Source organism: Patella vulgata, chromosome 6, assembly GCF_932274485.2.
Source record: "Patella vulgata chromosome 6, xgPatVulg1.2, whole genome shotgun sequence".
Classification (NCBI taxonomy): domain Eukaryota; kingdom Metazoa; phylum Mollusca; class Gastropoda; family Patellidae; genus Patella; species Patella vulgata.
In genome coordinates, this window is record NC_065884.2 from 69,814,700 (window position 1) to 69,958,878 (window position 144,179).

Here is a 144,179-nt window from a genome sequence, read left to right on the forward strand (position 1 = left end):
TTTTATACTTTCGATGGCCTACACTACATGAAGATCTGACCGGTTGTACTGGAAGGTCACGCCAGTGATCGTACGGGCGGCTTTTGACTTTATGGCGTCAGACATTGACTAATTAATCAGCGTTGACGTTTCTAGTGGTTTACCCACAGTTCCGTGCATCAAACGCCAAGAACTCGCCGTAACAGACTGTTTCATTGGCAAATCCCTCACTTTAATCAAAACGCCGATAAGATAACAACTCTTCCAGATCCTGGTGTAGTAAAGAGAAGTATTCAGATTCAATTACTGCCTCTAAATCAACAATGTCCTTGATTGAATAGAAATTGCTCATGTTAGGTTCCCCTTACCACGATTCGTCCTGGGTTTGAAGTCGTGGAGTAATCATGGGGATCCTATCAGGTCTTGCCATATATTGAGGTCATTCGTAGAAATCGCGTTGATCGTATCGAAACGTATCATTTCAATTTCAGTGGAGACAGACTTTCCAACAGGGTCTGTGTTGATCTTAAAACGAGTGCACCCACTCTACTCTTGCAACAACTGCATAGTACACCATTTCTTCCAGAATCACAAACACGGGAAAGTTCTCTATAGTAGAGTTTGCTAATTGCAAATGACGCAATAGCTAATTGGTGAATTTTCATAGTGTCCTTTGGTGGTTTTCGAGGCGCTGCCTGGTTTAATTCACCCATTTCAATTGTATTAATAGCAAAGGGGGTAACATTGGGAAAATAATTCCGTTGTCAAAAGCTGAAACATGCTTTTACAACTTAAGATGTCATGTCCGTGAAAAAACAAGTCTTAACACCGTATTCTTGAAAGCCACCCAAATGACGCCCGCGAGACCTTTGCCATGTAAGGATTCCAAGAAATTCCAACAAATCTGTTGAAAAGAATACTTTTGGTGGGCTAATGTGGATAATAAAAAGAAATTGTTCTTATTTCTATATTGAGGGATTGGGCAATCAGATACTATGTATAAAACTACAATTCCATGTTGCCCCCAAGCCTTTAATACTGGATCTAAATGAGCCCATATATACCAGACGGACCATGCCGGGTGTCACTACGGAGAGTCCCAAAACACTTTGCCACTAACCATCCGTCATTCAAGAAGGTAGCATGGACTATATGAATGCTAGCCTGATCATATGTATTACTGTTGGTCTGTCGTTTAACAGTAGTTGGAGAGAGAGAGATGGGGTTTATCGTCCACGCTTTAACCATTCGGCCATCACCCCAACTGTATTTGGATGCATTAGTTTACTTCTCAGTTGTCTATTGATTCGGTACAACTGGTTAAAGGGGAAGACCAACGATTTTCAACAAGGTTTCCATAAACCTTAAATATATATTGATAAATAATCCCCTCTGTAGCACAAACAAAAAAGTTTTTGTAAGCGAGAAATTAATTTTTATTAAAACAGGAAGTGACATAGTTGGTTCAACACGCTGACTGGGCTCTATAGTAAGCATACAGATTTGGCATAAGTTTACTGCTGTATTGTGTTCACGCGTCGCCCTTTGGCCGAAAATCAGATCAAATGGGCTGTTTATTAGGATATCATAAACACGAATTTATGGTTTTTTTTAACGTTTAGTACACAAAGCCGTCGCGTAAATTCACTCATACTAAACTGTACGCTGTGCCTTAATTTTCAACTGTCCATTTCTGTCCCCCGCCTTTCGAAGAAAACAGGTCTGTCTGACCGTCACACTATTTAGGACACAATAACTCTCTTTCTAATTAAGCTAGAATGTTCAAACTTGGTGTAGGTGTTTATTAGGTCAGTGCCTTGATGGAGTTCGACGATGAGCATTTTCGGCTTAGGGTAAGCCGAAATAAGCAATTTGATTGGTTGATGCATTGGGACACGATAACTTTAGTTCTAATTAAGTGAGAGTGATGAAACTTGGTGTATGGTTTCATTACATCAATACCTTGACTAAGTTCGATAATGAGCATTTTCTGCTCAGGGTAAGCAGAGCGATAAGCAATTTGATTGGTCGAGACCTTGGAACACATTAACTCTCCTTCTAATTGAGCTAGAATGTTCAAACTTTGTGTAGGTGTTTATTAGGTCAATGCCTTGATGGAGTTCGAAGATGAGCATTTTCTGCTTAGGGTAAGGAGAAATAAGCAGTTTGATTGGTTGATGCTTTTGGACACGATAACTTTAGTTCTAATTAAGTGAGAGTGATGAAACTTGGTGTTAGTTTCATTACATCAATACCTTGACTAAGTTTGATAATAAGCATTTTCTGCTCAGGGTAAGCAGAGCGATAAGCAATCTGATTGGTCGAGACTGTGGAACACAATAACTCGCATTCTAATTGAGTTAGAATGTTCAAACTTAGGTGTCTATAAGGTGAATGATAATGATGGAGTTCGAAGATGAGAATTTTCGGCTTAGGGTAAGCAGAGATAAGCAATTTGATTGGTTGATATACATGAGACTCAATAACTTTAGTTCTAATTAAGTGAGAGTGATGATACTTGGTGTATAGCTTTATTAAATCAATGCCTTGACTGAGTTCGATTATGAATATTTTCTGCTGAGGGTAAGCAGAGGGATAAGAAATTTGATTGGTCGAGACTTTGGAACACAATAACTCTCCTTCTAATTGAGGTAGAATAATTAAACTTGGTGTATGCGTTCATTAGGTGAATCCCTTGATGGAATTGGCGGGGGGGGGATGACCGAATGGTTAGCACGTGCGCGCTGTATCATAAGGCCTGTCATTGAGCCAACTGGCGTGGTTTCGAATCCCCGGTTGTACAAGGAGTAGGGTCGCCTGTCTTACCTCGTGGGTTTTCTCCGGGTCCCCCGGTTTCCTCCCACTGCTATAGACCCCTATGCGCAAGCAAATTATTGAAATAAAATTTAAAAAAAAACATGTGTTAGTCCCGAAATGACCTAATTTGTGTCGAGTGGACGTTAAACCCCATTTCTCTGTTTTTGATGGAGTTCTATGATGAACATTGTCTGCTTACGGTAAGCAGAAATAAGCAATCTGATTGGTTGATGCTTTGAGGCACGATAACTTAAGTTATAATGAAGTGAGGGCAATGCAACTCAGAATATAGATTCATTATATCATTACCTTGACTAATTTCGATGGTGAGAAGTTTCTGCTTAGGCTAATGAGCGATAAGCAATTTGATTGGTGAAGACTTTGGAACATAACAACTCTGCTTTTAATTGAGGTAGAATGTTTAGACTTGATATAGATGTTCATTAGCTAATGAATTTCATTGGTCAATGCTTTGGGACAAGATAATCTTGATTCTATCTGAAAGAGAGTGATGAAACTTAGTGTATAGTTTGATTGCTTGATACTTTTGGAAAAAGAAATTGTGCGATTAATTAATGTGTGTCATCTATTTATTTTGGGATTTCGGCGGGGACATCAGCCTCACTGTTGGCTTGTTAGATTAGATTCAGATTTGCTGTTCGACCTCCATTCATGATTTAATCATGAAATGGATAATCCAGACTCTTTTTTTATCGATTCAGATTGGATCAATTTGACTGAAATTTTCAGCAATTTCCCTTTACATTATCTAGTTTCTAACTATTATAGTGAGAACTGCCAGCTCTTTATCTAATCTCTCATAATGTATCTTTAAAGGAGCTAGATCGCTAATATCTGGTACCTAGAAATTGACACAATTGGGTCGCAACGCATATATGAAATGAAATGAAATTGGGTTAAACGTCCTACTGTTCTGCTCCTAAACTGGGCTAATGAAGACGGGCATACGCCATACAGTATGTAATATGAATGTATATAAACCGATTTGCATTCAATCGTTTCCGTTTTTACTTCAAATTAGTTGTGTTCGGCGAAGTACGCCAGAAGTCTCAATCGAATGGCAATCTCTAGCGTCTGGTTAGTCCACTTTACACCGATAGTATTTATTGCGCATGCTCTCAAGATAAGAATATGGCGTCACCGTTTGACATGCCTTGTGGAATATGTCTAGCTTTGTTCTTCGAGTCCCTTGTTACAAATGGCACTGAAATGCATGGTACACGATTCGTGTACCACTGGTAAAATGATTATTTTGTCTTAAATATTGGATATAAGAAGCCCATCTTTTCCCGGTAAGATCACAACATCAATGTTGATTTAAATTGACAAATAATTCGTGTTTTAAGTGTCGAAGACTTTGGATGATGTTGAGTTAGAGACTTAGCTGCTTTAAGCAAGCCTTCAAATAGATCAGGAAGTTATTTTGTTATTCGTGTGTTTCCAGGTGTGCAGTCAGTAGAAAACATTGACAACCACTCAAAAAGATTAATATTAAATCTGGAAATATGTAAAAACATTATTTATTTATTTATTTTTTGTTTGTTTGCGAAAAGACGTGTATAGAGCTTTAGTTGGCGATCCATTGATAAAATATCATTCCCAGCGATCGTCTTGGCGAAATTGTTTCGGCATAAGAGAAACAACATTTGACACAGAGTGTCCAGTTTGTGAACAGGGGCTTGTTTCACGGAATTTTAACTAAGATACAATCTTATCTTATCAGTCTTGATAAAATTAGATTGATTTTAGTGCTTAGCCAATCAAAATTTAAGTATCTACTAAAATTTGGATTTTATCTTTAGTTAAGATTTCGAGAGACAGGGCCCTGATAAAGAAGAATGTATATGTATGTTCTCCACATGTGACACACATTTATCATAACTCAACACTAGTTTCAATTAGAATTTTGCGATTAAAAATATATCCAAGATACGTTTGAACGAATCAGTCATTACGCGACTCGACCATGCGCAGGCTGCATGTTTTTGTTTTAAATTTGGAGACAGAATCACGGTGAAAAATAGAAGTTGGGAAGAGCGGTATGTTTAAATTGCAGCTTTTTAGGGATAATCAGCGGACAGGCGTCCGATCAGAAACCGTACCTAAAGGAAATACTATTAGCATTGTTGGACCCAGTCTGTCTGTGCATCTGCCTGTCACACATTTTGGAACGCAATGACTCTCCTAATTGAGCTAGAATGTTCTAACGTGGTGTAGGTGTTCATTAGGTGAATGCCTTCATGGAGGTCGAAGATGAGAATTTTCTGCTTAGGGTTTTAGCCGAGATAAGCAATTTGATTGGTTGATGCTTTGGGAGACGATAACTTTAGTTTTAATAAAGTGAGAGTGATGAAACTCGGTGTATAGTTTCATTATATAAATACCTTGACAAAGTTCGGTAAACAGAGCGATGAGCAATTTGACTGGTCGATACTTTGGAACACAATAACTCTCATTCCAACTGAGCTAGAATGTTCACATTTGGCGTAAGTGTTTATTCGGTGAGTGCCTTGATGGAGTCCGAAGATGAGAATTTTCTGCTTGGGGTAAGCCGAGATAAGCCATTTGATTATTTGATGCTTTGGGGCATGATAACTTTAGTTTTAATTAAATGAGAGTGAGGACACATGGTGTATAGTTTTATCACACCAATACCTTGACTAAGTTCGATAATGAGCACTTTCTGCCTAGGGTAAGCTGCGATAAGCGATTTGATTGGTCGAGACTTTGGAACACAATAACGCATCTTCTGATTGAGGTAGAATTTTCAAACTTGGTGTGGGCGTTCATTAAACCAATCCCTTGAACTAGTTTGACGATAAAAATTGTCTCCTTACGGTAAGCGGAGATAAACAATCTGATTGGTTGATGATTTGGGACACGATAACTTTAGTTCTAATTAAGTGAGGGCGATGAAATTTGGTGTATAGTTTTATTACATCAATACCTTGACTAAGTTCAGTAAACAGCGATGAACAATTAGGTGAAACTCCGAGTATAGATTGTGATATAATTGTGGTATAATTGTCAAGATATTTGGAGATTATTTATTTATGGCGGGGCACCCTATCATTAGCCCAGTTAGAACATTACAATAATAAGTTGACCCCCATTTCATTTGTCCTTAAATTGAGGTAGCATAACATTTCTAAAATCGATGACTTGTAAAATCTCAGAAATTTTACCAAAATCTATAGGAAGTGTTGCATTTTAACAAATATTCATGTAATTAAAAAATATATTTGCTCTGTAATTTGTTACAGTGCAGGACATGTGTGATCAAGTCCACATAACATCATATTTCATGATGAAGAAGACTAATTGTCAACAAAGAAAATATGCGGGGGTGCCCAAGTACAGATTTTGTCATTGATACCGTATGGTTGAAAACATTTTAATCTAATGATCCAACGAAGTACTATGATGCGTCTATTGGTGGTTGATTTGGGGAGATCAGGGTTGGTACCCAAATGTTTAATTATTTGATAGTCAAGCTTTCGACTAGAGTGGCTTGGTGGGTGGAAGTGAGAGGCTACTGGAGTGTCTTTTTTGTGGGTAATGTCAGCATAGTATTCCTTCAGTCTAATTCGAAACAGTGTTTTTGTTTCACCAACGTATTGTTTGCGGCATAGGTTGCAAGTCCATTGCTAGATAACGTTTTTACTGTGGCAATTCTAGGGCAATTACATGATTTGCCCGTTTTGTTAGAACAAAATGTTTTCTTTCCTTTTAACGTATTGCAATAATTGCTCTGGGGATAGTTACAGGTGGATTCTAAGTAATTGGGGTAAGGATGTGGGGATTGTGATCGTGGTTGAAGTTAGCAGATCTTTGAGAGATGGGTTGCGCCGCAATCATTCGAACAATTCATAAAGGATTATATATAATAAATCAACAAAAACTACATGAAGGTCGCCTCCGGTCATACGAACGACTTTTGACGCCAGACATTTGAGTAACCAATCAGCATTGATGTTTCTAGTGGGTTACCCAATACCAAGTCTCGCGCGTTTCAGTTAAAATGTCTACCTGTGATAATCGAGTTGCAAAGTTCAAGGTTCGTTTAATGTCAAGGTTTCCGTGTAGGTCGCTATGTCACAACCTCTGATTGGACACTACTGTTCACGTGTCTACAGATAACGTGCCTTTAAGTGCGGGAATTGTAAAGTAATCTAGCACCGTCCAGATGTTGTAAAACTCGCAGTCGTTGCTTCAGGAACACGTAGGAACGCAGGTTATATAGCAACTCTTCCAGATTCTAGTGTAGTAAAGAAAAGTAAAACGAAATTTTGAACTATAAAAAACGAAACAAAATAGGATCTGCGTGTTAATCCGATTGATTGATTGCTGTTTTTGTTGCTTATTTTGCTTTGAATTTGTATTTTTAAATCCATTCCCATTCTTATAGTGCATCGTTGTAAAAGCACCTTAATTGTGGCGCTATATATAGTTTAATAAATTATATTATTACAACAATAACAAGGTTCCTGCAATTTACCCCAATAACAAGAATACTTTTAATGTTGCCACTTACGTCTAAGCTGAAATATAGACTCGAACAAAGGGAGGGGTATACTGGGTTACTTAGTGCTAAATGATAAGGCCAGCTCAATTTTTAGTCGGGGGAGGGGGTAGGCGAATGGTTAGCACATGCGCTTTATCATAAGGTCTCATTGAGTCAAACGGCGTGGTTTCGATTCCCCCGGTTGTACGTGACAAGGAGTAGGGTCGCCTGTCCAACCTCGTGGGTTTTCTCCGGGTCATTCCACTGCTAAGGATCACTATGCGCAAGCCAATTATTGAAATATAATTGAACCACGTTACAGTCCCGAAATGACCTAGTTTGTGTCAAGTGACAAAAATTGAGCTGGCCTTAACATATAGATTTAGCGGGGTATACTCCGCCTGTTATGCCATTGGTGAAAATAATAATAGTTATGTACGAACAATATTGTTCAAAACTTGTTTGCTTACCTTGTATAACGAGTGATGCACAAGAGTGGGCTGGAACGTTACTTGATTGACAGCCTTGAAGAGACTTTTGATGATTGGAGTACTTTGTGGCATTTCAGCTGTGACTTGTTTAAATTCGTGAGAAGCATGAACATCTGCATTAAGTCGTCAAATATGATGATTTTTGAAGTTTTGTATTTTCTGACTTTCGTAAAAAGTAAGTTTAGTTTTTATCATGTATTTAAACCATTTTATTTGAGATATACAGTTTTAAATGGAGAGAGAGAGAGAGAAAAAAATGGGGTTTTAACGTCCACTCTACACAAACTAGGTCATTTCGGGACTAACATATGGTTAATTTTATTTCATTAATTCGCTTGCGCGTAGAGGTCTTTAGCAGTGGGAGGAAATTGGAGGACCCGGAGAAAACCCACGAGGTTGGACAGGCGACCCTACTCCTTGTCACGTACAACATGGGATTCGAAACCACGCCAGTTGACCCAATGACAGGCCGTATGATACAGCACGCACGTGCTAACCATTCGGCCATCCAATTCCCCAGTTTTAAATGGCATATGTTGAAATGGGGTTTAAGATCTTAGTAGGCTATTCATACAACGGTCTTATCAAATACATGTGTACGCTCTACATTGTGGGTGGGCATGGTGGCTCGGTATGTAGGACATTGGTTCGTTTTCCAGACTGGTCCCCCCTTGTCATTGGTGTAGGGACGGAGGGCCTGGCAAGGGACAATGTATAGTCGCTCGGATGGGGCGAAAAGCTGATGTCCCGTGCACGTAAAGGAACCCTTGACAGTTGTAATTCGAAATAAGGGTAGACCAGATTTCCCCCATAGCACACTGCATGGCGTATACCCGTCTTCATTAGCCTGGTAGTGGCCCCACAAACCTCATATCCATGATTTCTAACCGCGCCACTGATGAGGGGAGTTTATTTCCATTACTGTAGCCGTGAGCACACAGACCTTTTAACATCGCGAGGCATTTTATTTTTCCCCGGCCTTTCGAAGAGGGGCGGGGGTGGATGGCCGAATGGTTAGCACGCGCACTGTATCATACGGTCTGTCATTGAGCCAACTGGCGTGGTTTCGAATCCCCGGTTGTACAAGGGGTAGTGTCGCCTGTCTTACCTCGTGGGTTTTCTCCGGGTCCTCCGGTTTCCTCCCACTGCTAAAGACCCCTACGTGTTAGTCCCGAAATGACCTAGTTTGTGTCGAGTGGACGTTAAACCCCATTTCTCTCTCTCCCTTTCTAACTGAAAAGGGCACCGGTGGCAGTGATTCTCCTAAAACGGCGAATGGCGAACTCCTAAAACAAATAGAGATAATGCGACACAACAACTCTCATTCTAATTGAGCTAGAATGTTCAACATGGTGTAGGTATTTATTAGAAGAATGTTTGATTCAGGTGAATCATTCGGCCGAATAGAAATGCGGTCGAATAACAGTGGACGCACTAGGCGAATTTCGACGCCGATTGATTTTGCCGAATCATTCGGCTATTGTGCCTTGATGAAGTGCGAAGATGAGCATTGTCTGCTTAGGGTAAGCAGAGAAAAGCAATTTGATTGGTTTATGTTTTGGGACACAATAACTGTGTTCTAATTAACTTGGTGTATAGTTTCATCAGATCAATTCCTTGATTAAATTCGATAATGAGCATTTTCTGCTCAGGGTAAGCAGAACGATAAGCAATATGATTGGTCGAGACTTCGGAGCTCAACAACATTGATTCTAATTAAGTGATAATGGTGAAACTTCGTGTATAGTTTCATTACATCAATACCTTAACAAAGTTCAGTTTCTGCTTAGGCAAAGTAGAGACTTCATATCTGATTGGTCGAGACTTTGGAACACAATAACCGTCCTAATTGATGTAGAATGTTGAAACTTGGTGTCGATGTTTATTAGGAGAATGTCTTGACAGAGTTCGATCATCTCATTTTCCAACAAAGCTAATCAAAGATAAGGAATTCTACCTAAGCAGAGTTAGGTTCCAACGTCTTGACCAATCAAACTGCTGATCGCTCCTTAGCCTAAGCAGAAAATTCTCATCATCCATCTTAGTCAAGGTATTGATATAATGAATCTATATTCGGAGTTGCATCGCTCTCACTCAATTGGAACCAAAGTTATCGTGTTCCAAGTCTCAACCAATCAAATTCCTTGGTCGAAATGGTAAAGATTATTATAATCTAAACAATAAGTCTAGTACAGACGACCAAGGTCATGCAAGAAAAAAGTTACAAAAATGAAATGAAATGGGGTTTAACGTCCTATGGTTCTGCTCCTATGCTGGGCTAATGAAGACGGTCATACGCCATACAGTGTGCTATGAGGGAAATTTTGCCCGGGCAGCGGCACTATCCGAAGGACTAGACAGCTGTTCTTGTCAGGCCCTCCGTCCTGCATCACTGACAAGGGGGAACGTAGCCACGTGATCCCCGAAAAAAAAAAGTTACAAGAATCAGATTTAGTTGATACTGTATAATGAAAGCCGATATATGAACAATGCATAAAGGATTAAACAATATAATAAATCAACAAAATCAATAGATGGGATTAACGTTGATACTCAATGACGGCTTGAAAATTGATGACAGGTTAACAACTTACTAGCCAGTGAATTTAAGAAACATTAATTATTGGCAGATTATCACACCATTATACTACTGTCCTGCTCGGACTGTGATAATGAAGACAGGCATATACCATACGGTGTGCTATTTTGCCGGAACATTGGTACTACGGCATACTCTTGTATTTAATTCCAACTGCCCACGGATATTACGTACGGGACCTCCGTGTTTTGTCCTATCCGAACGAATATACGTTGGTCCTTGCCAAACCCAGTGCCCGGCACCACTGACAAGGGGGGCCAGTAATTCAATGAAGATATCCCACTTTGTCATACGGACGGTCCCTGCCACTGGTTGGATTTTCGATAATAATATACATGTAGGTTAGCCCATACGTATTGTATAATATTAATTTAATTTCCTTGATATTGTGATGATGCCTATTTAAAATCAATGATAAACTCTTTAATTGGATTGTTTCTCACATTGTGGACTATGTGTTTTATATTAGAACATTTTAGCCCGGACAAATATTTACTCTAAGTATTAGAGTCAATGTATTTGAAATAATGACGTACGTCCCGAGTTATATTGAACAATAGTGATAATATTTATTTTCTTTGTGAGAGTGATGTCCCTTTTATAAATTTATTGACTTTCTATTATGATGTCTAGTGAACAGTGTGACGCCATCTTTGAACAAAAACGTAATATTGGGCTATTGATATTTCGGATATTAATTATTAATGGAAATTACATTTAAATCAATTAAGAAAAATAATCTACTGGTGCAGATATTTATTTAGTAACACGCAATTCAATATTTATTGAAATTTCCTACGTAATCGCCTCTCGACAAAATGTCAATCTTTGTTTTTTCCGGGAATAAATTTTACTGTTAGATACAGTGGATTCTATCTAATTATAGCGGCATTGTTTGTTTTTTTAAAAGACAGTCTGGCTTGCAGCATATGGGCACACAAGTAAAAACTAATAAACATACATGATGGTATAGATCGAATCGACAATGAAAGTCTAAAAATGTGCATAATCATTACATCTAGGAACAATGGGTTATACCACAATGGTTTCAAAGTGTCTATTGCTTTTTAAGACAGTTTGGCTGGCAGCTTCAAAACTCAAAAATATATAAAATTCATGATTGTATTGGTCGAATCGACAAAGAATGTCTGAAATCCAATACAATTTGCTGTTAATGGGCGGTATTACATGTATGGACCGGAAACTGGGCCCCAATCGTTATTCGTCTTGTTCATATTGTTCTTGTTAAGGGCAAAGCTCTTGAAAGAAGTCCGGGGCACCGCCCATTTGAGTACAATTGATCGACAGGAAACACATGTTTAACTATTCAGAAATAAGATCACGAAGTGGTGGTGATTCTAGACTTCGGTTTTTCGTCCCATCCGACCGGCTATACACTTTTCTTTTTTTCCGGTCCTCCGCCCTGCACCACTGACATGGGAAAACCCTCCCGCAACACCAGGGAGCGATAACGAAGTCCCACTGTATGACGTATGCCAGGCTTCATTAGCCCGGTTGGTGCAGAAATGGAGGACGTTAAACCCCATTTCATTCATTCATTTCAGTCCGGAAGTTGATAGAGAAATTAGGTTTAACTTTCATTCGACACAAACTAGGTCATTTCGGGACTAACACATGATTCAATTTTATTTCAATAATTCGCTTGCGCGTAGGAATTTATAGCAGTGGGATGACCCGGAGAAAACCTACGAGGTTGGACTGGCGACCCTACTCCTTGTCACGTACAACCGGGGAATCGAAAACACGCCAGTTGAAGCAATGACAGACTTTATGATACAGTTAACTCAATGACAGACCCCTCTCCTAAAATTCAAGCAGGTCACAATCGGCACTACAAGATAGTTTGGTTTTCGCAAACGGTTGAGTTTTGAAATAATTTCGCAGTAACCAGTTTGTTTATGGAATTTAACGTTCCCATAGCGGGTCGGGTGTTCGATCCCTGCATTGGCCGAGAAAGTTCATCCAGATTTTCCGGCGTGGTTCTCCCTTGTCAGTGATGCAGGACGGAGGGGCTGACAAGGAAAGCTGTCTAGTCGTTCGGATGGGACGAAAAACCGAGGTCCCGTGTACACATTGGCGTGCACGTAAAAGATCCCTTGGCAGTTGGAATTCGATATAAGAGTAGGCCGTAGTGCCGCTGTCCGGGCAAAATTTCCCTCATAGCACACTGTATGGCGTATGCCCGTCTTCATTAGCCCAGGTTAGGAGCAGAACAGTAGGACGTTAAACTCCATTTCATTTCATTTCATTTCAGTTCCCATAGCGGTCGATCCATCCTCCATATTTACCCTTTTCAGAAAGGTTGTCATTTATCTGTATTAAAAATGAATGTCGATTTGCTTTGCTAGCTGTTCTCAGTCGATGAGTTGATATATCTATCCAATCGTATCGTTGAACCACTCGCCATTCTAAATACATGCCCGTAGTTTCAAAAATATCCAAAGTACACGCAACTTCTGAAGTATATACTAAACTATTGCCACTCTCGAGATGGAGGGAAAATAAAATACACGGGGTTTAAGGTCCAATTTTTTCTCCACCTGGGGGGTGGATGGCTGCATGGTTAGCATGTGCGCGCTGTACCATAAAGTATGTCATTGAGTCAACTGGTGTGGTTTCGATTCCCCGGTTGCACGTGACAAAGAGTAGGGTCGCCTGTCCAACCTCGTGGGTTTTCTCCGGGTCCTCCGGTTTCCTCCCACTGCTAAAGACCCCTACGCGCCAGCGACTTCTTGAAATAAAATTAAACCATATTATGTTAGTCCCGAAATGACCTAGTTTATGTCGAGTGGACGTTAAACCCCATTTCTCTCTCTCTCTCTCCACCTACCGGGCTAATGAAGACTGGTATATACATGTATATGGAATGCAGTGTCTTATAAACTACTCATCGTCGAATTCCATGTGCCAGTTAGGTGCACGACATTGTGTACACTGATTTTGTCCCATCCCACATACTATGAATTTTCGTCTGCAGGGGCCTTCCATATACCCCACGGACAAGGGGAATCAGGTTGGAAGATCGAACACAAAATAACCCCGATATTACTGACAACTCAAGTACTGTCCAACTCGAATTCGGGGGTCGGGGGGGGGGGGGTTAGCGCATGCGCGTTGTATCAAAAGGTATGTCAATGAATCAATCTCGTCGTTTTCTCCGGGCCCTCTGCTTTCCTCCCATTGTTCAAGATCACTACGCGCAAGCCAGTTATTGAAAAAAATTGAACTCAGAAGATGTTGTGCGCGACCGTTCGCTAAATTCATTGAACACCACTTACAGGTCGAATCGTCAATGGCTTGACAAATATTGCAATCGTTTGAAATTATATTTAAAAGTTAGATAATGAAAAGGGGATATCTTGAAAGTTACAGTCAAATCACTTCAGACTGAAGGACGTTAGGGTTGTTAGAAGAATAGAGGAGTCTCTGTTGTCATAACTACCGTTATTACGATGGTAAACAAAGTCTCGATTATCATGCTTTTATTAAGTCATTAACTGTCAAGCGTTTTTAAATCGGTTGAAAATCTAGAGCATCCGATGACCGAGACAGTTGATTATGGTCTTGGAAAATTAATAAACGTCTAATTAGTAACTTATAATATAACATTTGAAGCCAAAATAAAGACCTCCAATGGGCTGATTTAGTTCTTGAATAATACATGTTTAAACGACCACCCAGGTAATATCATTCCTACAACCTTTTATAATATGTTAGTTTTCACCTATGTTAGAGTAGATTTACCTGCCGTGTATGAGACCCTAGGCTTTAGTCCGTCGAACCTTAGGGGTAAATCGGGGGGGGGGGGCCGAATGGTTAGCACGTGACTGCTGTATCGTAAGACCTGTCATTGAGTCAAGTGGCGTGGTTTCGAATCCCCGGTTGTACGTGGCAAGGAGTAGGGTTGCCAGTCCAACTTCGTTGGTTTTCTCCACGTCCTCCGGTTTCCTCCCACTGCCAAAGGCTCCTACGCGCAAGCGAATTACTGAAATAAAATTAAACCGTATGTTAGTCCCGAAATGACCTAGTCTGTCGAGTGGACGTTAAACCCCATTTCTCTCTCTCTAAGGTAAATCTGACACTGACCACCCAATACCACCAGAGCGCTAAAATGCCTCTCTTGGTAATATCATTCCTACAACCTTCTATAATATGTTTAATTTTATCTCTAGGTTTCACCTGTGTTAGGGTAGAATTACCCGCCGTGTATGACTACCAGCTGTCATGGGACGTAACAAACAGAACAGATTTTAAATTCAACGTTCAAGCCGAGATGGATGCATGGTTGTCTCTCGATACAGACAGACCAAGTAACAGTGATCCGGAGCTAAGGATCGGCGGAGACGGAAATACCTATACAGGAGTCTATGATTGCCCTGCATGTGTTGTAGGATTAAGATTTGTAAACAGTAATCCGCTATCTAGTGGTACCAAGAAGTCTTTCTGGGTAAACTTGTCGACAAATAAATTTAGTTGTGGTTTCGGGACATTAACAACGGTTGATCAAATTCTCAATTACTCACCCTTTCCTACAACAAATCGGATATGGATAAGTTCATATCAGACCTCTACAGGTTCATGGGAAATACGTGAGTATTAATTTGAATGTCAAAAATTTGCGTTTTCATTTTTATGTGGACTTTTTATGTCGCCCCCCCCCGTCCGTCCGTGTTTTGTTTATATCCCAAAGATCTCGATTCCTTTATGGGTCATTACCCCGGGGTGTATATATGTTTATATCCAACAGATCATGGTTGAGTTCGAATTTCCCGTCACAGTGACCGCTTCCCTTTACGCAAATAATGGAAAAACATTTAATACGTATACCAAGGTAGTCGACCCACTGCAGGTCACAATATTTGTTCGATATACATGGAACTTGACATATACGTTATCAAAAGATCTTGGATGAGTTGGTACTCATCATAATTTCCGTTTCAGAGATATAAGCCTAGAAGCACATATGAAAGTAATATGAATGTATATAAAGTGATTTATATTTAATTTTAATTTTTATTTATAATTTTCTGATTAATTATGATTTGTGAAATAGCGGAGCAGTCCAAATTGAACGACCGTCGTTTACGCCTGCTTAGTCCACTCTACACTTTTAAATTATTATTTTGTCCTTTGTGAATCGTTCATTACTAATTAATTCTGCATTGTCTTGTAGGATATGTTTTCTTTGTTCATTACAAATGACGTCAGGAATAGAAATCCACGACTTCTGTACTGATTTTAAAATGTTCATCAAATCTTTAATATTGGGTATTTGGAACCCATATAACTCCACTCAGAATAACGTCATTTGAATGTAATAATTTTCATTTTATTTTCTTCTATCTATTTATGAATTATTATAGCAAGAACAGTTAACTCTGTATCTGAATCTTACGCAATGTATCTTTAAACGCTTCTTTCTTCTGGTTCAGTGTGTGATGCACTGGTTCAACATCCAGGAGATGAGAGGTTCCCCCTGGATTTTCAAGCGCGGAGCCTGGCAAAGAACAGCGTCTAGTTGTACAAATTGCTGTGCACGCAAAAGAACCCTTGGCATTTGGAATATGATTAAAGATGGACGGAACCGCCGCGACCGGGTCTAAATATCACTCACAACACACGTTTGATGTTCTCTTAATTTCAGCTGATTACTTGACAATGACGATTCCCTCAACGCTGCTACCTAATACAACAGTTCACTGGGATGTAGCTGGTATTACATCAGCTTTATTGTCCATAGAAACTTGTGGAAGTGTTGATCTGATCTTCACCACAGATACAGCTGGTGATTATTATCAAGTTGGTTTAGGTGATTGTGCCAAGACGTGTACAGCACTAACTAAATTCATGTCGTCCTCTACTCCAACCACCCTGACAGCCACTGAGAATCCTCTACAATGCTCCAGTTTTGCAGATATATGGATAAGTTGGGAGAGTGGTGCTAGAAAACTAGAAGTTGGAACAGGACACGTACTGAATCAGAATATCTTGGTTGCTATGGAGAACCTCGATGATCTGAACACTATTGAAAAGATGGAACCAAGGAGCACAGATACGACACAGTGGAAAATAGGTAGGAACTGTTTTGCGCTTCGTAGCCACAGTGGAGAATGCCATATGTTCTCCTCGGTACCCTGTGTTAATATTGCTGACTCGACAATAGATCTATGTTATTTAAATGATATTTAGAAATAAATACGTACATGCCAACGATTACTCGGTGTTCCGTACTAGCAGAACAACGAGGCGTCCAGTCAGCTGTCTTCGGCCACTGGCAAGAAGAAACCAGATAGGACAGTACTTGGAGAGAAAGCAGGACCTCCGTGGTTGGTGAGCAGGCACAATACTTGGATTATGAACGCCCATTGCTCCATTTAAACCTGGCCAGTTCGTGCTAGGGCTGAAACGTGGATAACCTGTTTCAATAGCATTTGGTAATTGAACAGAAATACACGTTTCGACTGATGTTCTCATCGGTGCTGGATAAAGACTACAGATGCCGAATCTAAACGTCGCTCAGTAAGAAACAGTTGTCCGTAGATTATGTCCTGTGAAGGCAAAAGAAAATTTGGGTGGGTTGGGGTGTAAACTTGATTTCAGATGTATATAGTAATATTTGAAAGCCAGAATAAGAATTATCCTGACCCCTATTTTCTTTGATGTCGAGTAAATTATCTTTAAATTTATTTCGTTTTTCAGATCTATATGGGTGTGAGTTTTTGAGCTGGCAAGAATGGGGTAGTTGGTCAATCTGTGACACGGCTGGTCAGGTCAAACATAGATATCGTGTCTGTCAGTGTGAACATCCTCCATCAGATCCAAACTTTGATCCTCTCCTCTATTGTAATGGCGATTACAGAGAAGAAATTAAAAGTATGATTATTCCTTTGTATTTTAGGGTGTGGGTGTGGGTGTGGGAATTATGTGTTCATGGGGCTATTTGCTGTGTAGGGATTTTGTTTTTGACGTCTTGCGACCCAAAAGTATTCCCTGCTATTTTGGCTGTGTCTACGCGCCGGATTCAATATTATTATGGTCTAGAAGGGGATATCGATCTATAAGGAAGTCAACGGTTACCCGTTTTTACCGTTCGATCCATTATAACCTCCATCATGGGGACATAACGGCCAAAGGAGAGCTGTCGTGTCTCGTTGAGTAAGACGTTGACTCCCTAACCTGGAGGTCCTGAGTTCGACCACGGTGTTGGCCGAGAAAGTTCATTGGCAAGGGACAACGCATAGTCGCACTGATGAGTTGAAAAACTATTCGTGGGCAGGTAAAGAACCGTTGAACCTCAGGTGATCATCCCATCCGAAATTTCTGAGGTACTTTCTTGTCAAAATCAGAAAAAAGTTTTAGAAGAAACTCGAATGATTAACATATTTTAGTAATATGGCTGGGCATTCATTGCACATCTTTTAAATTAGTCGAATTTTTATTTCAAATGCTAATTACGTTTTGATTACGCACACGACAACACACTGCCCTTGTCCAGCCCTCCACTGGCAAGTGGAAACCGAGCCTGAAAATCACGATGAACTTTCTCGTCAACCACCGCCACTGGTTACTCATTGTCCCTTCGCCTTTTTGGTAAAAGCTGTACTTTTAACCTTTTGGTTATTTGTTCAAATTTTCTATTCATTTCGTCAAATCTTTTTCAGTTTTTAACTATATTTTGTTTTTAAGCTAGTGTTAATAGTTGCTTTTCTATATATTAACTTTATTCAACAAATACCCCGTGAAAAGATACGGTTTCGTTGGTTCGGGAAATGACGTCAGTTAAATGTTGGAGATTCCCCGGCGAAGCCCACTATAGCTGCATCACGGCTCTAGCAATATCATCATCGTCATCATCATCACCACTCTTATCATAATTATTATTATTATTATTCGATAAAAATTACGATTCTTGTTTTTTAGGTAACGCTGTCGTGTGCAGGAAATGGAAGTATAAGGGTAAACTTTATTCCACAACCATGGATAAATCAGTTACCACCGCAGTCTCACAGGCAGCCTGTATGTTAAATTGTAGAACATCATTCCCCAATTGCTACTATATATCTTACAATAAGTTGGAGAAACTGTGTTGGATGTATATCGGGGGAATACCACATTTTAAGTGGGTATCGAATCAGTTCATTCCCAATGAAAATTTTAAAACACACGCTTTTTATCGGTAGACGATCGTTTATTTATAACACGGCACCAAATGTACAGTTAAAACGCAGCACCAGATGATCAGATAGAGAGAGAGAGAGAGAGAGAGTTTAACGTCCACTCGACACAAACTAGGTCATTTCGGGACTAACATATGGTTTAATTTTATTTCAACAATTCGCTTGCGCATAGGGGTCTTTAGCAGTGGGAGGAAACCGGAGGACCCGGAGAAAACCCACGAGGTTGATCAGTTATAACACAAACGCTTATATTAAGTAGACGATCATTATTTATACTACGGCACCAAATGTACAGTTATAACGCGGCGCTAAATGATCAGTTATAACACGGCACCAGATGATCAGTTATAACACAAGATGATCAGTTATAACGCGGCAACAGATAATCAGTTATAACACGGCACCAGATTCGTTATAACACGACACCAGATGATCAGTTATAACACAAAACCAGATGATCAGTTATAACACGGCACCAAATGATCAGTTATAACACGGCACCAAATGATCAGTTATTTATAACACAGCACCAGATGTTCAATTAAAACACTGTGCTGTAAGAGACATTTTGTACGCAAAGCGACCTTTCGGACTACTCATCCGTGGTCATTTTATGTGCACTTCAACATGTAGACGAGACGCTATTCCTTGCACAAATGACAACGGGAAATAGGTAACACTGGCTTTAACCTGAATTTGCATGATATTACTCCCATATTCGACAGTATATACAAGATGTCTTTGTTCATATGTTATATCTTTGGCATGCTTGATCCGGATATGACGTAAAATTAGGAAGTCGGTTGTTGTTGCCGGATGAAGTCTAGGGCTTTTATATTCTTTGGCACATAGCAATTGACACAAATGGGTCGCAGCGCATGTAATAATGTAATAGGAATGTAATAGGAATACACTAAGAGTGCAAATTGAATGTGATTCATTGGGGCGTCTGGTTATTCCAGTCTACACCTGTAGTATTCTCCCGTGGGGTATGTTTAGCCTCGTTCATATAGTGACTCCATTACAATGGTGCTCGATTCGTGTGCCAATTTCAAACATTTTCATTTTGGTTTCACGGTAAAATAACACCATTGTTGAATATTCTTCTGTGGAGTATGTTTAGCCTCGTTCATCACGTCGCTCCATAACAAATGGCACTCGACTCCTGTGCCAATTTTTAAATTTTTATTTTGTTTTATTTATTGGATATCAGAAACCCATCTTTTCTGGGTAGGATCACAACACCAATGTTGATTTAAATTGACCAATTGAACTATGTGTTAGTCCTGAAATGACCTAGTTTGTGTCGAGAGGACGTTACCTCCCCCCCCCCCCCGTCTCTCTCTCTCTCTCTCACTCTCTCTCTCTCTCTCTCTGTCCAACCTCGTGGGTTTTCTCCGGGTCCTCCGGTTTCCTCCAACTGCTAAAGACCCCTACGCGCAAGCGAATTATTGAAATAAAGTTAAAGCATATGTTAGTCCCAAAATGACCTAGTTTGTGTCGAGTGGACGTTAACCTGAGTGGACGTTAACCCCCATTTCTCTCTCCCTCTCTCTCTCTCTCATTCCTCAAGATAACTCGTATTCTTGGAATATTGTACAAGATGAGCTAAGCAAGGAATCCTTCTTTACATGCTCATGGATAGATTGCCTTCCACCAAGCCTCACCAAGGACAAGGGTGGATACCATCTTCCGAGATGAAAAGGTTGCAGTAAACCCTGTGACCCCATTCGTGAAAACTTAAACTATAATATTTTAAGAATTAGGATTTTAGTGCTCAGCATTTCCCGACCCTTTGATTTATATTTTGGGGACAACTTAAGGAGCACGATGTTAGAATCGTTCAGACCTCGAACTCTATTAATAGAGTACCGGTATTTGACAATTGAGAGTAAGTCACGATAATCCATTTTATCCAATTAAATTTCGGCCTTACGAGGCCAATAAATGTATAAATAATTATTTATGTAAAGTTTGAAGCTGCAGGAAAATGACCTGCAAATTGAAGATTTACCGCTTACATAATGCATCTTTAATGCCACGACTTGAGATAGATGGTTAAGACGCTGGCTCGCTAGCCTGGCGGTCGGGTGTTCGACCCCTGCATTGGCCGAGAAAGTTCATCCTGCTTTTCCGATGTGGTTTCCCCTTGTCAGTGGTGCAGAACGGAGGGCCTGACAAGGACAGCTGTCTATAGTCCTTCGAATGATACGAAAAACCGAGGACCCGTGTATACATTAGAATGCACGTAAAAGATCCCTTGGCAGTTGGAATTCGATATAAGAGTAGGCTGTATGGCGTATGCCCGTCTTCATTAGCCCAGTATAGGAGCAGAACAGTAAGACGTTAAACCCGTCTTCATTAGCCCAGTATAGGAGCAGAACAGTAGGACGTTAAACCCCTCTTCATTAGCCCAGTATAGGAGCAGAACAGTAAGACGTTAAACCCGTCTTCATTAGCCCAGTATAGGAGCAGAACAGTAGGACGTTAAACCCCTCTTCATTAGCCCAGTATAGGAGCAGAACAGTAAGACGTTAAACCCCATTTCATTACATTTATTGTTTTTTGTATTAAAGTGTGACGAATCTTTGTTGGAGAAAATAAAATAAACACGCAATTTAAATTTTGTATATGTTTATTGTAATTTGTCATTTACATAACATTAAACGTACAAAACAATATATAATAGAAAATACAATTATACACAGTAGAGTGACGTAGAAAATATATTTTGAAATTACTTGATCCCTTGTGTTTGCTGTTTAATTTCATTACTCAGTCGTGAGTATCTGTTAAGAGAGCGAGAGGGGGTGGGGTGTTTAACGACCACTCGACACAAACTAGGTCATTTCGGGACTAACATACGGTTCAATTTTATTTCAATAATTCGCTTCCGCTTATGGGAGTTTAGCATTGGGAGAAGCCCGGGAAAAAACCACGAGATTTATGTTAAAAACACAACACAATTTATATAAACATACACATATAGCAGCGACGTTTCGATAAGTATTCTCTTATCAATTTTAAATACAAACTATATATAAGAGAATACTTGTCGAAACGTTGTGCTATATGTGTATTCCATATAAATTGTGTTGTGTTTTTTCAATGTGCCCAAATGCCACTCAAGGATTATATTTATGTTAAACATGAAACGTTAATTTATGTTTATTTAAACCAAAGCGCATCCGGCCTTACAAACTTTTCTGTAACTTTTGTTGTTTTGGGATTTTAGCAGTGGGAGATCCCAGAGAACAATCACGAGTTCAAAGTATTGTGTCATTCTACCGCCGTCACCATTGACCCTTTAAGCCTTTCCCAGAACATAGGTTCATTCTCATCTTCTTCGCACCACGTAATGTAGGTGGTAGTCTTTAATAACGCGTGTAGCGCTTTGCTCATATTAAGCGCTTCTATTTCCTCCAGTAGTATCACTACTACGGACTCGATGGTCATGTCCAAAACTAGTTTCTGTGCTAGACTTAACTCAAACTGGCACCACTCACTGCCGGCGTAAGCATTGGATAATATGATTATAACTTTACGGCTGTTTTCCATATGCTGTACGATGTTATCAATGATCATTTTCCCCGCACAGAAATCTCTCTCGTGGATGCAAAGCTTCAGATCCTCCCCATCTTCCAAGACAGGACGTAGTCTGTCCAAAACCCAGTCACTATCTTCAACACAGTAAGAGACAAATGCATCGTAGTCAAACCGTCTTTCAGCTAAATTCAGTAACAGCCGAGGTCTATATCTCCACATGTAGATGTGGTATTTGATGAACCATCTGTATTTATAGATTAATGATACCAGAATTACCATAGATACTATTAAACATCCCACGGACACCGTAGAAATATACAATTCGGTATTCTTCAGGCAAATTCTGTTGGTAATATTCAGGCACCTGTATCCGTTGGGATAATTCAGAAATTTGTGTTTATCACTACGCATCCATTGAACAAACCACACAAAATCACAGTCACAAAGAAACGGGTTTTCAGCTAGTGCCAACGTTTCAAGTTGTCTTCGAAAATAACCAGGAAACATATGCGTGTTAAAAGACTGAAGCCAATTGTGGTAAGCGTATATTGCAGTCAAATTGGTGTTTTTCAGACTTTCGGGCCATTGTTTAATATTGTTCCAACGTATATCTAAATGTTTCAAGTGATGGAGCTTTTCACTTATAATGCCGGGTACTTCCTGTAACCTACATTTAAATACTATTAAGTGTGTAAGTGACGTCAGTGGCGAAAGGGCGCGGTTCAATATGTCGATATCAGTTTCGAAAAAGTTTTCGGATATTTGCAAAATCTGTAAGCGGTCGCATCCAGTGAAAGCATCTGGATCTAAATGTTTGGCTTGAAGTAAATTCTGATGCAGATAAAGAGTGAAGATATTGCTGTTATTGAAAGCGCCACCTTGTATTTTAAACGCAGATTTAGAACTACGTTGACTGGCTATTGACAACCAATTCAAGGATTGCAATGAGTGAAACGTCCCCCTTTGCAGAACGTTCAGGCTATTGAAGTCCAGGCTCAATTTGTTCAGCTTTTTGAGACATTTTATATGGTTCTCGTCGATATTGTCTATACTATTGTTCATCATTGTCAAAAAACGTAAATTAGGGAAGTATGAATTATCCGATGTGTCACAAAACTGGGGTAACTGTCTCATAACGTTATCGTTAAGAAAAAGTTGTTGCAGGTTCCAGTTATAATCCAGAATAAATGTCAATATTTTGTTTTTAGTTAGTACCAGAGTCCGTAAATGTTTAATAGGCTTGAATACTGAATAATTCAGTACTTCGATATTGTTGGAAGACAGGTCCAGATATCTTAGTCGATACGATTTAAAGTTTTCAAAAATATCACTCGGGATTGCCCGGAATCCATTATCACTCAAGGATAAACTTTTGATTCTGGAAGTATTCGCTATGTGGATAACGTTATAAAGGGACCTCACTGTTAACAAATTTCCCCTTAAATTCAGCTTAACAATATCTGTGAGGGATTGCAGTGCGTCGTTTTCGATTGTGCTAATCTTGTTATACGTTAAATGTAGGGATGTTAGACCACTTACGTTTGAAAATGTACTAGCGTTGACAAAGGGGAGATAATTATATTGGAATTTAAGTTGCTGTATCCTGGTAGGTAGAACTGGTATATAGCTGATATTCAGGTGGTCACAGTGTGCAATACGTTTACTACAATTACACAAACCCGATGAGCAGGCATCTTCCAACCCAATCACTGACGTCACAAGTGACGTCAAACAGATTAGGACTATAATTAGTAAAGTTGACTGTGTCACCATCTTGTTATTTGTAGGTCATCTTCGTCATAGCTGCAATATATAGACAATGGACCCTTTACTGATATTATTATGGACAATCCGATTAAAACACAGATCCTATTTCGTTTTTTTATAGTTCAAAATTTCGTTTTACTTGTCTTTACTACACTAGAATCTGAAAGAGTTGTTATGTTACCGGCGTTTTGGATGGAGTGAGGGATAAGCCAATGAAACAATCTGTTACGACGACTTCTTGGCATGCTATGTACGGAACTGTGGGTAAACCACTAGGGACGCCAACGCTGATTGATTAATCAACGTCTTAAGTCATAGGGTCAAAAGCCGCTCGTAGGACCCCTGGCACGAACTTCGAGTACAACTTATCAGATCTTCATTAGTGTAGGACATCGATAGTATATATAAAAAAACGAAACGAAATATAGATCTGTATTTTAATTGACGAAATAATTGATCAAATGTATTTTGTGTATAGCTTCAAAGGTTGCGCGTCCTTTAACTCTGGAGTCAATCTCTGTGGCTTTCCGCGCGAACACAAATTGGGCAGCGGTCGCGTCAGTATAAACATAAACGACTTCATAGTTAAGCGGTCGTAGTTGCATTCGCCTTCGCGCTCGGTATAAACTGGCCTTTGCGTCATTTAAAAGACGCCCGCCGTCAAGTTGTCTGCGATATCACCTTGGGTGGAAGTGGGCGTAAAACTTTTGGAACAATTGCACTGCGTATTTCCTTGAAGTCATTATCAGGTCATGGTATGATTACTGACCAGTGTATATTCCTTTGAATTAATGCAGACCGTGTGCACATATCATATGTAGTATGTAAATGACATATGTGATTAATTACATGTTTAAATAGAACGTGACTAAACGAATTACGGTAAACGATTCGTATATCAATGTTAAAATGTTTATCTTCTCTTAAATATTGGATATCAGAAGCCCATATTTTCCCGGTAAGATCACAACATCAATGTTGATTTAAATTGACCAATAATTCGTGTTTTCAATGTCGAAGACTTTGGATGATATTGAGTTAAGAAACTGGGTGAAAATTTTGTATCTACAGGACCAAAAGTCACTACGGCCAGTCTTCTGCGCTGCCGAACACACGCAAGTTTACCAAAATTGTAACACAGAAGTATATAGAGTTGAAAAGTCGACATCATCTATTATCAAAACCAGCTTAGGTCAATAAGTTCACAGAATCTAAATAATAGTTTGTATTTTATAAAATAGAAAATTAAGCACTTTGTCACAAAATTGCCTCTGTAGACAACCCATACAGCTCGTGGCGAGTTACGCCTAAGTCATTAAGCGATCTAATCGCTTCTCTTTTCCCAATCACGAATATAAATGTAAATCTTACGTCCAATACAAATGTAATGAAACATCGTATTGTTCTGCTCCGAGTGATCTAATGAAGATAGGCATACGCAATGCAGTGTGCTACAAGGTAAGGGATTGAGTGGTCTAGTGGTTTAAACGAGATTGCTATAGTAAAAGTTTAATTTTATCATTTACTTAGTTCATTGTGTAAAGGATTTCAGATTTTTTTTTTTTTAAGTTTTAGTAACATAACAAATAACGTTAAAAAACACTTTCGGATTTCCGCAATTACGGAAACACCCGACAATTAATGAGCTGAAGCTAAATCACGTGATCGACATACGTGAGAGGCGATTCTCGTGTAGCAGTCGATGTATATTTCAATATGGTATCGGCAGGGCGTAAAACTTTTGGAACAAACGAACGAAGATTGTTTCCATGTATTAAGTTCTAGGTTTTCTCTGTTATAAAACTGTTATAGTGTGTCTTTCTATATATTTTATTACAATTTAATTCTAGTCAAAATAGCAATTGACCAATGTCCGAATTGATATCTCTTTAATGTTTCTGGTCTTTCAACTGTTTGGGTTTAAACTTAATGTAACGATATATATTATGTAATTATAGTTAACACACGTTCTTGCTATGTCCATATCTTCTGCTGTATTTAAACATCTGTTTCCTATGTACAATTTAACTTCTTGTCAAATATTATTATATAATTATTTTAATCCTAAGTTTTATATATGTTCCATATTATACGGTAACTTTCGTCTGGTGACCGGCTCGCCCTAGCGATACCTATCTCGTTATTGTGCCCGTTAGCCAGTTTTGGACATTCCTTTATTAAAAGCACAATTTTAACTATTTATCTGAGTTTTCGTCGTTAGTGTTGGAATAAGCTACAACCCCCAGAAAACAGCACTTCGGCAAAACTAAGGACTAATTGTCCTAACCTTGTATTTTATACACTTGTATTTGACACGCTTAAAATATTTGATCCCTATTTTGACTACCATATTAAACCATTTAATTTTACTTGGATTTTTACTACATTTCACGAAAATGGTTATTTATAAAGTTTTATTTTTTCTTGCAAAGAAACACTCTTGAAAATAGTCTACCACGTCAACTTCGTGGCAAATAGTAACAATGGGATCGACACCGGAGGCTCATAATTAGTCAACCCACGCAGTATTCCCTTAACATTCTTGTATAAAATGAAATGGGATTAACGCCCTACTGTTCTGCTCCTACTGGGCTAATGAAGACGGGCATACGCCATGTAATATGCTATGAGGGAAATTTTGTCCAGGCAGCGGCACTAGAGCCTGCTCTTATATCGAATTCCAACTGTCAATGGATATTTTACCTTCACGCCAATGTGTACACAGGACCACGGTTTATTGTTCCATCCGAACAACTATACCAAGGAAATCCCGATAGATTTTTTCGACCAACGCAGAGATCGAACACGTCACCCCCAGGTTAGCGACTAAATAATCGATGCTCCCAGAGTCAATAAAGTTAAAAAGGGTTATACCGAACAAAATGGACATTTTACTTACCGTTAAGATGGGATATATTTTTAACATTTAAACCCAAAATAATTAAAAAGGTTATACCGAACAGAGTGGGCATTTTACTCGTTAAAATGGATATATTTTAAACATTTTTAAACCCAAAATAATTAAACAAAATGGATATTTGACTTACCGATAAAACGGCTATAACCTACGATTTAATCATTCAAACCCACACATAAAAATATGAATGTTCTGAGTTTAGTTTAGATTATCTCCGGTGCAAAGTACATATCACAGTTAAAGGACGTACCCCAGATATATAGCAGTGTATAAATCATACAATTGTAGATTTAAGACACAAAACAAGAGATAGAGGGAGAGAGAGAATTTAACGACACAAACTAGGTCATTTCGGGACTAACATATGGTTCAATTTTATTTCAACAATTCGCTTGCGTGTATGGATCTTTAGCAGTGGGAGGGGACCCGGAGAAAACCCACGTGGGAATCGAAACCACGCCAGTTGACTCAATGACAGACCTTACGATACAGCGCGCATGTGCTAACCATTTGGCCACCCACCGGCACACCCACACACACCCCGACTCAAAACAATACAGTTAGCCTACATGTCTGTGTTGAAAGAGCGAGCGTACTGTTACAACTATCTATTTTGTAAATCGAGTGTGTTATTTACTTCAAAACTGGCGAATACACCTTAAAAGGGAAGAGTGAGTTTGTCTGCCTACGTTTCTTCGATTTCCAACTGTCTGAGAGGGTGACGTTGGCTAAGAGGGTAAGATGCTGGCTCGCTAGCCTGGAGGTCGGGCGTTCGATCCCTGTATTGGCCGAGAAAGTTCATTCAGATTTTCCGGCGTGATTCCCCCTTGTCAGTGATGCAGGGTGGAGGGCTTGACAGGGACAGCTGTCTAGTCGTTCGGATGGGACGAACTATTGAGGTCCCGTGTACACATTGGCTGGCGTGGACGTAAAAGATTCCTTGACAGTTGGAATTTGATATAAGAGTAGGTCGTAGTGCCGCTGTCCAAGCACTGTGTGGCGTATGTCCGTCTTCATTAGCCCAGTTCGGAGCAGAACAGTAGGACGTTAAACCCCATTTCATTTCATTTCCAATTGCCTGGGTTCATTTACCGGTGTAAGGCGGTTTTGAGAACTATCCGATCGATATGCCTTACTTTCCTCGATAGTCGAAAGGCCGTACTGTTGTCCAGAATATGGTTTTCATTTCAACAATATGAACAATATGTATTGTTAATTTGCACTATTAAAGGCACACCATGGTTTAAGAACAAATATACACACTTGGTCAGGTCTAAGATTACAGGACAGGATCTCGGATGGAATCACATTTTACCGTCCTCTAGTTGGATACACGTAACAGAACAGGTTAAACAGATTCCAAATAAAGATCTGGGCCCTTATTCACGAAAACTTAAACTAAGATACAATCGAAATTTTAAGAAATACTGCAACTTCATTGGATATATGCAAATTGATTTTACTGGTCAGCCAATCGAATTGCAGTATTTCTTAAAATTTCGATTGTATCTATGTTTAAGTTTTCGTGAAGAAGGGCCCTGATCTGAAAGTCGACTGTGTATCTGTTACCAGTCTATACTTTAATCAGTAACAATAACTGGTCCCCAGTGTGTGCGTCATATCCGGAACTTGCGAGAAGACGACATGGATCAACCATCATAGCATAGATCTGTACTTTACTTTACTTTTACGTTACGTTACAATTATATCCAGAGAGAGAGAGAGAGAGAGATGGGGTTTAACGTCCACTCGACACAAACTAGGTCATTTTGGGACTAACATATGGTTCAATTTATTTCAATAATTCGCTTGCGCGTAGGGGTCTTTAGCAGTGGGAGGAAACCGGAGGACCCGGAGAAAACGCACGAGGTTGGACAGGCGACCCTACTCCTTGCCACGTATAACCGGGGATTCGAAACCACGCCAGTTGACTCAATGACAGACTTTATGGTACAGCGCGCACGTGCTGATCATTCAGCCACCCAACCCCCCACAATTATATCCAGACTAGGTTTAAAATATAGTATCACATTTGTAAAATTTGCATAGAGAGAGAGAGAGAGAGAGAGAGAGAGAGAGTTAATGTCCTCTAGACACAAACTAGGTCATTTCGATTTCGGGCCTAAGCAGACAGACACATCATCCGTTCAACAGGGACCCACCTTTAATATGAAATGAAATGGGGTTTAACGTCCTACTGTTCTGCTCCTATGCTGGGCTAATGAAGACGGGACCTTTAATATATATAGATATAAATTATAAAGAGTCATATCCTGTCGAGTAATAGCGAGGCGTCTCTCAAGTGTCCAGGAAGATTTTGATAAGAGGCCACCATGACACGGAGTTGTATGTCACGACTTACATTGTCGATTGTTGAGTCTCGTTGGTCCAGTGAGTATGGTGTTGGCTTATTAACCGATTGGATGATCGAGAACAAATCTCAGGGATTTTCAGATTGGTTTGCTTTTGTAAGTGGTGCAATATGCGGGGGCGTGGCACGGATAAGACGTTTAGACCTTCGATAACGTTAAACCCCATTTCCGTTTATTTCATTCGTATTACCATAGTCTAATGGTGATGACTGGGAGCTAACGTCAGCTACCACCCAGAGCAATATCGCAGACCATGAAAGTGGTATTATAACAAATCGGGTTAAAGATACACTATGTAAGATTTAGATAAAGAACTAGCCATTCTTGCTATAATAGTTCGAAAGCAGATGATGTAAAATGAATAATTTGAAAATTTCATTCAAATTACTCTATGGCGCGAGCAAAGATATTAGCCTTTGAGGGTTTGACAGACGTGTGCAATAATTTCAACCACCGGACTGGTTGATCGAAGCTAAGTCTCGGTCCTCCATATTTGATTAAATCAAAGTATCGCTGAACCATTCTAATGTATTTAATATCGGAGAAATCTGATGCCATTGAGAGTTGATTAAGGCCTGGATCAGTTAATTAATGTCTAATTAATACTTTAGAAAACATTTCAGGCCTAAAGAAAGACCTGCAATAAGCAGATTTAGCTCTTGCATAATGCATGTTTAAGTTCGAACAAGGGCTGACGAACGAATTCCTTATTTACAAAAATAATGATCAATTTAAGGGTGATTTAACGGGAAAGTTGAATTCTTCCTACTAACACTGAGAAATGACATCACTGTCTTCAACAAAATAAGTATACTAGTTTCTGTTCATGACTATTTATAATAGAACCGAAACCAGATAAAAGACTCCGGCCTCTCCCTGTCCGTACACTTCTTTATAGCGCGACAAACCTATGCATCCTGCATTTAAATTGTTGAGGCCACGGTGGCTCAGTGAGTAGGACGTTGGCTCGCTAAGCTGGAGATCCCGTGTTCGATCCCGGTGTTGACCGAGAAAGTTATTCCTAGCCAGTGATGCAGGACACCGTTAGTTATTCGGATGGGACAATGAGAGAGAGAGAGAGACCGTTAGAGAGAGAGAGAGAGAGAGAGAGAGGGGGGGTCTAAAGTTCAGTCGAAACAATCTAGGTCATTTCGGGATTAACATATGGTTCAATTCTATTTCAATAATTGTTTATGCGTAGTGGTCTTTATCAGCGGGAGGAAACCCGAGGACCTGGAGAAAATAACGTTAATATTAGCATATTTTTAGCCCTGCGAAATTTTAAAAAGTAATTCTGAATATTTTTACAAAGGAAAAATACCAAAAAATCCCGAATTGACATTTATGCATATCTGGAGCCTCGTTTTGATTTTTTCCGTGAGTGACGTCAAAGACGACAGACGTTGTGAATTTCCTTATAGAAGGCTATTGCAACTGAGCACAGCATTCCGTTATTTTGCCTCACTGGAAGCATAAACAGTGTTTTTTAACGTTATTTGTTACTAAAACTTTAAAAAAAAAAAATATTCTGAAATATTTTATTCTGAATTTTTAAGTAGATCGAGGCATTTGTCATCTAAGCTTCAACTACAGGGATACTTGTTTTATGGCCGTCATATTGACTTGATTGGTAAATATAACATGTCTCGCTCGGCTATTATTCTAGATATATTTAATTGACGCGTATACTATCCCTGATAATGTCTGTCTGCTACATCGTTAACACTGTTCATCACGTGCATGTTACAATTTTGGTAAACTTGCGTGTGTTCGGCAGCGCAGAAGACTGGCCGTAGTGACTTTTGGTCCTGTAGATACAAAATTTTCACCCAGTTTCTTAACTCAATATCATCCAAAGTCTTCGACATTGAAAACACGAATTATTGGTCAATTTAAATCAACATTGATGTTGTGATCTTACCGGGAAAATATGGGCTTCTGATATCCAATATTTAAGAGAAGATAAACATTTTAACATTGATATACGAATCGTTTACCGTAATTCGTTTCAGCGCAATGTGTAACACGGCTAGACATAGTCCACATGTTAAGTCAAACGGTGACCCATGTTCTTATCTTGGGAGCATGCGCAATAAATACTACCGGTGTAGACTGGAATAACCAGACGCTAGAGATTGACATTCGATTGAGACTTCTGGCGTATTTCGCCGAGCATAACTGATTTGACATTAGAGCAAAAACGGACACGATTGAATGTTAAACATGTTTAAATACATTCATATTATATTATTATATGCGTTGTGAGCCATTTGGGTCAATTTCGAGGTCCCAAATATTAGCTTCTTTAAGCCTCACTGACTGACCTCGCACAGGTTAATATTTGTGAGATAAAAAAAATTGTTTGTCACTACCGGTAATTTTTTCTATCTAGCTGCTTACATAAATATCATAGTTGCGCTGCCTAGATATACAGTCATGGGGGTCATAGGTCAGATTAGTATCCATGTTATCAAGTAGCTTCGTACCAACTTCGAACACTCGCCTACACCCTCTTGGTATCCCGAGGAGGCCAAAAACTTAAGCATAATGAAGTCATTATGCTTTGTTTTAGCTTGGATTTTTACAGTAAGTTCAGGGACTCAATATGATGATGAATTTTATTATGGTAAATTCCCTGATGGTTTTGAATGGGGTACAGCCACGGCAGCGTATCAAGTGGAAGGGGCCTGGAATATAGACGGTAAGACCGGTGTTATAACAATATAATAAAATGAATTTAAAAAGGAATGAAATAAAATGGGGTTAAACGTCTTACCTTCGGTACGATCCGGACCAATTATTCTATTACTATAAATACCAATGAAAACTATGTGTTTTATTATTCTATTACTGCATGCTTTGTTGACAACTATGTGTTTAATTATTGTATTACTACAAGTACCAATGAAAACTATGTGTTTCATTATTGTATTACTGCACGTTTTGATGACAACTATGGGTTTTAATTATTGTGTTACTTCAAGTACAGATGAAAGGAGTCGCGGTGGTTAAGTGGGTAGGACACTGGCTCACTAGCCCGGAGGTCTCGTATTCATAGGGATTTTCCGGCTTGCTTTCTCTTTGTGCAGGCTGTCTAGTCGTTTGGATGGGACAAAAATCGGAGGTCCCGTATATACATTGGCGTGTACGTAAAATATCCCTTGGCAGTTGGAATTCGATATAAGAGTAGGTCATATTGCCGCTGCCCGGACAAACTTTCCCTCATAGCACACGGTAAGGCGTATGCCCGTCTTCATTAGCCCGGTAGGAGCAGAACAGTAGGACGTTAAACCCCATTTCATTTCATTTCGTACCGATGAAAACTATGTGTTTAGTGAAACACTCGGGTTTAATTATGTTATTATTATGTTATTGCCAGTACCAATGAAAACTATGTGTTTTATTATTGATTACAGGTAAAGGTGAGAGTATATGGGACAGATTCAGTCACACGCCAGGTAAAATAGATAATGGTATGACCGGTGATATAACGTGTGATAGTTACCATAAATATAAAGAGGATGTCCAGATGTTAAAACAACTAGGGGTAAGTTTAAACCATCAGACTTGTTCACGCGTGTGAAAGATCAGCAGTGAATATTCGCTAGGCCGCGACAATCACTGATAAGCATGACATCGATGCGGACTTAATGAGCCACAAATATTAACTTTTTTCCTCCAAAAAATTAAATTCTAAAACATGTGTTAAAAAAATAAATAAAAACGTTTTACGTATTTGTAGGTACAACTTATTTCCTATTTAGTGTAATTGGGTATTAAAATGAGTAAAAGACTCCATTCCGCCCGAGCCAGTAACGTCTTATGTAAACAATGCACGCGCCATTGAGCCAATGATTGACGCCGCTTGATGAGACGTCACACGTTGAAGTAGTCACCTTTTACAGAGATATTAGAAGACTTTCTTAATCCTCTGTGAAACAGAATGGTGAAAAATATGTACACATGGTCATATATATGGACGTGTGTGTGAGATATGTACCACAGGCGCCTGTAACGCGGAAAACATTTCAAAAATGACATTAAGCTATGACTAAGTATAATGTCTAAAGTCTGTCCATGTTCGTAAGCGAGATTATCAAATAATTAGTCTGATTCCGATTTCTAACTCAGGGGCAAATAACTCGTCTGAAACCAATCCTCTTTCCGTAGATATAATATAGAAAGGTAAGAAACAAGTTGGAATAAAAGTTGACTACTCTAGATTCAGTAAACCAGTGGAAATACTCACTGATTTTCGCTAGGTAGACAATCGAGTCTACGATGACATTAACAAATCGATCACGTGACTTAAAGAGGGTCACGTGGATGGTTTTAAAACGTATGTACAAATGTATTTTAAATACTGTTAAAGATTATTGTCCTCGACAGTAGCCGTATCAACTGTATGCTCTCCCTATATTTTAGAAAATATTACTGGGGGTGTCGATAATCCAATATCCTTGTAATTTCATAATGGTGGACTCATCAATACGATACTGCCTGATATTAATCCATTTGACTATGCCCCAGAGAAAAGATCGTCTATAATACCATACAACATATCTGTATAATCCGAACAACGGGTTCAGAATTCTAATTTGTATTAGTAATAATTAAATATTAATGTTTATCGTTTGTGTCTGGTTATGATATTGCGTGACAGATTCATTATAACACCAATTTCATGCGCCACGGTAGCTAAGTGGGCAAATCGTGTATTGGGACAGGTGATTAACTGAATTATATGGAAGCGTTAACTGAATTATATGGAAGCGTATAAGGGCCAATAAGCGCGATAAATACCAGGGGTACGGTGTTGTTCTCAAAACATGCATTATTAATAACACAGATTTCATAAACACTAATTGTTATTAATATCACGTGATTTGTATATTTGAATTTGTTGAACTTGAAGGACAACAACAAAATATAATATATTTCTAAATAACTTTATACGCCACAAGAGACAGAAACACAAGTTATTTGTCCACAGATGAATCAATACGCGGTCGTGATTTAGCATATGATTTAATTGAAACTATATAATTTTAGTTTTTATCACGATAGGGGAGTTGCCAACTGCAGAATAAATCACAAACAAAGTGTCAATATATTTTGAATATAGCTATACGATATTGAGATGATCGGGCCATGTTTTCAATGTTTGTCGTTTTTTGGATGGGAGAGAGAGAGAAATGAGGTTTAGCGTCCACTCGACACAAACTAAGATTATAAAATGACGGAAATTTGAACGTGTAGTCAACATTATCTATCTTTCTGTACCTAAATCTTGGTGGAATAATCCTACATTGTGTGATTTAGGTCTGACCCGATCCCGCAGAGTATCTCTACTGTTGATATATTGGAATGCACGAAGAAGATCCCCTGGCAGTTGGAATTCGATATAAGAGTAGGCGATATTGCCGCTGCCCGGGCAAAATTTCCCTCAGAGCACACTGTATGGCGTATGCCCGTCTTCATTAGCCCAGTATAGGAGGAGAACAGTAGGACGTTAAACGCCATTTCATTTCATTTCATTTCGCTACTGTTGATACATGGAGAATCTCCTACTCGTCGTTTTTGATATGAAAACATATCAACACAAGTCGATAAAGTAAAAAAAAAACCCCGAGACTCTGCCGATTTTTTTTTTTACTTTATCGACGAGTGTTGATATTTCTTTTAAAACAAAACCGACGAGTAGGAGATTTTATTTATCTCTCAATCCTTTCTTATATGCATAAATATATAATTATAATTCTTTGCTATAGAGATTACTTTTACTGAACCTGATTACATTACGGCGTAGTGATACATCATTTTTTGGCAGTAATTTACCTATTGCAAAGTACTATATATTGACCCAGGGTTTCCTTCAAGGTCACTTAAATAAAAATAGTTTCTTTGAAATTAAAAAGAAGGCATGCACTTTTCATTTTAAAAAGTGGTTCATTTAAAATACAAAGAAAGTAAATTAAATACAATAAATCACAGTCTATTCTACCTGTCATCAAGTACTATGAAAAGCGTAATCGTACTCAGACTTGCATTTAATCCCACGAAAACAATGAGTAATATCCGGCGTGCAAGATAGACAATATATACTTTTATAAAATCAATATATCATTATTAAGCTATTCATTAAATCGGTGTTTTGTGTTAAACGTAGTAATATTATATTATACTTTTTAATTAGACTCTCATCCATTTATTGAAAGGAGGAATTTATCAGACAAAAACATATACAATTCAGAAGAATATCGTATTATATCTGTTAGCTTGGTAATGTGGCTATATGAAAATAGTTTATGACGTTTTGTTTACGTCTAATGACGGCTTTCGTGATTTGATAAAATTTATGCCAGTCAACATTAAATTGTTAATGAGTAATGGCGGCTTCTATGGTCTGACTAAATTCGTTGAACTGTTTTCCGCGGAGTAATACTGAACATGTGGAGATATTGTAAGGGAACGTGTGTGTTGATATTTCTGTTATTTATCATTCAATGTACTGGGCAAAGGTCATCGCAGTTTAACGACACTGACGACCAAGGTAAATCATCAGAATCTGAATTGAAAGACACTACCGACCAACACACACCACCAGGTTCTGAGGGCAAAACCAACCGTTCTCAGACTTCAAAAGGCGTAGCTACATTTCAGAATGCCCAGCAGCTTGAAACCTATCTTCTGTCCAATTACAGTAAATGGTTAAGGCCAATACGAAACCAATCTGAGAAGATGATGGTCATCGTGAAGTTTGGTTTGGAAGGTATTGTGGACGTAGACGAAGTCGGGCAATTAATAACTTATAATGTTGTATTTGTTGTGAAGTGGAGAGATGAACTATTGAGATGGAATCCTGACGAGTTCGGTGGTATATCACTTGTAAATATACCCGTCGAAAAACGATGGCTACCACAACTAAAAGTTATCGACTCAGTTAAAGGCAGGAATTTGTTTTTGGACGAATCTCACCCGTATTCGGTAGACGAAAATGGAATAGTTGTATGGACTCCAGCTGCGGTTTTTACTAATTTATGTCTACTGGATATGACAAAATTTCCGTTCGATGAACAGGTTTGCGAAATCAGAATCTCACCCACCGATTTCTTACAAAATCACCTGCAGCTCTTTATAGAAGACAAATTTGACACTACAAAAATCCAAGAGAATGGAGAGTGGATGATTGTTGACATGATGGGAGTTAATAATACAAATAACCACGAATCGGTACCATCGTTAATTCTGATCAAAGTCGTCTTGTGTCGACGCCCGGCTTTCATTTTGCTCAATGTGTTCCTGCCAGTTATCATTCTGTCATTTGTAAACGTGGCTGTGTTTGCGGTACCAGGGGACTCTGGTGAGAAGTTGAGCTACGTCCTGATTGTTCTGCTAGCCCTGTCTCTGCTGTTGAGTGATATAAGCAGTAAGTTACCAACGACGTCCATCCGTATACCATACATCACCATCTACGTATCCAGCGAGGTTCTTCTCAGTACCCTTTCCGTCTTGATGACTGTGTTGATTAAACATCTGCGAAATTCGAAGCAACCCGTTCCCGTGTGGTTGCGTGGTTGTGTGCGATTCATGGAATCGGGTTGTTATAATAATAAAATTGATGTCTTTGATAAAGATGGAGTAATAAAATGGAAAGATGTGTCTGAAGCAATGGATAAGATATTTTTGTATTTCTCCTTATTCTTGGCTGGGACCATGTGTACAATTCTAATGGTTTTAATAACCCTACCCAATGCGTAAGGGGATCGAACCCCTACAGATTTGTTATCTTAAACAGTTTCAGTGACCTTTGATCAGGGTATTTAAAGATACATTATGCAAGAGCTTATCGTTGTTCCTTCGTTAGGTCTTAAATGTTATATAAATTATTAGTTTCATATTTCATAAACTTGCAAAGCCCATAATTAATTCTCGATGCCCTCGGATGCTCTAGAATTAGACGGATTTAAACACGATTGGCGGGTAACGATTTAATTAAAAAGTTGATACTATCGTAACAACGGTAGTAATGACGACCGAGACTACAAACAGGCCTAACGTCGCTCAGAATAAAGTAAATTGACTGATATTTTCAATATATTTATGTTAGTTTTGTTAGAAATGAATTATAAACATGTAATAATATTTAATAATACCTTTTTATTGCTGTGCTAAAATCTAATAAACAGGTCATATTACCATCTATACTTGTGTTTCGTTATTTTAGATTCGTGTTTCGTTATTTTAGACTCGTGTTTTGTTAATTTAGACTCCGGTCTTGTTTTTAGACACCCTTTTTAGTCTAGTGTTTCGTTCTTTCAGACTCGTGTCTCGTTCTTTTAGACTCATGTTTCGTTCGTTTAAACCCGTCTTTTGTTCCTATAGACTCGTGTTTTGTTGTAGTATATTCATGTTTTAGCTTTGGGGGGTTGGGTGATCGAATGGTTTAAAGAGTCCACGTTGGATCATTAGATCTGTCATTTAGTCATAAGGCGTGGTTTCGGTTCTCCGCTTGTACACCCTACTCATAAGGAGTGGGATTGCATGTTTCTCCTATAGCGGAAGACCCGTATGCTCAAGCCAATTATTGAAAAAAGATCGAACCACATGTTAGTCCCGAATATAGTTTGTGTCGAGTTGACATTAAACCTGTTTATTTTCCTCTATCCCCTGTCTGTCCGTTTGATCGAGGGTGGGGACAGCTGAGCGTTGCGTCATGAGGTCTGTCATTGTGTCGTGGGTTCGATTCCCATTTTGTACGTGACAGTGTGTAGGATCGCTTGTCCAACCTCGTGGATTTCCACCAGGTCCTCCGGTTTCCTCCCACTGCTAATGCTAATAAACCCTACGCGCAAGCGAATTAATGAAATAAAATTGAACCTATGTTAGTCCCGAAATGACCTAATCTGTGTCGAGTGTATTTTAATCAGATTTACAGATTATGCTCTGAGCAATAAATTAATTACATTCGTCTACTTATCTCTCATGTTATTCTGTTTTATTTTTCTATCTTATGCTATGTTCCCACCACACGATTCGCGCTACGATTGAAATCGTGGTTTTAATAACCAGGTAATCGTGATGGTCGTATCAGGTCTTATCACGTATTGTGGTCAGTTGACCGGATCGAAACGTGCGGGGTTAGATGGTCTGTCATTGAGTCAACTGGAATCCCAGGTTGTAGGTGACAAGGAGTATGGTCGCCTGTCCAACCTCGTGGGTTTTCTCCGGTTTCCTCTCACTGCTAAAGACCCCTACGCGCAAGCGAATTACAGAAATAAAATTTAACCATGTGTTTGTCCCGAAATGACCTAGTTTGTGTCGAGTGGACGTTAAACCCAATTTCTCCCCCTCTCTCTTCTATCGTAACGCATCACACGACAGTGTGAACCTAGCATTAGTGGAGTTACCAGATCGTGGACTCAATAGGAACAACCTTATCGTAACGCATCACACGACAGTGTGAACCTAGCATTAGAGGAGTTACCATATCGTGGACTCATTAGGAACAACCTTATCGTAACGTATCGCACGACAGTGTGAACTTAGCATTAGAGGAGTTACCATATCGTGGACTCAACAGGGACAACCTTATCGTAACGTATCACACGACAGTGTGAACCTAGCATTAGTGGAGTTACCAGATCGTGGACTCAATAGGAACAACCTTATCGTAACGCATCACACGACAGTGTGAACCTAGCATTAGTGGAGTTACCAGATCGTGGACTCAATAGGAACAACCTTATCGTAACGCATCACACGACAGTGTGAACCTAGCATTAGAGGAGTTACCATATCGTGGACTCATTAGGAACAACCTTATCGTAACGTATCGCACGACAGTGTGAACTTAGCATTAGAGGAGTTACCATATCGTGGACTCAACAGGGACAACCTTATCGTAACGTATCACACGACAGTGTGAACCTAGCATTAGTGGAGTTACCAGATCGTGGACTCAATAGGAACAACCTTATCGTAACGCATCACACGACAGTGTGAACCTAGCATTAGTGGAGTTACCAGATCGTGGACTCAATAGGAACAACCTTATCGTAACGCATCACACGACAGTGTGAACCTAGCATTAGAGGAGTTCCTAGATCGTGGACTCATTAGGGACAATCCTATCGTAACGCATCACACGATAGTGTGAACCTAGCATTACATAATAAATAATATTGGCAAAGCTTTTTAGCTAACGACATATTTTGAATCATTTTTCCATTACTGATGACAGAGATCGATCAACTCTAATTCGATAATAGATCTCTGTCCTAAATGGCCGCCATATCTAACAATTAGTATATTAATCTTTAAGAGGCATTTAGTAACTGGGTAGAGCAATACACAAAAAACACATACTTATGGAAAAACAGCTACTTATTTATTTGGGCGACGTTTCGAAGAGTATTCTCATAACGTTGAGAGAATACTCTTCGAAACGTCGCCCAAATAAATTAGTATATTGTTTTGTTATGCCGTCCTACTCCGGTTCACACCTTTTGTACACAATTAATCTTTTCCATTTCATTAAATAAAAGAAGAATATATACTTCGTCGATTTTGGACTTAAAATGTCTGTTATCGTGAATGGGAGAAAGGGAGAGAAATGAGGTTTAGCGCCCACTCGACGACACAAACTAGGATTATGAAATGACGGCAATTTGAACTTGTAGTCAACATTATCTATCTGTCTGTACGTAAATCTTGGTGGAATCCTACATTGTGTGATTTAGGCGTGACCCGATAAATTGGTTTATTTCCTTACTTAAAAATCAAATAACCAATGAAAGATACATTATTATAAATAAGATAAAGAGCTGGCAGTTCTCACTATAATAGTTAAAAACTAGATAATGTAAAGGCAATTTGCTGTAAATTTCATTCAAATTGATCCACTATGAACCGAGAATTAAGCGATTGAAATTTCGGCCTAGTCTCGATCATCATTACGAAAGTCTGTACGGTAAAACAACATAGTCTCGATCATCCATTTCATGATTAAATTATGAATGGAAGTCGTACAGCAAATGGGATCGCAATCCAGTAAATGTCGCAAGCTAGCGATGCCATCGAGAGTTGATTATGGTCGGAATAAGTTAATTAATGCCTAATTAATAATTTAGATAACATTTCAGGTCTAAAGAGAAATCTGCAATTGGTTGATTTAGCTCTTGCATAATATATGTTTAACTATATTTTATCGTGAATTAAGCGGTGCTCATAGAGATATTGCTAAAATCAATACAACATCTACTTTACTGACCCAAGAAAAGAATTCCACCATCTATTAATATAAAACAAAAACCTAAATTGTTGTTAGATGAGCTGAAAAATATGAACGATGACCTCAGAGTAATTAAATACAATAAAAACAGTGTATTCTAACTGCTATCAGGCGTTTCGAAAAGCGTAACCGTACTCTGACGTGCATTTAATCCCATGAACACAATGATTAATATGCGGCGTGCAAGATAGACAATAATATACCTTTATCAAATCAATACATCATTATTAAAGCGAGAATTATAGGATTATTTCTATGTCTTTTGCTCGAGGTTGTCAACTCACTATTATACGATCATAGGTATCATTCTCACACTTAAAAAAATCATTCACCCCGGAAATAATAACACAATTACCTCCCTTGTTTTTCTATTCCCACCATGAATAGCCATCACCAAACGTTTGAATTTGAAGTTAAAAATGATATTTTTGCCAATTTCCAAACTGGCAATAGTGAATTATAGGATTAATAGGATTATTCTTTAACAAGGTAGGACTGTTTATAGATGTCATCTATTTTAGGGCTTTATTTTAATACATTTTAAAAATATGACTTAAAAATATGAAATTGTCGCTTTAAGCAACGCATTACATCTATGTTTTATACTTGTTAAATATACTTGCATCCATTTAATGAAAGTAGAAATTTATCAGATAAAAATATATACAATTCAGACGATTATCGTATGATATCTGTTAGCTTGGTAATGGGTTATATCAATACAATTTATGGCGTTTTGTTTAGTCTAATGGCGGCTTTCGTGATCTGACAAAATTGATGTCAATCAACATAAAAGTGTTCACTTGTAATGACAGCTGGTACGATCTGGCACAATTCGTTTTATTCAACACTTAACTGTTTTGCGCGGAGCAATACTGACGATGTGGAGATATTGTTCAGGAACGTGTGTGCTAAGTTTTCTGTTGTTTGTCGTTCAGTGTAAATCGGCAGAATCTGAATTGAAAGACACCAAAGACCAACCAAAACCAAAACCAAAATCAAAACCACCGAGATCTGAGCAAAGTTCCAGCGGTTCTCAGACTTCAAAAGGCGTAGCTACATTTCAGAATGCTCAACAGCTTGAAACCCATCTTCTGTCCAATTACAGTAAATGGATAAGGCCAATACGAAACCAATCTGAGAAGATGGTGGTCAGTGTGAAGTTTGCTATGGAAGGTATTGTGGACGTAGACGAAGTCAGACAATTAATAACATATAATGTAGTGTTCAGAGTGCAATGGAGAGATGAACTATTGAGGTGGAATCCCGATGAGTTTGGTGGTATAACACTTGTAAATATCCCTGACGAGAAACGATGGCTACCACAACTAAAAGTTATCGACTCAGTTAAAGGCAGGAACTTGTTTTTGGACGAATCTCACCCGTATTCGGTAGACGAAGTTGGAATAGTGATGTGGAATCCAGCAGCAGTTTTTACTAATTTATGTCAACTGGATATGACCAAATTTCCGTTCGATGAACAGGTTTGTGAAATCAGAATTTCACCCACCGATTTCTTACAAAATCGCCTGCAGCTCGTTATAAAAGACGACTTTGGAACCGCAAAAATCCAAGAGAATGGAGAGTGGATGGTTGTTGACATGATGGGAGTTAATAATACAAATAAACACGAATCGCTACCATCGGTAATTCTGATCAAAGTCGTCTTGTGTCGACGCCCGGCTTTCATTTTGCTCAATGTGTTCCTGCCAGTTATCATTCTGTCATTTGTAAACGTGGCTGTGTTTGCGGTACCAGGAGACTCTGGTGAGAAGTTGAGCTACGTTCTGACAGTTCTGCTAGCCCTGTCACTGCTGTTGAGTGACATAAGCAGTAAGTTACCAACGACTTCTATCCGTATACCTTACATCACCATCTACGTATCCAGCGAGATTCTTGTCAACACTCTGTCCGTCTTGATGACTATGTTAATTAAACATTTGCGAAATTCGAAACAACCCGTTCCCGCGTGGTTGCATGGTCTTGTGCGATTCATGGAATCGGGTTGTTATAATAACAAAATTTATGTCTTTAATAAAGATGGAGTAAGGCTTGACGACGAAGATACTATCAAATGGAAAGATGTGTCTGAAGCAATGGATAAGATATTTTTTTATTTCTCCTTATTCTTGGCTGGGACCATGTGTACAATTCTAATGGTTTTAATAACCCCACCCAATGCGTAAGGGGATCGAGCTCCTACAGATTTTTTTTTATCTTAAAGATACATTAGTTATGAGTTTTATAAACTGTTGGCCATTCTTGCTATGATGATTCAAAAATAGATGATAAAAAAAGAAAATGTTGAAAATTTCAGTCAAATTATTTTGTTCTGAACGGAATTGTCACTGTTGAAAGTTTGGACTAAAAATAGGCACCAATTGTGTCTCCACTGTCTATGAGAATTGGCGATCGTTTGAGTGACAGACGATAACTCCGCCCTCATATTCTCGATTATCAAGTAACATTAACATGCTCAATGGGTATGGAAGCCTCGCTTGGCAGGCCTTTCATCACCACTGTTTAAATCCAAACTGTATCCATGCTATCCGTTGGTCTACAGAGTTGATTTTGAGCTTGTTATGTAAATAAAGGTCTAATTTAATAATTTCTATAACATCTGAAGCCTAAATAAAGACTTGCAATTGGCAGATTTAGCCCTTGCATAATGTATGTTTAAACAGTTTCAGTGACATTTGATCAGGGTAATAACCACTTCTTATTTATAGATGCATTAAGCAAGAGCTGTCTTTCGTTAGGCCTTAAATGTTATAAAAATTATTTAATTAACTTGCAAAGACCATGATCAATTCTCGATGTCCTCGGATGCTCTAGATTTAGACGGGTTTAAACACGATTGTTGGTCTTCTCTGGGTGCTTTGGTTTTCTACCACTGCTAAAACCTCTATGTGCACTCAAATTATAAAGAATAAAATTGAACCATATGTTAGTCTCTCCCTCTCTCTCTCTCTCTCTATCTCTCTCTCTCTCTCACACACAAACACACCCATAATAAATAATATTGACAATGCTTTTAAACTAACGACCTATTTTAGATCATTTTTCCATTACTAGTAATATGATGTAAATACCTTTCTACAGTTAATCAATAGAGTTAATAGAATTTCTAACTCATTTGTAATTACTAATAAATGATGTGTAGTACAGGTGCGTTATTATCTAAATGTGGGAATTTAACTAGTAGGATAACTCATGAGACTGAGGTTATACTGGGGAAAGAAAAACTGAAGAAGATAACCCGAGAAAAAGAAAAACTGAGGCCGCCAGGCCGAGCTTTTCTGTTGAGGTTTTTTTTCTGAAGTCTTTCTTCCCCAGCATAACCGAAGTCGAGGACTTTATCTTGCTTATAAACCGTCTATGTTTACATGTACGCAAGATGAGAATATCACAGAATTCCTGTAAGAAAAGCTTTATATCATGTTTTCTTATAGGAAAAAAACCCTACCCTGGAAGAATAACCCGTTACAGGTTTAAAGAAAACTTTCAGAAGAATAACCCCAAATTCCCCTGTATATATCCAAAGCCACCCCGACTTTCAGACCGCAAGTTATTTCGGGCATAGAATATACCCCAAAGATCAAAGAGATTTACTGTTACAGATTTATAAATGTAGGAGAACTACGCTACACACAATACAAAACCGGCAAGACAATCCCGTGGCAAGACACCGTAAAGAAATGTCAAAATTAAGTGAATGGATGCGTAGTGTAAAACAACACTTCTCTCACGAAGAAACTGAAAAATGGGTAGCAGATAGGACCACGGTCGGGGATATATGCTTAAAGTAGCCAAGTCTCTAACTCAATATAATTCAAAGACAAAATAAACATCTTACCATTTGTACCATAATGCGTTTCAGTGCCATCTGTATTAAGGGACTCCAAGAACGAGGCTAGGCATATTGACAGAGAGGGGTGGGGTGCATCACTACGTTTTGGACGCATCTTCTTCAGACAAGGGTTGAATGTGCTACTCAAACACATTCCATAACTTTTGTTTAAATAAGATGATGTATGAAATGAAATGAAATGGGGTTTAACGTCCTACTGTTCTGCTCCTATACTGGGCTAATGAAGACGGGCATATACAATACAGTGTGCTATGAGGGAAATTTTGCCCGGGCAACTGCCAAGGGATCTTTTACGTGCATTCCAATGTATACACGGGACCTCGGTTTTTGGTATCATCCGAAGGACTAGACAGCTGTCCTTGTCAGGCCCTCCGTTCTGCACCACTGACAAGGGGAAACCACATTGGAAAATCCCGATGAACTTTCTCGGCCAATGCAGGGATCGAACACGTGACCTGCAGGGTGGAATTGGTTGGGTGGATGATAAGTGGGTTGAATAGGTTGATGAGATGGCGGAAACTAGATGACGAGTGTTTGAAAACCAGATGACGAGTGGGTTGAATAGGATGATGAGTGGGTGGAATGGGGTGGGTGGATGATACGCGTGTGGAATCGGATGATGAGTGGGTTGAATAGGTTGATGAGATGGCGAAAACTGGATGATGAGTGGGTGGAAACCGGATGACGAGTTGGCGGAATAGGATGATGAGTGGGTGGAATGGGGTGGGTGGATGATACGCGTGTGGAATCGGATGATGAGTGGGTTGAATAGGTTGATGAGATGGCGGAAACTGGATGATGAGTGGGTGGAAACCGGATGACGAGTTGGCGGAATAGGATAATGAGTGGGTGAAAACCGGATGATTGTGTAAGTGGAAACCGTAAAATGAACTACATATTGAGTTAACGACACGTTAAATCATCTATCGCGTGTTTTCAATCAAATCCATAACAGTTGGTTTTAAGATTCCGCTGTTGGTGGGTAGCAGAATTATATAACAGAAAACTGCTTAGTCATGGGATATTGGTAGGTTTTTAATCACGAAATTATACATTGAAGAAGTTCAATAACTATTTTGTGATTAAATATAGAGGCATTTAGTAACTGGGTAGAGCAATACACAGAAACACATACTTATGGAAAAACAGTTGATAACGTTGGGAGAATACTCTTCGAAACGTCGCCCAAATAAATAAGTAGCTGTTTTTCCATATGTATGTGTGCTTGTGTATAAATCTAACAAAATCGCATGAATAAGCAGTTTTCTGTAATATATGCTACCGATCAACATCGGAATTTCAACGGCCTACTTTTGACTGTCTAGCTTGTGGTATATGTTCATGTTAGTTGTCATAAAAGTACAAGTATGTTATCTGTGACCTGAGACATATATAGATCATATACATATAGACTTTAAATAGATCCGCGCACTGACTAGGGTATTAAGATATAGACATTCTTTGATCGCGATGTAAATAAAATACCTGATTAGGGGTTGTTATATGGAATTAAATGGATGTTATAGTCACAGCCAGGCTAATAAAGACGGACAAGCGTTATTCACCCTGACAACGGCGCTACGGCCAACTCTTATTTCAAATCCAATTACCAAAGGATCTTGTACATGCACACTAACGTGCACGTGTGATTTCGAGTGTTCTGCCCAGTCGGAGCAGAACAGTAAAACGTTAAACCCCATTGCATTTCTTCCCATCTGAAAGACTAAACGCTGTTTCTTGCACACCTTGGTCGTGAGCCACAACGTTCTTTACCGACTGAGTCACCACGGCTCCCAAGTTTTTATACAATAAGTCAATCAATTATTAAAGATGCAGTATGCACGATTTATATAAAGGGTTGACCATTCGTGCTATCTAGATAAATGCATATATCGAAAACTGGCAAATATTCTGTATTGCTTTAGGAACGCTACTTGTTAATCGAGATTTAGCCTCGCTTCTTTAGACATCTTATATAAGATTACTCTGCGTAGGTCTCGTGTTTTGTCTACGATATCACCTTAGGTGGAAGTGGACGTAAAACCCCAGAAACGAACGAACGAAAAGGTCTCGTGTTCAATCCGAGTGATGGTCGAGAAAGTTCAGTGGTGCATAGCAAAATACAGCGTATATTCGTTCGGATGGGACAAAAAACATTCCCGTAAAAGGGCCTTGCCAGCGGTTGGAATTCCGGTCAATTTTCCCTCATAGCACACTGTATGGCGTATGCCCGTCTTCATTAGTGCATTCGGGGCAGCACAGTACATATGGCTAAAGGAAATGATTAGATGCTCAGACTGAGATATTTGGTTTCATTTATGTATATGAGTATATTATTTTGACTATATCTAGTTTGTCCCATAGTGATCATCATTGCGTTTGGCTCAATAATAAACCTGTCGGTGCTGACGTTGTTGTTTATGGGTGTGGCGTTCTTACCCCCCCCCCCGAAAAAAAAAACAAACAAAAAACAACAACGCAAAAGGCGCCGCTATTTTAAGTACGATCCGATCGAGATGAAAATTGGCATTTTGTTCCTTGGTTACTTAATATTCCAAGATGGCGACGATGACGTCATGATCGGTTCATAGTCGATCTAGTACTAGCGTATTTGTTTTCTATTGTAGACTAGCTATTACAGGTCTTTTTTACGCTGATCACCATTATTTTTGGTCAAATATAGCCCCAAATATAGCCCCATGGTTTCTGAAGTGCCAAACACTACTGTTTCATTTCATATTCTGCAATTTGTAGGTAACCACTTACCGGTTTTCTATATCCTGGTCTCGGATTCTACCAGACGGCACCAATGGTACCATTAACCAGAAAGGTATAGACTATTACAATAATCTTATTAATGAATTATTGAAGAATAACATCAAACCAATGGTGACATTATACCATTGGGATTTACCCCAACAGTTGGAATACAGAGGTGGATGGTTAAACGAGGAGATCAATGACTTCTATGCTGAATATGCCAGAATTTGTTTTCAAAACTTTGGAGATCGGGTGAGTATAACAGAAATACATTTAGAATAATCACTCTAATATCGATATAATAATAATAATAATAATAATAAGAAGACTTTTCAATTTGTATAGCGCAAACATACTTTATGACCTTTTTATTGCGCCTTTCAAGTATGAAAAAAATCATTCATTGAGTTATGATAAACACTGTAAACATTCGAGAGATCTGTTCTGCTGCTACCTTGCGCAAGGGAGATCACTCAATTATTGCAATCAATATAGGCTGTTGACGAGAAAATTGTGTGGTTGGACGTTTATTAATTATATGTGGTTTAATGGTCGAGGCGAGACAATATGTAATATAATGATATTGCGCGAGGACATTAGCCAGGGGGTTAAATCAATGTATTACGCAATGCCTTGCTCGACATCTCATTAGGGCCGTAACTATCCCAGAGCAACGGGGGAGGCGGGAAGTGTTCTAAGGGGTGCTGTAAAATTGACGGACAATGTATATCTATTTTTTTATGGTCGAAATTTTTTTTCACGAAGGCGATACTTTTTGCAGAGGAGGGCAAAGGGGGCTCTGAGCCCTCACTTGTTACGGCCCTGCATCTCACACGTGCATTTCAATGAAATCGTCACGCGAGTCTAATATTTCATCAAGTTTAGAAAACTTACTGTTAGCACGCTGCCAGTACCATTATTCGACGCAAGTGGTACGCCAACACCAAAGAATGACGCCACATGTGTCTTAGACATTTAACTTCATTTCCTTTCAGTTGATTTTTGATATGGTCACCTATCCATATACTGAGCCATTATGGGTTGATATAATATTTGTAACTTGGTGTTTACAGGTTAAATCATGGATTACATTTTTGACGCGGTCGTCTATCCATATGGGTTGAAATATAATATTTGTAACTTGTTGTTTACAGGTTAAATCATGGATTACATTTAACGAACCTTGGGTTGCATCCAATCAGGGTTATGGAGATGGTTCGATGGCTCCAGGTCTTTATGGTCCTGGTACAAACGTCTACATAACAGCTCATAACATGATCCGTTCCCATGCTAAAGCCTATAATATTTACGATAAGGAATTCAGATCTAAGCAAAATGGTAAGGACTTTACATTACTTGTTCAAAGACGTTCAGACAATAAAAGATCCTATTATATGTGTTGGGTTGGATGGCCGAATGGTTAGCACGTGCGTGCTGTATAATAAGGTCTGTCATTGAGTCAACTGGCGTGGTTTCGAATCCCCGGTTGTACGTGACAAGGAATAGAGTAGCCTGTCCAACCTCGTGGGTTTTCTCAGGGTCCTCCGGCTTCCTCTCACTGCTAAAACCCCTACGCGGAAGCGAATTATAGAAATAAAATTGAACCATGTGTTAGTCCCGAAATGACCTAGTTTGTGTCGAGTGGACGTTAAACCCCATTTCTCTTTGTCTTCCATTATGTATTATTTCCATGTTCTAATTGCGTTAGCTGACGACTGAAGGACAATGGGGTTCTATCAACGACGTTCCTCAGTATAAACCAGAAGTTCCCCCATAGACTTTCAAATGAAAGGACCCGTGACAAAAACTGTCAAAAACTACCCCCAAAAGTGAAATGGTTATGAAGGAAAGAAAAGCGTCTTTTCGTTAAGATGGGACAAAAAAACTAGGGTCCTGTGTGTATATTGACGTGTATGTAAATAAAACCTCGGCAGTTTGAAAGAGAAAGTTCGTCTCATAGCACACAACATGGCATTTATTCATCTTCATTATCCCGGTTGGGACAGAAAAGTACGAAGTTAAACCACAGCTTATTTCCTCAACGTTGTATATTATTCATTTTTAAATTCATTTCTAGGAACGATTGGGATCACGTTAAACTTTGGATTTGCTATGGCCAAGGACCCAAGCAATCCTTACGACCTTGAAGCAGAGGACAGATCTCGACAGTTCTCCCATGGCTGGTTTGCTAAACCCATCTTCTTAGACGGAGATTATCCCGAGGTCATGAAAACTCAAATTGCAAAGAAAAGCAAAGCAATTGGTTTAGCAAAATCACGACTTCCAGAATTTACAGCCGAAGAGAAGAAGAGTATACGAGGTAATGCCGCGTGGTTAAAATAGTTTTAACTTTAGCTGACTTTAAATACAGTTACTTCATGAACAGGAACATTATTTTCTTGTTGTTCTGATGGGCCGAAAACCCGTCGGCTATATTTTAATCAAGGTACACTGATAATCTTGAGCTCGGGGTTGGTAGAAAACCTTAGTGCCCAGCAAGAACACCGGATGAGGCATACAGAATAGAAGTAGAGTCGTAAATTGTGAAGTATCTCTGGTAGAGAAATATGGTCCACATGGTGCCGACGTTTCATTTAGTTGTAATTTCAGTATTTGATGTTATGATAATTTTGAATGTTCTACTGTATCTTCTAATTCTTTGTATTGAATACGGATTATAATAAACTAATATTTTGGTAATGTTTAAAAGAACTGTTGATTTTATGGTCCGGTTGGTGCTCATGTGTCATAAAACACATTTTATTTCATTTTATCTCCGATAGCATTTAGATTTAGTATCCAGTCTTTGGTGTAATGATAATTTAGAGTCTTCAAGTGTATCTTCTACTTTTGTATTCAATGCGGATTACATTCGTTGATTTTATAGGATTAATCTTTTATTATAGTAATTATGTTCACAGGTACTGCTGATTTTATTGGTTTAAACTGTTATTCTAGTAATTATGTTTACAGGAACTGCTGATTTTATTGGTTTATTCTATTATTCTGGAAATTATGTTTACACGAACTGCTGATTTTATTGGATTAATCTATTATTATAGTAATTATGTTTATAATAAACTAATATTTTGGTAATGTTTACAGGTACTGCTGATTTTATGGGTTTAAACTATTATTCTGGTAATTATGTTTATGGAAAAGAACTACCTGCTGATCCGCCATCTTATTTTAGTGACCAAGATGTAGTAACAGAAGTTGATCCCGCATGGCCAAGGTAAGTAACCAGTCTGTAACATGATCTGTGTTACACACATCATTGCATCCCAATCTAGAGTCCATTCACATCTTGCTATGGATTGATGTACTGTGGATTTTTTTCCAAGAATAGTTACGCCCATTATTCGGGAAATCAGATTGGCCATAAAACAACATTAGACAAACCTTATGTATATTTTCAGCTCTGGTTCATCCTGGTTGAAAGTTTATCCCAAGAGTTTCAGGATGGTTTTGAACTATTTAAAGACCCAGTACAACCACCCGGTGATATATGTAACAGAAAACGGTGTGTCCGACAGAAACGCCACCATATACGATCAGAACAGAATTAATTATTATAGGGATTATATCAATGAAATGCTTAAAGGTATAGTATATATTTACATCGTAACATGGTGTAGGTAGGAGGGGAGAGCGAGAGGGAGAGAACGAGAGAGAGAGAGAGAAAGAGAGGGGGTTAACGTAAACTCGATACAAATCAGGCCATTTCGAGACTAACATATAGTTAAATTTTATTTCAATAATTCGCCTGTGCGTAGGGGTCTTGAGCAGTGGGAGGAAACCGGAGGACCCGGTGAAAACCCCCGAGGTTGGACAGACGACCCTACTCCATGTCACGTACAATCGGCAATCTAACCCCGTAGGTAGGAGGACAAGAACAGTGTCTAGTCAATCGGATGGTATGAAAATCCAAGGTCACCTGTACATGTTGATGTCCACGTAAATGAAGTCTTGACAGTTGGAATTCGAAATAACAGTAGGTCATGTTGCCACTCTCTGGGCATAATTCTCCTCATAACACACTGTATGGCGTATTCATTCTTCATTATCTCAATCGGTGCAGAACAGCAGGACGTTAAAGATCTGTATTTCCGACCGGTCACATAGCTATATAGCAGGCCTTATGATAACCATGTGATTGTGAGATATATAAGAAATTCGGAATTTGAAAAAAGACGTAGATGAAAACGTTACTCTCCGTGCATGTTTCCCCCTTTAGAATTTATATACGTAGGCATAAATATTACCAGATTTAAGTCTCAAGATTATATGGACGAAACGTTAAACTCCGTTCTATTCGTGCATATCGACCCGATAAACGGCGTACTGATTGGTGGGTGTGAAACTATTACTTTTATATTTTACAGCTATTCGACTCGACGGATGTGACGTAAGAGGATTTGTAGCTTGGTCATTAATGGATAATTTTGAGTGGGCAAGAGGTACGACAGAGAAGTTTGGATTGTTCCAGACCGACTTCAATGATCCGAACAGACCTAGGACCATGAAGGCTTCTGGACGTTATTATGCCCAGGTCATTAAAGATAACGGATATCTGCCCGGTTATCCGGGACCGGCAGGAATGGCCACCGGTCTGGTCCCTTACGAAAATGAGTTTCTGTATGGTGATTTTCCTGCTAATTTTAGCTGGTCAACCGCAACTGCTGCTTATCAGATTGAAGGTGCATGGAACGAAGGAGGTGAGTCATAAATTAGATGATTACTAAAACAACTGTTAGGTGATGCTGGAATACTAAAACAACTTTTAGGTGCTCCAGGGGCCTTATTTACAAAAATTCACTGAACTACTTTAAGAATGCAGTCTTTTGATTGCCTAAGATAATGGAGTTTTATAATCCCCACTCGACCCAAACTAACATACGGTTCAATTTTATTACAATAATTCGCTTGCACGTGGGGGCCTTAATTTATTTTATTTTATAGGAAAGAGTAAGAGTATATGAGGTGTATTTATTTTATTTTGTTTTATAGGAAAGGGTAAGAGTATATGGGATGTATTTAGTCATGTACCTGGTAATGTTGTAAATAATGACACAGGGGATGTAGCTTGTGATAGTTATCATCAATATAAAAAAGATGTACAGCTACTCAAAGATCTGAAGGTAATTTTAAGAACATCGAGTTCAAGATGGTGTTAAAAGTATATTTATATCCACGAAGACCGAGGTCAAGATGGTATTAAAACTATATTTATATCCACGAAGACCAAGGTCAAGATGGTATTAAAACTATATTTATATCCACGAACACCGAGGTCAAGGTGGTATTAAAACTATATTTATATCCATGAACACCGAGGTCAAGATGGTATTAAAACTATATTTATATCCACGAACACCGAGGTCAAGATGGTGTTAAAACTATATTTATATCCATGAACACCGAGGTCAAGATGGTATTAAAACAGTATTTATATCTAAGAATATAAAGGTCAAGATGTTATTTATACTCGGGATAGCAATGGATGTCTAGGTTTCAAGATGTGTGGCTTTGCAAGTAAACGCGCTCGGATAAGACGAAACACTAGGGTTCCGCCTTGATAGTGTTAATACTGCATGACAAAGGAACACACACGGAAAAGCATCTTTATAAGGGTTGAAAATTCGAGGTCCCGTGTATACCCCAGGGCAAATAGAAATACGGGTATATAGATAGAGGCAGTATGCCACAGGGGTATGGTGACCCATGATTTTGCGTCCCTCTCACTATGCCCCTGCTATAGCACACTACTTGATACATGAAATCACCAAAAGACTTATCAAGGGCTATATTTTAGTTAAAACAAGGCGAACAATTTTGAGAAAAGTCTTAAGTCTGAGAATCCTTTGTGAACTAGCACTTTAATAATATAATTGTGTTTTAAACGATAATTGTTATTTCTTTCAAGGTTTCAAAATATCGATTTTCTCTGTCATGGCCGCGTATTCTACCGGATGGAACGCCATCTTCCTTGAACCAAGCTGGTGTTGATTATTATAATAAACTTATTGATGAACTACTGGCTAATAATATACAACCAATGGTTAGTTTGTATCATTGGGATCTACCTCAAGCATTGTCCGTACAGGGAGGATGGTTAAACGATTCCATAGCCGACTGGTTTGCTGATTACTCCCGTGTGTGTTTCAAGGCCTTTGGTGGAAAGGTACGTATTGGTTGTCTAATGAACGCTGAAGATCGGTTCCCGACCTTACTGGGTGTGCAACCCGTATGCTTAGAAATTTACCCTCGAAGCCCTACCCCTTGATGAATTCATAGCGAACATTAAGCCCCACGAACGACGTCAACGTCATAGCGATCTATTTTGATTTTCGATTAGACCTTTCTTCTTTACTATTTTGCTGTACAAAGTAATTTGTTTAATTATTGCACTGTGTTGGTCTTTCAAGGAGAAATAGATGACAAGGGCTCGCCGACAAATAAAATAGATGCATTATGTAAGGTTAGATAAAGAGCTGGCCATTCTCGCAAAAATAATTCAAAACTAGATAATGAAAGGGGATATCTTGAAAGTTTCAGTCAAATCACTTCAGACTGAACGACGTTAGGGTTGTTTGAAGAATAGACGAGTCTCTATTGTCATAGCTACCGTTATTACGATGTTAAACAAAGTCTCGATTATCCAATAATCATTAACCGGCCATGATGTTGAAGATCTCGAGCATCCAATGGCATCGAGAGTTGATTATAGTCTTGAGAATTCCTTATTTCTTGACAAGTTAATAAATGTCTATTTATTAATTAATAATTTTTATAACAATTAAGACCTACAGAAAGACCTGCAATAAGCAGATTTAGCTCTTGCATAGCGCATCTTTACAAAGTTAAATCTACTTCCAGTTCGTTTCATTATTTGCTTACCTACAGGTAAAATATTGGATGACTATCAATGAACCCGCGTCCATCTCCGTCATTGGTTATCAGAATGGTGTATTTGCTCCTGGAATAAAGGGTGGTACTACAGCTCGTTATCGTGTGGATTATAATATGTTAAGAGCTCACGGGAAAACATATCGACTCTATGAGAAGGAATTTAAAGGTGCACAGAAAGGTAAGAATTTAAAGATGCACAGAAAGGTAAGAATTTAAAGGTACACAGAAAGGTAAGAATTTAAAGGTGCACAGAAAGGTAAGAATTTAAAGGTGCACAGAAAGGTAAGTATTTAAAGCTTAACAGAAAGGTGAGAATTCAAAGCTGCACAGAAAGGTAAATCATAACTCCTGAATTGACACTCGTACCCGGGATATGGAGTATGCCAGTCTACATTAGCCTAGTCGGTTGAGTCAGTAGGATGCCAAATCCCATTTTATTATGTGTTTTGTTTTTCTTCTGACTGGTTTATTATTTTTTTTTTCATTGGGTGGGTTATTTTTGTTTTTCATTTAAATGTTGGTTTTTTTTGTTTTGGGTTAGTCGCGCTGTAAGGGAAAAGGTAAATGTGATCTGGGTTAGAGGTCTCTTACTTGAATTGTAATATTAGTGCACCCCCCCCCCCCCCCCTTTAACCATTATTTGTTTTCTGGAAATTGCTTAAATAGTGATTCGGGGAAAGCCAGATATGAAACTGCTCGGAGGACTTCCACGGGTAAAACTTGATTAAAAGCTATTTTTATCTCGCAAAATACTCCACACCAATGAATAGAACGTAACGCCGCTTTACGGGCAAAATTTCCCTCATAGCACACTGTATGGCATGTGCCCGTCTTCAATAAGTCAGTTCGAGCAGAACATTAGGATGTTATATGCAATTTTATTTCCTTTAAGTACATGTGATTGGAGTCGTACGTTAAACCCCATTTTATTTCGTTTCATTTATATCTAATGGGTCTACGGAAATAGATAATATGACCCAGTGTGTAACTCGTGGAATATTGTTTGGATAATTTCAGGAATGGTGGGCATAGTAATATCTGCAGGAGACGATAAACCTAAAAATCCTTTAGACAATTCTGATGTGGAAGCTGCTGTTAGATCTGCAGAGTTTGGTCATGGGATTTACGCCAATCCTATATATGGAACAGGGGATTTTCCAGACATTGTTAAGCAAATAGTAGCTGAAAAATCATCTGCCGATAAGGCTCCAAATCGTCTTCCTACTTTTACCCAAGATGAAATCAAAATGATAAAAGGTATGTTTGATATACGCCAACAGAAATATTCATTAAGAATGTCAGGTTCTGGATTTGGATAAATATCCGATAAGATTTTAATATGATTTGTACCTGTTCAGCTTTTTGTTATGATCTGTACCCATGATCAGGGTGGGGGCTGGTTGAATGGTTAGCACGTGTGCTTTGTATCATAAGGATTGTCATTGAGTCAACTGGCGGGGTTTCGATTTCCCGCGTGTACGTGACAAGGAGTATAGGTCGCCTGTCCAACCTCGTGGTATTCCCCGGGTCCGCCGGTTTCCTCCCACTGTTAAATACCCCTACGCGCAAGCGAATTATTGAAATAAAATTGAACCATGTGTTAGTCCCGATATGACCTACTTTGTGTCGAGTGGACGTTAAACTCTCTCTCTCTCTCTCTCTCTCTCTCTCTCTCCTCTGGTGGTTGTTTCCCGAATCGACTTTGTGTTGAGTTGACGCCAACCTGATCCAATATCGTTATTAGATAGTCGTCCAGATGGTTTGAAAAACCGAAGTCCTATGAACATATTGACATATTAAAAGAACCCATGGCAGCAGCTGGAAACAGAAATACGAGTAGGTCGTGTCGCCAATGTTCAGACAAAATTTGTGCAGAAAATTGAACGTTAAATCCCACACCTTTTAGTTTTCCGGTGCATATATTCGTAGTCGAATAGGCTTAGCAGTTGTTGTGCCGATTTCCGCAAAATAATGGTACATACCTATTGTAATATATTACAATGCAACCCTTTATCATTCACAGGAAGTGCCGATTTTTTCGGATTGAACCTGTATACTGCTAGTCTTGTATCTAATGATCCATCCGGTCAGTCAGAAGCCAACACCATTTCCGGACCAGATCCGAATTGGCCAAGGTAAGTTGGAAATAAAGTTGGGCTTATTGTCTTGTTTTCCCCTAAGTCAGTTTATTTACTTCCTGAAAGACAAAAAAATAGTTTGATGTCTCTAGGGCAAAAACCGTTCCTTTTTTTTACTCAACAGCACCGCCTCCAAACAAACAGAAATAGACACAGAACCCATGCAAATGGAATGAGAAATGAAATGAAATGGAGTTTAACGTCCTACTGTTCTGCTCCTGACTGGGCTAATGAAGACGTCATACGCCATACAGTGTGCTATGTGGAAAATTTTGCCCGGACAGCGGCACTATGGCCTACTCTTATATCGAATTCCAACTGTCAAGAGATCTTTTACGTGCACGCCAATGTGTATACGGGACCTCGGTTTTTCGTCCCATCCGAACGACTAGTCAGCTGAACTTGTCAGGCCCTCCGTCCTGCATCACTGACAAGGGGAAACCACGCCGGAAAATCGGGATGAACTTTTTCAGCCAACGCAGGGATCAAACACCCGACCTCAAGGCTAGCGAGCCAGCGTCTTACCCACTTAGCCACCGTGATCCCTAAATGGAAAGAGTGATGGGTGTTTAATGTCCTACTGTTCTAATAAACAACAAACGTACTATTAACTCAAGTAAATGACCGATATCCTCACAGAATCATATCAAGGGCGACAGTCCAAGAAACAAATATTTTGGGAATATTTTCCAAACAATGTCCTATTCTGGGGGGTTGGGTGGCCGAATGGTTAGCACGTGCGCGCTGTATCATAAAGCCTGTCATTGAGTCAACTGGCGTGGTTTCGAATCCCAGGTGGTGCGTGACAAGGAGTAGGGTTGCCTGTCCAACCTCGTGGGTTTTCTCCGGGTCCTCCGGTTTCCTCCCACTGCTAAAGACCCCTACGCGCAAGCGAATTAATGAAATAAAATTAAACCATATGTTAATTAGTCCCGAAATGACCTAGTTTTTGTCGAGTAGACGTTAAACCCCATCTCCCTCCCCTCTCTCTCTCTCTCTCTCTCTCTCTCTCTCTCTCTATGTCCTATTCTAGTTTATGTCATAATCAACAATATTATACAAGGAGGAGGGGGGGGGGGGCAAATGGTTAACACGTGGACGTTGAATCATGATTGGGCCAGGTGGCGTGGTTTTGATTTCCCGCTTGTACGTGACAAGGAGTACAGTCGCATTGAACATTGCATTGGATAAACTCTGAAGTTATATAACCAGATATAACTACTGTGGTCCCGGGAGCAGATGTCGATTCCCGCCCTACTACAAACGAACAAAAGAAAATGTGAACTGATGTGCAAATTGGTTTCTTTTTTTTTCCAAATATTCCAGTTCCGGATCCAGCTGGCTGAAAGTCACACCATTTGCATTAAGAAAAATGCTTAACAGAATTAAATATAGCTATGGCGATATTCCTGTTTTTATAACAGAAAATGGTGTTTCTGACCTCACTGGAGAATTAAATGATGTAGATAGGATTACCTACTATAAGCTGTATATCAACGAGGCTCTAAAAGGTACATTAAAGTCCTACTTCAAGTCGACAATCAACGTTTTATTATTTTGTTTTTAGTAATCAAGAGAGAGAGAGAGAGAGAGAGAGAGAGAGAGAGAGAGAGAGAGAGAGAGAGGGCGAGAGAGAGAGAGGCGGGGGGGGGGGGCAAGGTCCACTCCTCCACTCGACACACACTAAAAATTGGTGTAATTGCTTGCGCGTAGGGGTCTGTAGCAATGTGAGGAAACCTGAGGACCTGGAAAAAATACAAGAGGCTGCACAGGCCTGGTTCAATGACAGACCTTCTGATCCAACGTGCACGCGTTAACCATCAGACACTAAACCCCACCCCTCTTATAGTAATCAATTGTCTAAATATAAGGCATCTGTCGCAGACATTGCCGAACAGAAATTCCAATTTTGTAACATGCAAACTCTTAAAGGAACTAATCGCTAAGGTTTGGGACCTAGATATTGACAGGAAATGGGTCTCAACGCATATAATAATGTAATTTGTATGTATATAAACTAATTTACATTCAATTGTTTCCGTTTTTACTCTAATTTCAAATCAGTTATGTTCGGCGAGATACACCAGAAGTCTCAATTGACCTAGTTTGTGTCGAGTGGACGTTAGACCCCATTTCTCTAGCTCTATATCTCTAATCACTAACAATGAACACTTTGAGGTTTATTCACAAAACAGCATCCGTTTCAAACTTATTGTTTGAGTTAATGAGGCTAGAATTGAGTCACAAGAATAAATTGTCTACTTCGGGAAAGCAGGTCAATAAACAGACTTTATAATTTGTTATAAACGGATTTCAAAATGGAGTCTTAACAAAAGTTGAATAAATAAATTAACAGGTTGTATCAATAAATTAAAGGCCCAACATCATTCTTGTTGTAACTGAATAATATGTCCCAATCTTTATTCTGGTCAACAAATTGTACTATTTTACATTATTCCAATTAATTGATGATACAAATTTCATCTTAACACACCTAATTTAAAAAATTGGAAAAATTCAACTAAATGATTTGAAAAGCCTGATGTAAAGCTTTTCAAATGTGACTTGGATTTAAAAATATTTTTGAACCCTGGATAATATACACAACAGGTAGGACATTTTGCCTATACCGTTTTTTTAGGACTTCGAATTTTGTCTATGGTTTGGATTGTTCGTACTTGGTTTTATTTTTTTTTTCTTTCACTGACATGGAAAATGATTAAACATTGATGAATGGCGATCGGCATTGAAACCATTTCATCGTGTTATGAATAACCTACAAAGCTGTCGATTTAAACGGTTATCAAGTTTAATGTTAAATAGGCGAATTACGTGTACTGCATACCATTGGGGGTGCTCGATTGTCAATTCGAAACGTCCCGACAGCATTAAAAGCATTGTAATCAAGTGATACGGGATTCAGCCATATTGCAGTTCTGTCAGCTCCGACAGCTGAGTTGGCGTGAGTAGAATTGTGACGTATTTTAAATAACAGATATGTTTCAGTTGCCATTATTGGTTGAATTTTCTTTTATGCAGTCGACACATGCGTTGTACTCTGAAATTATCCTTTTCACTCGATTGCTACTATTTTTGGAATTGAGACAATTTAATCTCGAAACGTTCAATCGAGTAACCGGTTAGTGCTAAATAATAAGGCCAGCTCAATTGTTCGTCATAGGTCACGAACTGTAAACAGGGCTAACGCTAATCCCAACCTTAACCCTAACCCTGGACCTAGCCTCAATACTTACCCTAACCCTAACCTATAATCTCGCAAATAATTACGTGGCTTAACCTTATTTACATCTCGGCGACATTTACAAAAATTGAGCTGGCCTTATCATTTAGATTTAACCCCATTATGAGATTGATTGGTTATTACTTGACAAAACTTGAGCTGGCCTTAACAAGTAGATTTAGCCTTGAGTAAGCCCATTATGACATTGCTTAGTTATTACTTTATGAAATATGAAATATAACCCTATTTTGCACTTTATTTTACAGCAATCAAATTTGACAATGTTAACGTCATTGGTTTTACGGCTTGGTCACTAATGGACAACTTTGAATGGGCGAGAGGTTACTCAGAAAAATTTGGTCTTCACCAGGTTGACTTCAATGACCCACAACGTCCTCGAAAGGCAAAAGCATCGGCTCGTTGGTATTCACTGTTGGCAAGCGACAATGCATTTAAGCCCGGATATACGGGTAAAGGTGGACGAGGAACTGCAGTTCAGATGGAAAATGAATTTTATTATGGAAAATTCCCGGCTGATTTTGCGTGGGGTTGTGCTACTTCCGCTTACCAGATAGAAGGTGGATGGAACGCGGACGGTAAGATGTTCGTCAAAACTTATTTCCGCGGATCATTATTTCCATGTTTCTCTCAATAATGAATTTTTCAAGACTTTATCCACGCAAAAAATTAATTTAAACATGCATTTTGCAAGAGCTAAATCTGCCTTTTACAGGTCTTTCTTTTAGCCTGAAATGTTGAATAAACTATTAATTAGACATCAACTAACTTATCCAAACCATAATCAACTCTCGATGCCATCGTTTATCTGCGGTATTTACTGGATTTGAATACATTTTTTGATGGATATTAACGGTAGATAATCCCAAGGTTTCGATTCAATCGAATTAAACAGAGTCTGATCAAGGGATTTTATATATAACTCAAAAGGGATTCCAGGTTTTGACGAATTTCAATTCATGGTATCTTTGTAAAGACCTTTCGGACGGGTACTCAATTTAGAGATCCATCTGTCGCAGTATTTTGGTTTGAGTTTGCAGCTAGACTTTTAAAATACCTAGAATAGCTGAAATGAAACGGGGTTTAACGTCCTACTGTTCTGCTCCGACTGGACTAATAACGACAGGCATACAGTGTGCTACAATTGAAACTATCATGGGATCTTTTACGTGCACTCCACTGCATACACGTAACCTCGACTTTTCGTCCCATCTGAACGACTATATAGCTGTCTTTGTCGATACCCTCCGTCCTGCACCGCTGACAAGGGGAAACCACGCCGGAATATCCCGATGAACTTTCTCGGGAGCGAAACCACGACCTCCGGGCTAGCGAGCTGGCGTCTTACCCACTTAGCGACCGCCCCCACCCCCAATACTCAATCCTTTATATATTTTATATCACGTTTTTATATTCTTGTGTTTTAGGTAAAGGGCCGAGTGTCTGGGATACGTCAACAGCTAAAGGATTATCTTATGGTAAAGAAACGGGACAGATAGCTTGTGATAGCTACCATAAATATAAAGAAGATGTCGATAAATTGAGAGATCTGGGTGTAAGCCATTTTAAATCAGGTTAAGCATACATTATGCAACAGCGAAATCTGCCTTTCTTTAGGCCTGAAATGTTATCTAAATTATTAATTAGACTTAATTAAACATACATTATGCAAGAGCTAAATCTACCTATTGCAGGTCTTTCTTTAGGCCCGAAATGTTATCTAAATTATTAATCAGACATTAATTAACTTATCTAGACTATAATCAACCCTCGATGGCATCGCTAGCCTGCGATATTTATTGGATTAGGATCAGATTTGCTGCTCAACTTTCATTGATGGAATTCGATATAAGAGTAGGCCTTAGGCCCATAGTGCCGCTGCCCGACAAAATTTCTCTCACAGCATACTGAATAGATACTGTATGGCGTATGCTCAGTCGGAGCCGAACAGTAGGACGTTAAACCCCATTTCATTTCTTTAATTGTATTTCAGGTGAATCACTATCGATTTTCTATTGCCTGGTCCAGAGTTTTACCCAATGGTACTATATCATCATTGAACCAAGCCGGATTAGATTACTATCATAATCTGATTAATCTGTTAATCTCCAACAATATCCAACCTGTTGTCACCCTGTATCACTGGGATTTACCTCAAGCTCTTTCTGATCGTGGTGGATGGACAGATAGTTTTATCACTGATGCCTTTACACAATATGCTGATCTCTGTTTCAAGGAGTTTGGAGATAAGGTAAGGAGACATTCATTCCACAATGACACCCATCGTTCTGCCAATCAATAATGTCTTTACACAATACGCTAATCTGTGTTTCAAGGAGTTTGGAGATAAGATAAGAAAATAATCAATCAACAATCACACTCATCGTTCAAGGAGTTTGGAGATAAAGTACTGCAAATCTGATTAAAACACAGATCCTGTTTCGTTTCGTTTAGGTCACAATTTCGTGTTCTTGTCTTTACAACACTAGGATCTGGAAGAGTTGTTATAAAACCAACGTTCTGGATGATGTGATGGAAAGGGTAATGAAGCGGTCTGCTGCAACGATTTCTTGGCGTACGATGCTCGACACTGTGGGTATCCTACTAGAAACATCAACGCTGATTGGTTAATCAAATGTCTGCAGTCATAGGGTCAAAAGCCATTCGTATGACCCCTGACTCGACTTCCAACTATAACTGGTCAGATCTTCGTGTAGTAGAAGCCATCGAAAGTATAAAAAAAAGAAATATAGATCTTTATTTTAATCAGATTGGAGTATTGTATTCATTTGACACCCATCGTTCAAGACTCCCGTTAATGTGTACTCATTCGGCACCCAGCGTACTATTCCCACGTTTCAAAGAATTTGGAGATAAAGTACTATAATATGTATATTCATTCAGCACCCATCGTTTAGTTCCCCATTTCAAGGATTATATTGAGATTGTACGTCTGAGTTTATATTTATTTGCAGGTTAAACTGTGGATCACATTTAACGAACCACAGGTTTTTACCACTGGTAATTTTGATTTACGGGGAAAAGATGGAATTCTGCCGTACAAGAAAGCACATAATGTTTTAATATCTCACGGTATGGCGTATCGACATTATCATACCAAATATGCGGCTACCCAGAAAGGTAAGTGCAATGCCTGCATATACCATGCTAAAGATAAAAATGGGGATATGTCAAGAATGAATAATGAAATGCGGTTTTATTGCACGTCAGCACCCACCGGTCTTTTTGCGCCAAACATATGGCGAATTATTCGACACAAAATAAAAGAAATCACAGAAATATATTGATATCCATCAATCAAAACAAATATCACAGATAACATATATGATTAAAAATAAATAGCAAATACTTTATATGAATATACAGAATTAACATGAAAGAAAACAGGTTATATATACAGTTAAAACTTATAATAAAATTTTTAAAATATTCAGGATCTTACAATATAGCCCCGGTTGAGCGGCATACGTCAAGAAGTGTGTTATCAGGAAAGTTTACCCAGACAGTGGCGTTCCCCGTCTATTGTTCGTCGAATTACAACTGTCAAGGGCTTAACGATCTTCCTAACTGCCCTGCCCTCCAACAACATTCATAAGGGGAAATAACTCCCAAAAAGTAGTTATTGGGTAGACAATATGGCGTTATTAAGTAATGTGAGGAAAAATCGTGACTATATTCGTGTTTAATTCAGTTATGGAACGAAATTGAATGGGGTTTTATAACTCGTCAACCCACGTCAGTTCCGTTGAGACTAACATTTGTTAAGTTTTATTTCTGTGGCTAAAGAACAATGCGAGACGTCTACTACCGGACAGCCATGTTTCCTTATACTTCCATCTGTTAGAGGTTATTTTACCAACACGTCAATGTGTACACGACTGCAAATGAAATGACGGGTTTACCGTCCTGCTTTTGTGTTCCTATGGGCCTAATGAAGACGGGCATGGACAATGCGGTGTGCTATGGGGACAATTTTTGCCCGGACAGCGGCGCTACAGCCTACTCTTATTTCGAATTCCAACTGTCAAGCAATCTTTTAGTTGTACGCTAATGTGTACACGGTACCTCGGATTTTCTTTGAATCCGAACGACTATAGGCTGTCACCTGCCAGGAATTCCGTCCTACACCAATAGCAAGTGAGAACCACGCCGGAAAATCCTGATCAATATTCTCGGCCAATGCAAAGATCGAACACAGGGCCTCCAGGTTAGCAAGTCAACATCTTACTCAATAAGCCACCGTGGCCCCGTACATAACAGGACCTGTGTAACAGTTAACTTCTCCATCAATTGTCTTCAAATTACTTCTGTTGTTTCTTCTAGGTAGAGTAACCATCACCTTGAATGGAAATTGGGCAGAACCAAAGAATCCTCTCAGTTTGTCTGACTACGAAGCCTCTGACTGGACGATGCAGTTTACATTTGGTTGGTTTGGACATCCAATCTACGTCAATGGTGATTATCCACCAATAATGAGAGAACGCATCGATCGAATCAGTAAAGAACAGGGTTTTAATACATCGAGGTTACCCACATTCACACCAGTCCAGATGAACATGATCAAAGGTAAGGTTACCTACTGTCACACCAGATCAGACGAGGTAAACATGATTAAAAATAAGAGTACCTACTTTAACGACAAACCAGATGGGCACGAAAAAACGTAAGGTTACCCACATTCACGACAGACCAGATGGACATGATCAAAGATAATATTACCCACATTCAAACCAGACCAGATGAACATGACCAAAGGTTAGGTTACCACATTCACGACAGACCAGATGAACATGTTCAAAGGTTAGGTTACCCACATTCAAACCAGACCAGATGAACATGGTCAGCGGTAAGGTTACCCACATTCACACTAGACCAGATAAATACGATCAAAAGTAAGGTTACCTTTCACGACAGACAAACCAAAAAAGGCATGATAAAAGGTAAGGTTACCCACATCACACCAGATCAGATGAACATGATCAGAGGTAAGGTCACCCACATTCACAGATCAGATGAACATGATCAAAGTTAAGGTTACCCACATTCAAACCAGATCAGATGAACATGATCAAAGGTAAGATCGCCCACATTCGAACCAGACCAGATGAACATGATCAAAGATAATATTACCCACATTCAAACCAGACCAGATGAACATGATCAAAGGTAAGGTCACCCACATCACACCAGATCAGATGAACATGATCAGAGGTAAGGTCACCCATATTCACAGACCACATGAACATGGTCAATGGTAAGATTACCCACATTAAAGCCATGGTCAAAAGTAGGATTATTGACTAGAATCCGATGGCCTAGGGTTCAGCCTGTCAAGCCTGTCAAGGTCAATCCAGCACCAGTTTTCTGTATAGCAAGGTGATTTAAACAGACATATTATTAGATTTCCATGATTTTATTGGCATGACAAAGGGTATAAATATGTAATTTATATGGTCACATCCTTAGCTTGTTTTTGTATCATATCTTTAAAAATTGTAATGTAATATAATATGATATTTGATGTTTAAACCATTGGCATGAATCTGTATTCGGCTGATATTTATATTATAAGGTTCCCATGATTATATTGGTTTAAATCTGTATTCGGCTGATTTGGTAACGAAAGTAGAAAATGATACAGCTGGGATGGAAAAATCAGAGTATGGTAAAGATTTTGGAATAACAGGCATGAAAGATCCCAACTGGAAGAAGTAAGTTTGATCCAAACCGTTTTCATTTCTTTTAGGAATTAAATTATCTAAATGAACCAGCATTTGTGAGAGAAAAAACATTTTATACATAGATGCCACACAATTATTTTAAAACTGTTGATTTGTATTTACCGCATTCTTAGCCATTGGTTTTATGAATGTGAGTTAGTTGTATCTTACGTCCGCTTCCACCGATGTGATATCGCAGACAACCATTGGTTTTAGACACCGCCAACCTGTAATTCCTACTAATTGGTCAGCCACGAATGTAGTTACTGTTATTTATAGGCTCTTCTATCCGTTTTCATTGCAAATTATTTTGGTAAAGAATTGAAGAGGGGTGTATAAATTCATTATTATTTAATTTTATCTGGAATGTTTTATTGAATATTCATGATTTTGAGGGTTTTTTTGTGCGACAGCTAGCTTCAAGTCGTCGCGTTTCTGGCGAACCGACGAATCTGATATATTTAAGTACTGAGAATTATGCGTTTGAAATTTGCGTTCTGTTGTTATCTCTGTAGCCATCAAATAATAACATTTATGTTAATGGCGTTCGGTTTCCTGATGTATATGTATGAAATATTAAATCACAAATGAATGTTATTATTTGATGTCCACAGATATAACAACAGAACGCAAATTTCAAACACATAATTCTCAACACTTAATTATATCAAATTCGTATGTTCATCAAAGGAGCGACGATGTATGCTTCTTACAGTTATGGTTTTCAAGATTTACTTGATTAACCCCATACATTCATTTGAGCACATGTTGCGACATCTGTGGTAAAAAGATCAACCCAAACAAAATTTGGGGAACAGTTAGACCTATGCTAATTGAAGATTACTAACATTACTGTTTTTGATTGGTCGATAAAAATAGCACATGTATCAAGGGCAGATAATTTGACTTCATGTGTCCTATGTAAATAGACCCAGGGTTTAGTGGAGTAGAACGGAACGATACCACTGGGAATACCGAGAATGTATATGTGACCATACAAACGACTTTTTTATACCTTCTTTCTTCGCCTTATAGATCAGCTTCAACCTGGTTAACCGTGAATCCTTGGTCTATAAGAAAGTTGTTAAATTGGGCGAAGGTTAATTTTGGAGCTGAAGACATCTATATAACAGAGAATGGTTTAAGTGATAAAACGGGTACTAGAGATGATGTTGATCGTGTGGAATTCTATAGATATTATCTAAACGAAGTATTAAAAGGTAGGTCAATCAAATAACAATATCACAGCCTTTCATTTAAATATGCATTATGTAAGATTTAGGTAAAGAGCTGATAGTTAAACACTAGATAATGAAAAGGGAATATCGTGAAAATTTAGGTAAAGAGCTGATAGCTATACACTACATAATGAAAAGGCAATATCTTGAACATTTCAGTCAAATTACTTCATTCTGAGCAACGTTAGGGCTGTCTGGATAATAGCGGAATCCCAATTGATAAAGCGCTGACAGTTCTTTCTATAATAGTTCAAATGAAATGAAATGTGGTTTAAAGTCCTACTGTTCTGCTCCGAACTGAGCTAATGAAGACGGGCATACGCCATACAGTGTGCTATGAGGGACATTTTGCCCGGACCGCGGCACTACGCCCTACCCTAATATCGAATTCCAACTGTCAAGGGATCTTTTACGTGCCAGGCTTGGAAATTCCAAGTGTCTTTCTCGATCAGCAAAATGACAGAACACCTAACCCTATCCCTTACACTCTGGTTACCGAGCCAACTCCATACTAGGTACTCTCGAAATAATGAAATAAATTTCTCGTATACGTTAGTCACGTGGTGCAGGAGGACCGCACCACGCATACACAATTACACAAGACACAACCACAATGACAGCACAATATACAACGACATTTCAAACAATACATTTCAAACAATACATTTCAAACAACAACTAACATAGATATCGAATCATGTTAATGGATCCTATGGAAGACCAAACAGCTCTTTATTCAATGTTCTTAGTCGTCCTTATTTCTTAATTCATAGTCCTTAATTCTTATTTCTTCATTTGTTGTCGTATTTCGACACTTCTACACTAAAAGAACACTGAATAAAGAGCTGTTTGGTCTTCCATCGGATGCATGGGTCATCCGTATACGTCCTCTGTGCTGTAAAGTTGTCGTGGCGTCAAGAAAAAATGAAAACAAACTTAACAATAATGGAAGACATCCATGAACAAAAGGGGAATATTCCGAGGCGTTGTAACATACTGGTGTGAGTCATAATAGGCTATACTATAAAGTAATTTTGACTTTATTTCAGCGATCGATTTGGACAAAGTTAAAGTTCGTGGTTTCATGGCTTGGTCATTGATGGATAACTTTGAATGGGGAAGTGCTACATCTCAGAAATTTGGACTGTATCAGGTTGACTTTAATGACCCCAAGAGACCAAGAAGACCCAAAGCTTCGGCAGCGTTTTATTACAAACTAATAAAAGACAACGGTTTTCTTCAGGGCTCAACAAGCGACCCTGCCACCAAGCTTGTCTTACCATATCAAGATGATTTCTTGTATGGAGATTTTCCAGCAAGCTTTTCTTGGGGTGCATCTACAGCTGCTTACCGAGTAGAAGGTGGCGGTCGCGCTGATGGTATGTAAAGATTGTTTCGTCAATATTTAAAAAATAAACAACCAGTTATTTTACTTAGTATTGTGATTTGTATGAAGTGCATTGTGTTTATCGAATTTGAATTGCTGATGGTCATTAACTACCAAATTGAACACTTGAGTAAGGTTTGTCGTCCCATTTAACACGGGTCTTTTGAAACATGTGTATTTTCTTTCGGAGAGTAGGTGTCCAACTGTTAACATTCTGATGTCCTAGCTTATGCTACGTTTCCACTTTCGTGCGATGCATTGAGATAGGATTGTGCCTATTGAGTCCACGATCTCGTACGTGCATATAGGCTCGGATACGTTTCGATACGATCAACACGATTGGTACGAATGACCTCAATATATGATAAGATCTGACAGGATCACCATGATTACTCGCAGCACGAATAGTGATAGTGGGAACCTTGCATTACTACGTCACCCAAACTGCATTCAGTAGCCCAAATGTTGAAGTGTAGAATATCTTAGTACCCAGGAATATTCAGTCCCCCCATGATGAAGTTAACGTGTGTTATTATATATTACAGGTAAAGGAGAAAGTATATGGGATCGTTTTGAAGATAGGTCAATCTCCGACAATAATTCCGACTACAAGAAACCAGACAGCTATATACATTATTTAGACGATCTAGGAGCTCTTACTCAAATCAATGTAAACTGAAATTATCTCTCAAATTCCATATCCACTTACATACCATTCCATTTAGTTTGTTAATATTAAAGCCACTGATTGCCATTTCATGGATTATGATTCACTTGCTAGTTGAATTTCATTTCGCATTTCCAAAGATACATAATGAATTGAAAATTTCGCATCCTTTAGAGACGACCTGAACAGGCCAGAGACACATATACATATTATTCTACGGGACTCTTTTCAATTGATTGAACAAAAACCGGGGATTATCTGGTAATGTGTTCATTTTGTGTTCTTAATTATATGTTATTTAATCCGTAAAAAATTAGATATTTTTGTACGAAAATGACGATCAATAGCCTTATACATCACAGAACAATAAATCGAAACGGCTATTAGCGTTGACAGAGCATTGTTTGTCATTTTGTAAAATTCTTCGTCTCCTTCTTTTGTTCGATGTATTTTTAAATCAATATAATTTTCTCAATTTTAGGCAAAGCATTATCTATTTAGTATATCATGGTCACGAATCATGGCTGACGGAACTACCAGAACTGTGAATCAAGCCGGTATACGATATTACAATAATCTGATTAATGAACTGGTGGATGCTGGAATAGCACCAGCAATATCTCTATATTACTGGGATTTACCTCAAGCATTACAGGATCGTGGTGGATGGCTGGACGCTTTCACGGTCGACGCATTTCACCAATATGCTCGCTTGTGTTTTAATGAATTTGGAGATCGGGTATATTAGCTATTTTATATTATTTCCGTCGCTTTTTATTACAATCAAAAAACAAAAAAAATTACAATCAAGGTTTTTTTTGATGGCCGAATGGGTAGCACGTGCTGTATCATAAGGTCTGTCATTGAGTCAACTGGCGTGGTTTCGAATCCCCGGCTGTACGTGAAAAGGAGCAGGGTCGCCTGTCCAACCTCGTGGGATTTCTCCCGGTCCTCTGGTTTCCTCCCCTACGCGCAAGCAAATTATAGAAATAAAATTGAACGATGTGTTAGTCCCGAAATGACCTAGTTTGTGTCGAGTGGACGTTAAACCCTCTCTCTCTCTCTCTCTCTATCTCTCTCTCTCTCTCTCTCTATTACAATCAAGAGATGCCTGCAGTGCTCTTGGCTCATTGTGTAAGCCCAAAGAGTTCATCGGGATTGTTGAGAGTTGGATCCCTTCTTTATAATCAGTCACATGAAGGTTCTCATCTACAGCTAAACTAGGAATCAGTTCGGGAAGGTTTAGGTTTGTCAAAGACATTGGAGAGATATATAGTCTGTTATAGCAAAAATCTTATTATGAAGTTATACTGCAAGAGGATAATTATCTTGAAGCCTGTGATATCTGAAGGCATTCGTGCACCCTTTATTTAAAACAGAGTTAATGCCGGTTGTTGATGACACAGATTAAGAGATAGTGAAAGTGGTATACATCTATTTTTGATATTGTTCATTACATTTGCAAATTTCAGAATGATTAAGTTTTTGAACTTGGGGCTAAGCTCCTTTATAAAAGCCTAAGGCTGTCCCCATTCGAGTACGATCCACACGCCACTGGACATGCTTGTTATCTGGACGATAACATGCATCGATTGATGAACGTCATACTTGGTTCCATGGTTGGTATTGTCCACTCGTTCTTGTTGTATATAATCTTATTATTTCATCAGTGTTGTCCTAGGCTGACAAGGCAATGAAATTCGTGTTACTAATTAAAATACAGATCTATATTTCGTTTCGTTTTTTTATACTTTCGATGGCCAACACTACATGAAGAGCTGGCTGGCCAGTTGCACTGGAAGGTCTCGACAAGGGGCGTACGAGCGGCTGTTGACCATATGACGTCAGACAGGCAGATGGTTTTATCGGCTAATCCCTCACGCCATCCTTAACGCTTGTTATATAACAACTCTTCTAGATCCTAGTGTATTGCAGACAAATAAAACGAAATTTTGAACTATAAAAAAACGAAACGAAATAGGATCTGTGATTTAATCCGATTGTGTTACTAGCCGTCACTGGTTTATTTCTTTATTAGGTAAAGACGTGGATAACGTTAAGTAATCCTAGAATTCATGCTGACCAAGGATATAACACAGGAGAAATGGCACCCAGTCATCAAGGCAATCGGGCTGACCTTTTCAAAGCTGGTCATAACATGCTCCTGGCGCATGCTCACGCATACCATTTATACTATGACGAATTTAGACCTGTACAAAGAGGTGTGTATATTCAAAGTGTTTTCCAGGGTGTTCTTGGGTTTAGGTTTCCTTTCACCCCTGTTTGTTTTGTATTTGTTTAAATTCTCATATGTCATTTCAGGACACACACGTGTCATCAAGAAGGATTTAGCCATGCTATCGGCGTTTTGTTGATTTTCAACTGTCAAGGGTTCTTTACGTGCACGCCAATGTATACACGAATGGGTCTCCGGTTTTTATTTCATCCGAAGGAATATTCACACCTCAATGATCAACCCACAGGAATCAATCCTTGACAATTGAAGGCCTCTCTTGAAAATCCAAGATGTGTCTCGCAGTCCTATATCAGTAGAATATATGTTGTTTCTATTTTTAAAGGTCAGATCGGTATAGCTCTTACCGGAAGTTGGTCGTACCCTAAAGACCCCTACGATCCTGCGGACCATTTTGAAGTTGAAAAGGATATGGCGTTTGGATTAGGCTGGTTCGCACATCCTATTTTATCAACGGGAGATTACTCCAACTTAATGAAAACTCAAGATGTCAACATACCCACTTTAAGCGTAGACCAACAGAAGATGCTGAAAGGTAATGGTTGTTTGTTTGTAGAAAAAGAAATACATTGAAATGAGGGTTAATGTCGGTGTATACGCCATACAGTGAGCTTTGAGAGAAAATTTGTCCGGACATTCACGCTACAACCGTTAAACCACTAGACCCCCCCCCTCTCTCTCTCTCTCTCTCTCTCGCTCTCCGTGGCTTATCTTATCTTATATCGAATTCCAATTACCAAGGGATCTTTTACACGGGACCCCCGGATTTTCGTCCCCTCCGAACGATTGTGCGTTTCCCTAACTAGGCCCTCCGTGCTATCGCGACGCCAGAAAATCGCGATGAAATGTCTCGTCCCATCCGAAGGACTACTCGAACAAGGAAGACATAAAACTTCAGTTAATATCGGTTTCCATAGACAATCTGATTAACATACAGATCTATATTTCGTTTCAATTTTGTATACTTTCGATGGCCTACACTACATGAAGATCTGACCAGTTTCACTGGGAGGTCGCGTCAGGCGTCATACGAGCGGCTTTTGACCCTATGACGCCAGACATAGATTAATCAATCAGCGTCGACGTTTCTAAAGGGTTACCCACAGTTCCGTGCAGAGCACAAGAACTCGTCGTAACAGACCGTTTCATTGGCTAATCCCTCACATCAACTAGAACGCATGTTATATAACAACTCTTCCAGATCCTAGTTTTGTGAAGACAAGTAAAACGAAATTTTGAACTATAAGAAAAGAAACGAAATAGGATGTGTGTTTTAATCAGATTGATCTAATAGATTTGTTTGTATATATTTTATAGGTTCTGCTGACTTCCTTGCTGTAGATTATAAAGAAACTACACACATGACAGATAATTCCAGGTATGTTCAATATACTTATTGGATGTATAGCTCTAATCTTTGGAGCATTAAAATATTCAAAAATGTACCTGAAAGCACATAGTACAGTAATCTCCACAATAGAGTTGGCTTCCCTTGCAGTCCACACTAACCTCTGCTAATGGCTCATTTGACTACGCACCAAGATTCTTGGTATCGATAGACAATGATAAACAATATAATGGATATTAAATAATGATAATATGCTTAATTCTATTACTATAATAAAATAGAAATGGGGTCATACTTATCGTAAAATAATAAATATTTACAAATATACAATGGAATCTTTAGCGAAAGTTTACGTTGTTAAAGGGTCGTAAATACAAACTGCGCATGCCATCGTGCTAATTTTAGAATTACATACATGTGGATCTGATTACCTTTCTAACACGCTTGTAAGGAATCATACATTTACACATGAAACATGTAAATTTGTTTTTAAAAATTTGTATTGTAATTTCTAATCAATTAATTATATTCGGTGAAATAAATGAAATGGAGTTTAATGTTCTATATTCGGTGAAATACACGAACAGTCAAAATCGAACGGTGGTCCGTATTCTACATTAGTTGTTTGAATTAAACATGCATTATGCAAGAGCTAAATCTGCCTATTGCAGGTCTTTCTTTAGGCCTGAAATGTTTTCTAAAGTATTAATTAGACATTAATTAACTGATCCAGGCCTTAATCAACTCTCGATGGCATCAGATTTCTCCGATATTAAATAGATTAAAATGGTTCAGCGATACTTTGATTTAATCAAATATAGAGGACCGAGACTTAGCTTCGATCAACCAGTACGGTGGTTGAAATTATTGCACACGTCTGTCAAACCTTCAAAGGCTAATATCATGGCTTGCAATAGAGTAATTTGAATGAAATTTTCAAATTATTCATTTTACATCATCTACTTTCGAACTATTATAGCAAGAATGGCTAGTTCTTTATCTAAATCTTACATAGTGTATCTTTAATATTTTGACGTTTGTAAATCAGACATTTGTAATTACTTCCGCATTGTCTTCTGGGATATGATTTTGTTTTGTTCATTCAAATGGCAAACGAAACTATTGTATCGGCAGAGTACACGACTCGTGTACTGGTTTAACATGTTCATTTTGTCTAATTGGGTTAGAGGTTTATTTCCATTAAGTTTAAATAAAGTAGAATCGGGTGTTTTCGATAGAAAAATCATATCATGTCCTCGAAAGACACCGTTATTTGGTAGACTATAACACCGCGACAATTTCCATTAATTCGTGGTAAAGTGTTGATATGTTCTACTTTTATCTATAACAAGAGAGAGAGAGAGAGAGAGAGAGAGAGAGAGAAAGAGAGGGGGGGGGTGTTAACGTCCACTCGGCACAAACTCGGACATTTCGGAACTAACATATGGTTCAATTTTATTGCAACAATTCGCTTGTGCGTAGGGTCTTTAGCAGTGGAAGGAAATCTGAGGACCCGGGGGAACCCCGCGAGGTTGGACAGGCGACCCCACTCCTTGTCACCACACCAGTTGACTCAATGACAGATCTTATGATACTGCGCGCACTTGCCAACCATTCGGCCATTCAAACCCCCTGATCTATAACAAATACGGAGAAAAGGTTAAATGTAATCTGCACCAACCGGGATAATGAAGACGGGCATACGCCATATAGTGTGCTATGAGGGGAGATTTACCCGAACAATGGCGTTTCCCCCCTACTCCAACTGCTAAGTGTTCTTTTATGTGCAGCTGTCTGGGCATATTGTCCGTCAAATATTCCCGACTTTATTAACCCGGTAAACCACATTACTTGATTTCATTCTAAAATTAAATACTGTTACTTTTCTTTGTGGAATGTCACCATAATACCGTTTTTTTTTTTAATTTATTTCCGACTTTATTAACCCGGTAAACCACATTAATTGATTTCATTCTAAATTTAAAAACTGTTAATTTTTCTGGTGGAATGTCTCTTTAATACCGTTTTTATTTATTCCCGATTGTATTAACCCGGTAAACCACATTACTTGATTTCATTCTAAATTTAAATACTGTTAATTTTTTAGGTGGAATGTCTCTTTAATACCGTTTTTTTTTTAATTTATTCCCGACTTTATTAAACCGGTAAACTACATTACTTGATTTCATTCTAAATTTAATACTGTTAATTTATTTGGTGGAATGTCTCTTTAATACCACTTTTTTTTATTCCCGACTTTAGGAACCCTGTAAACCGCATTACTTGTTTCCATTTTAAAATTAAATATTGTTACTTTTTTTGGTGGAATGTCTCTTTAATACCGTGTTTTATTTATTCCAGTGATTTTTCTCGTTTGAATCCTGTTGGTTTAAGGAAGTTACTAATTGAGATCAGAAAACAGTATAACAACCCCGCTGTTCATATTGGAGAAATAGGTCTAAGTTCATATTCTGCAACTCTCGATGATGATTTCAGATCCGATTTTATACGAACTTACTCTAATGAAGTACTAAAAGGTAAGTTCGTGTTATTGGAAAATAATAGTAATAATAATAATAATAATAATATGTACATCTATATAGCACTAGTACTCTTATTTAGGCTATCGTCTTGCTAATTCCTAACCTTGTCTCTTGAAGGAGAGTTACTTCCCTTTGCCAGCTTCCTTTTCAATTAACGATTTATGTGATTGGTCGATAAAAATAGCACAATCATCACGGGCAGATAACTTGAAAGCGTGCCCCCCCCCCCCCTCATAGTTTAACTCGGGGGTTAGTGGAGTAGAACAGAATGTGACCACTGGCGATACCGAGGAGGAGCTCAATGTTGTTTTGGGAATAAATTCCATTTTGAAAGGAGCTTTGTGCTAAGAGTTTTAAAATATGACTAAAACTGTCATTTGTATTTATGTTACAGCAATAGAATTGGATGGGTGTGATGTTCGAGGCTTGACCTACAAATCATTGATTGACGATTACCACACTAAAGACGGATTATTTAAAGTCAATTTCGACAATATAAACCGCCCTAGAGTACCACGCAAGTCAGCTAAATACTTTGCTAAGCTTGTGAAAGCTAACGGATTCCATAGAGATGGACCATCAGCACCCATGACCTTGACTACCACATTGCGGCCTCGATTAGCAAGAGCAGTGTCGCGATCATCAAGATCTCTCCCTTCTGTATATATTAATGTTTTACTTTTAACATTTTCACTGTCTATAGTTTTGTCCAAATTTTCAGCCATATTTCTTTAATGTGTACATAAGAGATGAATAAATATTTTTTGACGTATGTATGAATGAATTCTATCTTCAATAACACCACACCACTTACATGGCTTGGTGACTTATACGGCACTAACCCTGGTTGCTAGACACAGCAAATGGCCGAATGGTTAGCGTGTGCGCGCTGTATCATAAGATCTGTCATTGAGTCAAATGGCGTAGTTTCGATCGATTTCCCGGTTGTAAGTGGTAAGTAGTAGAGTCGCCTGTCCAACCTCAATAAAATTGAACCATATGTTAGTCCCGAAATGACCTAGTCTGTGTCGTATGGACGTTAAACCCCATCTCTGTCTGCCTGTCTGTCTGTCTGTCTGTCTCTCTCTCTCTCTCTCTATCTCTCTTTGTATTGCATTATATTTACCGTACACTACCCTATCGTCACCAACTGCTAGCTAGGAGATTAAATATTTTCTGTTTAAGGACCATTGAGACAAGGAAAATTTAGATTCTTGCTACAATTTATTTCCTATAAACATTTTGTCGTTAACATTAAGGGGATGGAACTGTCTTTGAGACGCCAGTGGGTCGGTAAAAGGCTGTGACTGGGTGTTCTGGATGTGATCCACATTTTCTCCAAAAGTAGCCAGCTCTATTCCGACACTCCGATTCATCACCGTCTATAAGAGATAATATACCATTTAGTAACTAACCAATGGGAGATAATATACCATCCATTTTATTATATTAACCAATAAGAGATAATATACCATTCAGATGATAATATTAACCAATAGGAAATAATGTCCTATTCAGTTGATAATATGAGCCAATAAGAGATAATGTACCATCCAGTTGATAATATTAACCAATAAGAGATAATGTACCATTCAGTTGATAATATTAACCAATAGGAGATAATATACCTTTTAGTTGATAATATTAACCAATAGGAGATAATATACCATTTAGTTGATAATATTAACCAATAAGAGATAATGTCCTATTCAGTTGATGATATGAGCCAATAAGAGATAATGTACCATTCAGTTGATAATTTTAACCAATAAGAGATAATGTACCATTCGGTTGATTATATTAACCAACGAGATAATGCACAATTCGGCTGATTCTAGTAACCAATAACAGATAATGTCCTTTAAAGTTGATTACAGTAACCAATGAGAGATCATTTCCTATTCACTTGATAATGTCCTATTTAGATGATTATGTTATGTAATGTACAATTCAGTTTATTATATTTGGGACAATGTTGTTGTCCACCAACTTTACACATGTACCAAAACTATAAGTTAAAACACATCGCATACTAAATGAGATTATGAGAGAAAATAATTTAATGCCACGCTAGATTAGCGACAAAAATAGAAAATGTCCGTGCATTATCTACCTTTGATTAACTCTCTACTTTGTTAACCCTCGTGCGTATACAAGGGGTATTTCGGGACCCCACGACCATATCCTTAACGTTTATGAGGAACTGGTTCATAATTGTCTAGCGAGAATTTTATACATTGTCAACTACTTAATGTCGAGTATAATGCTGCAAATAGAACGGAAGTGCCCCCCCCCACCTTTCCTTTCGACATTTTGCTGGTTACAAGTGTCTAACCTGTTCTGCGCTCGGTGCTAGCTTTGTATTTGGAATCTTTCTTACTGATGATATGGTGTTGGTCATTCTAGTAATCTAGATCTGAAAGCAAATCTAGGTAATCTACCCAACTCAACAAAAGACGATTCTACATGGAAATGACAATTAATTCATATCGTCACTGTTAATACCTCAAATAGTTTTTGTCCCTCTGATTGATTAGTATCCAGTCTTTATATGAAGCTGTAGTTTGATCATATTTGAATAAAATTATGCATCCATAAACCAATTTATGTCTGGGGTCTTAGATTACCCCTTGTTGCCGACGTGTTCGCACTTGGGTTAATCTTTTAATACATACCCGGCACAATATTACAATTACCTTGTCAGATAAACCAGATATTTACCTGTTCCAAGATTGGTAGCTCCCCAGCTGTCATAGAAATAATATTTAACTGTTTTATCGGCAGGGCAGTTTTTAACCTTTATCCAACATCCAGCACCACCAGTTCTTAAAGCACCTGCAAATATAACACCATGTTGGAATCTGATATAAGAGTAGGTCGTGGTGCCGCTGTCCGGGAAAAATTTCCATCATAGCACACTGTATACCCGTCTTCATTAGTATGTTTGATGTTAAACCCCATTTCATTTCATTGCGCATCCCCACTTCGCCTCCAATATTATTCAAAAGCAAGTAAAAGATCCTGGATGGAATCTGAAATAAGAGTAGGTCGTGGTGCCGCTGCCCGGGCAAAATTTCCCTCATAGCACACTGTATACCCGTCTTCATTAGGACGTAGGACGTTAAACACCATTTCATTTCATTGCGCATCCCCACCCCGCCCCCCATAGTGTTACATTAGCAAGTAATCTGTCGTGATCGCTGTCCCTTACCTGTTGGTCGGTAAATACTAGTTACTGTGCCTTGTCTGTCTTTACCACAATATACCCATTGATTAGCTGCTCGTCTTAGACATTTCTCTTCATCATTAGCTGCATTATCATTTTGTTCTGCCCAGGTATCTCTTTCAAATCCGATATAGTTATAATGATGATTAGAACAACCATAATAAGCAAAGAAACAACCATCTCCACCCATTGTCATTGCTCCTGATATTGTAAACAAAAACACTTATAATCACTTTAATTATTTTTAAATGAAAACGATCTCCGTCCAACGGCACTGCTCCGGCTATAGTATAGAAAACACTTATCACAAAATAGGGTTATAATCTTTAAATGGCATTTAGTAACTGGATGGAGTAAAAACAAAAACACAAAAGCAAAGAAACAACCATCCCCGCCCATTCATCGTTGCTCATGCTATGGTAAAGAAACCACTTATCACCATATAATGTGATTAAATGGCATTCAGTAACTTGATAGTGGAAAAACAAAAACACATACCTATGGAAAACAGCTACTAATATAAGTAAAAGGCGACGTTTTAAATAGTATTCTCTCAACGTCACCAAGCCACTTATACTAGTAACTGTGTTCAGTAAGTATCCGTTTTTGTTTTTACCATATATGGTAATTTGTTCAATCATCATCTGTTTTTGTTTTTACCATATAGGGTAATTTGATCAATCATCATCTGTTTTTGTTTTTACCATATAGGGTAATTTGATCAATCATCACCTGTTTTTGTTTTTATCATATAAGGTAAACTGATCAATCATCACCTGTTTACTAGGTCATGTGACTGGTATAATACAAAAGGTAGAGTATGTTTAACATTTGTGAAATGCTTGAAAATAATTCAATCATCCCGCTGAAGTCCACATACAACTGTGTGAATTTTTGTATCTATTTGTATTTTTCTGTCTATAGGAGACCACTATAGGCTTACAGTAAAAGCACTCCGACGAGAATGCCCAGGCAAAGTTCACGTCTAGTAGGAATGTATAACCGCATGCAAATCTAAAATTTAAAATTTGTTGACTCCATACATGTTTTATCTACCGCACACCCTTGTGCCTTATCTGCCACACACCCTTGTGCCTTATCTACCTCACAACCTTGTGCTTTATCTACTATACACCATTGTGTATTATTTATCTCACATCGTTGAGCCGTATATACGACATAACATTGTATTTATCTACCTCACACCCTTGTGCTTATCTACTATACACCCGTGTGTCTTGTCTACCACACACCATTGTGTCTTATCTATCTCACACCCTTGTGCTTTATCTACCATACACATTTCCGCTTTATCTACTACACACCCCTGTGCTTTATCTACCAAACCCTTATGGTTTATCTATTAACACACTTGTGTCTTTATATACCACACACCCCTGTGTCTTTATCTACCACACACCCGTGTCTCTTATCTATCGTACACCCATGTGCCCTATCTACCACATGGCCTGTGCTTTATCTCTATTATAGAACCCTGTGTCTTTATCTACAGCACACCATTGTGCTTTATCTACTACACATCCTTGTGTCTTATCGATCACAGACTCTTGTCTACCACACACCCTTGTGTCTTATCTATCTCACACTCTTGTGTTTTACATATCACATACCCTGATGCCAAAATGACGACTTGTATTTCAGACAAGTTACTGCACAACTGGAACGTACCTGTTGGACCATAAACGACCGTAACTGGTTGATTTTTTGCCGAACCACAATATCTCCACACTTCAGCTGCCCGAGCTAAACATTTCGCCTCATTAGTTGCTGCGTGCTCATGCTGTTCACCATACGTATCCCTGTAAGTACCCTTCACATCTTTGTGAGCTGGACACGAGTTTACCAAAAGCCAGCAACCTATGAAATGAAAAGAAACAGCAATAATAATAATAATAATAATAATAATAATAAAAACTTTACTTAATGAGACAACGTATTTAGTTTGCAAAAAATCTAATCTTCCATAGGTCCCTCCTAAGCTACAAAGACATATATACATGTAATATCAGGATAAATTTAAAATCATTAGAAATGCAATAGCATTTTAAAGTGGGAATTTTGGGTTGAACGTCCTACTGTTCTGCTCCGACTGGGCGAATGAAGACGGATATCTGCTATACAGTGTGTTATGAGTTCAATTTTGCCAGACAGCAGCGTTCAGGGCTACTCTTATATCGAATTCCAACTGCCAGGGGTCCTTTTACGTGTACGTGGGACCTCGCATTTTCATCCCACCCAAACGACTATACGTTGTCCCTTGACAGGTCCTCTGCCCTGCACCACTGACAAGGCGGATCCACGTCGGAAAATTCCTATGTACCTTCTCGGTCAACACCGGTATTGAAAACGGGATCTCCGGGTTAGCGAGCCAGCGTCTTACTCACTGAGCCACTACGGTCAATCCTATTAAAAGATTTAGAAAAATTATATTTGAACACGGGACTTCCAGTTTAGCGAGCCAAAGTCTTAATCACTGGGCAACTACGGTTAATCAAATCCTACTGAAAGACATAAAAGACATTTGAACAAAGGACCTCCGGGTTAGCGAATCAACGTGTTACTCACTGGCCACTACGGCCAATCCTATTGAAAGACAGAAAAATTATATTTGAACACGGGACCTCCAGGTTAGCGAATCAACGTGTTACTCACTGGCCACTAGGGTTAATCCTATTGAAAGACACAAAAAAATTTTATTTGAACACGGGACCTCCGGGTTAACGAGTCAAAGTCTTACTCACTGAGCAACCACGGTTAATCCTACTGACAGACATCATAAAAAAGAATAATTGAAAATATGATGAGGAAGAAAAAGAGAAGTATGGCGATGGTGGCTATCTAATTCATATGGATGCTCAATTGTCAATCCGTTAGGTCTCGAATTGAAAGAACTGCAATCGTGTGGAATTCAGTCTCTTCATAGTTCTGTCAGTCCCGGCAACTGAGATAGTGTGAGTAGAACCGTACTGATATGAAACACAACCAATATATTTCAGCAGTCGTGGTTGGGTTAGATAAGTTCTTATGCAGTCGGCCCATGTATTGTAGCTGGAAATCCTATTTTCACTCGATTGGATATCCTCTAATTGTGTGGAGCCGAGATTCTAGCGCCCACTCGTGTTGGATTGAAACCACAGCACTTGACTCAATGGCCGACCTTATGATCTAAAGACTGCCGGCCCATTCTGTCACTCAAACCCCACAACTGAAATATAAGGTTATCAATAATGACAACTTACCAACATGTGTAATATTATTAACAAGATTATTAGGACGTGAACCATCTGGTAAATAGGAGGCTTTAGGGATGTTTGTTTCGGGAGCAACTGTTCCAGATACACAGGGACCTGATGTGGACACGGCTTTAATTCCCGAGTCTGGTCTTTTACCTATAATATGAAATGAATCTACAAAATCTTTGTTTATGTTGACGCTATGCGGCTTTAAATTTCGAAGACGAATCAATCGCCCTCTTGATGGTGTATACCCCCAACCACCGGATGATGTTAATCACTCTCCTGATGATGTTAACCACCCTCCTGATGATGTTAACCACCCTTCTGACGATATAAACCACCCTCCTGATGATATAGACCATCTTCCTGATGATGTAAACCACCCTCCTGATGATGTAAATCACCCTCCTGTTGATGTAAACCACCCTCCTGATGATGTTAACCACCCTCCTGGTGATGTAAACCACCCTCCTGATGATATAAACCATCTTCCTGATGATATAAACCATCCTCCTGATGAGGTAAACCACCAACTGATGATATAAACCACATTCCTGGTGTTAACCACCCTGATGATGTTAACCGCTCTACGGGTTCCTGGTGATGTAAACCGTCCTCCTGATGATATAAACCACCCTCCTGATGATGCAAGCCGCACTCCTTGCGATGTTAACCACCCTCCTGATGGTATAAAACACCTTCCCGATGATGTAAACCGCCCTGAATATGTACCCCCCCCCCCCCCGCGATTACACAAACCGCCTTCCTGGTTATGTAAACCATGGGAAACCATGACAGATATATAAAAATTAACGTCTCAAAATTTATTGATTGTTTGATTTGATATCACCTAATAAGAGTATGGTTAAATGCATCAATATGCTCCCGCCCCAAATTGTTTTTCAATGCTAATTATTCTAACAAGTACATAAACTAAAATTTGATAAGGACCGTCGATGTTCAATTAATCTGGAGTTTTCTGTTGGACCAACACCCGCACGCCCCCCCCCCCCCGGCACCCCCCGCCTCTAATTTTAGGGCGTGGAGCAACCACATGGTTCACACACCGGCATTGTTTCATGCTAACAGAATTCCTTAACATGAGCACTGAAATATATTTTGTTATATATCCTAAAAGGCCTACCTTTATTTAAATATCTGGGACCATATGGATATCTGGGACCAACTTTATCTAAAGTTACTGGTTGTGGAAAATTGACCCCATTAGCCCAATCTTTAGCTGTGCATTGTAGATGGTAGTCACAAGTATCCGGAGAAGAAAAATCAGAGGATGAAAAAGACTGAAAAGAAAACAATAAATAACCCTTTAATAACAAGTACGAGCATACCAAAGACCAGAAGTCGGGCATGACGTCATCGTCGCCATCTTGGAATTGTGAAGTTTTATGCCGGTCGTACTTGAATTGGTGGAACCTTACGCTTTTTTCGAAGCCGAAGCGCATCATGAAATAGAACAACACGAATAACAAGATGAGAAGCGCATGGGATCCGGTTCCTGTTCCAGATAATTGTACTGTCAAGGCAGAAGGTCGATTAAAATAACCCTTGCTCTCTTTTAATTGGTTTTATTGCCATGCGCCATGTTTTATTAATGTTCAAGTTGGCTCATGTTACCCAAATAAATGTACATTTTGGTGTAAATCTCAACTTAAGCCAAATCATTTTGAGGTAAATCACAACCTAACCCAAATCATTTTGCTGTAAATCACAAAATCACAACCTAACCCAAATTATTTTGCTGTAAATCACAACCTAACCCAATACATTTTGAGGTAAATCACAACTTTACCCAATACATTTTGGTGTAAATCACAACTTAGCCCAATACATTTTGGGGTAAATTAACTTAACTCAATACATTTTGAGGTAAATCACAACTTGACCCAAAACATTTTGGGGTAAATTAACTTAACTCAATACATTTTGAGGTAAATCACAACTTGACCCAATACATTTTGGGGTAAATCTCAGCTTAACCCAATACATTTTGGGGTAAATCTCAAGACGAAGGCCAGTGATTCTAGTTCCTCTACTTATACTTACATGTTGATTTTCGTATTGACGGAAATATTTATCTTCATCAATTTTCCCATCAAAATAGATCCAAGAAATACCCTTCTCATTATAATATATATTACGATATACCTCATTGCCTGAAATCACAAAATGATGTATACAAGTGTAAACAGAATGTGTAAAAATCAAAATATGTTTCATCACAAAAGCCCCCCAAAACTGGAAATTACCATGTAAATAAACTGGAAATTACCATGTAAATAAACTGGAAATTACCAGGTAAATAAACTGGAAATTACCATGTAAATAAACTGGAAATTATCATGTCCTTATATTTAACGCCTCTTGGGGTTGGAAACATGTCTTTCAATTTTAGGCGAAATAATTTAGAAGGCTTAAACATCAATACATAATGGTTTATACCTACCTTCCGGATAACCGCGAGTTTTACTTGTAGCTAAAGCAGCTAATTTGGGGTATTTGGCGGCCCATAGATGACTGGTATATGGCACTGCCTGGAAACAAGTAATATGATTAATATTTAAATGTGATAGTCGAAACCTGATTTTAAATAATAATCAGAATGATTTCCTTTAATGTCTGACTTAAATATTATGGGTTCTGTAAACGAACTTAGAATGTAATGATCAATACAAGAAATGTAGTTGAACGTCTTATAATATCATAAATTTACACTGCAGTGGTTAATTTTGCACCGATGGCATCATTTCCGTCAGCACTTCTTCGAATTCCAACTGCGAAGGGGTCGTTCAAGAACTGAATAAGTTTTGTTTAATTTTTCGCCTCATCCGAATGACTAACATTATCATTCGTGAAAGGTGGAAATATGATGCTACTTATTGGCTCATGTCTGGGGTCGAACCTAAAATTTAAAATTCAAGACAACAGAAGCTAAAATCATACCTGTAAATGACCTATAAGTTCGTCAAGAAAATCCCCTCTCATTCCCCGGCCATCAACTTGAATAGATTCTTTTGTAGCGTTATAAAACACGTTGTATCTGATGATATTGTCTCGACCACCCCCTATATTAACATGAACTTCATTCTACAAATAAATAATACGTAGATATAACACACCATGTAACATAGAAATAAATAAATAAATAAATAAATAAATAAATAAATATACAAATATATAAATATATAAATAAATAAATAAATATATAATATGAGGCTTTTAAACCCGACACAATGACGTCACGTAATAAAAAATATCCATTATAAAGAAAAGGATTCATATTATGTCCTATGTTAGCAGAGTACTCGCATAATGAAACACAATATGTTCCACGAAGGCTACCAACTTAAAGATATAAGATTACTCACGTAATAAAACACATTATGTTCTATGTTAATAAGATTTCTCATAAAATAAAATAAATAAAATATGTGCCAATACGATTACCAACGTAAGACATGATCTTAAGAAGATTACTCAAGTAATAAAACACTTTATGTTCTATGTTAAGCAGATTACTCACGTAATAAACCACATTATATGCCAAGACGAGTACCAACGTGACATAATAAACACATTGTGTTGCATGTCACGAAGATTACTCACGTAAAAAAAAACACATTATGTTACGAAGATTACTCACGTAATACAGCACGTTGTGTTCTATGTTTCGAAGATTACTCATATGATAAAACATTATGTTCTATGTTAAGTTGATTACCCACGTTATAAAACACATGTTCTGTGTTAGGTAGATTACTCACGTCATAAACCTCATTATTTTCCATGTTAAGAAGATTACTCATATAATAAAACACATAAGGTGTCACGAGGATTACCAGCTTAACATAATAAAACATTTTATGTTCTACGTTAGGTAAATTACTCACATAATAAAACACGGTATGTTCTATGTTACGTAGATTACTCACGTAATAAAAAACATTATGTTCCATGTTAAGAGGATTACTCATGTAATAAAACACATTATGTTCTACGTTACGACGATATTCACGTAACAAAACACTTTCCATGTTAAGAGGATTACTTATGTAATAAAACACGTTATGTTTCACGAAGATTACTCGCGTAATAAAACACATCATGTTCTATATTACTCACGTAACAAAACACTTTATGTTCCATGTTAAGGGGATTACTCATGTAATAAAACACTTTATGTTCTTTTACGATTAACAGCAACCTAATAAAACATTTTTTGTTCTACGTTACGACGATTACTCACGTAACAAAACACTTTATGTTCCATGTTAAGAGGATTACTTATGTAATAAAACACATTATTTTTCACAAAGATTACTCACATAATAAAACACATTATGTTCTATGGTAACACTGGAATATTCGTCATCTAACATTATACCACGTACATCAGCACCAGGCCAATGTCTTATAGAATCATGTACATGATTGTAACGGATAACATTCCCTCGCTAAATATAAAACAAAGTATGAAAATGTATCAGAGTTGTTATATTAAATTATGTAAGATTTGTGGAATGTTAGACTAGAATTAATGATTCATTAAATAATTTTTCTTCTAATTAAATTATTTTCTACTGATTAAATCATTATTTGCATTACAGTTACTAATTACCCTTTACTGATTGGCCCCAAATTGGGTAGTCTAATTAAGTGGAGGCAGCAGGGGTGGTGTATACTTTTCATTCGAAGCTACCCATATTAAACTTGTATAGCCCCCCCCCCCTCTTTAAATATCGATGCTAAGACCCAGGGCATATTCCGAAATGGTCATTTGTGGCGGATTTTCCTAATGTTCTTAGGAAGGTCTACCGCGATCATTCGACTGAGCAATCCCATCGCCGCCCACTGTAATCGTATTTGTATTTGTTTAAAATTACCATAGTCCAGTCTCTACCAGCATGTATAGCACCACAATCACTGGAATCATGACAGCATCTACTAAAATGGTTATATTCCATGATATGATCATTACCCTGAAAAATATCGCGGACATCAGAATATTTATTTTAAGGATACAGACCACCAATCGTTTGTCAATTCATGGTACCAAAGATAACAGTTCCTTCTATTTATAAACTTGTGTATTTACAAATTCGGATATTCGACATCATACTGGTCTTGGAGTAACATATTTCCGTGTGTTTTGACAAGCGTCGTTTATCCCAAAAACAATCTATTACACATACATTATGCAAGAGCTAAATCCACCAATTGCAGATCTTTCTTTAGGCATAATCCATAGTTCAAATGCTACGACCAAAGCAATTTAATTGTTAGTTCTTTGGGAACTTGATTAATGAATGGCCGGGCAGGATAGGCTTACTCTTCCGGACACCTGTTACCACTGTTTGTCGTGTATTTTGTACACGGTAAACAGTCCATTTGCTGATTACACTATTTTGCCTATACCATTTGTTTAGGACTTCGAATTTTGTCTAATGGTTTGGATTGTTCGTACTTGGTTTAGACAGCATTAGATAGCCTAAATGGTATTGTTTAGACCCGTTGACTAATTGGTTTTTGATTAAATCCTGGTTTTACTTACAGACCATCGAATGCAGGTGTAAGGACCATCGTGTAAATAATTATATCTCATCAAAGTATTTACTCCCCCTGGTGAAATACCATTGGCACCAACTTTCGTAGCGCGACCGAATTTCCATATATGGTTGTCCTCTAAAATATTCCCCGAAGATTCCAATTTATTTCTGTTTCCTCCTAAAATGATTTTACAGTACAATATACCTACCAAATTTACATATGTAAAGTCGCTGTTCGTAATTTCAGAGTTTTCGCGGACGATATAAACCAGCCAGTGGCATCTAAATTATTGATGCGTATCGTGTTCTACTGGTAGACAATATATCTCCGACAAATATTCAGAGTTGTTTATGCACGTTTTGGTCGTGGGGATGATTTCGCTTGAACCTCTGGTGGATGCAAATATTTTTAGTTTGGCATTGTTGGATTTGGAGGGACGCTTAAATAAACATCACCATAACCATTGTAACGATGGGGATTATGCTAGCGTAATAATTAAAATCAAATACAATATGAATTGATGTCCAGCTTTTTGGCGCCAACTTGGTAAATGAAGGCGGGCATGCGCCATGCAGTGTTATATGAGGGAAGATTATTGAGTAGATAATGTTAGAAAAAAATATGGGGCATAACAATTTACACTTCTCTTTCTAACAATCTAATTAAAATATAGATCTATATTTCGTTTCGTTTTTTTTACTTTTACTACACTACATGTAGATCTAACAAGTTATAGTGGGAGTTCACGTCCTATGACGTTAGGTACCAAGCAAGCGACATTTGACCCGATTACGTCAGTCATTCGATTAACCAATTAGCGACCGCCATGTATTTTTTATCTACTCTTGCTTTGTTTTGATTTCTATTGCCGCTAATGTCTACCCACAGTTCTGAGCAAAAAAGGTCAAACGCTCGATTCGACAGACCATTTGATTGGCTGACCCCTCATTTCAAGCAGAACACGAGTTAAATAACAAAGCTTCCAGATCCAAGTGTAGTAAAGACAATTAGTAAAGTCGAAATTTTGAACTATAAAAACGAAACGAAATTGGATCTGTGTTTAATCAGATTGTCTTTCTAACTGAACAATTACTGTGCCCAAATAACTGAAGCTATTATGACTTCTATAGTAATATCCAGATCCACCGTGAATGAATCTCAGTTCCAAATTATATTAAATAAAAACAAAGTACATAAATTAAAGCCCTTTAGTACCTGGATCGATCAAAGCAACAGCACCCCCCCCCCCAACTCCCCTAGCACCCCAAATCGCATGTAAACGTGAACTATTTAAGCACCGTTGGGAACAGTAGTCTCAGTCGGTTGCAAAAATAAGATATACATCCCAGTTTTAGAAGAGATTAGTTTTCATCAAGAACCAGGTACTAAAAGGTTCACTACGTTTAAAGTATATTATGTTAAAGGGACAATAACACTCTTGCTGGCTTGACAGCTCCAGAAAATAAATAATAGCCTTATTCTAAGTATTAGATGTTTATGTGTCCTACCTGGTGTGTAAATTATCCATTACATCCTTTTTTACTTGTCCAGAGGGTTCGAAAATATTTTTAAATCCAAGTCACATTTGAAAAGGTTTACGTTAGGCTTTTCAAATCATTTAGTTGATTTTTTCCATTTTTTTAATTAGGTGTGTTAAGATGAAATTTGTATCATCAATTAATTGAAATATTGTAAAATAGTACAATTTGTTGACCAGAATAAAGATTGGGACATATTATTCAGTTACAACAAGAGTGGTATTGAGCCTTTAAAGTCATCGAGCTTGAGTTGATTTTACGCACATGTTAAATTTCTCGCGTCTTAATCCTCGCTTATATGTACTATTTATTTAATATTTGATTAAAACAACAAAATAAAAATATGAAACGCCGGATGTCCTCCTGGATTAAAAACAGGTTCATCCATCATTTAAACATAAGATGGCCACGGACTTGTTTATATAGAGATTTAACATAGATCTATGGAATTCCAGTTCATCATACCTTTTAAAATACTGAACGGAATACCTAATAGAGATTCAAAATGTACGATATTGTAGTTTGCAGGGGGTTCATATAGCGCTCAAATCACGCACATAGACTTTAAAGAATTAGTCACCGGAAATTCCTCAAATTTTGTTTTAAATAACGCAAGGAATTATGTCAACGGCGGAAATTACTAACGTTGAAATTTACCTGTTGTGGGTATTATTGACATTTAGGTTCGTGTTATACTCATGGAAAGAATATGTTTACATAATTACTTTACTTGCATTATTTAAACAATGTATGAAGCTTTCACGGTGACCTTTAAAGAATATTGAGATACCTTGTATATTGACACCGCCATCAGTATGATGTATATCACACCTTGATACACTAATAGATCTACAATCACCGCTACAACTGATACCATAGGAACCTATAGACACAGACCAGAATTAATATCAATATTTATTTATTATATTTATTATATGGACACAGACCAGTATCAACTTCCTTCAATGCAGTTCCTTTTGCATGTCGATTGTGGTTAACTGTTTCATACATATTTAGTAGTTTGCTATGTTCTGCTTTCAGTTTTTGTTTCTTACGATTTTAATGCTTTAAAACTAGGTCATTTCGGGACTAACATATGGTTCAATTTTATTTAAATAATTTGCTTGCGCATAGGGGTCTTTAGCAGTGGAAAGAAACCGGAGGACCCGCAGAAAACCCACGAGGTTGGTCTAAGGTGGAAGTTTTGATCCGTCAAATAATATTGCGGGAAGAATATATGGTGATATGTGCCGTGACCGTGACGTATAAGGTCAAATCTAAAAGCAGCAAAAATGAAACCCAATATGAAATCGTCTAATTGGAACTTGGAAATACATGTATTCAATTCCATTAAGATTTGTTATCAAGGCGCTATGATGTTTTAGGGAGAGGGTTGATACTTCTTAGAGAGATGGTTTCAATTATTATTACCTGTATTTTTTATTTCCATATTTGTAAATTTTATATTACGTGCACTGTTTCCCTCAAAGCCATAATGTCGACACGCCTCCAGCGTGAAGTCTTCAAAATGAATATTATGTGCGTTGTGTAAACTGAAAAGAAAAGAGATAGCAGAGAAATGGGGTTTAACGTCCACTTGACACAAATTAGGTAATTTCGGGACTAAAATATGGTCTAAATTTATTTCAATAATTCGCTTGCATGTAGGGGTCTTTAGCAGTGGGAGGAAATTGGAGGATCCGGAGAAAATCGACGAGGCGACCATACTCCTTGTCACGTACAACCGCGGAATCAAAACCACGCCAGTTGACTCAATGACAGACCTTACGATACAACGCGCACATGCTAACCATTCGGCCATCCAAACCACATACTTAAATATGTGACTCGTGTTATGTAATGTTAACAGAAAGTAATTTGTATACGATTGGTAATTGTGTATGTCACGTGGGGAACTGCTGTCAGACCGGGGTGGCGCCCTTAATGCGCTGCTACGGCGTCAAGATCGCCATAGCGTGGTAAAAGCGTGGTGGAAACGCCAGATATCGCGTTGTGGTCTCCATAGTCGCAAATGATCGCCGAGTCACGGCGTTTATTTAGAGCATGAAAATATTTTTTTAATTTAATCTACTTGGCAAAATAACGTGCCCGAAATCTAACAAAATATTAATTTTACGAACTGGAATAGCAGTAAAACGCGTTGTGACAGTATTGGTTCTTTATATCAAGTTCTGGATGACAAGACTAGTTTAACATCTTAAAATACTTTTATTCTCGGCTTCTTCTAACATATTATATACAAAACTTAAAGGCTCCATAACTAGCTTACATTAGTTGGCCGTTGTCCGGTCTTAACTCCAAACCAGCGTGGCCTGGAGTTAACTACCAGACGTCGCCTAGCCTCCGACTGCTCTCATGTCCTGCCTGGACCTCTCTGCCCTTTTCGTTTGTTAATCTGGGTTTATAAACCATTCCAGACAAAGGAATCTTATTAGACATCTGGCTTATGTATCATATATAGTTTAACATTCGATACATGCTAATCAGACAAAGAAAGTTTAAATAAAACATGCCAGCAAGTTAACGTTTACATAATCATTACATAATCACATAGACCAAGGACTCCAGGCATGTCGATAACGAACAGGTGTCAAGTTGGCAGGAAGCGTCTTTAACATCAGATGATCTGATTATGTAACATACCTTCCCTTTTCTTTGAATAAAGTTATGAATTATATGAAATAACTTTTAAAGACTATTACAAAATTAAATATAAATGGAGTCGATGGTAACTACCCTAATTAATATATAAACAAAAATACGAAAAATAACTATAAGCTGATTAAAAGTTATATAAACAAAAAGAAAAAATGCAAATGGCAAAAGAATAAAACACTGGTTGAAAAGTAATAAGATACTGGTTGAAAAGTTCATACATATATACTACAGTGTTCATACACGCGCGACATTGAAATCACATAATATGTCGCAGATAATTTTACTGATCACACACACGAGTTCCTGGAATCGCATATATAATGAAAAATATTTGAATTTCCACACACGTGAGTTATTTGAATCACTAATAATTATAACAAAAAAAAATACTGTAAAACTATAATATTCTAATGTTCGCACACAATCACTAATAATTATAAAAAAACAAAAAAAACACTGTAACTATTCTAATGTTCGCACAAGTCAACTGTAGGGAGATACAAATTAATTTTTTTTTCCTTCCTTCATTCCGTCGTCTTCTTGTATAAGTTTCCCGTAATGGCAAGGAGTCGGTGTCTTCCGGTAGTCTTATCTTTTCCATACCGCCTGGCCGGGACGGTGCGACATGTGCTATGAAGAGTATTATAACTGCCACCCATGTGAAGTTTTTTCATCTGTTTATCATATCATGGAGTGAACTTAATTAATAGTTAATCAAATTAGCAAGTGGAACAGACTTTAATTAGCTATCTAACGATATTTACATTATTATTTACATGGATAGAATTGAAATTAGGATGTCATATTGTTTTGTTTTTTTCTGAACACATTTTACAATCTTTAATAAGATATTTTGAAAGAACGTATCAAAATTAATAACGGTTTATTTCTATAATTTTTGAAACACAACACAAAACAAGACAATACGGTCGCTCGTAATTCTGAGCACGACCCTCTCCTGGGGTTAAACCAATCCCACCTGACTGGGGTTTCACATAAAAATTTTCCCGTAACATATCGGGACCTCCCAATTTCATAGTATTGAGGTATCACAAAATAAAAAAAATAATAAAAATCTCTCCCGTACATATCGGGTCATCCCATTATTAATATTAGGGGTATCACAAAAAAAACCTCCCTCCCGTAAATATCGGGGCATCCCATATTAACATTAGGGGTATCACAAAAAAAATTCTCTCCCGTAAATATCGGGGCATCCCATTAACATTTGGGGTAATAGACACATATAGACAAAACAACAACAAAAAAAACCTTAGAGATAAACGCGTTAATAATTTGTGAATGTTATTGGGTTAAATTCCAAATTACGATACTGTTAACCCAATTCTAGTTAAACAATCACAAAACATTTTACTTTTCGATATTAACCTGTTACTACTACTTTAAATGCCAAAATATGTGTTCAAAAACAAACAATTATCATTTATAATCTTTTAAAAACAACATGACCTATTGTAAAACAAACAATATATATACGATTTTGTTTTGGTCATTTTCCTACAAATAGTTAAGGACTGTTCCACTACTAGCTTGAAAATTATATTAAATTAAGTAACTACACCATGATATTTAATAAAGCGTGATGATAAACTGCTGATTTCCCAGTTAAATTATAATACATTATAGCACAATGTCATTATTAACCGGCCATGGTAGGATTAGAAAAAGACTTACCTTAGAAATAATTCTTTGATCGCCTAGTGGTTATGACTTCAAAACGTTGGTCTGGTCTACGGCATCAATTTATATGTGACAGTATTGGTTCTTTATATCAAGTTCTGGATGACAAGACTAGTTTAACATTTTAAAATACTTTTATTCTCGGCTTCTTCTAACATATTATATACAAAACTTAAAGGATCCATAACTAGCTTACATTAGTTGGCCGTTGTCCGGTCTTAACTCCAAACCAGCGTGGCCTGGAGTTAACTACCAGACGTCGCCTAGCCTCCGACTGCTCTCATGTCCTGCCTGGACCTCTCTGCCCTTTTCGTTTGTTAATCTGGGTTTATAAACCATTCCAGACAAAGGAATCTTATTAGACATCTGGCTTATGTATCATATATAGTTTAACATTCGATACATGCTAATCAGACAAAGAAAGTTTAAATAAAACATGCCAGCAAGTTAACGTTTACATAATCATTACATAATCACATAGACCAAGGACTCCAGGCATGTCGATAACGAACAGGTGTCAAGTTGGCAGGAAGCGTCTTTAACATCAGATGATCTGATTATGTAACAGCGTTTGCGGCCGTCAAATATTCCACAATTTTCTTCGCGAGGGGGGGGGGGGGGTCCATACAAGGTCAGCTCCGCTTCTTCATCTCTCGAAGAAAACCGGCGCCGCTATCTGTAAACTTGAAATTTTTTCGGGCATTTCTAGTTTTGCTTCCCTAACTGTCATCGAGTCCTAATAAAACATTAATTTTACTTTTTTTTTAATTGAATACTACGAATTTGCACTGAGTTGACTATAGATTAAAACATTTTGTCTGGAGCCACTCTGCTTTGTGCGACATTTTTCAGGCATCGATTATTATTTGTGAATGCAGCTGCAACAGTCTGATTGGAAGATTGGAATTCGGAATGGGATTTCGGTTACAAAACCAATGGATACTTTGGGAGTTGCTTACACGGGCTAGAATAGCAGAAAATGATTTGCATTTTTAAAATTTTCCCCGGGAGGGTGAAGCCTCCATACCCCGCGACGATTGATTGGTTGTTTGGAATTCGAGTCAGCAAGGTAGCCTATATTGGACCAAATTGAAGTTGCTGTATTCAAAGGCTGGAATAGCAGGAAAACGTGTTTGCAGCCGTCAAATATTCCAAAATTTTCTTGGGGGGGGGGGGGGGGGTACAAGGTAAACTCCGCTTCTTCGCCTCTCGAGGAAGACCTGCGCCGCTGTCTGTAAACCCGAAATTTTTTCGGTCATTTTGGGTGCTGCCCTCCCCCTCCCAAGGTAAGCTCCACTTCTTCGCCTCTCGAGGAAGACCTGCGCCGATGTCTGTAAACCCGAAATTTTTTCGGGCATTTCGGGTACTGCCCCCCCCCCCCCCAACTGTCATCGAACCCGTACGCCTATGTCCTCAACCAAATCTACCGGTGGAGGGGGATTTTTGAAAATGAGACATTTATTTGTGCATTCTGGCATGTTGCCCGATCAAAAGACACCTTTGTGCATATGTAGTAAGGTGAATTTTGACCCAATAATAAATGTATCAAAATACCTCTTGCTAATCCACACAGTATTACTTAATTCAGTAAACTATGGATCGTAATCCACCCTAATTACCCCCCATTTATATCTATTTTATATCTATGCAATTAACGTCTACGGGCTATAGAGTTTATTTTACTATAGTATATTGTTTGTATAGACGATACATTTATAGGATTAATGCCCTAGATAATTCATGGGGATATATAGACCCATATCAGCGAGTTAGGGGTAGGACCTTTCTACAAACCGGGGGTTTGGATGGCTGAATGGTTAGCACGTGCGTGCTGTATCATAAAGTCTGTCATTGAGTCTACTGGCGTGGTTTCGAATCCCAGGTTGTACGTGGCAAGGAATAGGGTCGCCTGTCGAACCTCGTGGGTTTTCTCCGGATCCTCCGGCTTCCTCCCACTGCTAAAGACCCCTACGCACAAGCGAATTATTGAAATAAAATTGAACCATGTGTTAGTCCCGAAATGACCTAGTTTGTGTTAAACCCCATTTCTCTCTCCCTCTCTCTTTCTACAAACCTGTCATAAGGAGATCAATTTGATTTACAAGTATTTGGATATTTGGAGACACAAGTTTATGTCTAACTAGCGATCGTAGATAGAGAAAGAGAGATGGGGTTTAACGTCCACTCGACACAAACTAGGTCATTTCGGAACTAACATATGGTTTTATTTGGTTTCAACAATTCGCTTGCTTGTAGAGGTCTTTAGCAGAGAGAGGAAACCGGAGGACCTGGAGAAAAAATCCACGAAGTTGGACAGGCGACCCTACTCCTTGTCACGTACAACTGGGGATTCGAAACAACGCCACTTGCCTCAATGACAGGTCTTATGATACAGCGCGCACCTGCTAACCATTCGGCCATCCGACCCCCCTACTTGTGAATGAAATATCCCGTATACTCACCTTATGCACGTATTTAACATAGAAACATAAACTATATCTGTTTGTTGTAAGGTTCCACTTGGTGTATTTGGCCATAAATAAAGAATACCAGTAGATCTATCCAAATAATATTCACCCTGGTGGATAACAATACAATATCAGCTGATATAAACTAACAAAAGAAATGCACAAATTTGAGGGAAGGAAATTACAATTTAATTACGAATTGAAATGGGTTTTGGTCTAACGTAATATATTTCTTCATTACTATATTGATTTACCATGGTATCTAATGTGAGACCATTATTTATTACCATAATGACTTACCGGGGTATCTAATGTGCGACCATTATTTATTACCATAATGACTTACCATGGTATCTAATGTGAGACCACTACTTATTACTATAATGACTTACCGTGGTATCTAATGCGAGACCATTATTTATTACCATGACTTACCGGGGTATCTAATGTGAGACCATTATTTATTATCGTATTGATTTACCGGGGTATCTAATGTTAGACCATTACTTATTACCATAATGACTTACCGGGGCATCTAATTCTGACAACATATTTATGACACGAAAATAACCTCCTTGATGAGAGAAACCGTTTAGCACACCATCATAGCGGAGACTTCCTGTTATATAGAACGCAAATGCATCATTATTCACATATCCATTATTTATATAAAAAAATATATAAAATGAAAATAAAATGGGATTTAACGTCCGACTGTTCTGCTCCGACTTGACTAATGAAAACGGGGATGCGCATAACAGTGTGCTATGAGGGGGAGACTTTCCCGGGCAGCGGTACTAAGGCCTACTCTTATTTCAAATTCGTCTCAGGCCCTCCGTCCTGCACCACTGAAAATGGGGGAACCACGCAGGAAAATCGTGATGAGAGAAAGAGAGAGAGAAATGGGGTTTAACGTCCACTCGACACAAACTAGGTCATTTCGGGACTAACATATGGTTTTAATTTTATTTACATAATTCGCTTGCGCGTAGGGGTCTTTAGCAGTGGGGGGAAACCGGAGGACCCGGAGAAAACCCACGAGGTTGGACAGGCGACCCTACTCCTTGCCACGTATACCGGGGATTCGAAACCACGCCAGTCGAAATCCTGATGAACTTTCTCGACCAAACCAATTAATTTCAATAATTTGCTTGCGCGTAGGGGTCTTTAGCATTGGGGGAAAACCGGAGGACCCGGCAACCTTACTCCTTGTCAAATACAACCGAGGAATCGAAACCACGCCATTGACTCGATGATAGATCTTATGATATCATTCGGCCTCCCCCCCACCACCCATATTCCATTCAGGATAAGATAAATAGTCACCTGTACGGATACCAAATTTAGGATTGTTAGCCAGTGTTATTTGGTGAGGTTTGGTGTTTATTGACTTGACTTGAACAGCCCAATCAGCCCAACCCCATTGCCTGAAATACAGAGAGGGAGAGAGAGAGAAATGACACAAACTAGGTCATTTCGGGACTAACACAATTGTGGTTCATTTCTATTCAAAACAATTCCGCTATAAAATGTGCCAAGGTATAAATTATTCACTCGTAATCTAAGATTTATACATTTTGAAATTAAATAGGGTTCTTCCTCATATCCCTTTGAGAACTCTGTCCAATCACTCATTTATAAGATTTTAGGATTTTGAAGATAAACAGGGGGGTAACTCTGCGATTTGTGGTCGAAACATTTATATTTGGATAGTGTTCTTCCATATGAACACCTAAACGTAAATGATACCTGCCAACTTGGATAAAAAAAACAACGTAAAGATTTCTGAAACGGACGACAAACGAGGGTGATGACTATCACCAAATTCATCATTTTTGTAAATACCCACCAGAAACCATAAGCCCAAGGATCTTTTTCCCCTGTCCATCGTGCATCACGCGATGAATTGTGGGTAAACCTCGCACCACTAGCACCATCAGGTATAGTTTTAATATTGATGTAGTTCTGAAAGAAAAACAATGGTTAGTGCTAAATGATAAAGTCAACTCCATTTTTCGTCATAGATCACGGGATGTAAACAGAGCTAGCTCTAATCCCAACCCTAACCGTGACCGTGGACCTAACCCCAATGCTTACCCTAGCCCTTACCTGCAATCTCGCCAACAATCACGTTTCCTAAGCTTATTTACATCTCAACGACCTTGACAAAATTAGATTTAGCTATAGAAAAAAACCCACCTGTAATTAGGCATATCGGACGGCCAGGACATTGACCAGGTTCCGAATTACGGTGAGGACCGGGACTAGTTCCATTAGGAACTGTCTTTGAGCGGACGATGTCCACTGACAGTTCCTAACCGGCCTTATATAGCTGCAATATAAAAATAACGCTTTTCCCCACCTCTGTTCTAAGGCTATTTTGTAATCCTTACCTACTATTTTTCACCTTGATTCTACTTTATTCACCAAAGGGATCATTTCTTGCCACAGCTAACGCACATTTATAATGATTCAACACTATTTTCAAGTAGAATTCTGCGATTAAAAACATACACAAAATACGTTTGAACTGACAGCCATTGCGAGACTCGAACATGCGCAAACCACATGTTTATTTCATCGCTAAATTCTACTTGAAAATGGTGTTGAATTATTATGACTTTGTGTCAAATATATTCTTTTGGCGGAAAATAAAGAATCGTGGTGAGACATAGAGGGTAAGGGTTCCTAAACAGTCTGAGAACAGAGGTGGGGAAGAGCGGTATTTTGACGTATTTTCATATTGCAGCTATATAAGGCCGGATAGGAACTGTCAGTGGACATCGTCCGCTCAAAGACAGTTCCAAAAGGAACTAGACCGGGACAAACCCGAGGGATCGTGTAAACCTGGCCTTTACTTACTTATTGTCGGTGTACCTGGTCATCCTGACGAAAAAGTCTACTTGTGTACAAATCGGCGTGCACGAAACGAGCTCTACGCGCAATGACCTAGTTTGTGTCGAGTGGACACAAATTTCGAATTTCAACGTTACCATAGAAATACAAAATTCCCATACGTTCTTTTCCAGTTACCGAAGTATATTGTGTGACGAGGTGTTACATTGCAATCCAGCACCCATTCTACTCTCAGATATCTAGGAAATAACCCGTTCGTACTTACATCATTAGGCCACTCTGCTAAATGAAGAGGATTTCCATTGATGAAGATTTCCAGTGGTGCTGTTCTGTGGGAATAAAATCCATAAGTTGATAGTTTGCCATAATCAGTAATACCAGCTTTAGAGAGATGAACTTGTCGAACCTATTAATATATACAGCAGAAGGTTTAAGTATGTTTGGTTCTGGGTGGTTTGAAATCAACATACATGGTCTCAAACACAAATAGTCTTACAAAGCTATCTGAACAGATTTTGTCGATACGGAATATGATCTGTTATTATTATTTTTTTTTTTTTTTTTTGTCCCCTATAAAAAAAATTTTTTATGAATATTTATTCAATGGGGTATAAAATTAAACACAGGAAAATATATTGATTTGAAATATCAAGCAATGCACAAAACTGTCTAGAGATCGATTACTTGTATAATGAATTACGTGTAGGATAAAGCACGAGACTGAGGTTATGCCGGGGAAAGAAAGACTGAAGAAAATAACCCGAGAAAAAGAAAAACCGAGGCCGGCAGGCCCAGTTTTTTTTTTGTCGCGGTTCTTTTTCTGAGAATTTCACAGAATTCCCATAAGAAAAACCTTAGATCATGTTTTATTATGGGAAAAAAAACTTCCCTGAAAGAATAACCCCAAATTCCCCTGTATATATGCAAGGCCGCCCCCGACTTTCAGACTTCAAGTTATTCCAAGCATAGAATATACACCAAAGATCAAAGAGATTTACCGTTACAGATTTATAAAGTATTTGAATATTAAAACCAGCATTTTTCATTACCTTGTTATGCGCAACTTGAGGGATTATCTTCAATATATTTGAATTTGTAACGGGCGTGAATAAATCATACAAATCATATCGCATTCTTTTACCACCAGTCTGAAAAATAACACAATCATATAATTCAGTTCGCGACAGTAAGGGTCGCTTGCCCAACCTCGTGGGGTTTTTCCGGGTGCTCCGGTTTCATCCCACTCCTAAAGACCCCTACCCGCAAATGAATTATTGAAATAAAATTGAACAATATTATTATGTTAGTCCCGAAATGACATAGTTTGTGTCGAGGGGACGTTAAAAGAATCCAAAACGACATAGACTTACCATATGAATCCCTCTGGCGCTGGGTGGGGTGGTGGGGCGTTGAGTCAAATGGCTTGTGTCGAGGGGACGTTAAAAGAATCCAAAACGACGTAGACTTACCATATGAATCCCTCTGGCGCTGGGTTGGGTGGGGGGTCGTTGAGTCAAATGGCTTGGTTTCGGTTCCCCGACTGTACGTGACAAGGATTAGGGTCGCTCGTGCAACCTCGTGGGTTTTCTCCGGGCTCCTCTGGTTTCCTCCCACTGCTAGAGTTTTATCGTAGGCACTTACGACCCGGACTCTTTAATTGTACTCATAATTATTACAGGTGCGAACAGGACATTTTAATTATACTCATAATTATTACAGGTGCGAACAGGACATTTTAATTATACTCATAATTATTACAGGTGCGAAAAGGTGTAGAATTACCATATGGACATCCTGGTGCTGATAAGATCAATAGGTATTTACGACGCGACATTTTAATTATACTCATTACAGGTGCGAACGGGTGTAGACTTACCACATGAACTTCCTGGTGCTGATAAGATCTGAAGGTAACAGGTGAGGTATATCCGTGGGAGAAACTTAACGTAGTTGTAAGATCATGGTAACCTTTCAATAACTCCACAAAGACCTCTAAAAAATGTTTTAAATCAAATGAATGAAATCTAATGAAGTTTAACGTCTTGCTTTTATGTCACTGCCGGGCTATACGTGAAATTGGGCCCCAAAAGCAATGGGCTTCCAGCTGTCAAGGGTTCTTTTACGTGTACGGCACCGAGTGCACTGGACTCGATTTTCGTCCCATTTTCCTTGCCAGGCTTTCCGTCCTGGAGCAATGACAAGGTGGAATCACACCGGAAACTCCCCAAGAACTTTCTTGGCCAACACCGATTCCTCCAGGTCAGCAAAGCAGCACCTAATGCGAGGTTCCCACTGTCGTTACGATTCGATTATCCCTATTGGGTCACTGATGTGGTACCTGCACATACGTTCGGATACGTGTCGATATGATCTCCACGATTGCTATGACTGACCTCAATACATCTATATGATAAGAAAGATAAGATCAAGACGATTCATTCTGATTAAAATACTCTTATATCGAATTCCAACCGCCAAGGGATCTTTTACGCACACGCCAATGTGAACACTGGACTTCAGTTTTTCGTCCCATCCGAACGACTTGACAGCCGTGCTTGCCAGGCTCTCGGTCCTGCACCACTGACAAGGACAAACCACGTCGTAAATTTCTCTATGAACTTTCTCGGCCAATGCAGGGATCGAACACGCGACCTCCAGGATAACGAGCCAGCGTCTTACCCACTTAGCCACCGTGGTTATCCACTGACAATGGGATTTATGAGATAAAATCCAAAAGATGTTTCTGTGGATTAGATCCTGTTTGTATCTATATTTCGTTTCGTTTTTTTATACTTTCGATGGCCTACACTGCTTGAAGATCTAAACGGTTGTAGCGATAGGTTGTCAGAGGTCATACGAGCGGCTTTTGACCGTATGACGTCAGACATTTGATTAACCAATCTGCATTGATGTTACTGGTGGATTACGCACAGTTCCGTGCAAAACACGCCTAAAGCTCGCCGTAACAGACCGTTTCTTTGGTTAATCCTTACACCATTCAGAACACGTCAATGATAACAATTCTTTCAGATCCAAGTGTAGTAAAGACAAGTAGAACGAAATTTTGAACTATAAAAAACGAAACGGAATAGGATCTGTGTTTTGATCAGATTGACGACGCTTGCTCCACGATTTAAACGTGTTGTGAATATTTTGGAAAAGTTTTGGGTTTCATCGACGGTTCGATGAATAATGAAGAAATAATAATAATAGAATTCCATTGATTTAATGTGTACAATGGGATAACAAACAGGAATATCTGACCACAAATGGTTGAATTCCGTTCTGTATTTACGGAGGTATGATGAACTGAAAGTCGGCCACCATTCTTCATCGTCTCAGACCATATAAAAGGGATATGGTCAATAACCAACGCCACCTATCGTCTTAGCTAAAATCTTTTGAAAGGTCTCTTTTAATCGGATTCAATCCAGGCCGTGATATACGTCTTGATTAAATGCTACATAACCCGAGTGAATATATAATGCCATGGATTATGCAGTGAAAACGGGAGATTTGTCCGCACGATTTCGCTCATCCAGCTTCGTTTATTTCATTGTATTGCATTCGACGGCTGATCTCCGGAACCAATCACTTGTTTTTATACAACTTACAATACCTGTTTGTATCCCGCTGTCCACGGGTTTGTCTAAGGCTAAATCTATTTGCTAAGGCCAGCTCAATTTTCGTCAAGGTCGGTGAGATGTAAATACGGTTAGGACACTTGATTTTTGGCGAGATTGTAGGTTAGGGTTGGGATTAGCGTTAGCCCTGTCTACATCTCGTGACCTTTAACCAAACTTGAAGTTGGCCTTATCAAATAATAGACCTAACCATAAACTAATATATTTTATTTTCATGTAGCACGGGCCTCCTGCACTTACTATTTGGAATTAATTCATAAAGGCAGTCTTGGCTACGACCCATGCAACATCCATGACTCAATTTGGAAAAACTTTATTCAAATATATACAGAAAAGAAGAAATCATTTCTTACGTTTTCCTTTGATATCTGAATCATCGAGTCGGTCTCGGGCTCTGTGTAAGGTTTTAAGTGGGCTCGCAGGCGACAATCTACAAAACAAAATACCAGAACAGTAAACGGTGACAAGATAACGATTTGCTGATTAAAAACAATGGCACACTTTTGGGAGTATAATTCGTGGGTTATTGAGGTTTGGCGGGTTGGGTGGCCGAATGGGGAGTGGGAGGGTAGATGGCCGAATGGTTAGCACGTGCGCGCTGTATCATACTGCCTGTCATTGAGTCCACTGGCGTGGTTTCGAGTAGAGTCGCCTGTGCAACCTAGTGGGTTTTCTCCGGGTCCTCCGGTTTCCTCACACTGCTAAAGACCCCTACGCGCAAGCGAATTATTGAAATAAAATTAAACCATATGTTAGTTCCGAAATGAACCAGTTTGTGTCGAGTGGACGTTTACCCCCCCCCCCCCCTCTCTCTCTCTATCTCTCTCTCTCTCTCTCTCTCTCTCTCTGTGGCTAGGTCGGTCCTAACGTTTTGACCTCTGTGTTCCACTGATTATTTACTAGCGAGCGGGTCGACGACTGGATAATCATGACACTGATGCATTTCGTCGAGTCTACCGTTTGTTTCGAGGTCATTTTGACCATTACATTGGTCTACTAAAAATGAAACAGAGCACACCCTTCTTAAATACACACTTATTAGATGACAAAAATGAAACAGACCACGCCCTTCTTAAACATACCCTTAGATACGGCCAAACCGACAGCAATGGCGCTAATTTATATATAACACTTGACAAATATGACTACATATTTATAAATTGCTGGAAATGAAGAAAAACATAATATTACCCTTTATTGCTTAGGTCATCAGATCCAGTAGGACTCACATACAAATGAACAGTTTCGGCTAAAATTCCTGATAATAATAATGTAAAAATGATCACCTTGATCATTGTTAGTGTATGATCTATTTTCGCTGATGTGAAGTTGGAAGTGATTTTCTTGGCTGATAATTAATCTTAAATGGACAGGTGTTCTTTACCCACGATTAGATTTAGAATTGGGAAAGCAAGGAAACGTGGAAGTCTGAGCTAGATAGCAGATAATGACATAAATGAAATGGGGCTTAACGTCCTACTGTTCTGCTCCTAAACTGGGATAATGAAGACGGGCTTACGCCCTATGAAGGAAATTTTGCCCGGGCAGCGGCACTACGGCCTACTTTTATATCGAATTCCAACTGTCAAGGGATCTTTTACGTGTACGCAAATGTGTACACGGTTCTTCACCCCGTCCCGCTCTTCTCGAGAATATGATTTTAACGGATTTTCTCTGTCTTTCAATTGTTTTTTGGTATCAGAAGATGTAGGAAATGCCGTTGGATAACTCAACGGTCAGCCATCTTGTTTGAAGCAGAAACAGGCTTAAGGTTGTACGCAAGCCGTATACCTTGCTTGGGACGTTTGCTTAGATTGACAATGTTTAAGAACGAAGTTGTGCTTAAATTTTTTCTTGGAACACATAATAGCGTGCTTGTGCTTACACTGAAGTCTACTTAAAAGCTAAGCACAAGAACGTTCTTAAGAATTTTCTGGGAACACAAAATAAGATAGGTTTACTTAAACATACATTATGCAAGAGCTAAATCTGTCTATTGCAGGTCTTTCTTTAGACCTGAAATGTTATTTAAATTATTAATTAGACATTAATTAACTTATCCAGACCATAATCAACTGTAGATGGCATCGCTAGCCTGCGATCTTAAGTGGATTGTGAGCTGATTTACTGCATATCTTTCCTTCTCGATTAAACTATTAAATGGATAATCGAGACTATTCTGTTTATCGTACTGACTTTAGTAATGATGACCGAGGCTATGCAGAAATTTCATTCGCTTAGTTCTCAGTTCATAGTGGATCAATTTGAATGAAATTTTCAGCAAATTGCCCTTACCTTATCTAGCTTTTAATTATCATATTGAGAACTGCCAAGTCGTTATCGAATCTCCCATAATATATCTTTAAATGTAAAGTCTACTTAAAATCTAAGCACAAGAACGTGCTTAAGAATTTTCTAGGAATCGGGCCCTGGGTGCAATAGACTTGGTATAGGAAATGCTAGGTACATTAAAATATAGGCAATAGAAGAAATTTCTTGTTATGGCTTGTTTGTGGTATATGATAGGATTCATTATCTTGATTATTTGATTATAATCACAATGTTATACAACAAATTATTATCTCCCCCTTTCTGAGAATTGTAATTAAAGAATGTAATGATATCATAGTTTATATTATGTCTTTGAATCTACCTGAGAGGAATGTGCAACCGTATGACACCTTGATTTAGTTAATATATGATTATTTCTACAAAGATCCAATTATAGTTTCTAATTACACAATGTTAACCATCCAACCATTTAATTACAATAAATCATACAGTTTATTCGGTTCGGCGTAAGATTTAAAATATATAGACACAGTTGGTTTAACTTGAATGTAGATATTAATCATCTATGTTGCACATGTATCACCTTTCTGTTGAATCATATATTATTTGTTGATGTGCATATCGTCTTACATTGTGATGCATTCGATATTATTTATCCATTTTTGTGTAGAAAATCCATGAATTAATCTTATTTTATCAAAAAGCACATGTCCAAAAAATCATCGCTGAATTTGTCACCGATTTTCAGAGAGTGTAACTATGTATGTAATATAGGAGGAGCTAAAACTTCTGTTTAGCAACAAAGTGGCAATGGAAAATAGATACTAAATGATCGCGACAAAACTCGGCATTGACGGTACTAGTATTACATGTAGTTTATTCATTCAGTATCTAATAATGTTTCAATACGTGTGAAAACAATAATCAGGGTTTGTCATTTAATAAAACAAAAGATTAATTAACAGGTAGTCCCGGGTTTATTGTTATTTTCACAGTTCGTTTTACCTGATCGGTGGGGGAGTAGATAATTAACTATTAATCACGGGATTAGCGGAGGTGCTAAGAAGTACAAGAAGATGGTATCATTCAACATTGGCCGTTGAATAAGCGCTATTTTGCTAAATTTATTAATAAAATAGTGACCGCGGGTAACGTTAGAGGCGTGGCCGTTGATTAAAGCGATGAAACAATAGAATTCCTACCGAGGGAATTTATCGTGACCGCTTACAATAAGATGTCGCTGAATGGGAGTGGCTGCTCGTATAGATTCTACTGTATACCCTTTTTATAGATTATGTTTCCGGGAATTATTTCATGTAATATTCTCTGTTCGTCGGCATTTGCGGTAGTCTAATAGGATCTTAATCGGGCGCAGTCCATAACTAGGATATCCCACATGTTATCAAGGGGATTAAACTGTTTGATTCTTATATCTTTTATGTTATGCTAAATTGATCTTTACATATTTTTGATGTTTTATGTTATACTAAACTGCTGGATTATTAGATGTTTTAGGTTATACAAAACTGTTTGATTATTAGATGTTTTAGGTTATACTAAAATATTTATTTTTTGGATGCTGAATATGTGTGACACTACCCTGTGTCTGGGTAGGACTTTCAAGCTGTGTATAAAATATTGCAATGATCAAATAAACCCGGGACATTGTTTTATTATAACTATGTTTGTATATGAAATACAGGAAACTACAGCAACTGTAATAGTGCGTTATGAATTATTATAATATCTACGGTCTTAGTTTTACAAGTCTAGAACTCAGACCTAACGGCTGAAACACTACATGTTGTCTCTAGGCCTCGAGCCAGAGGCTAAGAGTACGTACTTCTAAGAACCATATATGATGCCTGGGTGTCCCTTAGAGTCCTAGAGGGTGGTAAGAGTCACACACTTCTTGGTAGGGAGCTCACATGGTGGCCTCCCTAGGAACTCCAAAATGATGTCTTAAGCGAATATAATTTCGCCCGTTATTTTAATTCAAACCTTTGACTACGTGTGCTAGTAAGGTGGATCCTTGACCATATTTGGATAAGTGTTTCATTAGAGCACGAGGTTACCCAATCATCTTCACAATACCTCTTACACTTTAGAGTTTCTGTCTTAGCTTTGTCAGCTCTGTCTGCGCTGTCCAATCCAGTTACTTCTACATCGACAGTATAGGTTTTTTTATGAAGACTGTTAACCGGAAGCAGGCTGCGATTTGTTCACAACATCACATTGTTTTCAATGTCAAACAGCTGGTCAATCATGTTTATTATTACAGGTTGTGATCAGACGATTCAAGCGGAAATTGGAACATTTGGATCACCAAAAGACCCATAGCCGGCAACTACTGATTTTGGTGTATGTCCCAACCCCTAAGGGTAGATCCACGTCCTATGTTTGTGTTCATCGTATACATGCCACAATTCTGATTGGATTATCTTGCAACTTGGTAAGGTTGGACGGCAACTATTTATTTTGGTGCATGTCCCGCCCCGCCCCCCTTACTGGTGTCACACCCATTTTTTTTATAAATTCTTTGTCTGTAAATACTCTACAGGTTGCAATTATGAATAGATTGTGTTCAAATACCACATATCAATCATTTCAATAACAGGGTTGTACCTATTTATATTGTTCCATCTCCAACTCCCAGGGGCAGAGCCACGCCTATACCTTATACTGTAAAGACAGCAACTATTTATCATGGTGCATGCCCCGACCCCCTGGGGTGGCGTCAAGCCCATCTTTTTGTTAGAAATTAATCTGTAAATTTTGGCAAAACAAATCCAACATCTAGCCGTCTTTGCCTCTTGTCATATTACTGTGGTTTGATCTTGTTATCCAACTCTTGGATACATGAACTAATTCAGACATTCTAAGAGCTTGACCTCCTATATCTGTAGGGGGATCACGTGGCTAAGTGGGTAAAACGCTGGCTCGCTAGCCTGGAGGTCGGGTGTTCGATCCCTGCATTGGCCGAGAAAGTTCATTCAGATTTTCCGGCGTGGTTTCCCCTTGTCAGTGATGCAGGATGGGGGGCCTGACAAGGACAGCTGCCTAGTCGTTCGGATGGGACGAAAAAACGAGATCCCGTATACACATTGGCGTGCACGTAAAAGATCTCTTGGCAGTTGGAATTCGATATAAGAGTAGGCCGTAGCGCCGCTGCCCGGGCAAAATTTCCCTCATAGCACACTGTATGGCGTATGCCCGTCTTTATTAGTCCAGGTTAGGAGCAGAACAGTAGGACGTTAAACCCCATTTCATTTCATTTCATTTCCTATACTTGTAATATTCTTGATTAATACTCTCTATAATGTTACGTACTGCTAACAAATTAAAGAATTAGAATTTTCAAACGTTGTATTTGAAATTAGTAAGATTGAATAAGTTTGTAGATGACCATAATCTAGTATGTTGAAACATAATGTTATGGTTTAGTTTCATGCACAGTCTAGACATGGTTGAGTTTTATACATTAATAGCGATATAACTACTTTTAGACTGGATGTAGTTGAATTGTATTAGTTAATAACTTTATAACTACTTGATTGTTACATTTTATATGTTATGTTTTATATTAATCTGTTTGGATTTCTTTTAAAATTAAGGTACTGTAACAACTGAATCTCAAGGTTAGTGTCATATCATTTAAAGTAGCTAAGTCTCTAACTCAATATCATCCAAAATCTTCAACATTGAAAACACGATTTATTTGTCAAATTTAATCAACATTCATGTTGTGATCTTACCGGAAAAAGATGGGCTTTTGATATCCAATATTTAAGACAAAATAAACATTTTACCATTGGTACACGAATCGTGTACCATAATGCGCTTCAGCCCCAGTTGTATTAAGATACTCGAGGGACGAGGCTAGACACATTGCACCAAATCAAACGGCGTATGTAGACTGGAATAACCAGACGCTAGAAATTTGCACTCGCTTGAGACTGCTGGCTTATTTCGCCGAACATAGCGCTAACCCTAGTTTATATACATTCATATTACAGTATTATATGCGTTGCGTCCCACTGTTGTCAATTTCTAGGTCCCAAATGTTAGCGATTTAGCTCCTTTAACATATCGTTAACACATTGGATAGGGTATTCCGTAATATAGCAGGTTTTCAAATTGCAAGCGGACTTAACGTAAACATTGATAAATGATTCAATTTAAATAAATAAATCGCTTACACATGGGAGAAAACCGAGGTACTAGGTAAAACCCACGAGGCTGTGCAGGCGGAGCTAAGTAACTCCTTAACGGAATGAAGTCTAATTCGGCTTCATTTTTAGTTGTTAGATGTTATGCTAGACTGTTTGATTCTTAGATCTTTAATGGTCTGCTAAACTGATCTTTACATATTTTAAAACTATTAGATTATTAGATGTTTTATGTTGTACTTAACTAGATATATATTCCTTATAGCCGGCAACTACTGATTTTGGTGTATGTCCCAACCGCTAGGGGTAGAGTCATGCCCGATGTTTGTGATTATCGTATACATGCGACAATTCTGATTGGATTATCTTGCAACTATGGACGGCAACTATTGATTTTGGTGCATGTCCCGACCCCCAGGACATTTGTAAATTTTTTGTCTGTAAATACTCTACAGGTTGCAATTATGAATAGATTGTGTTCAAATACAGCATATCAATCATTTCAATAACAGGGTTGTACCTATTTATATTGTTCCATCTCCAACTCCCAGGGGCAGAGCCACGCTTGTACCTTATACCGTAAAGACAGCAACTATTTATTATGGGTTTATTAGTTAATAACAATATAACTACTTTAAGACTGGACATGGTTGAGTTTTATTAGATAATAACAATATTACTATTTTAATACTGGATATGGTTGAGTTATATAAGTTAATTACAATATTACTACTTTAAGATTGGATATGGTTGAGTTTTATTAGTTAATTACAATATTATTACTTTAAGACTGGATATGGTTGAGTTTTATAAGTTAATTACAATATTACTACTTTAAGATTGGATATGGTTGAGTTTTATTAGTTAATTACAATATTATTACTTTAAGACTGGATATGGTTGAGTTTTATAAGTTAATTACAATATTAGTACTTTAAGATTGGATATGGTTGAGTTTTATTAGTTAATTACAATATTATTACTTTAGGGCTGGACATGGTTGAGTTTTATTAGTTAATTACAATATTACTACTTTAAGACTGGACATGGTTGAGTTTTATTAGTTAATTACAATATTACTACTTTAAAACTGGACATGGTTGAGTTTTATTAGTTATTACAATATTACTACTGTAAGACTGGACATGGTTGAGTTTTATTAGTTAATTACAATATTACTACTTTAAAACTGGACATGGTTGAGTTTTATTAGTTAATTACAATATTACTACTTTAAGACTGGACATGGTTGAGTTTTATTAGTTAATTACACTATAACTACTTTAAGACTGGACATGGTTGAGTTTTATTAGTTAATTACAATATTACTAGTTTAAGGCTGGACATGGTTGAGTTTTATTAGTTGATTACAATATAACTACTTGATTGTTAGATGTTATAATATGTTATGTGTTATACTAATCTGTTTGGATTTCTTTTAAAATTAAGGTACTGTAAGGGTAACATCTGAATCTCAAGGTTAGTGTCATATCTTTCAACATGTTGTTAAAACATTGGAAAATGTATTGGGCCGAGAATGTTCATCCAGATTTTCCGGCATGGTTCCCCCTTTTCAGTGATGCAGGACGGAGGGTCTGACAAGGACAGCTGTTTAGTCGGTCGGATGGGACGAAAAACCGAGGTCCCGTGTACACATTGGCTTTTACATAAACGATCCCTTGACAGTTGGAATTCGATATAAGTCTGGGTCGTAGTGTCGCTGTCCGGGCAAAATTCCCCGCGTAACACACTGTATGGGGTATGCCCGTCTTCATTAGCCCAGTTCGGGGCGGAACAGTAGGACGTTAAACCCAGTTTCATTTCATGGAAATGTATTGCGAATTTTGGGAGGATTTAGAATTGCAAGCGGAAGTGAGCGTAAACTTTGATAAATGTTTCAATTTTATTTCAATAAATCACATGCACGTGAGAAAACTAGAGGACTAGTTGAAAAACCACGAGGTTAAAGAGCCCATTAGGTGAACGAGCAAACTTTTCTGTACTTAGATGTTAAGCTAAACTGTTTGATTCTTAGATTTTTTATGTTCTGTTAATCCGATATTTACATATTTTTGATGGTTTATGTTATACTAAACTGCTTTATATGTTATGTGTTCTGCTAATCTGTTTGGATTTGTTTGGTACTGGGAGGATAATAACTGAATCACAAGGTTAGTCTCATATCTTTTAACGTATCGTTAACACAGTTTGTGTTTTGAAATTAATTTAATTGCATTTACTATGGTTTAGGGTAGTGAATTTTGCCCACTCCTTTTCCGACTGTCATCAGTTCTTGAACGTACACACCAATCCGTGGGTATTGGATCTTGGGGTTTCGTTCTTGGGATTTTGTTCCTCCCTAGAAACCGAAGTAAATTATATGAACGGTTAGCAACGTTAATACTCGATTTCCGGTGGTAAACCAATTAGTCGATAATTTGCCATAACTGACCATAAAAATAAATCGTGAATTTGAGTTACATGTCTATTGTTTCAAACTGTTGAGTAGCCGACAGTTTCTTCAGAATAGACAAATACTTTCAACTGTCGATTACGCTGTGATCTCTTGTACAACGAGATCAGCAGCGTTTTGACATTGGTAGCAAACGTGTTTGTTTTCAAGAATCGCTCTTGTATTAGTTTTACCAAATTATCCGTACTTTAATCGTAAACCGTACGCCCATTTCGTTATAATATTACTATTTTCTATGTAGAAGACCACGGGTCCAGTATGAGAGTTGCATCAGATGTGGTGTCTGTATTGTTGTTATCAGTAGGAGTTGTTGCTGGACTGGTATGGTAAATGGATTCCTCTACTGGAAATACACTAACGATGTAAGTTAGGGGAAAATATGTTACACCCCTTTGTAGCCTCAAGATAGTTACATAGTTCAAGACCATACTTTCTAATGCTGTCTTGTACGTACAACCCAGCCCATTTTTCGTGGAAGTTTCTGTGTCCTCGATGAGCTAAATTAGTCAGTCGTTTATATTGTTAGATATGTGTGAACGATAGAGCTTGTTGGGAATTGAACATTTCACAGAATTTATTTGAAATAGAATGTTATGATCACTTTATAGGTACACAGGGGTTGGTCCTGTAGTGTATGATAGCAAAGCTTACAAACTGGGATGTAATATGGATATCCTACTTCTGAATTTTATTAACATGCTACGTTTCAATACACATACATGTATCGTTATCAAGCAAATAATGTATGCTAGATATTTTATGTGTTTCAGAATGTCTTAGATCTACAGGAGTAAACACACAGAAGCAAACCTCGTTCAACAAACGTCACAGAAGTTCGAGATTTCTCCGTCTATCCAGCCGTTTCTACGCCGCGCATTAATTAACCGTTATCCCGTAACAAACTGCTATCGGTTCGCTGGTTTCATATAATACCTTTATTCAATACCTGTATATACTTAAAGATACATTATGAGAGATTAGATAGAGAGCTGGCAGTTTTCACTATAATAGTTAAAAACTAGATAATGTAAAGGGAATTTGCTGAAAATTTCAGTCGAATTGCCACTATAAACCGAGATTTTAGCAATTCAATGTTCAATTATTAAAGTCGGTAGGATAAAAAACATAGTCTCGATTATCTGTTTCATGATTAAATTATGAATGGAAGTCGAACAACAAATCGGAACCTAATCCAATAAACATCGCAGGCTAGCGATGGCATCGAGAGTTGATTATGGTCTGGATATGTTAATTAATGTCTAATCAATAATTTAGATACCATTTCAGGCCCAAAGAAAAACCTGCATAGGCAGATTTAGCTCTTGCATAATGTATGTTTAAGTTATCCCAGTGATTCAGATGTTTTTATATGTTCCCAGCTGTCCAGAGTGTTTTAAACGACTCCAACTGTTTATTTCAGTATACGCCTTTGATTTGTTATATTTGTCATTAAAGGACCTAAGTCCGTAACTCAAAATCCTCCAAAATCTTCGACATCGAAAACACGAATTATTGGTCAATTTAAATCAACATTGATGATGTAAACTTACCGGGAAAAGATGAGCTTCTGATATCCGATATTTAAGATAAAATAATTTTTTTAACATTGGTACACGAATCGTGTACCATAATGCGCTTCAGCCTCAGTTGTATTGAGAGACTCGAGGGACGAGGCTAGACATATTGCACCAAATAAATCAAATGGAGTTATGTAGACTAGAATAACTAGACGCTAGAAATTTGCACTCGATTGAGATTGCTGACTTATTTCGCCGAACATAACTGATTTGAAATTGGAGTAAAAACGGAAACCATTAAATGTAAATCAGTTTACATACATTCGTATTACAGTATCATATGCGTTGCGACCCACTTTTGTGAATTTCTAGGTCCCAAATGTTAGCGATTTAGCTCCTTTAAATGTGTATCTTGGTATTTTATATTCCTGCTTTACTCGATATTGTGTAGTATTTTATAACAGCATACAATATTTTAACATTTAAAACTGTTATGATATCTTTGTCATATTCATGACTTCTAACATAACATTTAACCTGGGGCCTGACAAGGACAGCTGTCTAGTCGTTCGGATAAGACGAAAAACCGAGGTCCCTTGTACACATTGGCGTGTATGTAAAAGAACCCTTGACAGTTGGAATTCGATATAAGAGTAGGCCCTAGTTTCGCTGTCCGGGCAGAATTTCTCCCATAGCACACTGTATGGCGTATACCCGTCTTCATTAGCCCAGTTCGGAGCAGAACAGTAGGATGTTAAACCCGATTTCATTACATTCCATTTAACCTGTAAAACCGTCATGCAAAGAATAGTGTCTAGTTATGTAGATGGGACAAAAACACAAGCCCCTGTACACATTGGCGGGCCAATAAAAGAAAAAAAACACCTTCTCAGTTGGAATTCGATGGAGAAATGCCACTGTCCCCAGAAAATTTCCGTCTCCGTCATAGCACTCTGCATAGGGTATGCCTATCTTTAATAGTTCGATTGGTGCAGAAAAGTAGGAAAATTAAATGAAATGAAATGGGATTTAACGTCCTACTGTTCTGCTCCGAGTGGGCTAATGAAGACAGGCATATTACATTACCTTATTCCTAGAAACCGGTTCCGTATCGAACCTTTATGCTATTTTGCTATTGTATCAAACGACGAAAGCTCCTTATCTGAGTTGACTACTGAGCTGATATTGATTATCCGGGAAATTAAAGATACATTAGTTAATAGTTTTATAAAGAATTAGCCATTCTTGCTATAATAATTCAAAAATAGATGATAAAAAAAAGAAAATGTTGAAAATGTCAGTCAAATTACTTTGTTCTGAACGGAATTGTCACTGTTGGAAATTTGAACTAGAAATAGGCATCAATTGTGTCTGCACCGTCTATGAGAATTGGCGATCGTTTGATTGACAGACGATAACTCCACCCACATATTCTCGATTATCAAGTAACATGCTCAATGGCTATGGTAGCCTCGCTTGGCAGGCCTTTCATCACCAGTTTCCGGTAGTGACATCAGCCACTAACGGTAAACGTTAGCTTGGTCCGCCATTTAATGATTTAATTTTAAATGGACGAATGTTTAAATCCCATCTGTATCCAAGCCATCCGTGGGTCTAAGTCTAAAGAGTTGATTTTAAGCTTGACGTGTAAATAAAGGTCTAATTAATGTTTTTGAAAACATTTCAGGCCTAAAGAAAGACTTGCAATAGCATATTTAGCTCTTCCATAATGTATGGTTAAGTGTTCATCTACCCAATTATATATTATATAACATTATTTATGAATAGTCCCAAGACGGACGAAAAGTACTTTAAAATGTTAAAATGTTATTAAACCAGTGTTGAAATCAGTTTGTGTCGGCATACCCTTTTTTATCTTTTCATCATTTACCCACCTTTATTGACTATGGTTTTGACACTGGATAATAACGGCGCGTCTGTGAATGTCAACATCGCATTGGGGATACTCAATTGAACGTTCCAGCATTAAATTCTGTCGATTCCAAAAATAGTGTCAATCGAGTGAACAGGAAAATTTCGGACTACAACGCATGTGCCGACTGCATAAAAAATATCTCAAGCAATCATGACAGCTGAAACATATGTGTTTCTTAAAATACGTCACGATTCTACTCACCCCACCTCAGCAGTCGGGACTGGCAGAACAATGACAGGGCTGAATTCCGTATCACTCGACATCAATTTTATCAATTCGGGCCGTTCAGGACTGACAATCGACGGTCCCCATTGATTCAGTATTGGTGATTAAAGGGAGTTAACTCTGTTTTTATTCTGAGAAGACCACGCTGTCTAGACTTGGCATGAGTGGGGTTGAAAGAATGAAACTTATGAATATAAACTGTGTATCCTGTCTCGATGTAAACACCCATATAATAAAATTGTTTTGTTCCTGATATCTGTAGTAAATAAATAGTTAACGTGAAGTCCAAACTTTGGCGGTTTTGCTTTCCATATTCGACCGACTGGTAGAGATACACTCCAGACCAGTTGTGGACAAACTACGGCATTGTCATTCGGCCCGCCAGACCCTTCCACCATATCTGAAAATTTATGAGTAGTTTGATCGCTAAGTGAAGTACAAAATCGAAACTGCTCACTGTTGGGCACAAACTCTCTCAATGTAAGTCTATTTATAACTTACAGCGTCACTCAATAAGGTGTCTAATTGAGGTCACTTGACTTGGTCCTACAATCGTTGCAATCTGTTTCACAGAGAATTACGAGTCTAGTAGTAATATCTCTGTCAAAGATGACTGCGTTAACACGTGTCGTCACAGCACGCGGCGCCAATCATTGGCTGAATGGCGCGTGCATTGTTTACATAAGACATTACTGCTTCGGGCGGAATGCTGCCTTTTAGTCATTTTAATACCCATTTACACTAAATAGGAAATACTTTTTACCTACAAATACGTCAAACGCCTTTATTTATTTTTCCAATATATCAAAAAAAAATGTTTTAGAATTTAATTTGTCGCTTGAAAAAAGTTAATATTTCTGGCTCATTAAGTCGCATCGATGTGATTCTTATCAGTGATTGTAGCGGCCTAGCAAAAATTCACTGCTGATCAGTGTGCAATCGTTGTTTGGCCCTCGCTTTGTTTCAAAACTTTGTGTTTGTCCCTCCTCATCTAAAGAGCTTGCCCACCACTGCTGTAGACTATTATCTTCACCAGGTGGGAGTACTCCAATTGGCATGGTAACAAATAACAAAAGATATACAAAAATAGTAAATAAAATACCAGATCAAAGCTTTATAAATAGTTTGGGATGTTTATAACTGGGAATTACATGACCCCAATGAAAAATCGGAATGGGTTTATTCTTGATTGATATAAAACAATGGGGGGGGATGGCCGAAATGTTAGCGCATGCGCGTTGTATCATAAGGTCTGTCATTGACTCAATTGGCGTGGTTTCGATTCACCGGATGTACGTGACAAGGAGTAGGGTCGCCTGTGGGTTTTCTGTGGGTCCTCCGATTTCCTCCCACTGCTAAAGACTCCTACTCGCAAGCGTAAAATTAAAATAAAATTGAACCATATGTTAGACGCGAAATGACCTAGTTTGTGTCGAGTGGACGTTTAACTATCTATCTCTCTCTCTATGTGTGTGTTATAAAACAAGTACCAGCGTACTATGGGCCAGAAACTGAATATGACGTCATTGCAACCATCGATCGTACACAAATTGGCGGGGATTTTGCTTTTGTTATTATTATTCGAAGGGCGTCTCCCACAACAAAAGAGAGAGAGAGAGAGAGAGAAAGAGAGAGAGAGAACATTTAAGCCAAATTACCTTATTCGGGGCGAAGTTATAACTGATTAGAAATTACACTAAAAACAGAAACGACTGAATATAAGATATATACGTGAATATTACATTATTATATACGTTGCACCCTAAATAACAAACCTTATCTCTCCACCCTTCGTGTTTCGAGATAAGAAATATTACATTATTATATACGTTGCGCCCTAGATAACAAACCTTATCTCTCCACCCTCCGTATTTCGAGATAAGAAATGGTGCTATTGATATCAACGTAGCACATGCGGGGGCGATTCGCACCCGGCATTTGTAAACAAAATTGACAATATTTTTAATCAAAACAACGATTCATTATTGTTATTTATAATATTTCTGCCACACCCAACTACAATTAAGCATATAATCCTACCTGAAACGTGTACACACATAAAAGGCGGGGCCTCGTGTGCAATAGCCAATCAAAGTACTAATCTGATCAGAGTTGCGCAGTAGTAATACGCCGTAATTATGAACGTCCGAATCAATTTTGATAAAAACATCGCTTGATTTACTTTATTGTCAATATTTGCTGATAATTGAATGTTGTTTCAGTAGATTGGACTGCATATGTGTAATAAGTACTAATAGTATAAAATTAACTTATTTGTAAGATGGTACATGCATTAATAAAGAAATTGAGTTTGCCACTTGGAACTAAAGGCATCCAATCGTAGCTAAAAACAAGCATATCCGTATATCTCAGCGTTTTTAGCTACGTTCTCGTAGCTAGTTGTGCCCCACTTGTGTCAATTTTTAAGTCCCAAATATTAGCGATGTAGCTCCTTTAGTCAGAAATAGAAATTCGGAGACATAAACTGTTCTACGACTGGATATTGCAACCTTCTTCTGAAACCTTCCACATGAACAAAATGGACAAATGAAATGAAATGAAATGGGGTTTAACGTCCTACTGTTCTGCTCCGAACTGGGCTAATGAAGACGGGTATACACCATACAGTGTGCTATGAGAGAAATTCTGCCCGGACAGCGACACTACGGCCTACTCTTATATCGAATTCCAACTGTCAAGGGATTTTTTACGTGCACGCCAATGTGTACACGTGACCTCGGTTTTTCGTCCCATCCGAAGGACTAGACGGCTGTCCTTGTCAGGCCCTCCGTCCTGCATCACTGACAAGGGGGAACCACGCCTGAAAATCTGGATGAACTTTCTAGGCCAATGCAGGGATCGAACATCCGACCTCCAAGCTAGCGAGCCAGCGTCTTACCCACTTAGCCACGTGACCCCCCCTCCCCCCCCCCCCCACAAAAAAATGGACAAAAGGGGTATTTACGACGCATAATCTTTAAGAAGCATTTAGCGATTGAATGAGGACCATATTAAACAGAACACAATTTGTATGGGACACCAATCACTGGTTTATTGTAAAGCACGACGTTTCGGCAAGTATCCTCTTATCGTTATTGTTCTTGATAATCATAATAGAACACGTGTTTACGACGCGACTGAATACAACTCAAGGCCGCAATCGAAATAGAACGATAGTTGCCTCACATATCGACATCCGATCGCTATTATTATGTTTATCGTCAAGGACAGTTGTTCAGTTGGTCTAAAGATAGGTGTTTTCAACTCATAATTATACAGGTAAGCGGATCTATTAATTATCATTAATTAAATATTCTTGTAAGTAGATCTATTAATTATATTTATAATGCGTTGGGTTTATCGGTCACTTATTGTATGTTGGATTTGATAAAAATCTTGTGTTACCCATTTGCGACTGCGTGGACAGATAGGTTTTGGCAAGTGACCCTGCGTAACTCATTGTTCTCCTCTGCTTGGTGGGGGGAGGGGCACGGTGGCTCAGTGAATAAGACGTTAGCTCCCATGTTTGATTCCTGCGTTGGCCAAGTAAGTGCATCGGGATTTTTCGGCGTGGTTCCCCATTTTGCAGGACAGCTGACCAGTCGTTCAGATCGTACGCAAACCGAGGTCCCCTGTACACATTGGCGTGCACGTAAAGCAAATCCTTGGCGTTCGAATACGATATAAGAGTATGCCGTAGCACCGTTGTCCAGGCACAAGTTCCGATTTATTAAAGATACATTATGTAAGATTTAGATAAAGAGCTGGCCATGCTTGCTATAATAGCTCAAAAATAGATAATGTAAAATGAAAATATTGAAAAATTCATTCAAATTACTTCATTCTGAGTCAAATTATCACTATGCCATTTTTAAATGGCGAACCGTTCTAATCGAGTTAAAATAGCAGTATCCGATGCCATCGAGGGTCGATTATGGTCTTTTTTTGTTGATAAATGTCTAATTAATAGTTTATATGTAACATTTCAGGCCTAAAGAAAGACCTTCAATAGGCAGAATTAGCCCTTGCATAATGTATGATTGAAGGGCGTGTAGCTTTAATGTTTGGAACCTTAAAATATACAAAAATGGGTCTAAAAGAACATATTAATGTAATATGAATGTATGTATTATATAGTGATTTTACATCACTTTGTTTAAATGGTTACTGTAATGTCTAATCAATTAGGAGCCGTGAAATAAGCGAAAGGTCCAAATTTAACGATGGTCGCATGTTTAGTCCATTTAACAGGTCTTTGAATCAGCCGTTCGTTTTTATTACTTCCGCGTTGTCTTTTGGGACCAGTCGTTCAGAGCGGACGAGAAACCTAGGCTCCCTTTACACATTGGCTTGCCCGTAAAACAAAAGAGGGAGAAATGAGGTTTAACGTGGAGGTCATTTCGGGACTAACATATGATTTTATTTTATTTCAATAATTCGCTCGTGTGTCTTTAGCAGGGAGAGGAAATCGAGGGACCCGGTGAAAACCCACGAGGTTGGACAAGCGACCCTACTCCTTGTCACGTACAACCGGGGAATCGGAACCACGCCAGTTGACTCAATGACATACCTTATGATACAGAGTGCACGCGCTAACCATTCGGTCACCCAACCCTCCGCACGTAAAACAAATCCTTGGCGTTCGAATTCGATATAAGAGTATGCCATAGCACAGCTGCCTGGGCACAAATTCCGATTTATTAAAGGGCGTGTAACTTTAATATTTAGAACCTTAAAATGGGCGAAAATGGGGTTAAAAAGCACATATTAATCTAATATATGCGTATGTATAGTAATTTACATTCCTTTGTTTAAAAGGTTATTGTATTTTCTAATCAATTACGAGCGGTGAAATACGTTAACGGTCCAAATTTAACGATGGCTGTCTGTTTAGTCCATTTAACAGGTTCTTGAATCAGCCGTTCGTTTTTATTACTTCCGCGTAGTCTTTTGGGATATGTTTTCCTTTTAACATTACAAATGGCACTCAAATTGTTAACAATACAGTGAAGCAAGGCTATTTACCATCCACGGAAACTCAATTGTTTTTTTAATTCTAATTCGAATTTTCATGATTAGTTTCCCATTTTCATTCAATTTGTTAAATTTTTAAAAATCGTGAATTTTAAATTTTTGAATTCTAATTTTCATGATTAGTTTCAAATTTTAATTTAATTTTTTGCATTTTTAAAAATTGTGAATTTTTTAATTTTACAGTTAAAATTCATAATTTTACAGTTAAAATTCATAATTATAAAGTTAAAATTATTTAAAATTATAAATTCTAACTTTATAATTTAACTTTATAATTTTAAAATTATAAAGTTAAAATTCATAATTTTACAGTTAAAATCAAAAAGTTAAAATTATAAAGTTTAAAAGTTTAGAATTATAAAGTTAAAATCATAATGTTGGGATTGTCGTTTGGATGGGACGAATTACCAAGGTCCCATTTGTATGCACTTCCAAGAACCCTCACAGTTAGCCGGTTCGGATAAAATTCCCCCCCCCCCTATCACACTGCATAAAGCAGGACGTTAAAGCCCATTTCATTTCATAATATTGGGTTGGCCAACAGCCTTATTTTTGACCCTATGTAAATAGAAGAGTTGATTATTATTTATAGCATTAAACAACTTATAATTAAATACCATCTCACGTGCTCATTTGCTCACGTGCTATGTTTGTATTCTATGAACTTGTGTAATTAACATATCAAATTCTACCGCCATTATCAATAATTGAAACGTATTAAATTTAATAAAAGGTGTATTTTGTACCTTGGATATAAACCAATATATTTCTAAAGGTATAATTATAGATTCTCCAGCTCGGTTTAATTCAAACAAATAAATAAAACTTCCTGTTACATTGTCACCGTATCCCTAACAATTTGTGTCCCTACATAAACTCGACCTTTCGTGTTTTTTTAAAACATTTTAGGTTTCTGACAACTACATCTTAGGTTATCTTATTTATGTAGTGAATTTGTATTTGTTTAAAATCATGGGCAAATATTATGGAAAGGGGATCCGCGGTAGTCTAGCGGTATGGGTTCTCATAAACCGAACAGAATACAAGATTCGAATCGGGCTATCAATTAAACCATTTCCTAGCCTATTGTTCCCCGCCCCCACACCACCCAACCCACACATGAAAACATCTGTATGTTAGTTCCACGCTGGTCCATTCCAGTCCATCCCTATACAGTATTACATGTTTATGATTTTTAAAGTGCATGTTACCAATCTGAAGTTTTACTCGGATCTGTCTTAGAAGATTCCGTTAAGGAAATTTTGTAATAGGAGTATATAATACGGGCTGTGTGTATTTATCTATCCCAGGATCGGTCTTACACACGGAGGTACATAACATAGGTATTATTTCTTTATATGTCCATGACGATTAACAAGCAACACGAGGGGGTCTTATTAGTAACATTACATTGGTCAACTTAATTTAGATTTAGATGTCTTGTCGTTGAGAATCAAGTCATACACAGTTGCGCGTCGAGAAGAAAAATGAAATTCGTTTTTTTTATTGCGTTTTGTTTAGTGAACTCAGCTAAGGGTATGTTGAATGTGTGATTTTTTTTTTTTTAATTTCAAGATCCAGTTGATTATTTTTTTTTATTATTATTTAATTTATTGAATCAGTCTACGTTAAAAAGTAGATTTAAATTTAAAGAACCTCGGCTATATACCCGTCTGAAAGACAGTTTGTCTACGTGGATGCTTCGGCATATATTATACAAGAGCCAAATCTGCCTATTGCAGGTCTTATCTAAATTATTAATTAGGCGTTAATTAACTAATACAGACCATACTCAACTAGGTTGCGATATTAACTGGATTTGAATCCGATCTGCTGCTCATTGCTCATTGATGACATTTAAATCAAAAAATGGATAATCGAAATTATGTTTTTTATTGTACCGACTTTACTTTTGATGATCGAGGCTAGGCCTAAAATTCAATGGCAAATATCTTGGTTCATAGTGGATCAATTTGACTGATATTTATAGCATATCCCCTTAACATGATCTAGTTTTTAACTATTATAGTAAGAACTGCCAACTCTTTATCTAATCTTGCAAAATGCCTCTTTAATATAGTGTTAAACCATTCCAATGACATTTAATAACCAAAAAGAACATACACAGGGTATGGGAAGTGGGGATATCTAGTCATGTGTTTGTAACTTTCTCTAAATTTGGGGCTAAATACTTTGAGGTAAATTGGTCGACGTTAAATTGTGTAATAATTTGACCATACTTATAATTATAAAGTTATCGTGACGCCGTTGTATATAAATAAGTTTTAAGAAGGTCCAATAACACTCCTTAACCGAAACTATAAAAAGTATGTTAATTGATTATGTCCCAATTATTAAAAGCCATTTGAAGAATAATAAATGATAGCTGCTAAAATAAAATGAAATAAGGTTTAATGTCCTACTCAAAATAATAGGGAACAGGCCACATAAATATACAATTACAAACCGAACTGATAATAAATTAGGTGCTAAAATAAAATGAAATAAGGTTTAATGTCCTACTCAAAATAATAGGGAACAGGCCACATAAATATACAATTACAAACCGAACTGATAATAAATTAGGTGCTAAAATAAAATGAAATAAGCTTTAACGTCTTACTTAAAATAATAGGAAATAAACCACATCAATATACAATTACAGACCGAACTAGTTTTATTCTTGGTCGCTTTTGTGGCCAAAATATTAGAAATTGATTAAGAAAGGGCCTATGATAGGTTAGAGTAGTGTTGTATATTTAAGGCACTGGAATTTTAAAATTTTGGTAGGTCTTTTAAGAGATTGATTGATATATTTTATAAGGCTAATTCAAGTAAAGTTATAAATAATGTTTGGGTTACACATATTTTTAGAATATCTATTGGCGTGAGACAAGGGTGCGCTTTATCTCCGCAATTATTTATTTCATGTTCTGGCGCATTTTCATAAGTAATTAAAAACGATCCTTTAGACGCTGGCATTAACATGAAACAATTCATAATATACAACTCTATGAATTAGTTGACAATGCACATTTTGGAAGGGGTGGGTGGGTGTCCGAATGGTTAGCACGTGCGCTCTGTATCATAAGGCCTGTCATTGAGTCAACCGGCAGGATTTCGATTCCCCGGTTGTACGTGACAAGGAGTAGGGTCGCCTGTCCAACCTCGTGGGTTTTCTCCGGGTCCACCGGTTTCCTCCCACTGCTAAAGACACCTACGCGCAAGCGAATTATGGAAATAAAATTGAACCATATGTTAGTCCCGAAATGACCTAGTTTGTGTCGAGTGGACGTTAAACCCCATTTCTCTATCTCTCTCTCGACCTCTCTCACGTTATGGACGGATTTCGAGCTACAAGCGGACTAAGCGAAAAATATGACAAATGTGAAATTGGTCTTCCTTGTGGTCTTAAGACATTCTAGTTTAATTGAAAGAGAGTTGCCCAACATTTTAATTCCGGCATTGACAATTTTTTTATCGAAAACACTTAGTATATATACTTCAAGAGTATTGTGAAGAATTAATTCCATTTTTATTTAAAAAGTTGAAAGTCTTAATGTTGTATTTGTGTTTTTGGAAGATGGAAAGCCTATTAGAACAGCATTACAAAATAGCATAATAAATTTTTGAATGCCGTGTAAAAATGTCGTATTGTTGGGTTAAAATGTCGTGTTGTCGTGGCGTTGGGTTAAAATGTCGTGATGTCGTGTTGTCGGGTTAAAATGTCGTGATGTTGGGTTGTCGGGTTGTGTGACAGTATTTGTTCTTTAATCAGGTTCGGATGACAAGACTAGTTTTAACATCTTAAAATACTTTTATTCTCTGCTTCTTCTAACATATTATATACAAAACTTAAAGACTCCATAATTAGCTTGTGTTGAGAGAGCCATGTCCTAGCTCGGCTAGGCACGAGTGTGCCAACTCCATTACATGGCCGTAACTCCAAACCTGCGTGGCCTGGAGTTAACTACCAGACGTCGCCTAGCCTCCGACTGCTCTCATGTCCTGCCTGGACCTCTCTGCCTATGCCGTTTCATTCTGGGGTTTTAAACCTTTCTACACACAAAGGAATCTCAATAGGCATCTGGCTATAATGTATCATGTTTCATATCAGTTAACGTTCAGTATAGTTTATCAGACAAAGGAGTAAGATAAGACATGCCATCAACATGTTAAAGTTACAAATTGACATAAGAAATGCTACCAAGATCTACAGGGGTCGGCAGGTGGATTTGATATTCAAATTACTTTCACATGTCAAGCTGGCAGGGAGCATAACATGTCATTTTGTAACAGTTGTTGGCAATCTTCTTCTCAATATACAGTATGATTATGTACACTGATCCTGGCGTTGGTCAAGAAATTTTCCCGAGACATTGCAGTGTGATTTCTCCCTGTCGGTAATGCAGGACAAATTGCCTGGCAAAGAATAGTGTTGAGTTTTATTAGTCAATTACAATATTATTACTTTACGACTGGGCATGGTTGAGTTTTATAATATGGTAACCCTATTACTACTTTACGACTGGACATGGTTGAGTTTTATAATATGGTAACCCTATTACTACTTTAAGACTGGACATGTTGAGTTTTATAATATGATAACCCTATTACTACTTTAAGACTGGACATGGTTGAGTTTTATAATATGATAACAATATTACTACTTTAAGACTGGACATGGTTGAGTTTTATAATATGATAACAATATTACTACTTTAAGACTGGACATGGTTGAGTTTTATAATATGATAACCCTATTACTACTTTAAGACTGGACATGGTTGAGTTTTATAATATGGTAACCCTATTACTACTTTAAGACTGGACATGGTTGAGTTTTATAATATGATAACCCTATTACTACTTTAAGACTGGACATGGTTGAGTTTTATAATATGATAACCCTATTACTACTTTAAGACTGGACATGGTTGAGTTTTATAATATGATAACACTATTATTACTTTACGACTGGGCATGGTTGAGTTTTATAATATGATAACCCTATTACTACTTTAAGACTGGACATGGTTGAGTTTTATAATATGATAACACTATTACTACTTTAAGACTGGACATGGTTGAGTTTTATAATATGATAACCCTATTACTACTTTAAGACTGGACATGGTTGAGTTTTATAATATGATAACACTATTATTACTTTACGACTGGGCATGGTTGAGTTTTATAATATGATAACCCTATTACTACTTTAAGACTGGACATGGTTGAGTTTTATAATATGATAACAATATCACTACTTTAAGACTGGACATGGTTGAGTTTTATAATATGATAACCCTATTACTACTTTAAGACTGGACATGGTTGAGTTTTATAATATGATAACACTATTATTACTTTACGACTGGGCATGGTTGAGTTTTATAATATGATAACCCTATTACTACTTTAAGACTGGACATGGTTGAGTTTTATAATATGATAACAATATTACTACTTTATGACTGGACATGAGTTTTATTAGTTAATTACAATATTACTACTTTAAGACTGGACATGGTTGAGTTTTATTAGTTAATTACAATATTACTACTTTATGACTGGACATGAGTTTTATTAGTTAATTACAATATTACTACTTTAAGACTGGACATGGTTGAGTTTTATTAGTTAATTACAATATTACTACGTTAAGAAGGCGAACTCCTGTAGTGGCGAGTATTGCGCAAGACAGGATTTGCTTAATCTTTTCGATAGAACTGTGCCACGTTTATGTTGGAACGTGGCCAGGTGTCTGATCTCGTGATCGATATCTGGGACTTGAGCAATGTCATTTAAATACTAGTGATACTATTACACCTCCTAATAGATGGAGTTATGTCGGGGGGGGGGGGGGGACTACCCGCGAATTTGAAAAAATCAAAAGCTTTGAGACAATATTACTGTTCATTTAGGCAGATACATGCATAGGATTACAGTGGAGTGCAACAAAATGGCAGGAATGCTTCGCACGTTTCTCTTTTCGGCGCTATTTTCATAAATTCAGTAGCAAAACAAAGTCGGACGTAGGGAGGGGGGGGGGCATGGACCACTTTCCCCCACCTCCTCTGGACACGCGCCTGGACAATTTGCGAAGAAAAGGTTTGTCTTTATGCCACACTATGTTCATGCTCATGATCAATGATCTGTGTTCCTGAATTTGACAGTTTTTTACTTTAACTTTAACTCATTATGAATTTCCTCATATAAGTACCAGTCTCTTCCGAGTTCCTATGTTTCCCTATTTTGTTTTAAATATAATGCATTGTCATTGTTGGCCATTAAAAATTCATTAGATGAAATATTCATTATTATACTCAACAGTATCAGAAAGCTCATCCACGGCAACAGCCTCAGCAGTACCAAATAGCTCACCAATACCTGCAGACACACCTGACAAGGACAGCTGTCTACGAAAAACCGAGGTCCCGTGTACAAATTGTCGTGCATGTAAAAGATCCCTTGGCAGTTGGAATTCGATATAAGAGTAGGCCGTAGCGCCGCTACCCGGGCAAAATGTCCCTCATAGCACACTGTATGGCGTATGCCCGTCTTCATTAGCCCAGTTTAGGAGCAAAACAGTAGGACGTTAAACCCCATTTCATTTCATTTCATTTCTGATCACATTTCAACCTATACCTTTAATGTTGCGCTTAGTCACCTTTTTCTTCGCTTTTATACATAGCATCTTTCCGTGCAAAATCGGGTGCTTTTAACATTTATAATATTTGTTAAACGGAAAATCGGTAATTCGACTATTTGTGGGAACCAGACTGCGATTCATCCAAAATATCAGGAGAAACACTTGCTCAATCATGTCTATTGTTACAGGTTGTGATGAGACGATTGAAGCTGAGAGTGGAATCATTACATCTCCAAACTACCCAAATGACTATCCACTTAATGTAGAGTGTACCTATACCATAATAGTACCTGAAGGAAAGACAGTTCAATTAACATTTACTGATTTTGATGTAAGTTGATATTATTACAACACCCCTCCCCGCTATCCACAAGCTACATACAAATCTTTCAAACATCGATTTATTATTACAAACCACTAAGTTCTTATAAATTGATTGAGGTTGTTTTATTTTATTTTTTTTGATTCAGATTGAAGACAATGGCTGTTCTTATGATTATTTAACATTAAATGGTGGAGAGCCTTTTTGTGGATACTATGCACCGAATCCTTTTCAAAGTGATTCAAATATTATAACGGTTCGATTTGTTTCTGATGACTCTGAGGTGAAACAAGGATTTTCTGCTTCTTTCACCAGCCAGATCAGTTAGTATCTTTATTTTGGTTTTTTCCGAAATTATATCCTGATTATTGCTCTTATTATTGCTAAATTGTTTGAAATTTTCACTCATGACGTCACCTGGCAGACGTGTCACGTTTATTTTGACATGTGGCCAGGTGTCTCATCTCGTGATCGATGATAAAATCAGATGCTTTTAAACAATATTCCTGCTCATTTAGATGCACATAGTTTCTTATTGATGTATTTGATACAATAAAACAATAAAAGTTGTATAAAGGGCCATAGTTTAGTTAACATAAGGCGAACAATTTTGAGTAAATTCTTAACTTAAGTTTGAGAATGTTTTGTTAACTCGGGGCCAGATGCTTTGAAACAATATTTCTACGCATTTAGATGTACCAAAATGGAGGGAATACTTCGCGTGTTTGTTTATTCGACTTTGTTTCCATGACTGTGATAGGAAAATAATAATATGCTCTACACCAGCAGTTGGGCGGGACCCATGCACCCCTTGGACCCCCCCCCCCCCTCTTCTGGACACGCGTCTGAATAATTTGAGAAGAAAAGGTTTGTCTCTATGCCACACTATGTTCATGCTCATGATCAATGATCTGTGTTCCTGAATTTGACAGTTTTTTAATTTAACTTTAACTTATTATTAATTTCGTCAATATAAGTACCAGTGTCTTCCGAGTTCCTATGTTTCACTTTTTTCTTTTAAATATAATTCATTTTTATTGTTGGGCCATTAAAAATTCATAAGATGAAATATACATTATTATACCCAACAGTATCAGAAAGCTCATCCACGCCAACAGCCTCAGCAGTACAAAACGGCTCACCCATACCAACAGCCTCAGCAGTAACAAATAGCTTACCAATACCTACAGACATAACAGTATCAAACAACTCACCCACACCAGTTAATCCAGTGGCATCAACCAGTTCAACGTCAATAAGTTTGTATTATATTTCATTTTGATAGATTATGTAAATATTGAATGCAATACTCTGAGTCCTCCAATGTTTACGATTGTCGATAGGGTGTTAGTTCAGTGACATTAGTTGAATTAACTATTGCTTATTTAACTTTAACTAGTATATTTTCTCATTTTTATAGATAATGGGATTGTTTTGTCAAGCTCTCGGTTAGTTCACATTTAGTTTTTGGCATTTGTGGGCTTCCGTGGTGTGTAACAACAATAAATCAGATTTATAAGTTTTGACCCACATACATGTATAAGCAAACTAATTAATATTTTGTTATAACGAACTATATTTCGTTATAACGAATTATATTTCGTTATAACGAATTATATTTCGTTATAACGAATTATATTTCGTTATAACGAATTAATATTTTGTTTAAACGAATTAATCACAAGATCTGTTAATGGACGGAACCCCTTAAGTGCACGATCCCACGTTTATATAATTTTTTCGTGCAGGATTTCACTCTTATGCAATTATTTCATTTAAACGAAATATTATTTCGATTAAACTCAATACTACTTCTTTATGACGAATTAATATTTCATTATAACGAATTAATATTTTATTATAACGAATTAATATTTCATTATGACAAGTTAATATTTCGTTATAGCGAATTACTATAACGAAATAACGAATTCGTTATAACTAAATAACGAATTCGTTATAACTAAATAACGAATTCGTTATAACTAAATAACGAATTCGTTATAACTAAATGTTACACAATTGGGGGGATATATAATTGCATACCCTCACGAAATCAATTAGCAATCTTATCACGGGGCTAGCAGACAGATCACAGGTGGTCAAAAGATGGCAGTAAACATGATAAGTCTAACAGACAGACAAAGGAATCTTATTAGACATCTGGCTAATGTATCATATATAGTTTAACATTCGATACATGCTAATCAGACAAAGAAAGTTTAAATAAAACATGCCAGCAAGTTAACGTTTACATAATCATTACATAATCACATAGACCAAGACTCCAGGCATGTCGATAACGAACAGGTGTCAAGTTGGCAGGAAGCGTCTTTAACATCAGATGATCTGATTATGTAACATAAATAACGAATTCGTTATAACTAAATAACGAATTCGTTATAACTAAATAACGAATTTGTTATAACTAAAGAACGAATTTGTTTTTTAGTTATAACGAATTCATTATTTCGTTTAAACAAAAGAATTAATTTGTCTTAACGATATTTCGTAATAACCATATAATATTTCGTATTAACGTTTAAACAAAATGGGCATGGTTGAGTTTTATAATATGATAACCCTATTACTACTTTAAGACTGGACATGGTTGAGTTTTATAATATGATAACAATATTACTACTTTATGACTGGACATGAGTTTTATTAGTTAATTACAATATTACTACTTTAAGACTGGACATGGTTGAGTTTTATTAGTTAATTACAATATTACTACGTTAAGAAGGCGAACTCCTGTAGTGGCGAGTATTGCGCAAGACAGGATTTGCTTAATCTTTTCGATAGAACTGTGCCACGTTTATGTTGGAACGTGGCCAGGTGTCTGATCTCGTGATCGATATCTGGGACTTGAGCAACGTCATTTAAATACTAGTGATACTATTACACCTCCTAATAGATGGAGTTATGTCGGGGGGGTGGGACTACCCACGAATTTGAAAAAATCAAAAGCTTTGAGACAATATTACTGTTCATTTAGGCAGATACATGCATAGGATTACAGTGGAGTGCAACAAAATGGCAGGAATGCTTCGCACGTTTCTCTTTTCGGCGCTATTTTCATAAATTCAGTAGCAAAACAAAGTCGGACGTAGGGAGGGGGGGCATGGACCACTTTCCCCCACCTCCTCTGGACACGCGCCTGGACAATTTGCGAAGAAAAGGTTTGTCTTTATGCCACACTATGTTCATGCTCATGATCAATGATCTGTGTTCCTGAATTTGACAGTTTTTTACTTTAACTTTAACTCATTATGAATTTCCTCATATAAGTACCAGTCTCTTCCGAGTTCCTATGTTTCCCTATTTTGTTTTAAATATAATGCATTGTCATTGTTGGCCATTAAAAATTCATTAGATGAAATATTCATTATTATACTCAACAGTATCAGAAAGCTCATCCACGGCAACAGCCTCAGCAGTACCAAATAGCTCACCAATACCTGCAGACACACCTGACAAGGACAGCTGTCTACGAAAAACCGAGGTCCCGTGTACAAATTGTCGTGCATGTAAAAGATCCCTTGGCAGTTGGAATTCGATATAAGAGTAGGCCGTAGCGCCGCTACCCGGGCAAAATGTCCCTCATAGCACACTGTATGGCGTATGCCCGTCTTCATTATCCCAGTTTAGGAGCAAAACAGTAGGACGTTAAACCCCATTTCATTTCATTTCATTTCTGATCACATTTCAACCTATACCTTTAATGTTGCGCTTAGTCACCTTTTTCTTCGCTTTTATACATAGCATCTTTCCGTGCAATATCGGGTGCTTTTAACATTTATAATATTTGTTAAACGGAAAATCGGTAATTCGACTATTTGTGGGAACCAGACTGCGATTCATCCAAAATATCAGGAGAAACACTTGTTCAATCATGTCTATTGTTACAGGTTGTGATGAGACGATTGAAGCTGAGAGTGGAATCATTACATCTCCAAACTACCCAAATGACTATCCACTTAATGTAGAGTGTACCTATACCATAATAGTACCTGAAGGAAAGACAGTTCAATTAACATTTACTGCTTTTGATGTAAGTTGATATTATTACAACACCCCTCCCCGCTATCCACAAGCTACATACAAATCTTTTATTATCGATTTATTATTACAAACCACTAAGTTCTTATAAATTGATTGAGGTTGTTTTATTTATTTTTATTTTGATTCAGATTGAAGACAATGGCTGTTATTATGATTATTTAACGTTAAATGGTGGAGAGCCTTTTTGTGGATACTATTCACCGAATCCTTTTCAAAGTGATTCAAATATTATAACGGTTCGATTTGTTTCTGATGACTCTGAGGTGAAACAAGGATTTTCTGCTTCTTTCACCAGCCAGATCAGTTAGTATCTTTATTTTAGCTTTTTCCGAAATCATATCCTGATTATTGCTCTTATTATTGCTAAATTGTTTGAAATTCTCACTCATGACGTCACCTGGCAGACGTGTCACGTTTATTTTGACATGTGGCCAGGTGTCTCATCTCGTGATCGATGATAAAATCAGATGCTTTTAAACAATATTCCTGCTCATTTAGATGCACATAGTTTCTTATTGATGTATTTGATACAATATAACAATAAAAGTTGTATAAAGGGCCATAGTTTAGTTAACATAAGGCGAACAATTTTGAGTAAATTCTTAACTTAAGTTTGAGAATGTTTTGTTAACTCGGGGCCAGATGCTTTGAAACAATATTTCTACGCATTTAGATGTACCAAAATGGCGGGAATACTTCGCGTGTTTGTTTTTTCGACATTGTTTCCATGACTGTGATAGGAAAATAATAATATGCTCTACACCAGCAGTTGGGCGGGACCCCATGCACCCCTTGGACCACCACCTTCCCCTTCCTCTTTTGGACACGCGTCTGAATAATTTGAGAAGAAAAGGTTTGTCTCTATGCCACACTATGTTCATGCTCATGATCAATGATCTGTGTTCCTGAATTTGACAGTTTTTTAATTTAACTTTAACTCATTATTAATTTCGTCAATATAAGTACCAGTGTCTTCCGAGTTCCTATGTTTCACTTTTTTCTTTTAAATATAATTCATTTTTATTGTTGGGCCATTAAAAATTCATAAGATGAAATATACATTATTATACCCAGCAGTATCAGAAAGCTCATCCACGCCAACAGCCTCAGCAGTACAAAACGGCTCACCCATACCAACAGCCTCAGCAGTAACAAATAGCTTACCAATACCTACAGACATAACAGTATCAAACAACTCACCCACACCAGTTAATCCAGTGGCATCAACCAGTTCAACGTCAATAAGTTTGTATTATATTTCATTTTGATAGATTATGTAAATATTGAATGCAATACTCTGAGTCCTCCAATGTTTACGATTGTCGATAGGGTGTTAGTTCAGTGACATTAGTTGAATTAACTATTGCTTATTTAACTTTAACTAGTATATTTTCTCATTTTTATAGATAATGGGATTGTTTTGTCAAGCTCTCGGTTAGTTCACATTTAGTTTTTGGCATTTGTGGGCTTCCGTGGTGTGTAACAACAATAAATCAGATTTATAAGTTTTGACCCACATACATGTATAAGCAAACTAATTAATATTTTGTTATAACGAACTATATTTCGTTATAACGAATTATATTTCGTTATAACGAATTAATATTTTGTTTAAACGAATTAATCACAAGATCTGTTAATGGACGGAACCCCTTAAGTGCACGATCCCACGTTTATATAATTTTTTCGTGCAGGATTTCACTCTTATGCAATTATTTCATTTAAACGAAATATTATTTCGATTAAACTCAATACTAAATAACTAAATAACGAATTCGTTATAACTAAATAACGAATTCGTTATAACTAAATAACGAATTCGTTATAACTAAATAACGAATTTGTTATAACTAAAGAACGAATTTGTTTTTTAGTTATAACGAATTCATTATTTCGTTTAAACAAAAGAATTAATTTGTCTTAACGATATTTCGTAATAACCATATAATATTTCGTATTAACGTTTAAACAAAATATACTATTCAAAAAAAGTAGGGGATATTTGATTTTTAAGTGTTATTAAAGTCACCTTATGAAACTGACGAAGAAACAAATGACAAAATGAAATGAAGTTCACATTCATCGATTTATTCCAAATGATCGTTAGACTAAGTAAGGCACAGACTGACCATTATAAGGGTAAAATGATACCCGGGGTCAAACAGCAAAGTTACCACAGCATCACAACCAAGTCAGTTAAGGTTAAATCCTCCTCTGTTTGCCAAACAAGCATTGATCCGACGTGGCATACTCCTAATGAGACGTCTAAGGTCATTTTGGTCCAGATTGTCCCATTCCTGTTGCAACGCAGCAGCAAGTTCTTGGACATTGGCAGGACGTTGTTGACGTTGACGTAACCTCTGTCCAAGCATGTCCCAGACATGATCGATGGGGGAGAGGTCGGGACTCAGTGCTGGCCAAGGTAATGTGGTGATGTTCTGTTGTTGGAGGTAACCTGTAACGATCCTGGCCCTGTGACATCTTGCGTTGTCATCCTGGAAGATGAAACGGCGGCCATGACGTCGTGCGAACGGCACAACATGGACTGCCAAGATGTTGTCCCGGTAGTACTGGCCTGTAACACGCCCTGCAACAACATGTAAAGCCGTTCTTCCAGCAACAGTGATGCCTCCCCACACCATAACAGAACCACCCCCAAATCGATCATGTCTGATGACGTTAACGTCTTGGAAGCGCTCGTTTCGACGACGCCACACCCTCCTACGTCTGTCCAAAAAATCAACAGTGAACCTTGACTCATCTGAAAACATCACATTGCTCCAGCGTCGATTATCCCAGTGTTGACGATCCCTACACCAACGACGTCTTGCCTGAATGTGATGATCTCTCAAACAAGGGATCACGCGAGGACGTCGGGCGCGAAGGTGACCCCTATGCAGTCGATTCCGAATCGTCTGGCCACTCACTCTCACACCAGTGTCTGTTTGAAGACGAGCGCTGAACTGATTTGCTGTGATGACACGATTTCTCAAGGCCAAGGTACGGATAAATCGATCCTGGGCTTGAGTTGTCGCCCTTGGTCGACCTGAGCGTGGTCTGTCCTGTACAGATTGTGTATCACGGTATCTGGACCATAGCCTGCTTATGACAGACTGAGAAACATTCATCGTCCGCGCCACAACCGCCTGTGTTGTGCCGATCTGTAGCATGCCAAGGGCACGTAACCTTTCATTTTGGGTAAGCCGACGCATATCAAAATTTGTTTTCTGGTCACAAAAACAATAAAACTGATGTTTCCACCCTGGAATTCAATGCCACAATGACTGTAACATTCAAAGTCAGAGTCGTGCAAATCTTGGGTTGGACCCCCATGATGATCCCAAGCATCACCTGCATTCCATGCGGTAGCTATTGGTGCGTTTAGGCGTCACATGTAACTGGAAATGTTTCTTCTGTTAGGTTCTATAGTGACTTTTTTCGTAGTCATTTGCATATTTTAGTATTATGCCCCCAAAATTAAATATCCCCTACTTTTTTTTAATAGTATAGTAAACGCATCAATTATTTCGTTTAATCATATTAATTATTTCGTTTAAACGCATTAATTATTTCATATGACTAATTAATTATCTCGTAATAACGAATTACTACTTCGTTATAGCGAATTCCTATTCCGTTATAACCACTTAGTTATTTCGTTATAACGAATTTGATATTCGTGATAACGAATTAGTTCTTTCGTTATAACGAAATAATGAATTCGTTTAAAGAAATACAATGTAGTCTTAACGATATTTCTTTTAACAGTATAATATTTCGTTATAAAACGAATTAATATTTCGTTATAAAACGAATTAATATTTCGTTATAAAACGAATTAATATTTCGTTATAAAACGAATTAATATTTCGTTATAAAACGAATTAATATTTCGTTATAAAACGAATTAATATTTCGTTATAAAACGAATTAATATTTTTCTATAACTAAATAACGAATATAATATTTCGTTATAAAACGAATTAATATTTCGTTATAAAACGAATTAATATTTCGTTATAAAACGAATTAATATTTCGTTATAAAACAAATTAATATTTCGTTATAACGAATTAATATTTTTCTATAACTAAATAACGAATTCGTTATAACTAAATAACGAATTTTTTATAACTAAATAACGAATTTGTTTTTTAATTATAACGAATTCATTATTTCGTTTAAACAAAAGAATTAATTCGTCTTAACGATATTTCGTAATAACCATATAATATTTCGTATTAACGTTTAAACAAAATATTAAACGCATCAATTATTTCGTTTAATCATATTAATTATTTCGTTTAAACGCATTAATTATTTCATATGACTAATTAATTATCTCGTAATAACGAATTATTTCGTTTAATCATATTAATTATTTCGTTTAAACGCATTAATTATTTCATATGACTAATTAATTATCTCGTAATAACGAATTACTACTTCGTTATAGCGAATTCCTATTCCGTTTTAACCACTTAGTTATTTCCTTATAACGAATTTGTTATTCGTGATAACGAATTTGTTATTCGTGATAACGAATTAGTTCTTTCGTTATAACGAAATAACGAATTCGTTTAAAGAAATACAATGTCGTCTTAACGATATTTCTTTTAACAATATAATATTTCGTTATAACGAATTAATATTTCGTTATAAAACGAATTAATATTTCGTTATAAAACGAATTAATATTTCGTTATAACGAAATAATATTTCTTTATAACGAAATAATATTTCTTTATAACGAATTAATATTTTTCTATAACTAAATAACTAATTCGTTATAACTAAATAACGAATTTGTTATAACTAAATAACAAATTTGTTTTTTAGTTATAACGAATTCATTATTTCGTTTAAACAAAAGAATTAATTCGTCTTAACGATATTTCGTAATAACTATATAATGTTTCGTATTAACGTTTAAACAAAATATTAAACGCATCAATTATTTCGTTTAATCATATTAATTATTTCGTTTAAACGCATTAATTATTTCATATGACTAATTAATTATCTCGTAATAACGAATTACTACTTCGTTATAGCGAATTCCTATTCCGTTATAACCACTTAGTTATTTCGTTATAACGAATTTGTTATTCGTCATAACGAATTAGTTCTTTCGTTATAACGAAATAATGACTGAACGAAATATTTCTTTTAACAATATAATATTTCGTTATAACGAATTAATATTTCGTTATAAAACGAATTAATATTTCGTTATAAAACGAATTAATATTTCGTTATAAAACGAATTAATATTTCGTTATAAAACGAATTAATATTTCGTTATAACGAATTAATATTTCTTTATAACGAATTAATATTTTGCTAAAACAAATAAAGATTCGGTATAACTAATTAGTATTTCGTTTTAACGAACTGGTATGTAGTTTGAACGAAATAATTATATAAGGGTGCAATCGTGCCCGAAAAAAATCTATTAGAGTGGAACTGTGCACTTAATGGACTTTTGATCTTACGCGCAGCCGTTAACCCCCCCCCCCCCCCCTTCGTAATTTCCAAGTTATCTGTCGAACGACGAGTCTTTTACTGCATTATGTTATTTATACATTGGCCGAGAAAGTTCATCCGGATTTTCCGACATGGTTTCCCCTTGTCAGTGGTGCAGAACGGAGGGCCTGGCACGAACATCTGTCTAGTCCTTCGGATAAGAACGAAAAATCGAGGTCCCGTGTATACATTGGAATGCACGTAAAAGACCCAGTGACAGTTGAATTCGATCTAAGAGTAGGCCGTAGTTCATCTGTCAGAGCAGAATTCACCCATAGCATACTGTGTGATGTTTACCCGTCTCCATTAGCCTAGTCGGTGCAGGACAGTAGGGCGTTAAACCCGAATTCATCGCATTCCATATTTAGTTACCCAACCGTTTGCAAAATAGTTCCTACACTCGGGAACACTAATATTAATTAGTAATTCGACTATTTGTGGGAACTAGACTGCGATTCCTCCAAAATATTACATTGTCTCCCGGGACAAACATTTGTCTTTTCAGGGTTAAAATCATTTCAACAATCCCAATATCTTGACATATTGCCATATTAATATCGCGGTATCTTTCGTGATATTGACCCTTATACGCTTCCATACAATCATGTCTATTGTTACAGGTTGTGATGAGACGATTGAAGCTGAGAGTGGAATCATTACATCTCCAAACTACCCAAATGACTATCCACTTAATGTAGAGTGTACCTATACCATAATAGTACCTGAAGGAAAGACAGTTCAATTAACATTTACTGATTTTGATGTAAGTTGATATTATTACAGCACACACACACACCTGCTATCCACAAGCTACGGTTACAAACTATTAAATTTTAATAAAGTGATTGAGGTTAATTTGTTGGGTTTTTTATTCAGATTGAAGACAATTACTGCGTTTATGATTATATAACGGTAAATGGTGGAGAGCCTTTTTGTGGATACTATGCACCGAATCCCTTTCAAAGTGATTCAAATATTATGACGGTTCGATTTGTTTCTGATGACTCTGAGGTGAAACAAGGATTTTCTGCTTCTTTCACCAGCCAGATCAGTTAGTATCTTTATTTTAGCTTTTTCCGAAATCATATCCTGATTATTGCTCTTATTATTGCTAAATTGTTTGAAATTCTCACTCATGACGTCACCTGGCAGACGTGTCACGTTTATTTTGACATGTGGCCAGGTGTCTCATCTCGTGATCGATGATAAAATCAGATGCTTTTAAACAATATTCCTGCTCATTTAGATGCACATAGTTTCTTATTGATGTATTTGATACAATAAAACAATAAAAGTTGTATAAAGGGCTATAGTTTAGTTAACATAAGGCGAACAATTTTGAGTAAATTCTTAACTTAAGTTTGAGAATGTTTTGTGAACTCGGGGCCAGATGCTTTGAAACAATATTTCTACGCATTTAGATGTACCAAAATGGCGGGAATACTTCGCGTGTTTGTTTTTTCGACTTTGTTTCCATGACTGTGATAGGAAAATAATAATATGCTCTACACCAGCAGTTGGGCGGGACCCATGCACCCCTTGGACACCCCCCCCCCCGCCCCCTCCTCTGGACACGCGCCTGAACAATTTGAGAAGAAAAGGTTTGTCTCTATGCCAGACTATGTTCATGCTCATGATCAATGATCTGTGTTCCTGAATTTGACAGTTTTTTACTTTAACTCATTATGAATTTCCTCAATATAAGTACCAGTCTCTTCTGAGTTCCTATGTTTCCCTATTTTCTTTTAAATATAATTCGTTTTCATTGTTGGCCATTAAAAATGCATTACATGAAATATACATTATTATACTCAACAGTATCAGAAAGCTCATCCACGCCAACAGCCTCAGCAGTACCAAACAGCTCCCCCATACCAACAGCCTCAGCAGTAACAAACAGCTCACCCACACCAACAGCCTCGGCAGTACCAAATAGCTCACCAACACCAGCAGACCCGACCGTACCACACAGTTCACCCACACCAGTTAATCCAGTGGCATCAACCAGTTCAGCGTCAATAAGTTTGTATTATATTTCATTTTGATAGATTATGTAAATATTTAATGCAATACTCTCAGTCCTCCAATGTTTACAGTTGTCTATAGGGTGTTAGTTCCATGCCATGAGTTGAATCAACTAGTGCGTATTTAACTTTAATTAGTATATTTTCAAATTCTTATAGATAATGTTTAACGGGATTTCTCTGTCATGCCCTCGGTCAAGTACCATTGCTGCGATAATGACATAAAACCAAGTACTAATAATCATAATCCAAATTTCGAAGTATTAAAAACGGTATGGGCACAATAGTGTAATTAGCAATTGGTCTGTTCGCCATGTAATTAAATAGCGATGATGTTCTAATCGATTCAATACCACGGCCACCTAATGGCTAGAAATTTGATTGAGGGCTATTACACCACTTTGTTACGTTGAATGTATTACATTTGAACGCTCTGTAGGATCGGTGGTATTAAATGTAATTTAGAATAACAATTTGAGGAAAATTGTGTCACAGCGGGCTGTTGTAACCACACCACAAGACGTCCGTGCTCATGGTGAGTTTTCTGTGTGCTTGAATGTGACAAATTATAAATATTTTACTTCATCTTTTACAGTATCAAACAGTCCATCCACAATCGCAACAGAATCGAGCAGCTTAAACACACCAACAGACTCAACAGTGCCAAACAGTTCATCCACAGCGGCAGAAGAATCGAACAGCTTATCCACACCAACAGACTCAACGCTATCAAACAACTCACCCACCACCACACTAGACTCAACAGAACCAAACAACTCACCCACCACCACACTAGACTCAACAGACTCAACAGTACCAAACAACTCACCCACCACCACACTAGACTCGACAGTACCAAACAACTCACCAACCACCACACTAGACTCAACAGAATCAAACAACTCACCCACCACCACACTAGACTCAACAGTACCAAACAACCCACCCACCACCACACTAGACCCAACAGAACCAAACAACTCACCCACCACCACACTAGACTCAACAGTACCAAACAACTCACCCACCACCACACTAGACTCAACAGTATTGGACAGCTTAACTACTCCATCAGACCCGACAGTATCGGACAGCTCGCCAACACTAGTTTCAACAGACTCGCCACCACCACCTAATCCGTTAGTTGAAGCAACTAGTAAGTATTAAATCTTACGCTTATAGATTATGTGTTGTATGAATGAGTGTTTCTTTGGTAATTCTTATATTCGTGTAAAATAAGATATTTTTGATCAGAAAGATGTAACTTAAATGTGTGATACAGTACCAAATGATATGCTAATAAAACTGGTTGTGGGTTCATCTGGTTTATTATAAATATAGAGGGAGAAAAATATAATTATATGATAATGTAATAGCTATTAGGTATTCTACATATCGTCGTTTGTAGACATAATGACCAGCGCCCTGAGTCACGTCCGCTTCCATTGCCACCAAGCTACTAAAGCTTGTCCGACCATAGTGTTTAACCAATATCGATTAATACTAAATCCACTATAGGTATTTAAAGATACATTAGTTAAGAGCTAAATATGCCTATTGCAAGTCTTTCTAAAGGCTTTTTAAAAATGTTATAGAAATTATTCTTCAGACATTTATTGACATAACAAGCTCAAAATCAACTTTCTAGACCCTCGGATGGCGTGGATACAGCTTGGATTTAAACAGTGGTCCATGTAATAATTAAATCATTAATTAACGTCACTTCCGGAGACTGCCGATAAAAGGACTGACAATCGAGGGTGCCATAGGCATTTAGAATGTTACTTGATAATCGGCATTTCTCGGTGACGGTGCAGACACAGTTGATGTCCATTTCTGGTCCAAACTTCCGACAATGGTAACTTCGTTTCGAATAAAGTAATTTGATTGAAATTTTCCTAATAATAAACCGGTGCCGCATCGCAATTGTATAGGTATAGGAACATGTCACTTACCGCCATACAGCCGAGGCTAGATGTAGGGTACCGGAATCTGACGAGGTTTGCCGGGTGGCCTGCCAAAACCATTGTTTTACAATGCTGACATTTTCGCCTCATCTACATTGAGGAGTTCGACACAGGGTATTAACATAATTATGCATATGATTTAGGCACGTGTTGGTTTTACATTAATTCATGGTTATCACATGATATGGTTTTATCGTCTTTGGGGTTTTCTACAGGACTACGTTATTTTTGACGGAATAAAGTACACCATCAATCTAATTTGATGTTAGTTGTTAGATGTTATACTTGATTCTTAGATCTTTTGTGTTCTGCTAAACTGATATTTATAGTGCGCCCTTTCATATAGCATATTCAGGGGCACTTTACAAAGTGACAATATGATCATAAATAAACAACAAGATTATGGACATGTTAACGATTGTATACAGAGTCAGTTAAAAGCCTGATTAAATAAGTGTGTTTGAATTTGTTTTTTAAAAGAATATAGAGATGTACAACATCTTAAACTAAATGGTAGATTATTCCGAAACAGGTGCTTGATAATTAAAAGAGCACTGACCATAAGAGACTAGTTGAACAGTTTTGGGCTTTAAAAGTAGTTTATCTGATGTACTTTCTATGTTATACCCAACTGCTTGATGTTTAGATGTTAAATGAAATACCAAACTGTTTGACTTCCAGGTTTTGAGATGTTATATGTTAAGCTAAACGTTTTTATTCTTTTATAAAGGTACTGAAAGGGTAACAACTGAATCAGAAGGTTAGTATCTGATCTGTTAATACAGTATGTGTTTGGGAACTAATCTAATTGTATATTCCGACTGCCAACTGTTCTTGTACTTGTAGCATGGGATTTCGTTACTCCCTGGAAGCTGAAGTACATACATACATGAAAATATTTATAATGCGCCATTTCCAGAAAACTGCTCAACCGCGCATTATATCGAAGGTATAATGAAGTACATTATATCAAAAGTTAGCTACGTATATACTTGGTTTCCGGCATAAACCAATCATCTGGTTCTTTGCATAATAGCCATTAATTAATGTTAGTTAGGTATCATTCAGTAATATTTTGGAATAAAGCCTGTTTAAAGCTATTGTGTGGCCCATGGTTCCTCTAGGATGGCCAAACACTTTTGACCTGTTGTCATCCTATGTTTATTAGTCGACGCATTGGCAACAAACTTTTCTGTGTTCAGGAATTGCTCTTGCATTAGCTTTCCTGAATAGAAACTTGAAGCGCATTTCGTTATAATATTGTTATTTTCTATGTAGAAGACCGCGGGACCAGTACGAGAGTTGCATTAGATGTGATATCTATATTGTTGATATCAGTAGGAGTTGTTGTTGCTGGACTGGTATGGTAAATGGATTCCTCTACTGGAAATACACTAACGATGTAAGTTTGGGAGAAATATGTTACCCTCGTTTGAAGCCCCAAAATGGTTACATATAATATAGAATTTAAGACTATACTTTCCAATGTTGTCCTTTACGTACAGGGGGGGGGGGGGTGGATGGCCGAATGGTTAGCACATGCGCGCTGTACCATAAAACCTGTCATTGAGTCAACTGGCGTGGTTTCGAATCCCCGGTTCTACGTGACAAGGAGTAGGGTCGCCTGTCCAACCTTGTGGGTTTTCTCCGGGTCCTCAGGTTTCCTACCACTGCTAAAGACTCATAAAGTCCCGAAATGACCTAGTTCGTGTAGAGTGGACGTTAAACCCCAATTCTCTCTCTCCCCTTTACGTACAACCCAGCCCATTATTCGTGGAGATTTCTGTGTCCTCTGTGAGATTAATTAGTCAGTTATATATATGTATGAACGGTCTGGCATGTAGGCCATTTATAATCTGACATAGTGAATGAATGTTAAGTATAATGTAATATGACTGATTTATTAATGCTAAATGATAGAGCAAGCTATGTTCTATTAAATTTACATCTCGAAGACGGATTATTAACAAATTTAGTTTCATTTCCTGGTTTAAAATTTCGACACCGAACACATATTCTGTTGGATCTTCACATTTGCTTAATGTAAGGACTTCCCATTTTTAACGAAAGCATATTGCCATCTTACGAAAAGGCTAATTCAATTTTATTTGTTTTTGTGTATTGCTAGATATGTTTTATACAGAAGAATACAAAAAGAAGCAAAACCCGAAGAACAAAGTCCACAGAAGTTCTGGAGTTCTTCTCTGCCCAGCCTTTTCTACCCTTTTACCCGGAACCACCCGTTATTAGTTTGCCGTTTTCATATAATACCTTTATTCAATACCTGTAAATACTTAAGTTATCCCAGTGATTCATATGTTTTTATATGTTCCCAGCTGTCCAGAGTGTTTTAAACTACTCCAACTGTTTCTTTTAGTATACGCCTTTGATTTGTCACTAAATGTGTATCTTGGTATTTTATATTCCTGCTTACTCGATATTGTGTAGTATTTCATACTAGTATATCATTTAACCTGCTAAACCGTTATGATATCTTTATAATATATTCATATCTACTAGCATATCATTTAACCTGCTAAACTGTCATGATTATTATCGCTTTTCATAACTACAATAAAATGCGGCACTGAGCAATTGGGTACCAAATCAAACAGCGACACCAGAATACCCCCCCCCCCACACACACACACACACATCTTTTCTGTTAATATATCAAACACTAAAACAATAAATTACACTATTTAACAGAGGGTTGATTATTTATTAAAGATACATTATGGGAGATTGGATAAAGAACTGACAGTTTTCACTATAATAGTTAATCAGATAATGTAAAGGGAAATACTGAAAATGTCCGTCAAATTGTTTCACTCTAAGCCAAAAAAACCAAACTTATTTTAAAATCACTGTAGCTTCGATTGTCATTGTTAGCGCTGTTACGATAATTAACAAAGTTTCGGTTATCCATTTTGTGGTTAATCATCAACGGGCGTTGAACAGCAGATCGGATTAAAATCCAATGAAAATCGGACACCTAAGATGGCATCGAGAGATGATTATGGTCTGGTTTTGTTAAAACATGTCTAATTAATAGTTTATATAACATTTAAGGCCTAAAGAAAGACCAGCAATAGGCAGATTTACCTCTTGCATAATGTCTGTTTAAGGGCTTGAATATCAGAATTTAAACAAATGCGATTGGTTCACCTTAGGTAAAATATGATGTTTGTGTGGGTCATTCAAAGTTTGCATGTTTTATTTCACAGTTTACAATTTGGTCGAACATACAACATGTTTTAATTCATTATTCTCAACAAGCCATGATATAATTATTTTGAACTTTTTTGTATAGGTTTGGGTCTTTATATTCCAGTCATCTATATTTCTTCTGTTATATTTTAGACAAAGATATTTTGAATTACAAAGCAAAACTCCCTGTAAACCACCATCAAATAAAATAAATCAATCCTTTTTCTAGATTTGAATTTCCCTGGTCACATCTATAAGACATAATATGAAACGGGGATTAACGTCCCTAACAATCTGAATAAAACACAGACCCTTTTTCGTTTCGTTTTTTATAGTTCAAAATGTCATTGTGCTTCTCTTTGCTACACTAGGATCTAGAAGAGTTGTTATATAGGCCGCGTTCTGGTTAATAGGAGGGACTAGCTAATTGAGCAGTTCTGTGACGGCGATGCACGGATTTGTGGGTAAACCACTAAAAACGTCAACGCTGGTTGATTAATCACGGTCTGACGTCATAGGGCCAAAAGCCGCACGTATGACCTATGACGCGACCTCCCATTACATCCGGTCAGATCTTCATGTAGTTAAGGTCATCGAAAGTATAAAAAAAAGAAACGAAATATACATCTGTATTTTAATCAAATCGCGTCCATTGTTTCTGCACCGACTGGGCTAATGAAGACGGGAGTACGCCAATCGGTGATACAATATGATGAGAATTCTGTCCAGACAGCGGTGCCAATGTCTACAATTATTTCGATTTTTAACTGCAAGGATTCGTTTAAATGAACGTGTATACGCGACCTCGGTTGTTCTTTCCATCCGAACGACTAGGTGCTCACATTGTCATACCATTGCCATTCGTCCTGCCCCACTGACGGTGGGGGGGGGGCAGGAACTTTCTAGGCCAACACGGTGATCAAACTTCGGGTTTCCTGATTAGTGAGCTGGTGCGTTATTCATTCAACTACCGTTCAAACGTCGGATGCAAGGTAGGTGGATCCGTCTTATTGCCGATTCCCGAATAACGCGCTGTGTTGGGTCGTTATTCGTCATTAGCGACTCCCGAGCAATGCATTGGGTCTTTATTCGTGATTGGCGAATCCCGAATAACGTACTGGCTCGTTATTCATCATTGGCGAATCCCGTATAACGAGTCGGCGCGATATTCATTATGCAGTCCCGAATAACGAGCCGGTACGTTA

The 144,179-nt window shown here is 37.8% G+C and overlaps 4 protein-coding genes and 2 long non-coding RNA genes across 6 annotated transcripts; 3 read left to right on the forward strand and 3 right to left on the reverse strand.

Moving 5' to 3' along the window:
* Positions 1-16,169: 16,169 nt before the first annotated feature.
* On the forward strand, positions 16,170-18,651 carry LOC126824562 (uncharacterized). The gene is made up of 3 exons (XR_007681561.2): positions 16,170-16,505; positions 17,132-17,305; positions 18,353-18,651. It is a non-coding gene; the product is annotated as an uncharacterized LOC126824562 (long non-coding RNA).
* Positions 18,652-21,232: 2,581 nt separating this feature from the next.
* Positions 21,233-27,019, reverse strand: LOC126824548 (toll-like receptor 13). The gene is made up of 2 exons (XM_050553781.1): positions 26,970-27,019; positions 21,233-23,958 (listed from the first exon to the last, which is right to left on the reverse strand). The coding sequence occupies exon 2, from the start codon at positions 23,926-23,928 to the stop codon at positions 21,889-21,891; it is 2,040 nt and encodes a 679-aa protein (XP_050409738.1). The 5' UTR covers positions 23,929-23,958; positions 26,970-27,019; the 3' UTR covers positions 21,233-21,888.
* Positions 27,020-31,758: 4,739 nt separating this feature from the next.
* On the forward strand, positions 31,759-75,357 carry LOC126824536 (lactase/phlorizin hydrolase). The gene is made up of 29 exons (XM_056101974.1): positions 31,759-31,912; positions 32,628-32,758; positions 47,130-47,387; positions 48,290-48,473; positions 49,213-49,455; positions 50,241-50,370; positions 50,555-50,739; positions 51,521-51,853; positions 52,146-52,276; positions 53,062-53,319; positions 54,042-54,225; positions 55,065-55,308; positions 57,512-57,696; positions 59,693-60,022; positions 60,872-60,999; positions 61,438-61,695; positions 62,420-62,585; positions 63,789-64,031; positions 64,578-64,631; positions 65,038-65,176; positions 66,221-66,405; positions 67,473-67,802; positions 68,356-68,480; positions 68,959-69,216; positions 70,516-70,699; positions 71,057-71,266; positions 72,049-72,109; positions 74,441-74,616; positions 75,017-75,357. The coding sequence occupies exons 1-29, from the start codon at positions 31,759-31,761 to the stop codon at positions 75,355-75,357; spliced, it is 5,808 nt and encodes a 1,935-aa protein (XP_055957949.1).
* LOC126824551 (neuronal acetylcholine receptor subunit beta-3-like) lies at positions 35,612-37,416 on the forward strand. The gene has a single exon (XM_050553788.1). It carries the CDS (start codon positions 35,662-35,664, stop codon positions 36,970-36,972), a length of 1,311 nt encoding a protein of 436 aa, XP_050409745.1. The 5' UTR covers positions 35,612-35,661; the 3' UTR covers positions 36,973-37,416.
* A 518-nt stretch (positions 75,358-75,875) lies between the features above and the next one.
* LOC126824537 (uncharacterized) lies at positions 75,876-99,824 on the reverse strand (the record flags this gene model as incomplete). Its single annotated transcript, XM_056101975.1, has 20 exons — positions 75,876-76,004; positions 77,344-77,457; positions 77,834-78,049; positions 79,538-79,726; positions 81,109-81,258; positions 82,250-82,406; positions 83,272-83,279; positions 83,570-83,657; positions 84,067-84,210; positions 85,449-85,577; positions 86,007-86,102; positions 86,675-86,847; positions 88,999-89,091; positions 89,640-89,761; positions 95,051-95,166; positions 95,584-95,675; positions 96,913-97,021; positions 98,178-98,318; positions 99,013-99,060; positions 99,789-99,824. Coding segments are annotated over 20 exons (2,349 nt in total), but the record flags the coding sequence as incomplete, so codon positions are not given.
* Positions 99,825-99,829: 5 nt separating this feature from the next.
* Positions 99,830-102,831, reverse strand: LOC130013200 (uncharacterized). Its single transcript, XR_008788559.1, has 3 exons — positions 102,748-102,831; positions 101,910-101,986; positions 99,830-99,904 (listed from the first exon to the last, which is right to left on the reverse strand). It is a non-coding gene; the product is annotated as an uncharacterized LOC130013200 (long non-coding RNA).
* Between the last annotated feature and the right edge of the window lie 41,348 nt (positions 102,832-144,179).

Coding starts and splice junctions, on each gene's coding strand:
- LOC126824548 (XM_050553781.1), bottom strand. CDS start 23,928: ATGGTGACACAGTCAACTTTACTAATTATAGTCCTAATCTGTTTGACG.
- LOC126824536 (XM_056101974.1), top strand. CDS start 31,759: ATGAAGTCATTATGCTTTGTTTTAGCTTGGATTTTTACAGTAAGTTCA. Junction 49,456..50,240: donor AGAGAAGAAGAGTATACGAG/GTAATGCCGCGT, acceptor TAATGTTTACAG/GTACTGCTGATTTTATGGGT. Junction 66,406..67,472: donor TCTAAACGAAGTATTAAAAG/GTAGGTCAATCA, acceptor ACTTTATTTCAG/CGATCGATTTGGACAAAGTT.
- LOC126824551 (XM_050553788.1), top strand. CDS start 35,662: ATGTGGAGATATTGTAAGGGAACGTGTGTGTTGATATTTCTGTTATTT.